We start from the raw sequence: 144,179 nt of genomic DNA, 5'->3' as shown, positions 1-144,179 counted from the left end.
CCAAGTTTCAGTCCTAGCCCTACCTTCAATGAAGAAATGAACCCATGGCCCTCACAACACTATAATAGATGAGTACAACCAGGTTTGAGATTATTTTTACAGCAATAATGGGGAGAGAACCTTGCTAGAGTTTTCCTTTCCTGCGCATAGTTCTGCTTCACATAAGTTATCTGCATCCTTTAAGCCTTGGCAACATTACCCATCTTCTCCAGATTTCCTGCTATGGCCAACACTGTGAAACAGCCACATTAGAAGCTTTGGTCTTCTGACCATGCCTTACTTTATCCTGAACAAAGGAACTCAAAGCAGTACAGGTTAGGATGCCTTGTTACACTTTTTTTCTAAGCATTACTGCTCTAAAGGAGCAGCAGCTTTTGAGAGCAACATTTTATGGATCTAGCATCACAAAGCTGAGCCATACACACCATGGATGGAGGATAAATCAACCTCTACAATTTACAGTGTTTCTTATTAAAAATGCTAGCAGAGACAGAGCTTTCACCTAAGACACAGATATTTAGTCTTCTTTCCATTATTACATTTTAGCACTTGCTGGAAGTTGGGGGTAGGGGGAACCTCTTTAACCCTTTATTGCTTCAAAGAGATTGATTTATTGCTTCAAAGAGATTGTTTATCATGGCGTATCTCAAGTTGGAAGAGATCCATAAAAATAATTGAGTCAAACTTCCCACTTTTTGCAGGACTACCAAAAACTGGACCACACGACTAAGATTCAGATGCTTCTTGAACCCTGACTGGCCTAGTGCCATGACCACTTCCCTGGGTGCCTAGTCCAATGCCTGACCACTCCCTCAACAAGGAACCCTTTTCTAATGCCTAAAGTGCCATTGTGATATCAGCATGAAAATGTTTAATTCTCACCTCTGAGGAGTTACATTCAACCCTTAATAGACACCCCTTCTCCCAGAAGTGGCAGCAGTTGAATTACAGGCAGAACAGGATGCTTTAGTGCACTAACAGCTGCAGGACGTCATCTATCAGGTACCTTTTTTCCAAGTCTGCTTTTAAAGGCACTCCTACATGTGCAAGCTTTTGTAGGGTAAGCAGAAACACCAAAAGCTGTCATTTCAAATGGAATGGTCTGTGGGAATTTTATCTCCTTATCATGAGTTATCATTTACAAGGAATGTGCTCAGGCTATTTTAGTGCTTCTTTTGCTGTTAGCTTTCAGTGTGGGTTCATTGAAGCTACGAGGACTCTTGATCTCCAAAACTGTTTAGCTCAAAGACAAGTTCTTTTCTTAGCTTGTATAGACACAGAACAATCTGGAAAGCAACCTGCTTGCTGAATACTCTGCTTTGTTTGGACATATTGGGAAGAATTTTCCAACCATCTCTTTCTATGCAGTCCGCAGTTTGTCTTGGGTAAGGAATAACATGGTCAGTGTGCAACACCTTTGTGCTTTCACTAGAATGGTCTCATTAAATAGAAGAGTTTCTTTTTTTTTTTTTAACCATTTTGATTCATTTTTATGATGATTGAACATTGCTTTGTTCAGACTTTTTGTGTCATCTGCATTCAGAATGTCTCCTTTGTATATCAGTTTTCTTCCTACTGATTCATGCTCCACCTTCATCTCACTTCATGAGTCATCTTCTCTACTATTTGCAGCACTTAACAGTTCTGGCAGTGAGGCCTGACTTCTAGAGTTATTTATGGCAATAAAAGGCTGAGGAGCAGATAACTCAGGAAACTTGTAACAGGATAGTGATTACCTCAACCCTAGGTCCTCGGTATGGGTTTAACACCGCTAAACCTCACATAGAAAATGGCAGAATTTGGCCTCCTGGCTAATCACATAATCACCACATCTTTCAGGACTAAGTGCTGTCCTCAGCAGCAGGGCTGTAGGATTGGGCTGCTCATTTGTAGGCAGCAGAGATCAGTGTTATGATTACTAAGCTTTAACAAAACCATTCTTAAATCTCTTCAGCAGTGATAAAATAACTTCTTTAAATCCTCAGGACCTCATTACCAAATCCCCACATCTACTGGGTGTACAGCAACATTGCAAGCCCCACAGACACATCACTCACCAGCAAAGGGGAATTCTCACTGCAGACAACACTCCCTCATGAGTGAGCACTGAGGTTATTAGCACATCATTACTTCCAGGCTTTCACTTCTAGGTATTGGAGTCCATCACCTCCATGCATAAAAAAAAAAGGCAGAAGGCAAGCAGCAAAGTGCCACCCCAACAACAAAATATACCCTGCTGAAAGCTTTTAATGTCTCTACAGAGAGATGCTCTGGGAAAGACACCAAAGAAACTCCCAGCTAGGCTGGAAAAAAATTTGGAAATGAGAAAGTGGGTGATTTTACAGTGAAGGACATGAAGCCTTCTGCTGAAGCAAAGAAACAGGTCATCTAATTCTGCTGTGTATTTTTCCAGTGTTTACTTTATCACTCAAAACCCTCTACATTTTTATAAGTCAAGCTAATGCAGACAGTTTATGTACAACCTACTACCAACATATGATTAACTGCAGTATAGTGGGTCTTGTATTCATCTCAGAGACGTTGCAAGTCCATTTTTTTTTTGCTGAAAGCCTGGAAGATTGCTCTAAAAAATTCACAAGAAAGGAAACTTCTGGAGCAGTCTTTTTTTGCTCCTATAGCAAAAGATTCACAGTCCATGGACACCAGAACAAATGTACTAAATTCAGTGATAAGTGGAGTAATCTTCTGATCACATTTGGGGTAGAAAGACAGAAAGAACTGCTGCATGTTTTTGACAAATACCTACTTCCATCCCTCAGTACAGAGCATTGCACATTTTGTTGTTTTGTTCTAGATTAGGGAAGAGGAACTGAATAAAACGCCACAACACATCATATAATTTTTCCCTCCAGAAACTGCTCACCAAACCACAAGGAAACAGACTGAAAAGGACTGCTGGAGTTTTGAAAGCCAGGGAGGTACAGATACCCTCAGCCCTCACCTTTAGATGCTGAGCCAGGGCTGCTGCTGAAGAAAATAACTGCAGTAGACAGGACAAACAATTATACTGAGGAGGACATTGTCACTGAGTCTTGGTAACTTACAGCTGCATCAATGAATCAATCTGGGTCTGTCTTGCAAATATGAAGAGCTCCTCTCTTCCCTGCAAATGTCTTTTTTGAGGGCATAAGTAAATGATTTATAATGGGACACAGCTGAGTCTTGCTGCTACCTATCTCACCTGGGAAAAGGCATCTCATTTGTGTGTAGCAACACACTAATTAGAAGAAACAGGTGAGAAGAACCAGGAAGAGGCAAATTAGTAATGAGCCAGTCGCTAAATTCAAGCACACACATTATCATGAGTCTATCAAATTTACCTTACTATTATTATATTATTAAATGTATCCAACTTCTTTATTGGCTCCATGAAAAGATCCCCTTTTCCTAGGGATCAGGAGCTTGGAAACACATTGTATACATACAAGAAGACACAAAAGCAGGAGCACACAGGGATAAAGCTGTGACCAGCAGGGATTTAGGGCAGTAGAAAAACATGGTGGGACTCTAAGAATTTTAACGTAGCATGCAAGAGAGACTGGCAGAGGGGTGAGACCTTCAGACAATAAGGTGACAACAGGTCCCAAGAACATCTGAACATCTATTTGACAAGCATTGAGCATATGAAGGAAAAGACAGAACAAGTTCCAAAATTATAATGCAGAAAACAACTAATGGGCTGAGATATACAGAGCACAGGCAAGTTGCAAGGAGACGACTCTTTCTATTCCAGAGCTGTATGTCTGGTCAGTCTCTTGACTTTGGAATCCTCTATGCCCTACCTTGAATGGGCAGAAAACATTTACTACAGCCAGCTCTTCCAAAAAAAAACCAGTAAAGCAATTATGCCATTTGCAGTCTCCTTGCTATCAGCCCTGCCATCACCTCCTGGTCCATGTCCACTTCCATTTGGGCCACTGGCTTCACCCACCTCCCTTCCTCACCAATCTCACACCATGCTCACCTCTGCTCCTAGCCTGGCTTTTTACTTTCTTACCTTCAGCTACAGGTGACACATTCTTCCTTTCCACTTTCCCAGCCAAGGAAATCCAGCTGCAGCACAGGACCACTCTTCTCTCAAATCACAGGCCAAGCACTGCAGAATAGACTAAAAGATAGCCCCAATTTTTACAGCTTTGTGGCAGTTCTCCTAGCACTCTCAGAAATGAAAAAGCTTTCCTGCTTTCTCCTCTCTTGACAGACTTGTACTAAATCACTAAGGGGAGGAGCAAGAGATCATCTCGTTTGCTAAGCAGCTGGGATCCCACCTGAGAGGCTGAGAAACACAGCCCATTAGATAGAGCCTACTCTTTCAGCCCATCTCCAGACCTGGTCCAGTTGGCATGTTTTGCAAAAAAATTATATTAGCAATAGAGAAGAAAACCTGAAAATCACCCTGTGTTGGTTGGAAAGAACAATGGAGAAACAGGAAAATGAGAAAAAAACCCTTAGAAAATAGAGAAACTTTATTCAGCTGGTTCAAAATTTTCCAACAACCTGACAAATAGGAGAAGTAAGAGACCCGAGGATACATTCTCTCTACACAGTTAACCTAAGGTGTTCCTTGAATTTTGTTTCTTAGGTACATTTAGCTAAGGTTATCTGGCCAGGTATGGAATAAAAACTGTTGTATGCATATGCACACATCCATACAGACTGTTCCACTGAGTTAATTTGCCTGCACTGGCAATGAAGTTACTCAAGGGCTAATAGTCTCCCGGTGCCTTGTCATGGTTTCAGAAGGGCAAACGATCATCTGTTTGCAGCCAGTGCCATTTCTTTTAATATTTCCTGGGCAAGAATTTTAAATCCCTGCAGCACAAAGCCCCATAAACCCCTGATGACACAGAGAGAAAAGTACAACATGAGTAAAAGTGCCTTTTTGTAGCAGGACCACTCATGTGGTTCTGTCTGGTTCATCTGTGCGTCACACATGATTGTTAGTCTCTCAAATCAACTATGCAGCAAAGATACCTTGGAAAAAGCAATGAGAAGTTGGTAGGACTAATGGCAGGCTACCTCAGATAAACTTCCTAGGATCAAAGACCTGAGATGAAGCTGGGGCATGCTGTAGTTCAACTGGGCTGAGAAGTGATGCTGTCTAGCTTGTCAGTTTTACTTGGGGAGTGCACAAATCTGTTTCAGAAGTGAAACACTCAATTCCTCATCCTGTGCACATCAAGAACTTAAGTCCAGAGCAGGTAACTTTTCCACCTGCATCTATTGGGGCAGGGTGCATATTAAAGATAGGTAGGCCGGTACATGCTTTGAGAAGGGGCTGTTGTGTTGTCTCCCTGACCCCATTAGACCAGGGGGAGTAACATTCTGAGTCTTTCTAGGATGCTTTTTGGAAGAGGCTGAATGCTGTGTGGAAGGCAACTTCAGAAAAAAAACCCCACATGGATTTCTCCCTTTACAGTCTTCACAGCAACTTCAATTATTGTCTTTATTAGGAGGATCTGCTGAAATCCACAATTTCATGCTTTTTAACACAATAAGCTTCTGAGTCTCTTCCTGCAATAGAAGATACAAACTCTTGGCTAGGCACACAGTTTAAATATTTTCTGGATTTAGAAATAATTTTAAAATAAAGACCAAATGTCTCTGTTGAGTAAACTAATTTCTGTGTTATTAATAAGAGAAGCAGTTAAAGCCTGCCTTATTGAATTGTGTATTTAACTGAACACTGATCTAACTCCCACTGAAAACCATCCATGTCTTTCCATTACCTTCAGTGGATGTTGGACTTGTCTCTTGATGCTTAAGAGAATAGCTAAGCAGGGAGAACTAAGTTACATTTCTGAGCAAAGAAACAGCTTGCTGTTTTCACTTAGTTCAAGTGAACAGTACATTGTGAATATACATTGTGTATAAAATTACACTGAGATGTAGCTGACAACTGCAGGGCTCCTCACCATGGCTAACTGCACAAAAAAAAAAAAAAAAAAAAAAAAACCAAAAAAAAACAGGACAGCAAATAGGTGCCAGGTGTCTGCTTTTAAAATGCCTTCAGGTATTAGATCTCCTCCTGTTTGACTGCTGGGTCTCTTACCAAAACCCTCAGTGCACAGTTCAACAGCTCCCATGACTAAGCTCCACGGACTTGTGTCACAGTCACATTTGCACTACTCCCTGTCCCTTGACAGGTTGAAAAGGCACCAGGGAAGCAACAGAAGCCCCACAACTCCATGGCAACTGTGGAAGAGAGCACTGGTCTTCCTGTCAGTGGCGATATCTCTCTGCTAGCCATGCATGGAGAGAGACGAGGAAGTCTAGGCAAAGGTGACTTGAGGAGAAGCATCTCTGGAGGTCACCCCAGCCAGGGCTTGCTCTCCTCAGACATAACCATCACGGACCCATTTCCATAGGAGTAATCTGCCTGAATTTAATCCCTTGATCTTTACCAGAGGGCAGGCAACTTTCTGAGACTGAACTCGAACTGGCTGAGCAACCAGGTGATCAGAGTCAGAGCTACAGATGTTTGAGTGCATCAGCATCACTGGTGCAGGCCAGAGGATTCCTACCCCTGCTGTATGGGCACAAGCCCGCAGTCCCTGCCCTAAACCACGGATGCCCTGTGAGGGGCAGCGAGCCCTTACCTCAGGTAATATGTGTGGGGAGGCCTTTTGGAGCCTCCTGCTTGCATGATGAAGAAATGGTCGGTGCAGTGTAACACGTAGTCAGGCTCCTCTGAGCACACAGGCTTGAGCGCAGCTTGCTGCTCGTGTCCTGGGATTTTCCCTGGAATTCCAGCACAAAGCGCCCCCGGCAGGGGTCACCCTGCCCCGCGGAACTCTGTCCCGACGCTGCTTCCCGCCCCAGCACTGCCACTGGGGAGGTCAGGTGTTTATTCCTGCGGCTTTTTTTTTTTTTTTTTCCTGAGCTTCTGAACAGGAAGGGAGAATATTCCGTGCATGCTGTATTTATGCTGCCGTCCCTTTTAAGTCAGTTTCCTAAGATACCCAGCTACAAGAAAGATGTGAATAAAGAAAGATGTTCACGCTGTCACCAGGAAGAAAAACGGGAGAAAAAATAGAGTTCCAAGAATACAGAAAGACAAGTTCAAGGGAAGTAAAATTATGTATGTACTATCAGTTTGCTTTTTCTCTTACACCAGAGGCAGCTCTACCATAGGAAGCAATGCCAGCCATCCTCCTCAGAGATTTTTCCTACAAGAGTCACCTCTGTCGAAGAGAAATGTTCTGTGTGATGCTGAAATGAAGAGTTCAAAGGAAGGGGAAGAAATACTCAAAATAATCAGTGGATGAGGGATCGTTTTTGATTTTTTGTGGGATTGCATCTGCCTGAAGGAAAGGCAGTAGCCAGGATCCTGTGCTGGTGGGAGCTCGCAGGGCCAGGCTCCTTTGCCTGAGGCTGACACTGGTGTCTGTCGGTAGAGCTCATTCCTGGGCAAGTGCAAGTGCTGCTGGAGGTCCCCGTGGGGCATGGTCAGAGTTGCTCCCTTCACGAGTCTGTGTTTCTTCTCCCCTCACACTGATTAATCTCTTTCTTTTCCCTTCCTCATTTTGTTCCTCTGTTCCTCTGATACTGTTCCTTATGACCCAGTTTGCCTTCTCTCCAGCATGCAGAGGAGTCACTAAGCTTTTTCCTGTCCTTGCTGCACTGCAGTTCTTTATACACTGAACAAGAATGTTCCATTTAAAATACCAGCCCTTGCTGCTGGACCACCAAAATCCTCCAATATCAAAACAATGTCTGAACAGCTGGGACAAATGTTTTTCTGACAGAAAGTAAGACACAAGTGACCACTATGCCCTACACCCTCGGGGAGACACAAAATACACACCTAGACCACATTCTCAAATAAGCCCCTAATATTCGACAGACAGGAGTAGCTGGCAGGAACTGAGATGTCTCCAATTTTGAGGCATTTGAACTCAACATCCAAATGGTTTTATGTTGCATAAGTCTCTGTTTTATAAACAGCCTGTAGTGCTGAGACAGTGTGCTGCTGCAGCTCTCAGGAGCTCTCTCTTGTGAAGCCACACTGTTTCCTAAATTACTCTGTTCTCACTTTTAATATTATCCAGAATGATGAAACTAAATTTGTTCCTTAGAGTTTCACATTAACTGCATGTCTCTGTCAGTGCACTTCAGACCAAGCCAAAATACAGCATGGTGGGGGCACAATTGTGCTGTACAATGCGATGCTTTGGCATGAGTTCAAGAAGCTTAATGCCAGAAAGGGTCAGTAAATAATGTCATTGCTTCCTATATATACAGAACTTTAAATTTAATTACAGACTGTAGTACCAAGGGTACAGAAGGATTGTAAATGGAAAAAAAAAAAAAAAGAACCAGGAGCCTTCAACCTCCCTTTGTTTTTCAATGTTACCTTTACATTTCAAAACAACTCATCCTCTTTTCAACTTCTGTCACAAGTGCTGGTTTCCTTTGAGGAGCCAGAAGTTCTTATTTCAGGCAGCATATCAAGAGAAACCATGTTTTCCCAGCACAGAGTCAGCAAGCACTGAAAAGACACTTCAGTGACTATAGAAGCAACTACTGAAAATATCCCAATTGGTGTAAGACTCCCACGTCTAAATGTGCAGGGAAGGTTTGGGGGCAGCGGGGATAGGGAAAGGGCAGGATTAATGAGGAGGGAGGGCTGGATACCAGGGTGCTTTAGGATAGAAAAGTCTCTCCCAGAATGGCAGTAACAAAATTATTTCCCTCCTCCTTTTGAAAAACAAAGCAAGGCAAAAGAAAACACGAAGTTTTGATAAAACAAAGAGGCAACTTTACAAAGTAAAGCCAGTATCAATCACACACAGCAGGAACTCAATTTAGCACAGTGAATTCCCTCTCTTTTCCTGTTGACTTGCAGATTAGGAAGGCACAGGATAAAGAGATCCTGTCAGGGATATTAAGGGAGCTCTCCTGCAAAGATACCATACATAAGCTCTGGTCACAGTCTCTCCTTACCATGAAGCAGCCAGCTCCTGGAGATGTGTTTCCAGCTGATTGACACTATCTCAGAGAGGGTGAGGACAGAGACAAGCTAGAATGTCCTACTCGAGTGTGTGACCCCTGTGTGCCCTCACTCACAGCTACTCCATTGCCTGGGATTTAATTCTGTGAAGTGATTTGTTCTGAGACCTGACTGATATATACACAGCAGAATAAACTTGCCCACTATCATCACTTTTCCACTCCCATTAAATTCAGTTTTCTCTTATTCCTTCTGTGTTTTGTGCTTAACAGGCCATCTTTTATTTTTAATATTGGAACATCTCTGGCAGGTGCTAGATCTGTTCTTCCTCCCTGGCAGTTTTAGCATAAGAATTGTTTTGCTTTGGAGGAAAGTGGGGAAAGAAAATGAATAAGGTAAATATAAACAAATTAAGAAAAATATTTGCAAAGACGGCACTGGGAAAAATCTCTCTCCTCTACATGAGAGCATTTAGTGTGCTGTGGCAATATGTAGTGACTGGCTACTACAGTATGCTGGTATGTCTGCTTCCATTATTTTCATTCTCTTTATATTCTGGAAGATACTAAAGCCAGCTAGTGATATGGAAGATAATGGTTATTGGTGATGGCATCTCTGAGAGCTGCTTAGACTAAAGTCATACTTCAAAATCAAAAGAATAAGATCCTGCAGCAGAAGGTCCTGCTGGCACTAAAAACTTCCTTCTGAAGTGGTACTCTCACTTAGTTGTGAGAGCCCTTACGTTTCCTGTTACTATCCCTGGATGCCTAGAGCTAAAAACATGAGCTACTAGAGTTGGAATTACTGAGCCAAAGCTCTCAGACTGGGACTACAAGGGATCACGATCCTCAGTAAAACACTGAGACTTCCTCTACAGTGGGAAATTAAACATGCCTAGGGTCAAGTGGCATGGGATGCCAACATATATCCGATTAAATGGTCCTTGATCCAGAGAATCCTCTGAATTGTGCCTGGGAGCTGTTGGGACAGTGCTAGCTGGCCAATGTAACAACTGCCAGAGGCTGTTCTGACATTTGAACTCATGACAAGTTTGTTTATTCTCAGAAATCTTCCTTGACACTTTCAATTACTAGCATAGGCACAACCTCTCTGAAACAATGTTTTCCTCACATTTCAGCCCATTTTACTATTCCTTCCTGTGTCCTCAATAAAATGCCCCTTTGACTGTACTACCAAAATACTTACAATTATCCCATGATTTAATGCTTACCTGGTAGAAACAAGCTACTTTAGTTAATAAACAGTCATGTGAAATATGAAATTCATTAACCTGTACCCAGTCTGCTTGTCACAAATAATGTGTTTTTATCACCAGCTCTAGCAATTGATAAGTCTCATGCTTTACCATATTCCTTTTCCCTTGAGTTCCTGGGAAATCACTGCTTTGCAACGGCAGTTCAAACACTCTTTGTCAGCACTTGGTGGCTGACAGGCAAAAAGAAAAAAATATATATAAAAAAAGAAAACTCTGATGGATAGCCCTCATAAGCTAGGAAGTCAGTGGGCTACAAGTGCTCTCCAGCAACTAAGCTGCTCCTAGGCATATCCATATCAGCCTTCAAAAAAAAAAAAGGATATTTCACGATCCTATAGGATACTGAAAACAAACACTAGATGGAGCAGTGGGTAAACTTCTGGACTCTCCCTGCTTTTATTCAATCCATGAAGTTACCAGACAGCCCTCTTGGAATATGAGCTGACAAGCTGATGCCAGGTCAGTAGTTTGCAAAGACACAAGTGTGCCTTGGGTAGGGCTGAAACATTAGGCCATATTACACAACTCTCTGGATTCAGGGCAATAAACACTGATGTAAAACTGGTGGCCACATTCCTAGATATACTCGTAGATGTTTGTACATTCTTTGTCTAACAGTTCTGACTAATATCCTTTTTGAAGATTTTAACTAAGGATCTATAAGTCCACAGTATCCCACTTATCATTTGACTGCTGAGGACATCAGTCAACAAAATCAAAACCAGACCTTTCTTTTAATTATGGATATTGCATTTTGCCTTGTCTGCCTTACAAAAATATCACAGCTTTTTCATAGCTGAGAGTCCACAAAGACTTGGTCTTCCTTGGTGTTTGAAGATTCCCAATACAGGGTATCCCTAACATTAGAAAACTCAAAATGTGTATGAAGGGGGAGAAATTTTCACAAGGCATCTGGTCTGGGTTTCAGGCATTTTCCCAGGTGGAGAAAAAGTTATCTTGTTGGAGGGGAAAAAGCTGTTAGGAAACAGCCTCATTATTCTTAGGGTAACTTGGAGGGAAAGGAGAATGCTGAAATGAATAGCTTTTAAGCATTTGGGAATGCCAGTGTGGACTTCAGCTTTCTTTAAAGTACAAGAAATTGAAAAGGAGAGGGAATATTTTCACCTCTTTCCTTGACAAAAGCAATCTTTGTCCTGTCAGCCAGCAGCTAGTGCTGAGCTTATCACTGCCTCCACTCTGCCCTGCTCTCCCATCTCAGTAACCTGTTCTGGCTTCTGAAACTCACACCCTTTGGAACTGATTGAATAACCGATTTTCACTTCAGGCTCTCTCAAATAAGAGGAAAAAAATCCTGTGGGTTGCATATGGAGTTATTAAATCTAGCTTCAAGATGCTACATTTGAAAATTAATTGTAAAAATGAAAGAGGGTCACTTCTAAAATGAAAAATTAAAGAGGATTGTTTTGAAAATAACAATTGTTTTAAGGCCTTACCCTTCCTTGGTTTTTTGTCCTCTGGACTGTTTATCAAAACCTGCCCTAGTTTGCCAATTTCATAGCAAATTACTTCAGTTTTCCAGAAACTGCAGATGTCCCTGACCAGATTACTAAGAAAATAACAGTAGAGTATATAATGTTTGCATGAGAGCTATTTGAAGAATTATTCATGTCAGCAGTTAGTCATAAACCTTTATACAAACATTTATATCACCAGAAAGCTGATGACAACCCTAAACTCTTCTCTTAATTTTTCCCCCCACTCTTCCCTTTTCTAACGTGCTTCCTACATTAATCCAATGGTTTGCCCAGAATTCATCCATCTGACTTTATGGCTAGGATATGCTCCAAGGAGGCAGGAACAGCTTACAGCTTGGTTAGAAGGACTGAAAAATAACTTTCTTTTACTCATGTAAACCTGGCATTTAGCTGAATTCAAGCATCAGGCTACATCTCTCAATAGCCCCAGAAGCACAGAGAGAGAGAGAGAGAGAGAGAGAGGCATCAGGGGCTTTCTCTGCAAGGGGGAGCCCTGCCCAGCCCACACAAACAGTAATTATTGCTTTGTTCACCTTGTTCCCCTTCAGTCACTGGTAACAAGAATTGATGCCCAGACAGCAAAGAGTGCTCCAACAGCTCACTGTCATCTCCTCCAGCACAGGTACCACAGGTAGTCACTGAGGAGGATGGACCGCTGGAGAGAGGAAATTGCCTTTTTTATCTGTGCCTGAAGCTGCTCCTGATTCAAGCTGTGATGGTAGAATGTGTCAACATGTGACAGCACCCTTATTTTCACAGTGTATGCAAGATGTCAGCATTAAAACCTGGGCCTGGGAAAGGTTTAAAATAAGCAAAGGAATGCTAAATTACACCTTAAAACCCTACTCCAGAGAAATGCAAAACTATAGTATTAACCTGAGCCAAAAGCACTTGATGTTGGAACGAAAACCCAAGCAAAAGTGGCTAAATTGACAGAAAAAATACCTCCATTTATGTAGATATGAATGACAATATTGATCAAGAACAAGAACTTCACTGTCACATAATGGGGAAAAGTAATTTGCACATGGCAATATCCGCTGGTAGTATCGCTGTAAATAATCACTCTGAGGTTCAGTTTAGTAATGATTATCATTGAGACCATTTTAAAGAAGAAAAGAGTATAGGATAATAGCAGAGAAAAGTTTTGTTTGTTACTTTATTAATAATGATCTGTATAATGCCTTATTAGTCATCATTTGTATTTGTGTAGAGGCCTTCATTACAAAAGTCACTCTACAGAGAGACCGAATTGATTCTATAGAGAGATCCACACTGATTTTGAAGACATGCACAATAAATATTATATGACTTTGATTTGCTCTTCTGTTGGCTGTACAGGAAAGAAATCCTCTTTCTACCACATACTCTCTCTGCAAAACTGTAGACCCAGATGTAAACAGAACTATGCTAAAACAGTGAGTACACACACCATACTCTGCATTTGCCTAAAATATACAAATTATTGTAGTATGCTCCTATTTCAAATGACAGTTGGTCTGAATTATGATAAAATACTTTAACTAAAGATTTTACCATCTATAAACATTTCTTGAACTTGAAAGCCATGCACTTACTCAGCAGCATGTTATTCCACTTAATGGGATAATGAAGAGTGGGAGCAAAACCAGGCTACCTGCACTTTTTGGCATCCTGTGTAGCATAGTCATCAAAGTGATGCTGTGGCAAGGAGAACAGCGCAAGCGTATCACTAAGCCCTGAAACAAGCTATGCCATTATGTGGAAGTTCCCATGAAGCCCCAGTGACTGTTAAATTATTGAATGTGAATTGCTTGAAAATGCAGTATTTCCAACAGCTCCTTTGTAAAAGACTGAAGTTTTGCTCACTGCTAGATGTCTCAAGCAATAATAAAATCAAAGCATGAAATCTCTATGCAACAGCAGATTAAAGAAAACTAAGAGAGTGTATAGTATTACTGAAAAATAAAATTAAGGATAATCTTGTATTAAGTGTTTGGATTCAGTCTTCTTCCAGAAAGAAAATCCTACAATAAGCACCTATGAATTCATCTTCTGGTAGCATGAAATGTCACTGGTTTCCCCACACTGTCACTATGACCCTCTGTGCAGTAGAGTCAAAATTATTTGGCTCATTGCTGTGAACTCTCTGTTCTGTTATTGTCAGGACACAGCTCTCCTTTTCTGCCAAAAAGCTGGGATGTGTGCAAAGCAGGAAGACTTGGGCCTTGCCCTTTCCCCCTTGCCTGTTGCCCCTTCCCCCTTCCCTTTCCCTCTCCTTCCCTTTCTGTGCTTTGCTTGGGACAGCAAAACAGCTGTTTTATTGGTGTGGTCCTGGAGAACTCGGATTAAAGGTCTGTCAATTTATAACCAGTGTACATATATATAGTATACATATATTTGTATATACTGCATTTCATATCAGCCAGTGTCACGTGATTATGGGACTTGGTTTGCTTGCTGGTAGAGTATATCTTTTATTTAATAAGAGAAGCATAGGTATTGCTGTTTTTCCTGGATGCCTCTTGGGAACTTTCTTTGACATCTAAAGCCTTTTTCTGGCAACCAGTTTGTTCTCTAACAACAGCAGGCTGGGAGTTGTGATAGATACCATTTAGTCTTTTGAGAAACAACTAAATTCTGTGAGCTAACTTGTCTTCTTTTACCATCTAAGGAATATTGGCAGGCTGCAACCATTTTCCTCTGTTAGCCCTTGAAATGATTCTTCATGCTTTTGTCACATAATTAAAATTAGATTATTGCAACTCCCTGCTGGCTGGCCTTAGAGCTTTGTAAACACTCCAGCTGGCCCCTAGGTTCAGAGTGAAAGGGATGCTCTAAGCATATTCTTTCTTTGTCCTCTCTTCTCTCATCTGTGTTGAAATCACTGCACTTGCTAACTGCCAGCAGAATGTATTGAGTTATTGCTTTCTAAGGGCAGTGAACATAATGTTAAAGACATTATGTGCCAAAGTCTCTCTCAAGCTTTGCTTGAAAGAGCCTGGATGCAGGAGCTTTCAGTCTATTTTCTCTTTGTTGGTGAAGTCTCTTTTTGCTGAAAAGAAGGGAAAGAAGGGGGAGGGAGTGGAGGAGCACAGGCTCTCCTAACACAGCATTCAAATAGAAAATGCATATAGCTACATGATTTCAAAAGCAGGGGCTGACTTTCATTGACCAGTGTGTAAATACCATGGACATTATGCAGTTGCTTCTTCTCCTATGACAAAATGACTCCCTTCCACCCCAAAACATGAAAGCCATTTTGAAATAACAGCACTCCCACTACATCTAGGCTTTCTGAGTTCAGTAGGCAGCATTCCTGGCTGACTTCTTTTTATGTCACATTTGCTTATAGACCGTTACTCCCACATTCACATCCAGCCAGTTCTGTCTTATAAATCTTGCATGGAACATTGCAACTGTGTGAGATTTGCCTGATGAGCTTGTAGGGATATCATATTAAAGTTCTCAAGGGTCTGCATGACTAATTGTTAATGAGAGAGAACAATGCAGGGATAATGGTGCTTTAAAAGTAAGTAATACTAATGGCATAGTTTGTGTTTGGATGTGATTGCGCATCTTGCTGTCACATGTAGAGATCATCCCTTAGTGTCCTCTGGTTTTATGAGCCCATAACCTCAGCTCTATAATCAGATAGTCAGTAAGCACTTACTCTGCTGAAGGAGAATTATCGTGGTTGAAGAGGCACACACAGGCAGTAAAGCTGGCTGTATTGAACTCTGCAACACTATCAGAGCCTCACCATTGAAGCCAAGAGTATATTTGTTTGGGTTGAGTTTTTACACAGTCTTGGCCAGCCAGTGCTATGAAACGATGACTATGGCTGCAGAACCACTGGGGTAATGCTGTAGAATACCAATATTCTCCTTATTTGTGCTTCACCTTATTGCTCGAATTAACAACTAATGTTCCAGCATGGTTACTTCTGTGCCCAGTCACTTTTTCTGTGCTACCTATTCCTTTGGACACTAATATTTAGTCATGCAGTGCTGTTAATAGCCAGGGGCTTGATTTTAAATCCCTTGGACAGATTTCCATAACGACTCCCCCATCCAGCTGAAAGCATAAGCACTGCGGGTCTTTGGCAGCTCTGCAAATCAAGACTGCAGCTCCTAGAAGAAGTCTGAAAACAGTTGATTCTTACACTCAGCTTCCTGCCACAGTGCAGTTTGTGACTGCTGGCAGCCACAACATAAGCTCCGTTTCTTTTCTCCCCTGCTTCATTGGGGATTTTGCTGACATAAATACGTTACCACGGGTGAGCAAGTGCACGAAGCCATGGCTAATGCAGAGAACATCCTCTCCTATGACAGGGACGGCATTTGCCATGCTCTGCTGCCTTCCCAGTGCAAACATCTCTGCTGGGGACCTCACCACTGCAGTGCTGGCATGCCATTGCCTTTGAACAGGGACGGTGCCAACCTCCCAGACAGCCGTAAGCATGCGAAGCCAAGACACCATGTATCAGGGCCTGTGCATGTGTCAAGGACAGGTTTCCCAGCCTGAAATGTCAAAGCAACTGTTTTTTCCCTCAGGAGGTGCATTTGTCTCTATGGTGAAGAAAATGTATTATCACAAGTGTTGCCTTTGAGCTCAGAGCTGGATAAAGACCAAACAGACACTGAATCCAGCAGAATTTCAGCATCCCCCTCTTCTCATCCTCTGACAACTTTTTTCTTCCAAGAACCAGTCTGTTTCCAAAAGGAGAGAACTGAATACTGACCAACACACTCCTTGCTTCCAGACTTTACATGACAACTGCTTGGAAAGTGACACTTGAAGTTTGCTCTATTGAGGACTAGTCTCAAGTCTAGTGCCCTTGTTAGCCAAATTGGGACGCCACATCTTGTGAGCCCGTGTCTCCTAATATTGGCGTAGATAAATGGCCTCTAACTGGGCTCTTCATTTTGCTCCTAACATTACAGACCCCACACAGAGACACAACCCCTAGTTTCAGAGCTGGGGACTTGCAGAGGGCAGCGCAGTGATCCTGTTGCTGCTGAGTCTTAAAGGAATGAAGGGGGCGACTGATTCCAGTAGGCTGGCAAGCCAGCTAGGACTCCAACTCCTGACCTCACACCAGCTTCCTTCTGGGTGTCAGCTGCTGACTGTGGCTGAGTTACTCACTGATGAGAGCCAAAGGAGCCAGGACCCACAGGGTATTTTGCTCTTAAAATATCTTGCAATGCTGCAGAAATGCAGGCTTGTGGAATAAAACAGACAGTTAAGCAGAAGATGGATACGTTATCACTTTCCCAAAATGGGCAAGGAGAAAATCTCTAGTTGCCTTTCACAAGTCCTTTCATGTTACTTCTCCTGTGTTGCTCTGATGGTTTTTTTTTCAAAGAGAGTGAAGGTGATGTGGAGTTTTGTTTCTTTCTTTATTTTTAATTAGCACCTCTGGGCAGTGACCCAATCAAAGCCTCATCTCCCTAATAGAAGCCTGTTTGACCACAACTTGCAAGTTCCAATTTTCATTCACAGGCAAAGACTATCTGTTGTCCAAGTATTTTTACTCTATCATAATCAAAATACAGCTTAACTTAAAATAGACATGTCAGAAACACTTGACATGACCTGCATACCTGTCAACAAGTGATAATCAAATTTCCTTGCCATACTAAAGTTGGGCAGAAGACATTTATTTAAAAAAAAACAACCCAACCTATCAAGTTTCCATATTATATTGAATTTCTGAGACACAATGGGAGTTTTTCTTTTATGCAAAGGAGTCTAAAAGGAGTACAAGCAGTTAAAGGGAAGTCTGCTGCAGCTGGGACAAGGGTACAACTTCTCTTTGAAACAGCTTACATGCAACATTACTGAAATTTAAAGAGCAGAGGTGGAATAATTTCTCTGCTTTTTCCATTTATTGATTATGCAAATACAGTTTCCCTTGTATAAATATTTAGCTTCTCCATTTCTCTCTGAAAATCAAACAGCAGCAGGGCTAGAAAAGCAGAAAACTCAGTTGTAAAACTGGCATTACAGTGTATTTGTGAAAGTTAAGAGCACAAGTTGTAGTGCATTTTAAATGAAAATAAAACTCAAAGTGACACTGTGCCTTTCAAAATTATTGGGAAAAAAAAAAGGACGCAGTGCCAAAAGGAAACTTCCTACAGAGAAGATTAAAAAAAAAGCCGTAATAACATGGCAATGTTTAGCAGAAAAAGATAAAGGTATTAGGAAAGAGAAATTATTCCAGTTCCTTTCTGCATAAACTTGCTCTGGAAATGTTTGCCAGAAACAAAAAGCTCACCCCAAGAATACAAACAAACTGGCCTCTATAGTACAGGGTTAAAATTATCGATATCTCACTAACTTGTGATCCAGACTAAGCAGGGCATTAGAAAATCCAAAAGAGCACAGCTTCTTCTATTCCTGAAGAGACTGAAAGGGTAGACTGACACAACAGTTTCCAACAGCTGTGATAACAGCCTGTGCAGGGTCATGCTGGAGCTGATGGACAACAGCCCCTTGCACACAGAGCACTGGAGCCATGCTTTGGGGGCTGCCTGTTGCCAGGCTCAGCTCTAGTTACCTTGTACAGTATATCACAGACTAATCCTTCTGTACTTGTCTGAGTCCTCCTCCAAGGGTTTTCCCCCATATCCTTTTCTGGTTTTGCCAAGGCAGAGGAATGCCTGCCTGCGTCCTTTACTGCATTTCGCCTGTTTCAGCTTCTGACGCAAAATGGCCCTTCCTCACCCGGAGGTGTTGTGAGATGCGTAGAAGAGGGCTTTCCCTTTCCCCACTAATTGCATGGGTTTGGGATGTAAAAGTTACAAACCTCTACTAAATACAGCATCAGAATAAAAATCAATCTCTTTGTCATGACATCGCTGCTCTAAGACAGGAACTTACTGGGTTAAAATCTGAGACACTTCTTATTTATTTGAACAATCTCCCACTAAGTTCAATGCAACTGTACTGAGGGGAAACTACAGTGGGGACTGCTGAACAGAAAAGCTCACTAATTATCAACTAATTATCCCAGGAAGGCTACTGCTGTGGGAGACACTGTTGTCCTTGATCCCATGAAACACGAGGACCAGGACACAGCAAGCTTTGGCACTCTTGGCTAGCCTTATTCCCAGCTCTGGGAAGACCACTCTTCCTCCCTGAAAAACCACTCCATGGAAGAGGACTACAGTAGCACATCCCAGAATACTTCAGCAGGATAAAATGGAGGGCAAGCTGCCCACAAACGCACATGGTAAGCAAGGAAAGTATCTACCACACCTCCTTAGCTGATGAATATTCCAAAATAAACATCACAGGAAGAGACCTTTCTCCTGTCCAGCAGCACAACTTCAAGAGGGACATTTGCAGATCAGGTGTTGCCATGGGATGCCTTCACATACAGTCTCAGGATGTCTTGACTGTTTCCTGTGGATTCACAGAGCACGTGAAAGAGGGAATTCTGAAGATCTTGTCCTCTCTTTATATGTAGTCTGAGGGACCTGGAGTCTGACTCTTCATAAGTCTAAAAAAATTGCAAATACCATATCATTTCTGGCAGGAGGAAGTGTGACTGCCACCCCAGGGAGGCTGAGGAGCATTAAAAACTAAAACCCAAACCTGACTTTTTTTGCAAAGATACCACCTGGATTCTGACAAAAACAGATTTGCAATGCAAATTTGCATATTTTAGGAAAGTCTGAGTGCAGAACGCTAGAAAGGTGTCAAATGTCTGATACAAACTATATTCTGAAAATAAGTGTAAGTTGTATGGATAAAGATGATGTCAGAGGTGTCAGAGGTGTTAACCAGTTTTCTGATTCTTTGTTTTTGCAGATGGCAATTTATGGCAGTGTAATTTTTAAGCTGCTTCTGGAATTCGCCCTTTCTGTTCCTCCAGGTTCAGCTGTCCGTTGCAACCCTATCGTTCTGGACCACATTCTAATGCCCTCTGTTGTGCCAAATGGGGAGAGAACCAGTTGCCTATGCCATGCGTTACAGGAGGGGATAAAACCTATGAAAAGCAGCAGGAATTGTCAATTTTTACCCTTTTCCTCTTTCTCACACAAACTGACTGTGATTGCGCTTACAAGGCAGAATTAACACGTGAGAATACAGAGTCAAAGGTTGTGGAAATCATATTCTAAGCAAACAATAAAGAGTAGCTGCAAGACTTTTGGCACCTGAGTATGATGAAGCTTTCAAGAGCATTTCCTCTTGAAGGAACCTGAGCTATTGGAGATTACACAAACTGCATACTCAGCTTGCACGCTTACAGAAAAATTCCCTTTTAGGCAATTGTAAAATACATGTGTTTCAATCATTTCCCTGGCACTAGTATAAACAAAAATAAGGAGAAGAGGGCTGCACAGGACGATTCACAGAGGCTGAGGATTAGTGGAAGGAACATGAAACCATGAAAGGTGTATATGGCCATATTTTCTCTAATGCTCACAGCAACTACTGAGTAAGCAAATGGCCACTCCTAGTATGACTAATGGTGTAACTACTTAAGGACTTATTTCAACTGAAGTTTATGAAAGTTAAATCAAAACAAACCACACAGTTTAAAATAGAAAAGTTCACTATCTGCTGTGAGCTGCAGCAGACTATTTCAGCCCATGTATGATTTTAAGCACACGTGCAGTTCTTTGGAAAGAGATGTGGTGCTTAAAACCACGTGCTCACATTGACTGCTTTGCTTAAGTGGGGTCTCCATCTGACCATACTGAGCTGTACATCCAATGTCTTTGCAACTTTACTTTGTAGCCATTAGTTCTGGCCGCACGGGAAGCTATTTATAAATATCTGAAATAATTAAATCAGATCTGTACAGCAGAAAAGGGAATCAACGAAATATGGTCACTATGGCAACAAATATTTTCTGGATGTAATTTTGCGTCTAATCAGCAATGGCGTCCTGATGTTCCTAACAATGGCAAAAGTTGTCAGGCTTTTCTTGTTTGCCTGTTTGTATTAAATGTGTTCTTACAGAGTAAAACAATAAATGTAACGTTCAAGTCTTTTGGACAAAGGTATTTTCAGACATATTTTACACTAGTTGAAAGTAATATTATGAACTTGAAAAAGAAATCCGTTGTTTTCCCATCTTCTTATTGCTCTCCTGCCTCCCTGGTACAGAGTGAGCCTCTGCTAGACTGAGAAATTTCATAGGCTCCAACTCTGCATTCAGATATAAAAGGGATCCCTGCACCATCAACAACAGCTGAAAGGAAGGTTAGGAAAAATGATGCCACAAACCAAATTGCTGTTTTTGACAGGCAGTGCTGGCTGACTCCTTCGTCAATATAAAACAAAAACAGAAAAGTCACACTTCACCAGACTCCACCTGCAAAATATTTTTCTGGCCATGTCAATCAAAAAAGTTAGGCCCTACATGCAGTACGTGCTGGAAATGTCCAGATCATGTCCTTGTCATGTACATAATCTCTGAACTCACCAACTTGGCCACAGCATCCCTGGAGTTTTGCAAATTTCATGCTTTGTGGATTGAGTCTTTGATAGATAGTAGATTTCTCAAAAGGGTTTCTGAATTTGTCTGCACTTGGTGGAACTCAAAAACACCAAGGAGTTGTCTGAGCTTGCCTTCTCTTAAATTTTTTTTCCTTGAGTAAATAAAACAACATTTCAAAAATAGTTTCAAACACCCATTCTTGTCCATTTCTAAATGAGAGGGCATTTCCAGGACAGGTCTGTATTTCGTCTCCACTTTTACATTCCTGGTTTTTTTAATAATCAGTGCCCTCAAAGGTATGCAGTCAGTCCACCTACTTTCTTCACTTAAAAACTAACAACTCCATTGGCAGTGTCAACCAAATGCAGCAAAGGAGGTCAGTCCTCAGAGATTGTCAGGATTGTACAAGTTTCATGAAAACAGTTCTTTGGTAGAGAGAAGTTATCTTTTCCATGCCATGACTGCCAGAAAGTTTGTTCACTTATCACCTGTGCAAGAATCTGTGTTAGCACTGGGGCAAGAGGCAGAAAAGTACCCACCCTTGTGATTGCCCCGCTCAAGGGAAAAGATTTAGTGGGAGCTGACACCTTTTTTAGACACCGATATAAATCATGGCTCTTCATGAAATCAGCCTTTGTGACGCCCAGTGCACCTGACCTTGCCAATCTTAATCAGATTATTAAATTGTTAATATTGATCTTAAAGTGTCTCTTCACAGTTACCTGTACCAACTCAGATGGGAGATTTAGATTGAGGTCACTCTCCAGAGTAGATTTATTCATTTATTTATTTATGATAATTATCGTGTGATATTTTGGAGAGGAGAAATCTATTTATGCAAGAGAGGCATTAGGTTTGGAAAGCTCAAGCCACACCCTCCACACAACCAAAACAGGAGCAAAGCCATACAGAGATGCCAGAGTAAAGGAAATGTTCAGCAAGCCTCTGATTTGCAAAATTTGGGGGTTGTTTTTCTTCTCTTTCATCAATGCAGGAAATTCACGCTAGCAAAGGAGCTATAGCTGAAATAAGGTATTTAGAAAATCAGCAACAAAATACTTGGAGCTGACATGACTACTTTCCCTCTGATCCCTAGCCTCCAAGCCCTCCTGACACAACTCACCTTCTGGATATGGCAAAGAGAGCAAAGGAAACTGATGACCTCTCACCCACATCAGCACCCACAGCAGCAGAACCAGCGCATTAGGCCAGGTTGCTCTGGGAATATGCAGATGGATTTTTTGGCATAATATTTATCTTCTTTACGCATACAGTGTCTTAAAGCAAATATTCCAAGTAAAATTAAATGCTATTAGACTTGTCTTATATTAAAGAATGTCTTCATGTCCCCCTGAGCATAGGTGAGGGATTCATAAAATCTGAGGTCCTTTATGCTTGCAGTGAGAGAGTACCCCCACCCTCAGCGTGGCTGTTTGTCAATGGGGTGACAGCTGCAATGCAGGGTTATCTGACATTTGTTTTCTAATGCACATGCTGTTTCAAAAAGAATAATGTAAATGTAAATAAATGCAAAGGAATCCTGAGGACAGAAAAATATTTACAAAAAAAACCCACTTAATGAAAATCCCACATATTGCTTTGTATTGTTTCACTGACTATATATATATGATGTTAATTCTTCTAAGCCTCATTTGCCTAAACAGCATGGAAACTGCCAGCATTTTAAGAGCTGCTATCAGATAACTTGAAATGACATTAGATAGACCATACAAACAGCACACAGACTCTTGTGACTGTTTCCCTTGATCTGATCTGAGGCGCAGCAGGGTTTTGCTACATGTAGACTTTAAGGTTGCTGGACACCACCTGAGTCCCTAAGCTGCTGTGGTAAGAGAAGTTACACAATATATTGCAAAGTCAGGGCTCTGAGAAATGTCACGTGTTGGGGACTGATCTGAAATTTTTATTTATACCCTTGCCAGTCCAGGGGTTTGTTTTTCCCTGCTTCTATCTTCTCATACTTTGCTGTCAATTCTTAGTCAGTGAGATGAGAAAACTGTTACATAATTCCTGAATTTCACTTTTATGACTGTTTTCATGATGCATCCAGGGTCACAGCAGTACAGAGAATCCCCAAGCCAGAACTCCCTGTCTACACACTAACTCAAAACAGTCACAAAGGGAGACAGGCTGTGTGGATCTCAACCACAGAGATACTCTGAGATCTTGAAAACTCTTGTGCATGTACTGAACTCATTAAAAGGAATGCTATTATTTTCTAGGGTCTTTTCACATGTTTCAGAAGATGCCTATTAGGATGACAGCACAGACAAAACTAGTAAACTTACAAAGGATGCCTTTACAGAAGAGGGAGGAGAACGGAACAAATCCTCCAGAACAAACTGTATTTCTAGTACACAACTATGCATCCTTTCACAAAGATTTCCTCCATTTAAACAAGATTACAAAAATATTTTCCCATCCCCTGCATATAATGTCAAATTTAAATTACCCTTCTTACTCACTAGTATTTCTCATGAACTTCTCATCTGGTTGCATTTAGGGTCTCTATTTTTTTCAAGCCAGCTGCCTTCCCCCCACCCATCCAATTTTAATAAAACCTGTTAACACGCTTGAGAGTCAAACATGAACAAAAATCTCCCATTCCCTCCAAAGTATGGCATTCATGAAGATGTCATGAATAAATAAACATTCTCTAGTGTTCTGTTTCTTTTGTCTAGCTTATTGGTGTTGAGAAACCCTCTTCTTCATTTATTTATGTTGGTATTTTATTTCCTTATTGAGTTTCAAAGATGAAAAGAGAAAAATAAGTACCAAGGAAATAGCTGATAGACTGAAATGACCAAGAATTTTCCCAAGGAGGTTAAAAAAAATATGCTTTAATATGAAGATGTTGGTGTCTCATTATTTAATTGAATATACCTGCTTTTCATATGGAATGTGTGACATTCTGTGTATGAGAGCAGAAAGCAAGCCAGTATAGTAAAATCAATGTGCAGAAATGCAGTTTCTTCTAATCCTGATTTAATGATATTGCGTTTTACACCCCTAAACGACTGTTGTGCTTTGAAATGAGGCAATCCTGCCTAGTCCAGCCTTATTCAAATGGTAGAATAGGTACAGATCAGACAGCAAGTCAGTTTTGCACTGATCCACTGAGGTCCCCTGCACTTGCCTGCAGCAGATGCAATATCCTTACCTTTCCACAAATTGCCTAAGGACATAGTGCACAGCACATACTTGCAGCTCCCAGTGAAAAGACAATGTGCAGGATCAAGTCAGCAAGGGGGCTGATCTCTTTGTGTCACCTCATACTTCATTACAGATCTTGGTAAATTGAGCAAATCTCAGGAAAATTATTGCTCAGACTCTAATTTTTAAACGAATTAATAAACCTCGGTGAAAATTAACAGACTTTGACAAATGCTAATTGGGTAGGCAAGATGCTTATCTTAGGTCTCAAAATACAGTCTACCTTCCATGTCTTAAAAATCCAAGCACTATATCTGATTTTTATATACAACTAATATGAAATTTTAATTGTTTCATGTTGCCTGGTCCATTTTTCAAAGCCACAATAATTCTTTGGTAGAATTAAATCCAGTTTGATTCTTGTACATGGCTTACCAAAGGACAATGTAGTGTCTTTTCTACAGCACTGTTAACACACTCACAGTTGTATTTTCTCAGCACAGGTCCTTTCTAGAGGTGAAAATGAAGGCATCAGAGCACAACATGCTTTCTGTGTCCTACTTCATAACCTCACACCTTATATGAACTGTGAAACTTAAGACTAAGGGACAAACATGACAAACCAGCCAAACAGTACTATTTTTATTCTCATGACAAAGCCTGAGTTTGGTTGGTTGGGTTTTTTTACTTCTTTTTAAAGGCAAAAGTCATGCCTTTTCCAACTGAGGACAATAAAGGCTGTAAGAATGCTTAGAAACCTCACATTACCTTACTGGGTTGCAGCAATAAGTATGTAGATGCTACACTGATGAAACTCCCGCTACTCAAGCAGTAACATGCTCAAACTTCCATTTATTCTGCAAAACAAAGCAATAAAAAAAACAACCTGCTGCATAGTTCTGAAGCTGTAACCCTTGGGGCTGGAATCTTACAGGTTAAACTTACAGGTAAATTTTTGACAGAATTTGACTTTCAAATTTGCGGGGTAAATGTAGAAAGCAGTGGTGACTCAGTGCAGGCAGAGCTCCTCCCTTCTGAGTCACTTCTGCTTGGATATCACAGGAAGACCAGAGCAGTGCTGTATACCTGCAGGTGTCACCTTACCAAGGGGATCGTACTACAGAGATCCTGACCTTTTGGCAGGGTGTGAAGAAAGCCTCCACGATCTTTTGCAGATGGAGGGTTATTCCACTTTAGTGTTTGGGCCAAATTCTAACTTACCTCATTTCTACCTACCAAAGAAAGAAAACAGACAGGAAAAAAAAAAAAATCTCTGAAGCAGCAAAGATAATGTGGTCTGACAGTCCTTGAAGAAGAGGAACGCTGTGTTACAGAGGAGCGCTGGCTGTACCACGGCAGCAGGTGGTGAGACAGCGCAGGGTAGTAAATCTCTCCAAGGTCCTTCTGGAGTGAAGACACTGAACAGCCATCACATGCTGCTATTTTTTTTAACAAATCACATCAAATCCAACAAGTGGAACCACCTAAAATCTATTGTTATATTGCAGCTATTTTTAGTTGAAGAAACCAAGACTGCAAAGTAAACTGGATAGTAAGAAGCACAGACTAAAAATACTTGACAGCAACATGATATCTTTGGATCAGAAAACATGGTTGAGCTAGTAAACAAGCTACTTTCTCCTACAGCACAACTCCTGAGCACAGGATGGGTGAGACTGGCAATACATTGTCTATCCAGAGAGACAACAGTGCATAAATGGGATGACCTCCAGCTAAAGTCCATCTTCCCTCCTAAATCCTCTCTTCAGCACTTGCAAAGCAAGTCTCAAGCTTTAGTCTGATTGTCCAAGTCACAACATAAAGAACTCCTCCACATCCCTAGCCAAAGATGCTGTGAGAAGAAGATGGAGCACAACCTAATTCATCTGCATTTCCTCTACATGTCTTTGTGCCCCAGATACCTCCAAAGGAGAGGACAGTTCTCTGGAGCAGTTCTCTCTCTTCTTTGCTCATGCTATGATTAGCAGACATCCCTGGGTGAGTGCTGAAGAACACTGAAACCTCTCTTTTCCTCTTAATGAAAAAGTAGTCAAGGGAACATTTTGGACTCTACTTTAATTGCTTCAGCAGTGAGGTGAAAGCAAATTTTCTTGCAAACTCAGTTTCCCCAGTACAAGCAATACTAAGAAAGTACAAGCAATACTAAGAAAAACTAAGTCCTTAAAAAAAAAAAAAAAAGGTTGGGTTGAACTTGACAAATGAGGATGTGGTCATTTGTGGCCATAAATTATAACCTTCCAGCTCTCTGACAGGAAAGCGCAAGTCACTCCTCTGGAGGGCTGAAAGTGCACGAGGCCACTGACACGGCTATTCCTGAATCCAGAGCTGCAGTACTACGGCATTCATTTCATCAGTTTCTCACTAAGGACTAAGGGGCTGAAGCACGTTTGAATGAGCTCTTCTCTGCATTTCTATCCATGTATCCACATTTCATTTCTACTAACCTACTTCTGCTAAGAGATGTGCAGAGTTCTATGAGGCTGATGTCTGGCATATGGCTTGTCGACTGCCAGTTTAATCCCTTGTAATAATAACTGGCGAGGGTTTAGTGGCTGTCTTTCACCAGCATCCCCATATTTGTTTCTCTTTTTTTCCCCCTTATTTGACTGCAGGTCAGATGCAACCTGATGAAATTTGCTTTAATTTCTTTGCTTTTAGTAGTGCTTCACCAGTTTAGAGTGATTGAAAATTTTTTCTCAACAGTATTCTTTGTACCAAACTTCTTGTTTTGCATACAAAATACAAGCAAGTAATGAGTTTTGTGTTTTATCAGTCCAGGCTATGTGTATATGGCTCAGCAGACAGGTCCAAGCACTGGTTTTCCCACTGGGCACCACCCACCATGGGGTGGGTGTACAACATTTTAAAGATGCACAGGAGTGTGCTTAGCAGGCAGTCATTCAGCTATCACGCCACACAGAACACCAATGAGATTTTGCAGATTTGTCAAATGTCTGTCTCTTAGTTGCCTGTGATCAGGACAGGTAAACAAGAGACTCAGGTGTTTCACACTCCAATTTCTAAGTTTTAGCTAGTCTGCAAATCCCAATTCATTGCTTCCCTGACACAACTCCCTTGCTTTTTGTCAACATTAAGAATCATTTTTCTAACCCTGACTGTGTCACATGGTGGGTGTGAGATCTCTGTGATTTTGCAGGTTCAGCCTCTGGTATAGGTGCTCCCTCTGTTACAGTGTCATAGGACAACTTCAGTTCACACCAGGAACCAGCTTCAGTTTACTTTCTGAACTGTTCTAGCACTGGCCAGCACTTGTTCAGTATAGCACCCATGACCTGGTATTCATAAACCCTTTCCCTTGGGTTTTTTTTTTCCTAACATACCTTTTCCTTATGTTCCCCAACCAACATGACATGCATTGTAACTTTTATGGATGCCATCAACCTCTGGCTTCACTCATCATTCACCCCTGCTTCCCTTGACATGCCTATTATTTTCCTACAGATAGACAATGTGTCTTAAATCTACAGTTCCACAAGCTTTGAATTTTGTTTGCTGGATCACTGAAATTCTGTGTCACCTCTTCCACTGCCCTTTAAAGGGAAAAATATTCCCATCAGAAACTACACCTGGTGGTTGACATTTGGTGATTTAATTGGAAATAAGGATATTTTCATAGTTGAAGTTCATGTAGTTTAGAGCTCAGATACTGTAACAAAAGGGACTTTGGAATATGGCAATATTAATAGGTTTCGGGGGAAAAAAGAATCCTATTATGAAATCTGTTATAATGGGGACACTATTGGGAGAAAGGTGGTGAAAGCTTCCCCAGTTAGGAAACTTTTAGCAGAAATTCACAATTCAAGAACTTATCTGAGATAAAGATTGTAGATCAGCAAGAAGAGTGAGAAGATGATGATATTTCCAAGTTTCTCTCACTGTGATGTGTTGGAACGTGAGTTTACTACTTACTTTATGCTTCCCTCAACAAAGTCAAACTATCACCCATGTAGCACACACTGAGCAGAGCAGAGGTTAGACATTCTGCTCTTCTCTGTAATGGGACGTGGTTGGTGGAAGTGCATAGATTAGCAGACAAAGCTGTGCCTAATGTTATTAGCCGAATGCTTTCACAGAGCTATGGCATTATGGAACTTCAGCAGAAATGTCTCACTGACCAAACTGATAGTCTTACTAGGTTAACAGAGAAAGGATTACTTTTATTTTCAGCCCTGCATAACAAATCATGGTGGTTTAGGCCCCAGGCATTCTAATAATAGTGTTAGCAAATAAAATGTGCATGTGAGTATATGTATATGTATATAGAAATTCCAGCCACATTTAATTGATGGTGCAGTGAATGTTCTGCAGACCACTATTACTTACTGAAATAAAGCACCAGCAAGAATGACTGGTGTGCAATATAATCACGGGTCTTTGTTGCTTCCAGAAACCTAATGAATGAACACACAACATCCATTGGTTTCCAACATGACAGGCATATGGTGTTCATAAATAAATAAAAAGCATGATATTACAGTTACGCTGATACCACTGAGTGGCAACATTTGGTAAACTGGAAAGCTGTCTATTCTATCCTACCTCGACAGCAAAAACACAAAATCTCTGAGTAAAACCAATTAATTGTGACTGAATGCTTTTGGGGTTTCCTCCCATTAAGCCGTGTTACTGGGTTCCAAATGAAACACTAGATCACTTTCTCATTTATAGCTTCAGATATATATTTTAAAACCATTAAAATTACATAGAAGGTAATTGGCAGCTACACTACCCTTCAGCAACAATACCTAGGAGAGATTCCCAGTGATATAAAAGACTGCAGCAGGAGCTGGGTGCCTATGTTCTACTTTGATTTAAAACTGAGATCCTGAAAAGGCCGAAATAGCTGCCAACAGGAACAATCCTGCTCTTTTACAGTGATCTACTGTTTGTGGTACTTACCAAAACATGGATGACCCTGGTTCAATTTCCAAATTTCCATGTGTTTAGGAACCTCAGTTTCACATCTCTCCCAGGAATGCTCTACCTAGACACTTCTCTTCCACATGTTCTCACTTCTTGCCCAAACTGCCCCACTTTCACCAGTGGCATCATTCCTGCAAAATTTGCAGCATATAGGAATACAAGTCTTTCTGCTACACTTGCATTTCGAAGCCACAACCAGATGCCTAGCAATTAGTATCAGCTGATCCATCTCAAAACACCAAAATACACCAAAATACATATTATCTTAAGCAACTGGGAAAATGACACTGGTGAAGTTTGTCCACGGACTTCCCTTCAGTACAATAAATGTTGTACAGTTCATGCCTTTAAATCTTAAAATCCATTAGTCTGACTGCAAACTTAGCCAGACACCGGCATAGCCAGGTAAACACTGTCCCATCAACTCAAGCTAACTCCAGGCTAATCCTCATCTGAATTCATCCAGATTCATCAGTTTTCTGTGAGACCTACAGGTTCTGTAGATAATCCTCAGTCTTCAGGCTTTGGAGAAACTTAGCCCTAGCACAAAGACACAAGCCCCAATCAATGCAGAACATTTTCACAATGGGTGAATCAGAAAGAACTCCCTTCCTAGGCTGTACATGGTAACCTCCTTTGGGCTAAGACTAGCCCAAAATCTGGAGTTAACATATGGTATAGAAGAGAAGCATACAATATATTCCTGATCACTGAAGTGTTCAAATGGTCTTGTATTAATTTCCATATGATAGAGGTCACCTTTGTCTTTGGGTAAACCTAAAGTGATGATTAAGACTGAGATATGGTTGGAAAATATTTTTATTCCTGAGGGCTGCTGAAGAAGTAGATAGCTTGGTGCTAGTAGAATCCTATCAGCCAAAGTTAGGTCATAAGATCATGCATCCAAGAGCTGGAGGCCTGTTTTTCACAGGTTATGCCATAAAAAAATAAAGGCTTGTGTTGACAGTGGACTGAATGGACTAGAGGAAGTTGCAAATGATGAGGTATCACTTCTCTGGGATTTAGGTAAGGATTCCTAGGAATCCTAAGGCTGGAAAATCATACCCCAGATTCTGTCAGGACCACAAAAGCAGAAAAAGGTGTGATGCTAGAAGGGATGTAAGGTAAAACTGAGTTTTGAGGACTTATACTCCAATAGTAGGGGTTGTTTTCCTGTGATGGTGTTAGTGATACAGTTCAGTTATAGGAATGAATGGGCTAGAGAGCTGTATTTATTCCTGAATTTTATTGGGACTGCCATCTTAAAATGAGAGTGCTAATATAGTAGTAGGACTGTTGTAGCATAGCTTAGAGGATAGATTTTGATCTGTTAATGGCCAGCTTCACTTCTGGTTTTACAGAAGAGGATGTGTTAGCCTGTCAGAGTAGGTCAAAAACTGAACTGCAGATATTTTGAATTAGCAGTACAAACAAGGGCTGCATGATGAACCCTACCTAAATGCAAAAAGTTTGTCTTTTATTGAGACATAGGTGCGTAAAGTTAGGGGTTTTTTTCTGAAAAAAAAGACCAGGATTTTTTCTGAATCCTGGAAGACCTGCTGTTGCTGCTAGACCAAAAAGCTAGATTTGGGTTTGTCAATGTCATCAGTCTTCCACTTGGGCTGAAAAAGGTGAACTCCTAAATACATCTGCAAGTATTTCTGGAACAGCCAAATGTTACTTTTCTGGCCTTAATACAGGAGTTTGTGCAATGACTGGAAAGCCAGGCTAATTCACCCTTTGTGCAGATACCACAAGACACTCAGGAGTGCTGAGCACAGCAAGGGAAAGGAAACATGATGGGGAGGACTGCATTTGGTTTCAGATGAACTTTTTAGAAGTTCATCTTCTAGATCCACAGGGGTCTGAGAAGTTAAATGCACTACAAAGTGGGCTGTGTGCTGCAGGGCTCCATTGAGCACTGACACCCTTAGCTGGGCTACTATTTAAGTTCAGGTCACTGGGCTAGAGTTTAAAGTTACGATTAGCCCTCGGAACAGAAGTGGCTGGAGTGTCAGGTTTAACAAAATGTTCCAGACCAACAGCAGAGTCAAGCTGGAAGACATTTGGGGACAGAGTTAGCTGACCTAACCGAATTCAGGTGAACGTTAAGGGCTTGTCATAATTTCACTTCAAAAGCAACATTTATGTCTCATCCTGCGGGTGCTGCTAGATTTCACTTGAGTTAGCCTTAACATGTTAAACCAAATTTAATCTGGATGGTCTGAAGGGTCAAGTAGGGTTTAGTGACAACATGGCTTAGGATTGCTATAGGTATAGGCCATTAGAACTAGGAAATCTACTGATGACAAAATCAAATGGAGCTGAGGTTAGATATGGGCAAACAGGGCCTGAGTTTAGGACTAAGCGCTCTCATTATCATTAATGTTTGGTACCAGAGGGGCTGAAGAACTTTGTGAAAGTCTGTCCTGCAAATGATGCACTGCTCATTTTTCTAAGCATGAGAGTCTTAATAGGGAAAAGCCTAGCAGACAGAAGAAGGTGAAAGGTGAAAAAGAGACACACAGTACTTATCAAGACGTTGGGACTGCAAGAGAATGGTTTAGAAGTCTATACGCATATGCACATCTGTTTTCCCCAATCTTTAACCTTCCTCCCATCCTTCCGGTCTCCCTGTGAGTCTCCCTTCCCCCCAGCTCCCACAGTCCTCTGTCTCTTCATGTCACACAGACATTCCTTTCTTTATGTTTCTCTTCATCCTTCCCAGTCCCAGCATTGGGCAGAGGCAGCAAGAGAAGAGAAAAACAAGAGAAACGGCTTTACCATTTTTTTTCATCTTGTGACCAAATGAACAGCAAGAACCACAACCACCAGCACCACCACAATAAAAATGGATGTTTTGCAGCACCGTAGTCCTCCTAGCCTGGAGAGAGCAGTAAGTGAAGGTTGCAGAGGTTTGACCACAAGCCTTTGGGGAGGGATCGAAGCATTTGAGGACCGCCAGCAGCCAGTGAGCCGGCTGTGCCCGCGGGCTCTCTGGCCGGCCGGGCACCACCGACCCCACCGGACCCTGTCTCCTAGCACTTGCTGTTTGCAGCAAACCTGCCTCGAAGGGCACCGGGCGTCCCCGAGGGGCACCCCTGAGGCCGCCCCTTCGCCTGGCGGCCCCGAAGCCCGGCTGCCGCCGCACGGGGGGCATCCAGCTGTTGCCAACAGCTGTGTGTCAGCCCCGGCCGCGCCGCGGCCGAGCGCGGGGTCCGCCCCGCCGCCGTCCCCGCCCCTGCGAGGAGGAGGAGGAGGAACCGAGAGTGACCGACCCGGTGGCTTTTAGGGGGGAGGCCACTCAGTTGTTAGAGCCCAGGCCGTGCACTCCTCTTCCAGCTGCTGTTTCTGCTCGTTTCCAGCACTACGGCCGCCAGGCTGGCTGCTGCCCGGCCTCCCCTCCTCCTTTTGCCGGTACCTACCTCAAAACCGCCCGAGGCTGCGAGGCTCCGCTCTTGAAGGAGGAGGAAGCTGGGGCTGCAAAGGCAGAAGGGAATTGCATTGTAGCTGGGTGGCGGGGGGAAAACGGGGGGCGGGGGAACAGAGGAGAGAGAAAAAAATTAAAAGGAAAAAAGGAGCGGGGCTGAGTCTGGAAGCGGGTCTCGCCGCCCAGGACCCGCACGCCCCGGCGGCCACGCGTGGGTGCAGATCGCGGCGCGGCGCGCAGGGCCGGGCTGAAGATGCACACGACGCAGAAGGACACCACTTACACCAAGATCTTCGTCGGGGGCTTGCCCTACCACACCACCGACTCCAGCCTGCGCAAGTACTTCGAGGTCTTCGGGGACATCGAGGAGGCGGTGGTCATCACCGACCGGCAGACGGGCAAGTCCCGGGGATACGGCTTTGTAAGTGCCGGGGCGCGGGGCAGGGCGGTGGGCGGCTGCGGGCGGGCATCGCGGGGAAACTTCCGCGGGGGCCGCTGTGAGAGCTTGGGGGCCGGGAGGGGCTACCGAGCGTCCGGCTTTTTGCTTTTCTCTCGCTTTTTTTTTTTTTTTTTTTTCCCTTTTATTTTTCTCTCTCCCTGCTGGGGAGTTTGGATAGAGGCGGGGGGGGGGGGATTACTGAATAAGGAGATTGAGGGGGGGAATTGCCCAATTCCTCGCACACCGCCGGCGCGCCTGTTGCTCGCTGATACGGCCGCTGCGGGGTTTATCTGCCGGCGGCCGAGCTCGGCCCGCGCCCTCCGCCCTGCGCCCGCCGCGGCTCCCGGCGCCCCGCTCCGCTCGGCGGGCGGGCCGGGGCCGGGGTCTGGCCGGGGGCCCCTCGGCGCCGCCCTTGGGTACGGCCGGGTCGCTGCTGTGGGCGGGAGGCTTCTCCTTCCCCGCGGAAAGGGATCTAATGCGCGGCATCGCCCGTTAAGGTCACCATGGCTGACAGAGCTGCTGCTGAAAGGGCTTGTAAGGACCCCAACCCCATCATCGATGGCAGGAAAGCCAACGTGAACCTGGCGTACCTGGGTGCCAAGCCGCGGATAATGCAGCCAGGTGAGGAAGCAGCTCTGAATGCCTTTTCTCTCCGTACCTCAGGTTTCTGAAGAGAGTAAAACTTCAAAAAAAGGTAGTGCTGCCCTCCACCTTCCTGAAGTACGCACACAGTTGGGCGTGCTTTGGTTTTGATGTTTAAATGCAGCATGTAGTAATTTTCTGGCTATTTTGCACATGTGCCTTATTTAAAAAACAAAAGCAATCAGAGATAAAATATCTGGAGTTCCCCAGGAAGACTTCCACAGCTCAAACACTTCATTGGTTATTCCTGCTGCTGGGAATGTGGTGGCGCTGACCATTTACAGTATCGTTGCAGGGTAAGATTGGCCTAGGAGTGAATCGCTTCCAATGTGTGCGGTCTTATTAACGCAAACAATATCTTAATACAAACTTCTCAAGCAAATGGGACCTATTATGCAGATTTTAAAATGAAATGGCTTTTCCTATGACCACATCTAAGACAGTCTGATGTCCTAGCCACTTCCCAGACTGCTGCTTTGCAGCAAGAGTGAGAGGAGCGTAGAGTGTGTGCGCATTTGTGCTCTAAAGGAGGTCATTCTGAATTCCCCCGTGTTTAGCCTGATCCACACTTGTGTGAGTAATGAAGTACCCACCAAGGAAAGACAGGGTTTATGCTAGGGTGTCTGGATAAAGAAATGAAGTTGGGATTTGACCCCCTGTGCTAAGCCCTGATGAGTAGGGGTGACATAAATTTTAAGTTTGTAGAAATGACACAAATAAACTGATGAATGGAAAGTACCATACAGTCATTCAGATGCTAAAGTTAGGGATCCAAATGGAGCACCAGGTAAAATGTGAATGAAAACCCTGTACTTGTTTAGAAAAAGTTTTTTTCCTAAACATCTCTAGGAAAGCGTGTGCTTTACTGGTTTAGGTTCTCTGTGTGTGTGTGTATGGAGTGATATATTTTGCTTTCTAATTTTTGGTAGTACAGCCTTTCAGCTGTTGTTACTGCAGGGTGTTAGTAAAGGCTCTTACTCTGCTTTTTTTTTTTTTTTTGTGTGTGTGTGTATATATAGAATAAATAAGTGGCCAAAAAAACACCCATACAGAGAATGTGATGTGTTTTTGTTGGTAGGTTTTGCCTTTGGTGTCCAGCAGCTTCATCCAGCTCTCATACAGAGGCCTTTCGGGTAAGTCTCAATGGGACCTCAAACAGGGGAGGAAAAAAAATCTTTTAAAAAAAAGAAAGAAAAAGTATGATCATTGAAGGCCTCTTGCAGTAGCATCCTTAAAGCTGGCCAGCAATGCTGAAGCTCTCAGATTTATAAATGTATACTCATAAATGCGCTCACCTTGTCGGTCATGTTCTAAATGCCGCAGCTGAGTCAAGTTGTGTGGGACGTGGCCCTTCCGACTAAGCAGTCCAGTCCCACATGACCCTATGATAAAACAAGGAGGTATGACTTGATGCAAGATTGCTGTGCCCCATTTCTCTTTTTTCAGCTTGACTCAATGTTATTTATCTCTTTCTAATCTGACAGGGATCGTTTACAGTTAAGATAACTGATCAGAAGGATATGATGATAAGAGGTGGAATAGTTCTGTTTGGAATTAAACTCTGTAACCAGTAGACTCAAACACAAACAAGCTAAAATGGTGATTAACGATGCATGTATGTTTTTTCATCTAGTCAATAGACCTCCGTGTGCTTTTTTTTTTATTTATTACAGTAATGAAGTGGTGTTGATAGCTAAACTGTGTGCTTTTATTTAATTGAAAGAGCTGTAGTGAAAGTTTTTTGGGGGGATCTTTTTTAATTTTGGTTTTGTTGTTGAGGAGTGACTTTGCCATGGGGAGCAAAGGGCCTTTTTTTTGTTCCTTGCTTTCAAGCTGTAGCCTGTGACTTTTTTAACCATATTTTGTAGTGAGTGCTAAATTGTGTGACTTCTTGATTTTTAAGTAAATCAACATATTGCTTGCATGTTCATAATTTTTGGGAGGTTTGTTCTTGGGAAGGGTGTGGAGCTCCTTATTAACGATGTGCGTCCATTTGGGCTTTCTAATTTGAGGGGTTTTTTTTCTTCAATCTGTCTTTAATATGTAGTGCATTTCTCCTGAATTTGAGTATAAACTATTCCTAAGTGGATCTAACTCCTGCTTTTTATAGGCATATCATGAGAAGGTGAAGTCTGCTTTAAGCTTTCCTCACTGTCACTTCACTAATGCACAGTGACTGAGAAACTCATTGCGAAATAATGCATTTTGCTAATTAATGCATAAGCTAACAATAAAGTAGGGAAAATGTGTCACAAATGTATTTTGTTTATTTGGTTAGAATGGCTTTAGAATATCATACTTATTAAGCAACAACAGCGTCTCCGCAATATGATTTGTCAGAATGGAAGGAAAAAATAGTTTCTATCCTGAAAACCACAGGAAAAAGTTTTTCCTGGAAACTTCGTGTAATTTTAAAAGAGCATGTTGATTCTTCTGAGAGTGGGGAGGCTGTAAAAATTTTTTGGTTTTTTTTTTTACCTTGTTATGATTATCCTCTACTGTATTTTGCTTGCTTTTTTGAAGTGTGAGATGACAGTGTGTATGCAGTGATCAGTTTATGATTCCTGTTCTAAGGTAGACAGGAGGTAGAACACCTCTTCTCCAGAGCTGTTAAAACACTTGTTGAAAAGGGAACTACTGAATTGTACGGGGATCAGCTGTGAAGAGACTGAGTATTTGCTGAGCACAACAGAAAAGGAGGATCTGTGGAAGTCCCTTGCTTAAAGGACTCAAATGTAGGAGTCTTTCTTGCTTTCCTTATCCAAAGCCAAGAATAGATGACATAAACCATGTTTAAGTCAGGGAAATCCTTCCAGCAAGCTGAATAAGGTTGGATTTCTAATGCATTGCACATAAATCTGAAAGAATGTTGGTCACAGAGTCACGTATATATGAAATTGGTAATTTTTCATTCATCCTTGGCTGTTGCATTTCTTTTACTATGTGTAAACAACAGAGATTACCAATCCTTCTTCCTCCTCAAAATTTCCAGTGACCCGTACCTTTATGTAAAGTGTGTAGTTCAGATTAAGGAGAACAGCATTCATTAGGATGAATGAACATGTTCATTCACTTCATTGACAGTAAGAGGGGATGTTTCATAGCTTATTTGAATCATCTTCTGGTGAACAGTTCACTTTTGCTGTGTGGTTTGCATTGAAATACATGGTCACCCTAAAGCCTTTTTTCTTCCTGTGCAGTAGCACTTTGGAAGTACACTTCCCTAATATGCTGTGTGAAACAGCCTGTAGTGGTGATTCAGTGCCAATACTCAGCTAATCCATACACAAAAGCTTCAGATGCTTTGTGGTTGAGTTTTGGGTTTTTTCCCTAAGAGTGCAAATTAGTGAGGTGCTGCCATATTTTGGTACGGTTAGCTGTGTTTTAGAATCACAGAATCATAGAATAGCTTCGGTTGGAAGGGACCTTACAGATCATGTTGTTCCAACCCCTGCCATGGACAAGGACAACTTTCCCTAGAATGTGTTGCTCAGAGCTCCATGCAGCCTGGCCTTGAACACTTTCAGAGACAGGGCATCCACAACATAAGGTTTCACATCTATCAAATAATAAACTTAAAATAATTTGATTATGTTACATTACTTTTACTGAGAAGATGCAGAAGTTCAATATTCTGACTTAAGTACAACACTTTTGTGGTGGAGGGAGACAGAAACTAGATTAGCTTCAACGCATGATGCATTTAAAATGCAAGGTATTTTTTTTATTCAGTGCTGCAGAACAACATTTCTTCTCTTACTGTTGGTGTGTTTCATAAAAAGGTGTTTGATCACAGGATTGGTTATTTATACAGCTTTGTTTTCAGGATTGTTTATTAAAAAATTATCTCTGAATTCAACAGGAATTTATGGAGGGGGAAGATGACTTTCCTTCCCAAGATAACTTTTCTTATTTTGCTGATGTAATTTTTACTTTATTATTGGTGGGAAAATTCAGGGTTATTCAGAGGTATTGCTGAAGGACATAACTGGTGTGGAGATTTTTTATTTTCTGTCTAAAACCTGTACTTATATCAAAATGAAAACATACCCACTGTTTTCAGTAAGACCAGAGTTAAATCCAAAGTTATTAAGCCCATTATCGAATGGTTAGCTGATACGACATGTTTGATATCTTCCAAGATTTAGGTAAATCTGCCTTTCTTAAGAGAGAAGGAAAAGCCCCCTCTTGAGTTTTTGATCAAAAGACCTTTATAATATTAGACTACAGATAGTCTGAAAAGAGGGAATGAAGCTGGAACAGTCAGAAGTTAGCCCGCTGTTACGTCCTCTTAGTGGTTATCAGATAAAAGAAAACATACTAAGGGTCTTGTATGTTTAATGTTTATGCAACCTATTTCTCTTAAAAGGAGAGCTGCTCATTGGTGAAAATCTACTCTTTAACTATGCTTACAAAAGCAAACAATGCCATGCAAGGGTCAAAGCAAAACATTTTGTTTAAAGTTAAATATCTAGTTTTTTGAGAATGTAATGCTGAGAGTTAAAGATGCACTACTCCTGCTGAATTTCTATATGCCGCAGCTCTCTGCATTAGTCTCAAAAGTCTTCTTTCTTTTGAAATTATCATTCACTTTATTGTTGCCTATAGGATTATTTTTGAGGTCTTTAAATCTTTTGTTATAACAACAAAGAAAGTCTTAAGGCACGTGGCAGGGATGTAGGTCATTGAATTTTGAGTATCTCAGAGCTACAGTTATTGCTAAAGTTAAATACGGCTTCTATTTTCCTTTATTGCAAAAGCATAAAACAGTAAATACACGTTCCAAAATAAAAACTACTGCCAGGAAAGAGTGCTTAAATCCTGTCAATTTCTCACACTATCACTCTGAAAAGTAAAGCAGCAGCTTTTATTTAAAATTAGGGATACTAAGGATTTCTAGTGTAACTGGGAATTGCTTTTTCAGCTTTTGACCTGGCAGAGCATGAAAAACAATTGGGTTCTGAATGGCTGAGATCTTCGTGTCCTGGCCTCTGCAGTAGGTAGAAATTTACTTTGGCCATATAAAGCCATTTTACTTGACTGAAAACAGTTGTAGCATGACAGATGATCAAAAATAGCCCCACTGCAGCTTATGCTGTCAATCATCATGTGTTAAATGGCATGGTGGAGAGGAGCCTGCACAGGGTTTATGTTTATTGTAGGGTAAGATGTGGCAAACAGATAATGTTTCATAACTTCACCACCTGTTAGTTTCTTGGCTTAAACAAACCAAGTCACAAGAGTTTAAGTAGAAGCACATGTATCTTTCTATCTTGTTCAAGGATATGGCCGAGTGTCCAAGTGTCTTCAGAAAATCTTAGTAACATCAGTTCAGGGCAACACAAGCAGCCTGATAAGCTTTCTTACTGTCTCTTCTGTTAGAATTAGTTTCTTCCATAAGTGCTGAATGTAAAGATTGCTTTGATGTGGTGTTAAATGGACTCTTCGTGATGCAAAAGAGGCTGTGACTTCAGATTTGTTTTTATACTTCTTTCCCTAAATGCTTAAGAAATATGGTGTAATGTTTATTAGAATTGTACTTCGTTGGTGACCAGTACAAAATGCTTGCTTACGCTCATCCATATGGAGAGCTCAGGTAATGATGTGTATTTAAATGCACAGAGCCAGCTTAAGTATGCTTCAAATGCACTTCTGGCTAATCACTTCATAAATTAGGTGAGTGTTAAAAACCCAACTTACAGTTTGGTTTTATGTTTTCTTTCCCTTCCCAATCCCTCCCTATTTGTCACTCTTTTTTTTTTCCCTTCCCACAATAGGAAATTAATTTCATTTACATGTTGGGTTTTTATGGTTGTGGTGTTCATGTCTTAAACATGGCAACTGAACATTTCTCTCTGCTAATACTCCTATTCAAGCAACTGAGCTCTTTTTTTTCTGAAAAGAAAACTAAGCTGTTTTAAAGTCTATCACTTATTTTAAACTACGTTTTGCTATAATTCCAGTTGACAGTGTCCCCTCTGATTGCAAATGTTTCCTTGTTGACCACTTAAGTACATCTTAAAGCTATTTTAAAAATGAAACAAAAAATCCCTCAACAAACCCTTTCCATGAAATCTTGAATTTGGAGAATAGAGGACACTTTATACTACAACAGTTATCATCTGTGCCTAAAGTGTGATCAAAGGTTGGTGCAGTCTTTAGAGGTGTCTATAAAGGTGAAGAAAGTTCAGTATGAAATAGCAGTGAATCTGTACAAGAAGTTTTTCATGCATGTATAGAGATTCACTGGCTGGGAATGAGTTGCATATATGAAGGACTTCTCTTTGGAAATCCAGATGCAAGACAGGGTAATGAATGTAAAATGAGAATTATACAGAGTATTTTTTTAAAATCATATTATATGATAACATCCAACCATGAGATTAACATGTATGTACACTTGTGTGCTAAGACAAGGATATGACCAGTTTTTACTAAAGGGCTAAGTAAACAAGCCAAGAAAGCAAATTATGTGACTAGGACAAGATGGGAAAGTGTTTATTCGTCTATTCAGAATGGTTCTTTCTTAAACTGTAAATTTGTGGTTTTTTTGCTTTTGTTAAGCACCAGATCTATTTAGACTTGATCTTATGCCCACCTCCCAAAAAACTCTATGCTGTATGTCTTGCATAGAAATAAACAAGCTGGCACAAAACAGGACATCAGTGACCTGATAATCAAACAGGTTTGACTCTTGTGTCCTTACGAACTTTTTATAAAAGTGTGATGCACATGTACTTAGGAGTCACTGTTATGGATTTTAATAGCATCTATGTAGCTTCCCCTCAATGGCCTCTTGTGACGGAGTGAGCTGCACTATCGTTCGTTTGGAAAGTGTGATTCTTGCTGTGTTTACCACACTTGTGAACTCTATTTAAACTCCTTTGTCGCCTGTGTTGGTTTTTTCTTATTTTTAATAAGGGTGACTGAGGTTGCAGAGAAATTAATGTGTGCTGAGTCTGCATAGCAACTTAAGTAGGGTTGCCACAATACGCTCTTAACACGCCTCCCTGGGAAGACTTGACATACAGTCAGAGTTCAATCATTTTGTTGCCTTATTGGCTGTTGTCGAGCTCATTATAGTGATGCTGTCAAACTGCTCAGTTACTAATAATAAAAGTATGGCAGGAAGTAATTTTACTAAGAGTCAAATAATTTAACAGAGAAGAGGGGTAATAAAAATGACTTACAGGCGATTTGAAAAACAAGTACTGCGATTTTCCAGATGGAATAATCAAGCTTAGTCCTTCAGAGCTGTCTTAAAACAGACATCAGTAATGCTGGTCCTTCTAAAGATTTGAATGGCCTTATAGATATTGTCTTCAAGGAACAGTGAACACCCAAACTTAACTCAGCTACAACGCTGTGCTTTGGAGCGATGCATCTCTTCGGGCCAGTGAAGTGATAATTGGTCCATTGAGTCAAGTTATTGTGGCAACCCTATGCACATAACAACAACTAAATTGAGTTTGTTTTAGTTCGGAGTATGGATATGACACTTAGGCTCTGCCTCATGTACCAACTCTAACTCCCTCTCCCATCTTTCAACAGGATACCTGCTCACTATGTCTATCCACAGGCTTTTGTGCAGCCCGGAGTGGTAATTCCCCACGTGCAGCCCGCAGCGGCCGCTGCTTCCACCACGCCCTACATCGACTACACCGGAGCGGCGTACGCGCAGTACTCGGCGGCGGCGGCCGCCTATGAGCAGTACCCGTACGCCGCCTCGCCGGCTGCCGCCGCCGGCTACGTGGCAGCCGGGGGCTACGGCTACGCCGTGCAGCAGCCCCTGACCGCAGCAGCGCCCGGCACAGCCGCGGCAGCCGCGGCGGCTTTCGGCCAGTACCAGCCCCAACAGCTGCAGACAGACCGCATGCAATAGCAGATGGACTCCCGAAGGAAGCTCGCGAGCTCTCTCTTCCTCTTCTTGGCCTTCCAGTATAAGTAGTTAACAGAGACAATTCGTAGTAACTAAGGAGCTTTAAGGAAAGCGATGCTATTGCGAAACTAAAGATTTTTATTCCACTGTCTTCATACAGTATGCATCCAAATCTTGTTGTTAGAGGGGGAGGGTAGTGCGGCATGTCTAGTTTCAAGTATCAAGCCAGAAGAAAATGGGGGGAAAATACTGTACTGTCATGAAAGAGTGGCAGGAGTAGCAATGGGACTTCATATTTTCAAACAAACAAAAAAGAACCAAAAAAAGCAAAGATGTACTTTCTACAGTATCAGGGAAGCAAAACTGCCTTTTATAAGTAAGAAAATGGTATCTGAAAAGTTTGAACCAGGGAAAAAACTTGAGTCAGCAATATGTAACCTTTATCCATTTAAGAGGAAACGAGCTTAAAGCACTGATTGTCCTTTCTAGCTTTCAGAAGTTGTCTTTGTGAGACAGGACCTTGTCACTGTCTCACTGACGGGCGCCGAACAACCCAAGGAAGATGGCCGGCTAGTAAGATGGCGGACAGGCACCAAAGTTATTTTCTTCTCTGTCCTCTGGATGAGTGGAACTATGGAGCAAGTGATGTGGAAGTAAGGGGTGCAACAGCTGTAGAGACAATCAATAACACAGACAGTTCTGGACAGAACACATCACTCGTGCTCATGTGATGAGCTTGTCACATCCTAATCCCTCGCCCCATCCCGTTTCACTTTTGGGAAACTTTAACTGCTGGTGTCAGCTATTCTGATTCTAAAATAGGATCAGCCCTTTACTACAACAGCCTTCTCTTTCTATTTATTGCATCTATTCGTAACTTGTGAATAAAGGCAGGAAGAAGCCTAATGAATTAAAACCTTTTAAGAACTGTTTTAAGGGAATTTTCTTTTCTGAAACCATTTGTACAATTTTAATATCTCTTTCAGGATTATATTTAAAGTATTTATTAGCAAACATACAATACACAAGGCAACTTTTTGTTACCAAGACTGCAGTTCCTGAAGGGTTAATGGTATGTGATTTATACTGTGCCTTAATTGTTATGCTATTTAAAAAAAATATTTATTTTGAAAGTTTTACTATGCTGCGCTCTAAAGAAAGCGACTTTAGATGTGACACTGTAAAATTATGTATTCATCTCATGGTATAAATTATTTAGTAGGCTTAGATGTAGCATATTAAATATTAACCTAATTAACTAAGGATGTTGACTTGGATTTATTTAAATTCAGTATGTGCACTGTATGAGGGTACTCTTAAAATTAACACTTTTTTAGGTTTTTACATAAAATATTGCTAGTTCATACTTTTTCCCTCTACTAGTTATTCATGTAGACCTCTCAAATACATTAGTGCCGTTTTCTCACTCATCTGTATGTAGACTGACTATTTTTCCCTTTGCTAGAAAATGCTGCTTTACATTGTCCTGTGAAACTACAATACTTGCAATTTTTATTCTTGACCGAAATGGAATTTAATATTTTACACTGTATTGGATTTTTTTATACTTGAACAATTTCATACAAGGGAAGACAGGATAGCATTTTTATGGACTTTATCCAATGTCACTGGATTTATTTGAAGTATTCTGAATACTAGCCAGTGTTACAATGTAGACATGACTCTCCTGTGCATATTATTTATTCAGTATGTATATTGCTTTACAACATTTCAGATCTCTTAAATCTATTCACTCATATTAAAACAATAAAAAAATGTTGTCTTATCCTGTCTAGTGTTGTTCTTGCCCAAATTGTCCTAGACCTTGTTTAGTTAAAACTAGAGGGGAAATCTTTTATATAGTTTTCCTGGTCTGTGGGGTGAATAGCAGCATGTACACTGACTTCAAATATGCAGATTGATGGGAACTGTATTACATGAGGAGATGGTGTTGAGGAGATGGAGAAGATCCATTCTGAGGTTTGTCATAAAGTAATTCAGAATGGAAGGGACTTTGGAAGGTCTGAGGTCCTTTATGTCTTTGTCCACTCAGGTCTTTAAAAATCCCCATGTGGGGATCTATTCCACTACCTAATAATTCCTGTTGTGTCTTTTTTTTTCCCTCCCTTCTATCTAACCAGCACCTCCCCTGCTTGTTACAGCCCTAGTCTCTCATTGTTTGGCAGAAAGCCCAGCCCTATCTTCTTGGTAATCTTCTCTTAGGAACTGAAAATTGCTGTTCTCTTCCATAGGCTGAACAAACCCCAATGCCTCACCCTCTCCTCACAATTCTCATACTTCAACCTCCAGCCATCCTGCTGACCCTTCAGTGGAGTTGTTCAATTCTGCCAGCAGCTGTCATGTACTGGGAGCCTCTAGACTGGACCCACTATGCCAGCTGTGGTCTAACAAGTGCTGAGTAAAACAGAATAATCAATCTGCCATCTGTGCTCCCGTTGATAGAGTTTGATGCACTTTCACTGCTGCCAGAGTTTACCACTGACTCCTGTGCAGCCTGCCCCAAGCCTCCCACGTCCTTTATAGCAAAGCACCTAACCAAGCTGTGGGGGTTAGTCCACCTGAGGTAAGGACTGCTCTATTTGTCCTGACCAAACTTCATGATGTTCCTGCTGGCCTAGTCCTCTGGCAAGTATAGATCCCCCTGAATGGCAGGCCTGATCTCTAGCATGTCAAGTACACTCTACGTTAAGTATCGTCAGTCCAAAGACCTGACTGTACTGCATCCCATCTCTTCCTCCAAGTCATTCACAAAAGTATCAGACCAGCCAGATGCTGAAAAAACTCCACTGTAACCAGTGGAGACAGAGCATAAACCCTTTTGACCAATGATTCAGTTAGGTTTTTGCCTAACCATTTGAAATTGGATACAAGGATTCTGTGGGAGACTACATGGAAAGCCATGCTAAACTCAAGGTAGACAACACTGTCTGCTTTCCCCTCTTTGACAGATGAAGTCACCTCATCACAAGAAACAATTAAGTTGGTCTGGCATGATTTACCCGTAAATTCATGCTGGCTGTTCCAAATCACCACATTCTCCTTCCTGTGCCTGGAAACTTCTGCCAAGATGTCTCCATGGATCCATGGATGGTTCCATGATTGTTCAGTATTTCCCTAGATTGTCCTACATGCCCTTTTTCTGAAGATGGATGCATCATCTGCTTTTCTGCAGTTACAGAAGACGTCCCCAGTCTCCATGACCTTTTAGTGATGATAGTAAGCAGCCTCAGAATGACAACACCCTTGGCAGCCCATCAGGTCTAATGGGTTTATGTGGACTGAGCTTCCTCAAGAGATCCCTGAATCAATCTTCCACACCTGGCAGTTTTTTGGTCCTTGAACCCTTCCTACGAGCAAAGTGATGTTAATAAAAACCTAAAGGTCAGGACAGCTTTTTGCATATAGTAATTGAACTGGGAAGCAGTCAAGTAGCTGCTCAGATCCAGCTGATGATGGATTTGTAATCTTCAGGACTACTTAACATTTCAGTGTCAGTCCAAGCCACTAATGACCAAAAGGAGTTGCCACCTGATATCTGAAATAAGGCTGTGTGCAATGCATGAGAGCATTAGCCAGTTCTTTGAGGAATGGGGGGGGGATGTTCATACAATCTTCATACTGAAATTCATCACTGCAGCTGTCACTCTTACTGTGACTTCAGCAGAAGCACAAGCTTGACTGCAGAATTTGAGCTGCTCTTTCATCCACAAAAAGGGTCTTTTTCATCTGCAAAAGAAGGGAGTAGTGAAATTGACGTGCTAGAAAAGATCTTTCCTGGTCTTGGGGTCAGACTTCATTTCACCATGGACAATTATGAAACTCCAGAACTGGAACATTCACTAACATCCTGACCTGATGCTGTCATGGTTCTTTAACAAGGGTTTCAAGCCTGGCTGCTGAGAATTGTTGCCTTTTGCAATCTGACCTTAAGATCTTCGACCTTGCAGAGCACACTGTAGTGCTCTTTCTGCTAAGAAGCGTGTAAACACCCAGCAGGGAAGTGAGCAGGAAACAATCAATGCCATTTTCTACTCTGTTCTTCTATTTCCTTACCCTGGTCTTGCTCCAAGGGGCTTGCCTAGAAGACATGGTATCAAGTAGGAATCAAAATCAGAAGTGCCTCTGAGAGAAAGATTGAGCACACTGATGACACACTAACCTTCTCTTTGATACAGGATAAAGACAGCATCCTTTCCCTACTGATGCACGCCCCTGACAATGTCCTTGGGTCTTCCCCTGCCTCTGCCTGAAGGTGACAGACACCCCCAGGGAGGGGTGTGAAGGGGAATGCTTGCTGCCCTGGAGGGGTCTGTCTTCTGGTAAGCCACAATGGGAACAGAATAGAAGTTTATGATGCAGCTTATAAAGGTCAATTGCATGCTGGCTCTAACTTGACAGAATAAATAACATCAGCAAAAATGTAAATGTGTGAGCTCCACTAGCAAACTTAGCTTTGAGCAGCACACAACATGAACACTAATGCTTTCTTTTGATAAATGAGTAGCTGAACAGACCTTTGTACATAAAATACTCCTCAGTAACACTTCACATACATGAAATGCCAACAGTTCACATTACCAGGACCAAAATAAAATAACTGAGAAATAGCCGCACATAATTATGAAACAAGTGAAACTCATGAAATTATGAAACTCAGAATAAATGTTAGCATTTTACTTGAGAGATGGCATATATGCAAAAAACTGCTCACAATAAAATTTCCAGTTGAGATTCCAAAACCTTCAAGAGAGTTTCTATATTGAAAAGTGACCAGTGCTAAGTTTCTTGCAGAGAGAGGAAGAAGCTGAAACTAAGAAACATTGCTAAGGAATGTGTAGATCAAAAAAGGTGTAATACCTTGAAAGGTTGCATTGATGACCTGGCTGCTAAAATTGCAGTTTGTCCTAATACAGTTATTTTCCTATTAACTAGTGAACATAACTTGGCATTGCTAAACTTCATTGATTCTACTTGTTCTTGGGTTTTTCAAACATGTAGAAGGACTATATTAGGATGAAAATAATGATGCAACCACTCAAAGCACCTCTTAGTCTTGTTCATCAGATGTTTACCCATTTTAAACTGAGCAATTCCCTAGCTATGCCCAAACCCTTGTGAGAAAAATCATTCTATTTTGAACCTATGCATCAATTCTAAAGAGCCTGCATATGTTTAAAAATAACATGGTTTTGTGTGAATTTACAAAATACTTACTATGACTGATGATTGGGCTTTGGGGGCTTGCTTGCAGATACTTTTATCCCTCCAAAATACAGTGCAAAATTATGAGAAAAAAATAAGATTGACACAGTGTCAAAGAATAAGAAGAAAACTACAACCGTGACTGCATTCAGATGAGCATACAGAACAATTATCAGCTTTTCTCATCCTAAAGAAAATTAGCTCTGGAATGTTTCCCAGTTCCATGTGCCAATTTTGCTGAGATAATCCATGAATTTGGGTTATTTTACACTATCATAATTTTTGACCTAAACAGTCTGGGAAAAGGGAGGAATCCACCAAAGTCCGTTCACCAAGCATCTGAAAGTCAAAATATACTATCCAAATTAATTGGTGAGAGATCTCTGACATACATATAATCCTCAGCTCAGTATCCTCATGTTAATCTTTGGACCAGACTTCACTGTGCCTTCTGCTTCTTCTCCATTCTTTACATGTGACTGTTGTGGGTGATTTGTTCCCCACTCCTTTACAGGGCAAGGACTCTTGCAGCTGCCCAGTCACTTCCTTCTTAATACTTAAACTAGGTAAAATAAGAAAACCCCATTGTCTTTCACCTCAAAATTTACAAAATCTGAAAAAGTCTTTACAAAATAGCTCTTTCTATCTGCAGCTCATCTTCTGAATTTGACGACTCCATTTGAACCTGAGGAAAAGATGTTCAAATACCAAAACCAACAGAGCTAGCTCATAAGCAAAGCTCAGTGAATCCATCACCTGTCATTAGGCTGTTAAAAGAGTTTTTTCATTGCACTTGCAAGGACATGAATCAATCTTTACAACACACTTGAAGAACAGAACCCATTTTTATCCAGCAATGCAGGTAAGGGATTTTGCCACCCTGTGAAAAACTTGGATTTTGTTGTTGTTCTTGTTGTTGATGATGGTTTTTGGATTTGTAGTGATGACAAAAACAAGCTAAAGTATAAAACCCTGCAGTAAACAAAATTGTTTCCCATAACAGTAAAACTGGATAATTTTAAAAAATATTTTATATTAACCCCCCCTATTTTTTAAAATAATAAATTTCTTAAAAGCAAAATATCCCTGCACTTAGAAGTAGAAATAAGAATAGTAGATTGGTTTTGTTTTTTCCTGACAAAAACCAGTAGAATTGAAAGGCTTTCAACAAACACACCACTGCATATTCCAGCCGCTCCAAAGGGAAGGCTGACTTCTTGCTCAAGGCTGTGGATACTATGATGTAGCCAAAAATTGGGATTCCCTGGCTACTTGTTCAAACTGCTGGAATTCATCTCCTAATTTGATCACTAATAATATTTCTGAATGAGGATAGAAATAATGGAAGTCTAGAGGAAAACCTTGTTTTCATTGAGGGTAGGTGGACAATTTGGGAATCACAGAATCATTTAGGTTAGGTAAAGAATTTTAAGATCATCAAATTTAACCATACTGTTTTATGCAGACAAGTAAACATGGGGAAGAACAACCCAAGCATAACAAAGCTGAAACACAAGCTTTTTTTCATATACTGGCCAAAGCTTTTTTAAGTGATGGACACTCTCAATTAAAATGTAATTTCTTCATCGCAATAGCAATGAAGGACATTAAAAGTCGCTGCTCTTTTTGTCCAGTATGCTCTTGCCCTAGACTTGGAAGATGGTAAGTAGCACATTAGTGGAATAAGGAATGTTCACAATTTCTTTTTCGATATATGGTTATGGAGTAGTGTGCATTCCTTTATATGAATTTATGTTATGAGCACTATTTAAGGAAAATCTGTTTTTCATTAACCAAGGCTTAGGCATCACAGTATGTAAGTTCATGCATCAATCTTTCTTGATTTTCATCAGTATTAGCTTTTTCTCCATTAGAGAACTGCTTTATCAACTAAAATCTTTTCTCCTTTTCTGTAAAGTGAATCATTTCACTAAGTACCATCATCATTTATACTGGTTTTCATGTTAAGTGAGAGTGAAGAGATCTCCAGGCTTTATTCTTCTGTAAATGTCATCAGTTCCATGTACACTACTGTGTCTTGAAACTGGTTTTCCTCTGACCTTATCAAGAAGGGCTGTCTGCGCTAACGACCCCTGGGATCTTGCCAAAAGAAATCAGAATCTGAGATAGATTTCTGAGAACAGCAGCTGAGTGTGAAAACAGAAGTGTGCCCACCAGCCTTCAGAGGGCTGGTGTCAGCGGGGAGCTGCCCCTGACGTGGTCAGCTGAGCGAGTGCCTGAGAAGGGCACACCACAGCTGAGAGGCTTTCTTTGCCTGGATGCACCAGTTTAGCTTAGTAAAGGCCAGTCAAAGGGCAAAGAAAGCAGCTCTGTAGTGTCTTTCTGGGGAAGAAGGTCTTGGTGCCCACTAGAACTTCAAGAATGAAGCTGGCTTCAAAGATCCTGTGTCCTGTCTTCAATATAATGAAAAAAACCTGTATGGAGTGCCTCAGCCAGATCCTGACAACAAACAGTGGTGCTTGCCAGCAGTTCTCTAAGAATACAGGTTGGCAGAGATACAAACAGTGTGTGGAGGAGCCTCAAGGAATCTGGCTTTCCTAAATGCAGGGAATGGCAGTATTAGGCAGAAGCAGGCACTGTCTCTATTGCATTCAAGATACGGTTTATTTGAAATGTGGCTGAGCTGTATTAATGACCCCTTGTTTCAGCAGGACAGCTGGGATGCTGACTGCCACAGCCATCGCTGCAGAAAGAACAGAATAGCAAGCTTTAGGCACAATCAAATGAGCTTAATATCCAGCCAGGACCCAGACTGAAAAGAGAATGCATGAATATGCCCTGAGAGAGCTGCAGGAGACCAGAAAGTTTTGCTCCAAAGGGGTAAAAACTAGTCTGCTTGGTAGTGGTGAAAGTACAAGTAATTGCAAACATTAAAAGAGTTTAATGGATTCTCAACATTTATTGTGGTGTTTAATGTGATTATGAAGATAGTATGATTGTCTGGAGATCAAAAACTGGATGAGAACAAGGGCAGTTACTGACCATTTGTTGACATCTGAGGACAAAATCATAAATATGCCAAAATGAAAAGAAATTGTTTCTTGGTGGGATGTTCTTCAATCTAAGCGGGTTTACCTACAAAGTCTCAGCTTCTGTCACTCATACAGCTAAAAGATCTAATGATACTGACTTTTAATTCTTAATTCAGCAGTGATCTCAAGAAAAGAACATTTAACTGCACTGCTCACTTATACAGGTAGTCAGAAGATTATTGGTGTTTGCAAGTCTGTCTCAATACCCCAGAGAACAACTCATGAGGGCCTTGTTGTGGAACAGCGCAAGCGGCATGCAAGCCCTTCATGCAGCTTTGTGTTCTACCAGGCACTGATCAGCTCTCAAATTTATAGAATGGGAAAAACTCTTAACACCTGTGTGGGTTTAGGGGAAGAACAATTCTGCTGTGCTGGAAAGAAGAAAAGGGCAGGCACATGTTCATGTTTGTGATGAAGGGTCCTCTTCAGATAATGACTTGGTGTAGAGGAGAGGAGGGGGAAAAGAAATACTTAAGTGATGCTCAGTTTCTTTCCCAGAGTTTGAAGCAAATAATCAGTGGTAAAATTTCACATATTGTTCTCATTTTTGAGGAACGGTAGAAAGCACCTCATGTTGGGATTATTTGAGAAATGATGTTTTGAGTAAGATCACTCACTCAAAGAGCAGAATGTGTGTAAGCCATACCAACTACAAAATGGACGTATCATATCGTGATCCATTTAAATGGAGCTGCTTAAGCACATCCCTAGTTTGTAGATCTCACAGCAGCTTCTCTGGATATCCAGGTTCATGCTCCTGCTGCAGGAGGTCCTGCAAATTCAGTCTCTCCACCACTGCCTAATGTTAGTTAAAAATATAACTGACCAAACCATTTTTCCTTCTGCAACTGGAATCCTCCTTTCTCAAATTCTACAGCTACATGACCCTGGGCAGCTTTCCTGGGGGGAAATTCTCCTAAGTCACAAGGTGGTCCAAGCTATTGACAAAGACCTTCTTAAGGTACAGGCTGGAAAGCAGCATGTGCAGAAGGCTGAGTGCTTTGAACTACCAAAAGCAATGCAGTGAAAAAACCTAGCTGGACAGTGCCTCCCCCATTATTTCTCAAATCCACTATCTCACTTCTTTTCAGATATGTGCACCTGCACTCATTTCTCAATTTACTTTTTTTTTAAAGCAGAAGCCATCTATATTTACACCAGAATGTAGAATAATGAATTGCCTAGTCTGCTGCTAATCATGGAGAAAATAAAAAAGTGAAGATAAAATTTCTTTTTCCAAGAGAATAATTTACATAAGTATAAAACATCCAACACTACATCTTAAATGTAGAATTTCTTGAAAGTCTATGCTTTTGTTTAATTGCTCCTGTTAGAGATCTAAAATGTCAAAGGCTTCCAAAAAAAAAATAGATATTATTTAAAAGACACAGTCAAAGGTTTTCAGGTGACTGAAAACTTAATTTAAATGCTTTCATTGAAAACAACTTCTTTGCACTATGAACATGTTTTTTTACTCACTCAAGTATTTTTCTCTTTGCCAGACAAGCATAACTTTCCATTACTGGAAAAGGGAAAGTGCTTCCTGTGTTTTCTGTCTCATTTAGTATTTTATCATATTGAATTGTAATCCTTTGACAGGACACTATTATTTTCTTTAATTAAACTTTTTAGTATAAGCTGCATAATGAATTATATTTCAGCAATACGTGGCAATAATTCAGATCTCTTTAAAAAAGGTTCATTCTAGTATATTTTAATATGCAGTTTTATACTCTCTCCCCCTTTCAATTTGCTCTATTATATTATTACTCCACAAGTCTATTTTCATGCCCTTCAAAACTGCTGTTGCTCTTCCTGGACACAACAGTGTGCTTCAGGCAGCATGAAAGATATCAAGAATTTGATGCCTGATTATGGCTTTGTTGTTGTAAAATAATTATTAACTATCTCCATTCTCTTTAACTTGCTTTGCATCCTTCTGTCAGTCTGCTATTTTTTCTTCTCTCAGGCTTCAAGCTGCAACTATGCTCTCTAACATTTTCTAGTTCATTGGAGGTCATTAGCAAACAGCTTCAGAGAAGCTAGACAAGCATGTTTGCTCTTTTCATGTTGCTGTATTTCAGTTTCTGATGGGACGGAATCTATTAAGATCTTCTCCTGTATTCTTTTTCTTACATAAGCTCTTTGTTCCTTATGATCTATGGGGAAAAAGTACATACATACTGTCTCTTGCTTTCACAGCTGAAAAACAGCAGACAAAGGTAAAGAACATACTATTGTATCAGATATTGGCATATGTCTTTACATCACTGATGCACACACCTCAACTAGATTCAAATATGTGATCACATAAAAGTAAACTAAAAATTCTACATATGGTAAAATACATACAAAAATACACTTGCAAGTGTAAAGCATAAAACCTTGAAAATCTGTGCATTTTTAAAGCTTACTTTCCAAAGTCACCACGTTCTTACTACAAACTTGGTTTAGACCCTGCCACATTCTAGAGGCAGCTCACCAGGCCTGCCAAGCCTGTCAGCTTCTCCAGCTAGACCTCTGTAATACAAAGCCATCTAAATCTTACAGGTCCTACCCAGAAGGATACTTGGAACTACTAAATCGCTACCTGTGCATTTCCTTCACAGAAAATGATGTTCCACCAAAAAGTTTTTATGTTCAGAATAACTGGCAGGTGAGGAAACAGACAAATAAGCAGTTAAAATATTGGCCTAAGAGACTATAAACAAATGAACAGTATTATTCAGAAATACTGATTTTCTGTGGAGGAAACAAAAGGTCAAGAGGAAGAAGAGGCAGCAGAAAAGGTCACTTGCAGATTCTGAAAAAAGATCTGTGAAAACAAGAGGAACTTAGGAGAGCAGAGAGGGGAAAAAAACCCAAGTAATTCATTTACTCATTCAACAGTCAGCAGAATTTGCATATCCATCCCTTTGAAATTTTGTTTTTCTCCAGCTGTTTTTCTTATCATTTTGGCATGTTTTCTCATCACATGCAGCCGTTTAGCTCTCAGATGCTCTCGCTAACAGACTGCTGGCACCTTTCAGCTGCTCCCAGGCCTTCTCTTTTGAATCTCCCAGCTGCCTCTCTTAGCCCTCATAACATGACTGGCCTACCCGATTTTTTAAAAATTGTTTCCAGCTGCCACATTTGTTGCTCTAGATATTTTCCATTCTCTCCCCCAGAATACGGTATTTTGGAGTATTTCTGTGGGCTGATGAGATGACAGCAGATTTCCAACGCCTATTTCTACCCTAATAGGAATCTCATTTGAGTCCTTTTGATATTTTCATGCACCAAACTGAAATTTTTATTTTGCTGTTAGTGAATGCTGGGAAGATGAGAGGAGGAGGAGAGCATGGTGCTAAATCACCAAAGTGGTAAAAATACAATGATCTATGAGCAGATAATCAAATCTCACCTCTTGATATTCCACAGATCTCGTGTATCTTGTTTGTGCCTTCTCTTAGAACCTGTTAAATCTCCCATACTGTATGCAACACCTCTGAAATTTAGAAGAAATTTCAGGTCATTTCAGCTTACAATTTAGAATCACTAGCCCAAGAGCATCCCAAATCCTTACACTACTCTTGCAGACTGCAGCCTCTGGAAATGACATGGAAACGGCTCTATGTATTTTTAAGAAACATAGATTGGTACATGTTAGTCCTTTAACTGTCACGGTCAAGAAAAAATCTTTATACACAGGTTCCTCTTAACTGCATAAGAGACAGTTTAGACACACCTGGTGGTGATTCTCATGCATTCTTCTGCACTTAAGAAAGCAGGTAATGCTTTCATGTAGAATGGCTTGTAAAATTTTGTCCCAAACTGATATGGTTATAGGAAATTCTAATTGCCATCTAATTAAATGTACTCAAATTTCAAAGCTATTTGTCTTCCTTTTTTTCCACATTTGGGCAAAAGTTAAATTGAATCTGGTCATATGAAGCACTTAGAAATTATGAAATCCTAACTGGATTTTAAAAATGCCATTTGAATAAACATACTTGAATGCTCAGAAAAGAATGATAATTTTTAAAACCCCAAAGATCTGCATATCATTAAAGTTTCTATGTGATTCCCTCAGAGCTGTTCCTTTTTATTCAAGACCTTTTCTTATCCAGACAGAAGCTCAGATTTAGCCATGGGAGAGGCCTGGGTGAAGAATCTTTGTGCAACAGGTGCCCACTGTGCCCAGATGAGCCAGGACAAAATGTGTTGGCTTCTGGCACTTGTTTTGAAATAGGTCATGAACTCAGAAAATCCATTTATAAACATTGCACCAGGCTGTAGAACAAGGCACATGTTTGGTGGTGTCTGAGAAAGGAACCTTTCTCTACTACTGTGGAGGAGGGATTCTCTGCTCATCTTCTTCCATTCTCCTCTCCGCAACTCATAGCACAGTGCTGCAGTTTCATTCTAACTGGAGAACAACTGGCCAAAATCAGGACACACAGGAAGAGGAAAAGGACTTCTGGACCTGTGTGCTCATTCTAAAACTGTTAGAGAGAGAAAGGAACCCCATTATGAGGCCTTGAAAAATACTAAGAGGAGCTTGCAGCTTAATTTTAAGAACCAGTTAGGTCACTACAATGGTCAGTACAGAAGCAACCATAGAATTGGCAGGTTCAAGCTGAGGAAAGGTCAGAAGAAAGGTTTTTAACAGAATCACAGACATTTTCATACTGTCTGAAAACAGTTTCTGTCTCAAAGGGTCTAGTGGTGTTCTCCACAGCACAGCGAAATTATGGAGAGCTCTCCAGATACCTTCAGGGAACTTTGTGTTGTTTCTTGTGTTCTTGTCTTCAGAATAGATAGATTTAATAAAGTGCATTAGCAGATGTTCTTAAAAAGACCTCAAAAGTCACAAGAGCTGTGAGATCTTTGCAAGAAATAAGATTGTTACCAGACCTGAGAAAAAAAAATCCCAGGCTGCTTCCCAGTTTGGTTTTCATTGCTTGCAAAATGCTTCTCTGGTACAAAGAGAAGGAATTTGCAAGTCAGCTCATGAAATAAAGGAGAACAAAATTCCACAATTAACTAAGTGTCCTGGTTTAGGACCATCACCTAGCACACAAAGTTCTCCATTCCTGCCAAGTACTATCAATACTCTTAAAAGAACCCTATTACTAAGAAATGTTGTTATTTGGAATAGACAAAGTTGGGGTTGCCTAGTTCCAAAGAAACCAAATATGCTGACCATGACACAGCACTCTGAACTTTCCATGTGAGATCACTAGATATTTTTGACAGTGAGAAATGAGAATGGGATTACATGGATTACATATTCAGTATACAAAACACAGAATCACTTTCTATATCTAGGCTGCATCAAGTTAAATGGCAAGAATGGGTTTAAGTACTTTCCTTCTTAAAAAAAAAAATCAAATAGTATATACAGGTTAGTATATACCCTGTTCCTGTAATTAATTAGACAAGCATTAGCAGATAACGCCAAATCCTATGATTCTCGATCTTACATTTTAGCACTGAATACTGTAGTCTGATGCAAAGCAGAAAAATAGAAGCAAATTGAGAGTCATCCCCACAGGCTTAACTTTACTTGAAAAAAATCTCCCTAGTTCCTGTTCTGTGGTCAAGAGACAGACACATAAATCCTCTGAATTACTGCCAGAAGGATCCTCTTTCTCCTGCTTGTAAAAGGATGCAAAGGGGACTAGCTCACCTAAGGTAAAGTTTGCTTGTGTAGTGTTATTTTGTCAATGTAAAAGACTTTCTGCTGATTTTTTTGTTTGTTTTTCAAATAGAAATAGAAAACAGTGATTGCCTAGCTTTGCCTCTCTGATTAATACTGAATTAAATCCTAAAGACAGTTCCTAGAGACAATCACAAAAGCGATATAAAACCACAATAAATTATGAATGTACTGTATCAACAGCAACTCTACTGCTAACTCACTACCATGTTGATAGATATGATATCAAAAAGTGGTGTCTCCAGTACAGAGTTCTTTAAAGAAAAAAAAAGTCGAAGAGAAATAAAAAATGGAAGAAACATATAGCTCCACACTTTTCATCATTTGAAATTTTCTAAGTACATAATCCAATTAAATGTTCTTTTATGAGGGCAAATGGAAGTGCACAGTGATCTCCAAGCGCTTGGTGAGAACTATATTTTTTATTTGGTTATTTTCAAATTTACTAGTAAATCTAGTGTCACCATCTAGTTAACAGAGCTGACACAGTGGGGATGCTGCACAACATTCACATTACATGTGATATGTATTCCCATGTAGCTTCTGCAAATGAACATTTGTAATTCTCTAGACTACAGACTGTAAGTTAAGAACAGATGCCACAGACTTGAATCCCTATAATGAAATACTAAGGTATGAAAGAATTAACCAAATACAGTAAAAAATTACCACATAATTGCATATTGAATTGATCTTATGTATGCTGTGGAATACCAAACATGTATGTAACACATTCACTTTATGCATACAACATCTATTTTTTAGATATTGGTAATTTTCTTCTAATCAACATATCATTTTACTGCTGACACAAAGTTGCCTGTTTTCCCTTACACACATACAGCCAAACACAGTTGGGTAAAAGTCAAAAGTCTTTTCTACATAGCCTTTACCTGAACATTTCTACTTTGTTTTGTTGCTCAGTGTGTCAGCTGTGTTTAATCACCTCTGCTCACTGTGAACACACACACATGCATGCATCTGTGTGTGGACAGAGAGCCAGACAACATGTGGAACACCTAAGATGTGCTTGCCAGGTAACTAGCACAGGCGGAATGGCACAAAGCTGCAAACACAAAAGCCTCACATGGCTGTGTGTGTGAATTTCAAATAAACTCAGTGTCTGTGGGCTAGGCTTTATTCTTGTGTAGCTTCACTGAGTTTATCTTGTGACATATTGTTGTGGCTGTTTTTGAAAAAAAAAAACAAAAAACTAACAAAACCCTGCTAGAAAAAAACAGCCTTCTTTTACATTAAAAAGAGAAGGGCAGATTATACAAATTATTTTGAGATATTTGAGCTGGAATTATTGTGGTCTTAATGACCATTTCTACTTAGCCAAGACAGTGAATCAATACAGTGTATCAATTAGTTAAACAACTTCTCTTCAAACAAAAGAAAGTAGCGGGCATTTAATGAATAACTAGTCATAGCAAACCCATAACTCTTAAAAGATGGGCTAAGAAGTTGCGAAAAAGTGTAAAAAGTTGTGGCATATAAGCAAAATTATGACAGAAAGTTTAATTTCTTTACAAAGCTGCATCAGAATTTCAAAACTGATCAGGGACATGCAATGAAGTCCAACATTCCCTCAATTACTGAAACAGTGATTGTATTAATTTACTATCCTTTCTCTTTTTTTTTGGACAGCACCACAAGTGTTGTGTCAGTAGTTACAACTTGTAGAGCCAACCAAAGGTTTGCTGTTACAACACATTCATGGAGCTGGTAATGGCCAATCTCACCTCATCCTGTACAACACTGGCCAAAATAGCCAATTATGCTGTCAGACTCAAATTCTGTCACTATGTCCTCCTGATAATACAAAAGGACAGAGTTGCACAAATTCAGATCTGTCATCCTTCTGAAACAGATGGAACCTGATCGGAAAATTATCATAAAAGTTGATTTGAGTTAATTGAGCCAACTGAATCATAAAAAAGCTAAACAGCCAAGTGATGTATATTCCCCTGCCTTTTGCCATAGACAGGCACAATCAATCTTTATTCACTGTATATACAATTACTGGTATGCAGGTTTGATGACAAGCTATTCCTTAGAGCACATAACTAATTCCAGGTGAGTGTATTTGTGTTGAGCTGCAACACTGCAGAGCTATCTGAACCCAGACGCTGCAGCAGCAAGAGATACCACTGGAACTCTCAAGGGCAAGTTATTCTTATAAAGCCCAGTGCAAAGTTCAGCCACTGAGCTTTTGATCCACAGGATCTGGTCCGTGATTCACACAGGAATTTGACATATTCAAAGTTTGCTGTAAGTACCTTGATTGAGGCTTCTGAAGTTAATAAAAAATTATGAGGTAACATATTTGACTGGTATCAGTTCACAATTCACTGATCCCTGTCAACACCTCAGAGTTCCCACTTCCCAGGGTCATATCTGTGTCCAGTGTCTGAATTCTAGGTCTAGTAGGAAGTCTGTGTGGGCATGACTGGACAAAGACCTAAAAATATTTAATACAGAAGCTATTTTTGATTGGCATGTATTTTTGCTACAGCAGTCACATAAATGAAGTTTTAAATCCTTAGCAGCATACAGATTCCTAGTTTCAGATCATATTTTAGTGAAATAACTGCATGGACACTGTGTCAGATGTGCAGTGGCTATAACCCAGTAGACCTCGGAGCTTCCTGTAAGGTCTGGAGACCTAGATGAACTGAGCATCTAACCCAAAGTGTACTAGGTAAAAACAGAGTCCCCTTCTAAAATATCAATAGAAAAATTTACTGAATTTGTCTCCAAAGATATACTGGCTGATTAATACTACCTGAACACACAGTTCTTGCCTTAACAGCTACCCTAATCTAAGATGCAAATAAACACAGATAAAGGAAAATAGGAAAAATATTATACTGGAGAGAATCAATACAGTAAAATCTTCAGCTTTCACAGCCTTTTCAGTATTAAGGTCCATTTCTCACAAAAATAGAAGTTTGAAGGAAGAGGGGAAAGATCACATATTTGTCATGGTCCAAATTTAATCTTCATTTAAAACTAAAAAGCCCCACAACACTGTCAAAGCAAAACTGCCACCCCAAGCCACCTCCAAATGTCAAAACATTTCTATGACTGTTTAAAATAACTGGCAATGGCCTCTCCAGACTTTGTACTCCTAAAACGATCCCCTAAAATAAAGGAATTAAACCCCTGTGTTTAAAAGATCACTGGCATAGGAAACAATGAGTTCACAATAATGTGGTGTCAACAGCAGTAACAAGGTAATTTTTTAATCCCAAGCTAATCCAAACAGTTGGAAGATAATTCCCTAATGTGCCAAATAAATTCCATCCCTCACAACTTTGAGAGAACAAAAACACAAGCATGAAAATAGGAGTGAGATTTGTACAAAAACATATCCTAAGAATGAATCTAGGAAGTTATTAAATCTGTAAAAAATTGTAAATTACATATATGGAGCCACAGGATGGATTTCATGCTCTTTCAACACAAAGTTTTCTTCCATTTACTGAAATCACTCTCACTTAGTATGAAACTTCATTTGACACACGTATTGTGCCTCAGACAACAAAAAGCAGTAGCTTGGCCAAATTTCCTAACAGATCTGTGGATAAGACCACAAAGCTTTAGTCTGCAGGGAAAAGCAGTTGACTTGGCAAGTCTGCCTATGGCTCGCTGACCTTTGTTTCAGAAAAGGTCACTGCAGAGTCAGGTTCCTGAACTTCCCAGGGATTCTGTAACTCTAAAGCTAGGGATCTTTTAGACTATAGCATCATGATATCCTAAAGAAACATGAATTAATAAACCCTTTTTTTAGATTCCCGCAAAACCTTTTTAGAAGTCCAGGAGCAATCAGGTGATAACAGTCCAGTTCCTGGTTATCAGCAACCAAGACATTGTTGAAAAGCGCTGTAAGAACACACAAAACCAGCTGCACGTAGGTGAAAGGCTGAAGGTTTCTGTGTCTGTGTGACGAGCTCTGATTGTCTGTTGTTTGCCCTGAGCACAATTATGAGAGTTTAGCTTACAGTGCTATCAAGCTGGCTCTTCTTGTTACATTCAATACAACAAAAAAATAAAAAAGGCAGCGAATTTTTTTCCCCCAATTATTTTCAGTGGAAGAATAGAACACTGTGCACCTTCAGCTGCAGGAATTAAGTTGTGAGCCAAGGCAGATTATGATTGATTTGCTAAAGGGGCAAATGGAAACCCTTGAATTACACACAGCATTTTCAGCAAGAGAATGACAGACTGAAACAGGTTTAACACTGATGCTAGGTTAAATCTTAAATTAGGCATGTGCAAAGCCTTTCGGTTTTTCAAGGTGTGGCTCACACACGGAATGAACAAACCAGTTTTTAAAGAGGTGACATCTCCACAATTAGAATGATTATTTTAAAGAATCATAGAATAACTCAGATATGGAATTGTAAATGCTATTAAAAAATCATCCTATTATTATTAGTTCCAAAGGACCAGTAGCTGCTGACACTGCTGAACTTTGTGATCATTCTTCCAGATTAAATTACCAGTAATTTTCTAAAAAGTTAGTTTCTTTTCTATACTTTATGTAATTTAAATCCTTATCTTTGGTTCTTTTTTTAAGATGCATCACATAAATGGTTTAAATAAGACAGAAGAAGCTGTATGAAACTACTCTTGCTGAAATTAAAAGCTGCTTTCTTTGGAAAAAAAAGATAATTTAGGGGCCCGTGGATTAGATGACCTCAAGAGGTCCCTTCCAACATAAAAAATTCTGGGATTCTCTGATAGATTTTTTAATATATTATATGTTCTATGCCTCATAAATTGAATAAACTTTCTATTTTATTTTACTTTTAAATATTAGTTAATATTATATTTTCATTACACATGATGCAATTTTATGCATTGTATTTTACATATTTTATCATGCAAATAAAACAAAATAAAATCAAACAAGAGATAATGTGGCCATTTTTCTTTAAATAAAGTTACAAACTAAAGAAGTACTAACAAAAAAAATTGTAAGAGAGAAAAACAGATGTTCTGTGTTCTTGATGGAGTATTTTAACAGCAGTCTCCAGTTCAATGTGTATAATGACAACAAAGGAGCAGCCACTATGACTATTAGCATTGCAATTCCTTATACAAATGGATCCCTCTATGTGTCTATACATATATACACACACACACGACAAACCAGTCACAATAGAACACTGGTTCATTTTCATTTATAATTCTGCGTGCAGTCACACCTTTCCACCTATCCTGAAGGTCATGAATTTACATTTGGTGGGGGGATGGATGTGGATTTCCAGCATCCAAAATTTTTGAAAAAGGCAGACTGCAACTGCTTTCCAGCCAAGTATTAACGCCAGGCTGCATCCACTGCTGGTGGATAGAAACTGAGTAGTCCCGGCCTTCGCAGGTGGAGCGTGGGAGGCGAAATCCACTGACAGTGAATGAGGTTGCTGGGCAAGACACACACACACACACTCTCCCACACAGCAGCTGCTACTGCTGTTCCTGTCAATAGCCTCACATCTGAAGGAGAGAGACGTTTTCAAAGGTGAGCTGACTGAACTGCACAAGGGTTTAAGGACATTTTTACTAATTATTTCCTGAATTAGAGCTATCTTCTATTAAATAATGGTAACTACTCAAGCGGACTTTGGCTGGAACAGGAGTGGACCCCTAAGAACTGCCACCCACTCTCTCAAATCAGTGATTAAACTTGTGCTGACTTCAATCACCCAGGAACAAACAGTCCTTTAAACCTAAGGCTCTCCCTCAAACAAAAATGGACTAAAGTCAGCAGGTGTTTTGCTCAGAAAGGCTCCAGTATGAACTTCCAATTACTAAACACAGCCCCTGGGCACATATAAATGCAGTGCCCATCATCCATCAAGTCTCTCTACTGAAATGTATTTTTGTAGGAAACCTAAACACCTCTGAGGAGCTGAGCTTTTGCTCATCATTCTCCTCCTGGAGAGTATCAGGAAGCATGAATTAATAAGTGTATTTTCACCTATACTAAGGGGGTCTAACACTTGGAATTTGTTGTCACTCAGCCAACAGTCAGAAATGTGACATTAACTTTTGAGTTTTGGTTGTACTCTTGAAAATTAATATTTACATTTCAGAAAATGAAAACATGAAAAAGGTCGAGATTGATGTTATAGAACTGACACCCAAAACGACAATAGGAAAGTGGAAAATGTAGCAACAAATATCAAAATAACTACTAATACCAAAACAGCAATTGTCCCTTCTATTCTGCTTTTATTCATTGAACAGTAAATTACCACAGAAGATATACATACAACCTTTAGACCGGAGATCTGTATCACACAATAATCAGAATAATCAATCTCCACCAACTCCCATATGTGCAGCACATCAGGTTCTCTACCAAATTTGTTCAATAACACTAAAATTAACATTTTAAGGAAGATATGTTATGAATACCAAAGGGATTCTTGGAAAAGCTGCACTTCAGGAAATATTTAAGCTTCTTAAATTTTATAACATTAATGCTGATGAACCATTACAAATACTGATGAATGACTCTGGAAAGGGATCATCTGTGTTGTTCAACACAGCTGATGACATAGATGAGCCTGCGGTTCCAAGACTGTTAAGGGGATCATCTTTTGTTTCCCCAGAAGATTTCACGCCAGTGTTCCTATGACACATTTTATTTTCTTTTTATTAAGTGCTTTGCACAAGAACTCTCTGCAATTCAATCCCTGCTGCTGCTGACCCCAAGGCCCCCAGTGTAGCCCCTAACTTTGCTGATCTCTAAGGTACATACACAAGAGGTGACAGAAGCACAGAGAAACCACTGAAGCACGCTGAGGCAGCCAAGCACAGATAAGCAGAACAGGTTTAGCTGATTATTACAGGTTGAATGAAGCTGGTGGCTGGAAGAGGCTGGATTGGTCTGCTCAGATACCTGAACAACCTTTTGTAAGCCATGGCACGGATGAGTGCCTACTGGTTTGACTTTGAAAATACATTCCTCGTGGCAAAACCCAACTATTTGCATTAAAACCATTTAACCTTTTATAAATACCACAACATACATTTTTGATGCTTTAAACACGCTTTACTCAATCTGCAGTGTCTGAGTCTATCTTATAGTGGGGAAATGAGTTGGAAATGCCCCAGCTCAGCAGCTGGGCAGTAGAGGTAGATGATTTCCTACAGATCAGAGGGACAAGATTGACCTGAACTTCACTGGGATGCAGAAAGGTCTCTTGCTAATCTGATGTGCACATCAAATGAACAACAGTAATCTAATAACAAGTATCTGTAGGCCACAGATTGTCTATGAAGGTGCTTCTAGGTTTTTTACTTTGCATCTAAACTATTTATATTTCAACTTAATGGGATATATAGGAACTTAGATTAAAAGTTCTTTTATCAACTATTTGTTTCACAAATATTATAAATTACATACTATTCACAATTTCATTTATATTGTACTCCAAGTATTTCTTTTTTCCCTTCAACACCTACATATATGGTTAACCTTATCAGCTCAAGGTAAAATATCAAATCTTCATCATATTTATTGTTCATGTTTTTTTTCATGCTCTGTGATAAGCCAGTTAGAACAGTGGAAATCTGCATATAATCAATAGTAGTGTTCTAGAAGTACTGAAACAACTGACTTAAAATTATAACGGAAGTCCTTATTTATACCAAGGTTTTATATATTTTTACTGTTTGTGGTCTACTTCATATATCAGCCTTAGAGTGTTGTTTTCCTTTCTTTTCCTTTATGAAGATACAAGAATGGCACATCTGATGAGGGATTAAAAGAGAACTCCAAGATAAATTATTCATGAGAGCAAACAATATTCTTTTCTAAAGAAAATGATAGCTTTTAGAAACCAATGCAATATATGCAGAGCCTTTGTAAATACAGAGAAGCAAGAAAATAAGAATTAAATAAATGACTGGTTTTGAAACAAAAATACTATTTCTGATACCTACATGATTGGCCTACATTTATTGAAGGAAAACATTCATTCAGACATGTAGGGTGAAATGCTGACCCTGTCAGCCAGCAACAAAACTCTTACTAACTTGAGGAGAAACAGGATTTCATCCCATCAGTGTGAAATATTTATAGTTCTTCCCATCCACTTTAGATATTAAAATTAAGTATATTTTGTTACTTTTCTTTCTGTTTGGTTACTTTACTTTGTTCCTCCTCCCTTTTTGAGAAAAAAAACCCCAAAACTAAGGTAATGTGGCTATTTGGACTAGATGATCATTTGTAGGTCCTTTCCAACTGAAATATTCTATTCTATTCTATTCTATTCTATTCTATTCTATTCTATTCTATTCTATTCTATTCTATTCTATTCTATTCCTTGGCTTGATTCATCCCAAAACCTTTTTTGGGTTTATATTTCCAAAGTAACACCTTCTTTATTCAACAGAGGAAATCCTTCCGCCACACATGTATGGGGAAATCATGTATTGAGAAAGACTTCAGAAAAGGGGCCCAGTCTTAAAAAGCTCTCCAAATATTTTAAAATAAAAAGATGCCACTCCAATTGCTATGAAGAATATAAAAGCTGGAGTAAATGACTGTGCTAGGCTCTGTGCTGCTGTGCCTGATAAGCTCTGCATCCCTAATCTAGGTAGTCATAAATTGCAAAATAATAATTTAGGCTGACAAAACTGCATAATAACATAAGTAACGTACTGTACCTAGGGATCCTTGCCAGCAGTGTCATTTTGCAGGAGGATATAAAACTGACATATCCTGACTCTTCAAGTTCTTGGTTGAGGGAGAGGTTGAAAGATCAGAAGAAAACTCGCATTGCTGTCGCTCCTGGCATTCTGCATGGGGAAAAGCATGAATCACCTCAGATTCTTTCAAGAACTAGGTAAAATATTTCAAAGACTCACATTCAAAACTCATGGGTTTGCCCCCTCTGTATTAGGGTAGTAAGTGTATTTACAGAAGACACCTGTCAATAGCTGAACAGCTTCTTACAGGAGAAGCCCAAGCACGGTGACTATGCCGAGGTAAAGGTCTTTATTTACTGCCTGAGTGAAATAATCTAACAGGGACTAAGTACTTTTCTTGCTTTCCCCTCACCCACATAGTGCAAAGGAGCTTGGAGATGGACAAATCCAACTAGGTACAACCTTGGGAGAAGGGGGTAGTAATTGTCACCTAGCAGCTTATTAACTTTTGAGGAAGAACAGAGGAATTGTGTCTCTAAGGGGTTTTTTGTTTGATTTACTTGGCCTGTAATGACCACAACTGGGGTTACACTATTTAGGAACCACTGTTTAAATAAGGGCACAGTCTATTTAAATGCTTGGAACAATACTAAATTTATATCTTTCAGAGTACACATCGGTTATTGATTATATGAATCTGCCCACATTGCTATTTGATTATATCCTACAAAGTGTTCTCTCTGTAAAAAAAATCTTATTATCAATTCATGTGATTTTACCACAAATATTGCACAATTAGGTGTTTTCTTTGAAGGACCATTCCCTAGAATCAGACAATTCTGTATTTTAAACAAACAAAAAAAAAAGTTTCAAGTCCAGTGGTTTGCACAGTAAACCTTGAATTCAGTAACTAAAAGAATCTCAAATATCCCCAGTTTTTCAAGAAAAAAAATCTTCTTTTCTGTGCATCTGGATTTTTCAGTACCTCTATTGCACCAGCTGTCAGGCCTTTCCAATGCAACAAGAATATTGATCTCTGGTAATCATTTTTAAGTCTTCCCAGGAAAAAGTTTAGCGCTGACTCCCTGCTTTCTACCTCTAGCAGTGGAAATATAAAACAAACTACAACCAGGATTTACTGGAGGAAAAAAAGGAAGTCAATTCCTCTGCAATAAGCAAAAATCACTTTGACTGATCACTAAATGAGGGATTTTAACTGCCAGTAGTACATGAAGAAGACTGATGCATTTTACTGATAATGTAGACACAGCAAGTCTTGACAAGCTCTAATCACAACATTGATGCCATCACACACATGGTGATGAAAGAAACACAGCAGCAGACAACAACGAAAAACATGTCACCTACAAAGAAAAAAATGCAGCCTCAAGAATACATAGATTAAAACACCAGACTTCCACGCCTGACCCATTTGCACATTCTGAAAGTGACTGGAGCTTCAGGGATGGTGGGACACGAGTCAAAGAAGCTGTGGCATGAAGATGACCATGAAACACTTTATTTAACTTCCAGCAGTGTTTGGTACACTTGCATTCTCCTCTGTTGCAGATGGATTATAAAGCCCTGGCAAATACTAGGCTGAGAGCATGGACATTTAACTAGCTGCAATTATCCTACTAAGATGGTTCACAGCTCACATATGGGTCTGGAACAGTGAGCCAGCATCATGGTAAAGTTGTCCTGAAACTACCAAAGCAGAACTATGCATTCAACTACTAAGCTGGAAGCAGTAGCTTGCTTTGTTTAGTTGTGTTGGGACCTCAGTAGAGAATACGGCTAGTCTCTCTTCAAGAATCTTCTGCATCCTAAATTGAAAAGAAGGTGAAAACAGAACCAGGAAGCTTAAACAGAAATGCCAAGATTCTAAAATGGGAAAACTAAAACTAACCAATGAGTAAGACTTTGTTATTCCTTTTGACTACTGCTTCCATAGCTTTGATCCACAGCAAGACCGTTCAAGGTAACACAATAACACTACACTCACATACTTGGAAGATTTGTTCAGTCAAATCATCCTCACTAGAAGTTCCTTGCAAATTTCTGCCTGTAATTAAATTAAAATCACAAAATTTCACTTGAAATCTGTATCAGAATGCAGTAGTGTATAGAACAGGTTGTTTAGTAAAAACACAACCACGATCCTCAATATACAGGGCAATGTAAATACTTAGCAGAGCTGAGCTACCATATCCACTGAGGAGCTTTCCCAAAACTTCTACAGAACTGAATTAAACCACACAACTACCATTAGTAAAAGTAGTCACAAAGACTAGTATTTGTGAGATCAGAACAGTTTCCCCTTGGAATCAGCAAGGCCCTTAGATGTATACTGAATTACAAAGAAGGGAGTAATTCCATCCCTATGTGACAAGCTGCTTAAATACAACAGGAATGCTTAAGTGCTCTGCTACACGGGGCTGCCATTACTCACACACTTAATGATAAGCGCGTGCTTATTACTTCACTTTTTATGTTGCAATGTCTAAAAAGAATCATGCGACTAATTAATGTACAATTATGAGAGCCCACATCCCCAGAGCTTACTGCATAAAAAAGAATACAGAGAAGAGATAAAAAAGCAGTAGAGTGACAGCTATGAAATGAAATGTAATTTGAATCTGCCTGCATATTTTACAGGTGAACAGTTTGAATGATGGCAGATTTCACCCCAGTTTGAAAGAGGAAAAGCTGTCCACTTCTTCGGCAGAATCTTCCCTTTATTTTTTCCTGTGTGTTTTGACACTTGATCTGTACAAGATAACCACAAAGGGCTCTTAAAAGATCCATTTTGTTAATTACCTATATGTTGTTTTTCAAATTCTGTAGACTAAACAGCAGATTTGGTAAGCAAAAGCAATCTTGACAGGTCCTGAATGCAGTCTAATACTATTTAAGCACATCTAGCAAATCACACTACCAAGATTTTCACATGATAGTCCAATTTCTTTTCACATCAGTAAGTGCTTCTTAATCTTCAATTTTAATCCATATTTTCTGCATTACCCCAGCAAAGACAGACTGCATGAAATTAAGGCAATAAGCAACAATATTTGTGGTTTTCTCCAGACTCATCTAGGAATCATTTAGGTGCAACTTTCATCAATAGAGAACTTTTGCAATCATATACATTGAAAGTCCATTTTCAACATAGACTAGGAAAGTAACAATTAACATTTTTAAGTCTTCTTCTGTGGGAAAAAAAAAGTATGCAAATAAAAGATGCACCAGAATATTTTCTTCTAAGTAGGTTACAATGCTGTCATTCTACAGAGATTTTGATAGCCTGCATCTACAGCTTCTGATGTGTACTTTGGGATCCCTGCACAACTTTAGAAATACACTCTTCTGTAAAAGGGAATAAAACATGTCAGCCTTGGCACAGATTGCCTGCAGCAGCAAAATTAGTAAGTAAAATGAAAAAAGAATAATAAAGTTATATTAAATCAAATCTACTAGACTCCATGAGCTGCTACATTTTAACTGGGTACCTTCCTGCAAGAGGGCTATTACTGCACCTCTTTGCTTAAGAAGAGCTCCTCAAAATTTCAAGAGGACTATGGCCCAAGTTAGAATTTTAAGGCTTCTTTGGAATGTTTTGATCTGGAAGTTGGTGACCCTGTCTTCACTAAAAAAGTACATAGATAAAAATCTTTAACTGGTAATGTTTCAATTACAATCATCAAAGTATTTTCTGTATATCTGAATGTATTGTTAGATTGAGGGCAAAGCAGCCAGCCCCAAGGCCTGCTGTTCCAGTCATTCCTTGCTCAGTGTTTCACGTGATGCCAATTCCAATACCCACTGTCTAAACTTATTCTTTAATGCTGTCCAAGCCCTTTTCCTGATGGAAGAGAACAAATGCATGTTATCTACTCAATTTTTTTGCACATACAATATTTTGCAAAGTCCAAAATTTGCACATTTTTCATATTCTTCTCTTTAGGGGGATGTTGCTCAGCCTGAATTGAAAGTTCTGAAATTCTTTAGTAGAACTGCCCTTTCAGTTTACCTTTATTTATTACAGAAACTGCAAGGTTTTCTTCTCTAGCATTTTCAGGCACTACATCTTATATCTTTGCCTGCCATTGGGTTTCCTGCCTTTTATGAGGTCACTTTACAATTACTGAATCTCCCTTTTTCCTCTTCTTACTAAATTTATTACTTCTTGTTGTTCCTTTTACTTTAGACTAAGCCTTTTATGTTTGCCAAAATTCTCTTTGGGGTAAGAAGAAATAAGTTGACTGTTTTGTGAAGAAAGGAGTAGAAGACAGGAGCGAAGATGGATTACAGACATGTTTTAGACATGTAGGGCATATGGTCATTTGGTAGCCTCATAAAACTTTCCATAGAAAAGAAATGCCTCATAGTTTCTCCTTCTTTTCTGTATGCCCATTATATAAAAGGATGATGTGAACTGCTCAACTGAGCTCTTACAATAAGAGCTTATAAAACTTTACATCACTTAACTACAATACATTTTCTCAAATTAAATTGGCATTCTACAGAAATTCTACAGCATTTACCATCCTAAAGCTTATCATGCTGACACTACACACGTCTTAAGATTTTTTTTTCATCTGAGTTGTAAGAAATACAGACCTGGAGCTTGACTCTAAGTGTAGTAGTTTCACTGTTTCTTAATCCTTTTGGGTTTTCCTTTCAGAAGGAGATCTGGCTTGTTTCTCATCTCTCTTGAGTAGTTTCTGTGTTCTGTGCATTTTTTCAATCAGGTTTTCAATTCCATACTACCTTTACCCTTTTGGAAGGTTTGGCAAGACCCTCTGGTTAAAACATTTGCTGTTCTGTTGATTTCATCTGTCTGCTTGTACACGCCAAGGAGAACTAGTTCATTTCACTTCCTACGAGAAACTACGCCAGTGATTTTCTTGCAATTTCCAAAGCCAATTACATTGTCTGCATTACTGAGTTTGGATCCCAGACAGACCCTTGCAGTCTGCTTGCTTTTGCTTAACACCGACTTTAGGCATGTGAGGTCTGTGAGCTGCTATTAACCATGGCATTCTTGTTAAAATATTACTTTCCTCAGCCCACATTTAACTGCTGCACAATTAAAACAAATCCTTGTGTTCCATGTTTTATAGTGGTGCTGTCACACCATCAGAAATGAAACATAAATTCTCCTAAAATAAGCTATATATATGATAGAAAAATGCGCTACCGTTTTTTGCATAACCACATGGTTGACTTGAAAAATATATTGACTTGAAAAATATATGTGGTCTTTTTTATAATCACCATCTAATGATTTTTTTTTTTCATTCAAGAGGAGACTGTTTCTCTAGAGGCTGTGAACTCATGGTCTTCTCCCAAGACTTCCATGCAGAAAGCCAACTCATTTGCTACGAGCATGTGAAGCAGATTTCAGGTGAACGTGCCTTGGGACCACGTGGTGACAAGCACCACACAACTGCAGAACACTCACACTTCCATTTGGCACGGGGTGGTGCGAAGCCCGGCGAGCCTGAGAATGAGGCCTAAGCACGAGGTTTTGCCCACTGTAAGTCCTGATTTCATGGCCACACTGAATGAAGGCAGCAGCCTCACCGTGGGCCCAGCTACAGCTGTGGTTAGGCTGACACTGTTTAGTCCAGCCCAGAGCAGGCAATGAAGTATCCAGGTGTACATGAGGATGCCCTCAACCTTCCTGTCGTGTGAGGTGAGGAGTCTGATGGTTTCCACATGGGCCTCACTCTTTCTTCCCACTGTGGACCAGATCAGTGTCTTGTGGTTGCTCACTTCCAAACCTCTCAAGCTGTGCCCGACGGGCAAAAGCAGGGCCACCATATCAGCGGCCATGGATGCCCTCCACCCCGGGCTGCCTGCAGTCTCCCCTGCTCCTCCGGGATGCTCCACCACTGCCATTTCCCCGCAGATTCCCAGCCGCCGCCGTGAGATACCTCTCCCTCTCCCTCTCTCTCCATTTTCACACTCCACCCACTTTTTGCTTTCTTTCTCCATCTCTGCCACCGTCTCTCTCCCTCTCTGGACTTGTCTTTATTTGGCACTCCCGGAAGCTGCTGGGCATTGCTCTCCCTGCCTGCCCGGGCAGCTGATGTGACTGACTGACACCGGCTCCCGCTGAGGAGGAGGAGGAGAAGGAGGAGGAAGAGGAGGAGGAAGGAGAGCAGCGGCGAGGCGAGGGAGGGGGGGAGCGAGTGACCGGCCGCGGATTTTCATTGCATAGAGGAGGGGGAAAAAAAAAGGCTACGCGGGTCATCAAAACAGGTAACTCAAGAGCAGGCAGCGGCGGGAGGGGCGGGATGCCGGGAGCGGCCCGACCCCCCTGGCCCCGGGCAGGCGCGGCCGGGGCCGCGGGTGCGCTCCAGCCGGTGGCGGCGGCAGGAGCAGCCGCAGCGGACATCTTGGGGATGGGGAAAGTGATGTGGGGACGACTCCGGGGGCGGCAGGGCGTCAGAGTTATTCCTTGGGCGGGCAGTGCTCTGGAAGTATCTGGGTCAGGGACCCGTGCTGCCCCGCGACTTCCCTACTGTCACCTGCGCCGGCCTGCGCACGGAAAACCTTCCCTTCCCTGCCTCCCTCCCTTCCCCCGGGTGCTAAGTGGGAAGGGAGACCCGAGCGAAATACCACGGCACGTCAGGGATCCTCTTTGGGGCCGAAGCCGGATCTCCTCCGCCGATCCCCCCGTCAGCGCCGGGAGCGACTCCGGGGGTGCTCTCGGCTGCGGCCCAGCCCCCGCCCCGGGTCCCGGCAGCCGAAAACGGGTTATTAAAAATGCCCTCGGCTTGTTTGTGCAGACCTGGCTGTCAAGCGGTGCCGGTCTTGAACTCTCTTAATCAGCGTAAGATGATCTAATTCTGAGGCAGGTGGCTGTAGTGCCGGTGGGTGTTGGGGCGCCGAGCCCTTGGATCCCCCCGCCCTTGGAGCCGGAGGTGTGCGTGTGCTGAAGGTGGCGGGAGAGCCTGCAGGTTTAGCCCAGAGGAAAGGGTTAAATAGCATCTTAGGGTGAGCGTCCTAAAGGCGTAATATATACCTTTACATAAAAATATATAAAGGATACTTCAAATACAGGTAGCTTTCAGAGGGGACAAGAGGAAGGCAAAAATGAAGACCAGTGAAGCCAAGGTCCCGCATTTTGCAGTAACTTGACATCAGGAGCGCACCCCCAGAGACGCAGCCAACACAAAGCCGAGAACAACTTCTTGTGACCTCACCCAAAAATGTGCGATCTGTCCTTTGCTTTGGGAATTGCTGTAGATTTGTATCTTGGCATTACAGCATCAACAGTGAGGATTTTTATCTAGTAGAATTCAGATTTTGTAATGTGTAGGGGCAGTCTTAAAAAACAGACCATCTGGGGAAGAAAGCTTTTTTTATATACCTTACCTAATTGTTTCTGAGTGATGGAAAATGTCAGAAAAAAAAAACCCTTCACAGAGGCCAGTCCATTTGGAAGTAGTTGGAAGGGATCTGTTTAGCAGGGGGGCTGAGTGGGATGAACCTGCAGATTTTATAAATTTGTTTCTAAGCCAGGCAAAAGTGGCAGTGGTTTATGGACTACCATGTTTCATTGTTTTGTGAAATTGTAATGAGAAGACTCATCCTACTTCAGAAATGTAACTGGAAAAACTATTTAGAATAGTAACATGGTAGATGGAATGAGTTGGAACTCAATACAGTACTCTCAAATAATGGTCTTTTAATACATTACTGCAATACCCTGATTTTTGTGCAAATTTTATCCTAGCATTTCCTTTTAATTGCTTATTATGCAAATGACTTTTTTCTGGTTTTATGCATTTTCAGTACCAGGATTTCATAACACTGACTCTATTTTGAGCAACTTTGCACAAACAGAAAGGCAATCTACCCTTTGTAACAAAGCCAGGCACATACAAACTGTGGTCTTTTGGTCCACAACAAAAATGCAAGTCTTCTGAATACTCCTATGATTTCTTTGTGTCTTTCCCCTTGAATGCTGCTCAGATGTGGAAGGTGGACAGACACAACTCCAAACTTAATGAATAAAATATGTTTTCTCAATTAAATAAAAATGAAGAGGATGTGCATTATTTACTATAATGGTAGGACCAACCTCTGTCATGTTTTGATTATTTTTTGTCAGCTGTGGCTCTCACTTCAGTGGAGAAAAGTGCTTCTTAGTATACCATAAGGAGCAAGGGTACTAAGATTACATGTATTAAATTCCCTTCCATCACTAGATATTCTGATCCCACTGTATAATTTTTATTAACCATGCAAAATACATCGGGGACCCTAAGTTTAAAAAAAAAAAAAAGGGCATTCAAATTCACCCAGGTCCAAAATTCTTGGTGATCTGAATTAGTGAGTATTGGAAAACTAGAGTGAGTAAGGAGGGCTGGAAAACAAGGCAACTTGTATTCAACTCTCAGCCTCGATGTTGACTTGCAGCATCACCTGAACAAAGTCAGATAATCCATGCTTTAATCTGTGGCCTGTCAGTGACAATAAAGTTGCAGTTGGTTTGAACTCTAGGGAGAGAAATGATGAACTGCCAGATATGTTAAAGAATACTCTTAGTGGTTCTGCACGAGTTCTGACATCACGTGCAACAGCAGCAAACTCAGTAGCTGCAGTTGCTGCCTACTGGAACATCTGACTACATGAAAGAGCACATTCTGTGCTTATTGGGGCAAAACCAAAGAAACACCTATGATAGATAAGGCATACATTTTTTGCAGTTATTCATCTGCTTTATTATGAACTGGTTAAAGGATTTGACTTGATAAAGTACCCCTGATATATAGAAATAATTTTAATTACTTTTTCTAAAACTTCAAGTGCATCTTTTGCAGTAGAGGGGAGAAATGGGAACTTGTCATTTTCATGTGGTACAGAGTCCACTCCAGTTGCTTACATAATACTTCAGACTCTAAAGATTCAGCTCTTTTTCTGAATGTCACTGCTAACAACTGTACCAGAATAGCAACACCTTTACTAAGCACTGTATGCTGAAGTGACAAAAGCATGCATGAGCACAGCTGCATCTATGGCAGTGATTATGCTGATTCAGATGCTTCATCAAGAGTAGGGAGTTTGGGGCTTCTTAAATCTCTGTGACCTTTGTCACCATTTAGCAAGACTTTATGGCATAGACACCACTACAGCGTATACACATACTGCCTACTGCTGTCTTAATTTCACCTGTGTACTTGAGGTATTCTGACTGTAAGTTTCAGGGACTTTTTGTTATTTAAAAGGTCCCATTGAGACTACTTTTCTGAGTATATGCTAATGGGAATTGTTTTGTCTGACCCACAATTTTTCAGAGAGCAGCAAGCCAAAGAGGTTGCTTGTAGAATTCCAAATACCAGTAATAGCATGCTGGGAATTAAAGCCTTAATGCTTTTGTGGGCTATATAAAAGAAAACAGAGAAATGCTCAATTACATAATTAAATAGTGGCACATTTTTCCAAGAAGATCTGCTCAGATCCTAATCTTTAGGCTATGTTTTGTATTAGTTTAAATATTTAATTAATTGCTCTTTGGAAGGAATGCAAAGAACCATTTACATTTCTGTGTGTAATCTGTCATTGTCTAGAAACAGCAGACTAATTCACCTAGCAGCTCTGGGTCCTCTAAAGCAACAGCCATCCTCAAAAAGGCTGACTTTTACAGGTCTCTAGGGTAGGTCCAGTTTTTGATTTCTCAGTGTTTCGCAGGACCTCACACTGAAATACAGGAGGGATAAATAGTTAAATGTCTGAGATCTTGTATGTGAGCAGGTTGCATGGATTATCATTAAAGCTTAGGACTTCTTAAGTAGTAACCAGGTTACATCAGGAAATAGAAAGGGCCGTTTTAGTAGCAGCTAGCTGGCCCATTTCACCCTGAATCAGAAGCAAAGGCAAAAATTGCAATGCCAGCAATATTGCAAAATCAGTGGGATGAGTTTTAGAATGGGAGATGCATGAAGACAAGTTTTTGTGACCAATAAAGATCCAAATTGCGCTGCAGAGCAGAGGGAGGACTCATATGGCAAAAAGTTTGCTTAAGTCCTGCTGGCTGCTGCTGTGCTGGAGGAAGAGACACTGGCTGCGGGCTGAGTGGAACTGCCATTATGAGCCTGAGACCATCAGACACAGATTGCAGCAGGATGTTCTGGTAAGAACAGGAACACTTGCAAACTTGGCTGAAATCAAGCCCATCTATTCAGCCTTCAACATAATATGGATATGCATGAGAAATAGGGTGTGGAAGCTTTGGGAAAGGCCACCAGCACAGCAAACAAAACTGTTACAAGCCTGTATAACTCTAGTCTTGTCTTTTCTTCAGAAGTAATTTCACAGTTTCTGTTTTTATAACTTGCAATACTTTTCACTTAGTTTTAACTTCTTCTTTTATTTTTTTCCTTTCACATCCTGGAAGTACTGAAACATTTGTACTTTGTAGAATTTACCCTTTCAGAGAGTTCAAATTCAATTTGGTTGGAACCATAGCATAAAGGATCTTACTGTTCAGTTATTATGAACTGAACTGAAGCACTTTTATAAAATCAATGCCTGCATACAGTATTTTCTCGGTTCAGCAAGGCAGTCTGCTTACATACAGTAATTGGACTTGTGACAGGTAATTAAATGGCTTGTAAGGCCTTTAGGATGCTTGATTACATGAAGAGCCCAACACTAATATATAGTAAATGAGGTGGCTAAGAACACTGCATTTCTGTTGATTGCACAGATATTAAAACTTGTACACTTCATTTGAGGGAGAGAAAAAAATGAAACCAAGACAAAAGACCATGAGCAGTGGTGACATGAAAAGTGAGCATAAAAGGAATAGGAGAATGTACTTAGAAACTGGGTTGCCTTGGTTATTTTAAGTCAATCATGCTTACACAAACTGTCAAGCAGTCTTGACTGCTTCAGTATATCATTAAATAATGAACTCGCTCTTTGTGATCACAAAATTCATGACAGTCAAAATTATTCAGCAAGGGATAGAAGCTCTTCACAGAACTTCCCAATAATTAGGAAATGAACTGATACTCCAGGAGATACTAAGCACATACATTAACACATGCCTTATTTTAAAGAATTCATATTAAATTATCAGAGGCCTAATAGCAGTCCTTGTTGTTATTACTACATTGACTTGTAGACATACAGCTTGATGTGTGCAGTTACTCGCCCATATTATGGGACTAAACTGGAATGTGAGAAGAAATCTAAAATGCATCAACAGTCTTAGAGGTATTTGTCAAAACAGAGATTGTTTCATGATGCAGGTTTTACAATTTTTCTGAACAGTGGCATGAATAAAGGGCTTTATTCTTTTTCAACATGTTTTTGTAGACAGCAGCCTGATCACTAGGAGAGGGAGAGAAGCAGAGGAGCCAGAATGCAAACAGAAAATTCTGCTTTGTGGTACCAACAGCATAAGGCCAGACAAAGGAAAACACTTGGGTTAAATGGGAGAGATTCAACATGAACCTGCTTTTACTTCTTCTATGCAAATGTTTTTTTGCTTATAAAAAGTAGCCCTTTAAAAACACAGAAGTTATGCCAAAGAAAGAAGTCCATACACAAGATAATTGATGTAGTACACTCTTATGCACAGCCATAAGGGACTCATTCATAGCATAGCAGTGGGTTTAACATGCACAGTGAGCTACAGACGGAAATATTTTCTGATGAGTATACTAGAGTCAGCTAAGACTTCAGATCAACTTAATAGTGAAAATGGCACATTCATCCACAAAAAGCAGAAGTCATACAGACATTTTTGTCCTTTTGCTATTTCAGGTATAACTGTTCATCTTAAAAAAAAAAAAAAGTGAAAATTCTAATACTGTTTGATATACAAAACTAACTATTTTAACTAGGTTTAAAAATTAAATAATTATCTATACTTAAGAATGAATTGCTCCCAAATGAGCTTGTAGTAGATCTAGGGGCAAAACAATAAAAAAGGCTCTGATTTGAAACTCAAATAATTCTTCTCATACAGGGCCTTACTGAGAGGTCTTCTGGTTTAATCCAAATTGACATCAGTTTGAGAAGACTCTGTTTACATTCCTCCCCTACAGCTAATGGAAAACAAAACACAAACCATACAAGGTAATGTTCCTAATGGTCTACCAACACATACTGTCTTCTCACCACTGTTCTCTTTGCATTCTCTGCTCAGAATCTTTTATGACAGGAACCCAAAGAATTTCAAATGCTCCTCTTTAGCAAGCCAGTACTGAGCTGCTTCCAAGCTCTATCTGGAAATGAAGAACTCCAGAGACCTCAAGCCAGTGGGGTTCTGAATAAGAATGGGGTGCAGCAGGAATTTGGGTCTCATGTCAAAGGTGGTAAAGAGACTGCCTACTCAAAACAGCTTGGATTTGTAGGTGTTTGAATGATGATATAGAAAAAAGAGCCATTTCAGACCCAGGCTGACTGTGTTTTTGTCAGAAATGAAGTGCTGTAAGATGCTTTTGTAATTTGAGGGGATGTTCAGGAATGCATTTCTCCTCCCTTGATGTATGTTGACATAAATTGTACAGAGGAACTCTCAGAGGACACAGTGCTTTGGATCTATAAAATGTTTCTGCCTGGCTCTCTGATAGTACCAGCTGGCAATCTGGGGGGTTCTGTATTTTATTTAATATCTTGGTAGCAATTTATTAAAAGATTAAGAGAGAAAGCACATGTGCAAGGTCCTGTACTTCCAAGGACAGTGTGATTTTCCACTTCTAAGGCAGTTAAACAATAGAAAATACAATTAAAATGCCACATTACTGCCTATATTCTGGTTTAGGCATCTGCCCTTTTTTGGCATAGAGAGGAAATCCAAATCTGATATGTAGGATATCAGATTATGTGCATGAGTGAGACCTGGCATCAATTTTCAGATGCTAGATGAATTTGGAAGAACTGGTACTTAGTGGGGACAGGGGAGGAAAGCAAGTAAATTAGCAGGTAATTTATTTTTCTTTCAATGTAATAGAATGCTAGGAAGTAAAACAAACTGTGGAACTTTGTACTCTATCTCTTGCTGATGTTTGTGAGAATCATTTCATACTTTACAAGGTAGCACCATTCCTTTGTTCAAAACCCCATTTTTACATGCCTGGTATTTCATCATATGTTTTTTTCCCCTTTATGCTACTGTACTGCTTTTCCCTGTGCATTCATTACAACTTTTTTCTTCTTGAGGATGGAGCAATATTGTCCTCTGTTGTAAGTCACATACAGTAGTAACAGGAATAGTATGTGTGTGTTTTGACTTACAGTTTGCTGTTTGGGGATCAGTATATCAGGAAATTCTAGTCTATAGCCAAGTTTTTTTCCCTCTGATAATAGATAAATGGTGCTTTGAAACAGCTGGGGGGGAAAGCAGTGATCTCCCAAGGCCTGTCTAGAAGAAGAAATCCACTCTTTGAATTTCAGCATGCTTTGTTGTACCTGGTTTTGGCTTTAGTTCTTTTGTGGAAGAAATGACAGATGGTAGTACTACCACATGCCTTTAGCACTCCCAAAAAAGATACCACTTACAGTAAACAGGGCAGAGCTGTGGATCTTCTGTCTTGATTTTGTGCCCAAGAGCCGATTACCCACGTTAGTGTTTAAATGATTTGTCAGTAGATGTGTGTTAACACCTTTCCTGACTCTTAGGTGATCTTACTTTCAGTGAAGGACTGTGTTCTTCACCTGGAGAGCAACTGAACAAGGATTACATGGGAGTTGAAGCATTGTTATTTTTAACTCTTTATAGGTGGTCAGCATCAGTTCTGGAAAAAGATACATGGTTAACCTTGATAGTCACTTCAAGATCAAATCTTTAATTAAAATCCTGACAGGTGAGATAGAGAGTCTGTCTTGAAGTAAAAACATGTTTTATGAGAGTGGAAGCATGCCATAGACTTATTTATTTACATCCTCTTTTCTTTAATGTGCAGAGATTTAATTTGACACTGTAAGTAGACCAATCTTATTATTTATTTATAATATAAGCTCTGATGCTGTATCATGGCAGATAGTATCTTCACAGAGTCAAGCTTTGCCATTTGTATTCTGATTCCTTTTGAGCTGTGGCTTTGTGGTGTCTCTTTGACCAGGCAAAGTGCAGTGTGGAATAAGTAATCCGATAAACAGCTGAATATAGGCCAAGAAAATGCTGAAGCGTGTCATAACATGAGCCAGATATGTAAATCCCAATGTATAGGCAAAGATGTCAGTGTTTAAATTGAGAATGGATGAAGAGAGTTTTCATGCTATTGTTCAGTGGATGTTTAGAACAGTAACTTTAATTCCTGTGTTATTTGTAAGGTAGATAACACTGTGTCATTTACAACTGATTGTAAATGTTATGTTTTAGTGTTATGGACAGTTGTCACAAAAGTGTTTTTGCACTTTGTTCACACATGACAGGCATAACTGTGTGTATTCTTATGTGCGTGACGTGTATAGACATATATGTATAGAAATAGATGCAAATACCATGTACTCATGGTTATATAAATGTACAGATAAAAAGGTAGACAGTGTAAAGATGACGATTATTAAGTGTAACATTCCATAAAAAAAGAATAGAAACCTTACATCCCTAATATTAGGGTAAAAATGGTTTCTACTTCTGTTTAAAGACTCTGACAATATATTATTCTATGATTGCTGGTGATGCCTGCTTTTGGAAGAACATTGTAGTTCTCCAGTTAATGGGACTAGAATAAAAAAATGAAGAATATAGTGAGTAAAAGACTATGTTGTAGCAGGAAGGTATTGCATAAAAAGATCCTTCAGGTATTTGAGCTGGGTTATTCCACTGAACTTCTGACACTGTAGTGTGTATTCTTAGTGTCTTCCAGAAGGTCATTTATTTGGTAATACATTAGAAGTCTGCTCATTTGTGAGACTCCTTAGACCTCCTGGTGTGTGTACTCAAATTATTGAGTTTGTAATCAAGCAGTTGGATACTTTCACAGTCAAAATCAGGCTGAAGAGGACAAAAAGTAACAGGTCCTCCATAGAAGTTTGTGTATAATTTTTGTGACATTTGATGACATTATCAAGGAAAATTTTAAGGCAAATGAAAAAACCCCAACCTACCAGACTGTATCTTTACAGTAAAGAAAAATAGGTATTATACTAAAAATATATTTTAAAATACTGATGAAATTAGTTGACTGTATGCTGTGTTATGTATTAGTATGCTATGTTACACCACCCAGACTTCAGAGTGGTTGAAAACAGAACTTTTAAAATAGACACCACTTTAGGCTTTTATGTAGTAGGGTAAAATGTGAAAAGAATGTATTCATAATATTTTTTTAGGATTAACAGTACTTTGTTTTAATAAAAGTTTTAATATTCTCATAAAAGTTTGAATATTTCAGAAGCTCCTGCGATTCATTAATCTCATTCCTGGCAAGATATTTGTAACCTTACAAAAATTTAAGGTGTGGTTTTGTTTTTTTTTTAATGAATTGATTTTTCAAACAGAATAGTGTGCATTTTACAGTATAAAGAAAGTACATTGCCAGTGGGTACATTGCCAGGGCTGAATAGAGGGGTGGGTCCCACCCCTCTGCTCAGCCCTGGTGAGATCACACCTGGAGTGCTGTGTCCAGTTCTGGGCTCCTCAGCACAAGGGAGACATAGAGCTCCTGGAGCAGATTCCATGGAGGGACACAAAGCTGACCAAGCAACTGGAGCATCTCTTTCATGAGGAAAGGCTGAGGGAGCTGGGCCTGTTCAGCCTCAAGAGGCAACTGAGAGGGGACCTCATCAATGCCTATCAATATCTGAAGGGAGGGTGAACGAGAGGACAGATCCAGGCTCTTCTCAGTGGTGCCCAGCAATAGCACAAGAGGCAGTGGGCAGCATCTGATGCCCAGAAGTTCCACCTGAATATGAGGAAGAACTTTTTTACTGTGCAGGTGACTGAGCACTGGAACTGGTTGCCCAAAGGGGTTGTGCGGAATCTACTTCACTGGTGATATTCAGGAACTGTCTGGATGCAGTCCTGTGCCATGTGCTCTAGGATGACTACTTGAGTGGGAAGGTTGGACCAGATGACCGTTCTGAGGTCCCTTCCAACCTGACCCATTCTGTGATAAGACAAGAGAACCCCTCTGAATTTTTACGCTGTTCATATGCATACTGTCTAATGTCATCCTCTTTTGGGGGGTTGACTTTTTAGTTAATATAAATAAGAAAACCCCATAAATTCCAGACAAAACTTGATCACAAGAATGGTTCTTTCAAGGGTTTCATGCTGTAAAATCTTCTGCTTCACTTTTAGGTCAAATACAAACCTCATTGCATTTATAAAGTCTGAAAGTACCACACTGTTTGAAAGGCAGCATGACTCAGAGCACAAGAGCTTTGCACATGTTTCCACAGTCCTAGTAGCTAATTTCTTCTCATGCTGAAATTTTTAGAAGAAAAATATTATTATATTTTACTAATAAGAATTAGTAGTACTTGTTTGTAAATGAAAACATTTATTTCCATGGTGCTTTACTTATTAATTATAACATTTAGGCACTATGCACTGGCTGTGGAGACACTGAAGCAGCAATATTTGGTTTGGTTGCTGAGTGTTGCACAGTGGTGCAGTTTATCGGAATCTGCTATTAGGCTTTAATATCTCTGCGATACTAGCAGGCTGTTCTTTAGGAACTAATACATGTACACTTTTGTTCCATGTCTGCCTAAGCATTCTAGTCTCTGAGCCGTACAGGAATCAATATCTTGTGGAAGAACACCACAGGAGGGTGGCCCCAGAGAGCTTCTGACTCCCCCCAGCTGGGGATGTGAATTCCCCTGTTGCTCCTGCTTTTGCACATCCCGGTGCTGGGCAGGGGATGCAGCCTAGTGTGGGGGCTGGGCTGGAAGTGGCCACAGGGGTCATGCTAATCAAGAGCCATCATCATCACATGCACCCCTTGCCAAATGTTGCTTATCAGGATCAAACATTCACAGCCTTAAGTGGAAAACATGTACATTAAACTCACTCTACTAAATGATAGGGGATTTAAACATAGCTTGGCCTTTGATTACATAACTCTTTCTCACTCTGTATGGTATATAGCACTTTTTTCCTGAGAGATTGGCCAATATTCAAAAATGTCAATGCCTACATTGCCTCACATGTAAGAGAGCAGATAATCACATTGTGAGGAAAGAAGGCAATGTGTGAATTGTTAAAAATGTAACCTAATTTCTATTTAATCTTAAACCAAAAGCACTGTAGCAGTACTGCACAAGCAGGCCTCTGGATTTTTTTTTTCCTATCCAAATGTTAATTATCATTTGATTTTAAAAGCTTGGGAAACACTGGCTCATATCAGGTACTTCTGTAAGAAAAAAAGTGATGGTAAATCATATAAGAAAAATAAATGGAAGACCTTCTTGGATTTTTGTGTAGTCTTAAGTCAAGTGGCTGGTCCTGCTACAAAGTATAAAAGACCAAGGCAAATTTCAGAACAAACCTTTTCAAAAATCAGAGAGTATTAATTTGGTCTGTATTTTAGTCTCTGTAGATGCTGACTCAATTCTAGGCATAAGATTTTACCAATTACTTCTCTGACTATTCCAGTCGTCTCAGTATCTGGTTGGGAGCATATATACACATTTTGTCATAGGCTGTTCACGTGCAGACTGTTAAAAGCTACACTAGCAGTGGTTGGAATCTGCCACTTAGAAGGAAGAACCAGAGCTGAGTGCTGATCTGATGCCCTGCTGACAAAGAAGCAAGTTACCCTTTGTCAGCTGCTTCACTGCAACTAATTATGTGCCAGAAAGACAGTGCTTAAAAAATGAGAGTTTTACCATAAAAGAAAACGCCACAAGATGAACGGAACTGCAGCATGAAGCAAGGACTTACTGAGAGGAGTCTAACACTGTTTCTGTCCATAATGATTTTTTTTCAGAATGGCAGAGACTCATGGCCTGATGGAGAGATTGGAGAAAGCAGTGACTCGACTTGAATCATTATTTTCAGATTCACACAGATCTGGTGGAATGGAGTGTGATGGCATCAATGGAGTCAATGGAAGTAAGTATGTTATTTTGATATACGATCTCTCTGTTATTGAAAAATTACAAATAATGTATATGTTTGTCTTCTAAGAGGGAATGCAATCCCACCTCCTACAAATTCCGTATCAAAATAAAGTAATATTTAAAAAAAATTATTTAGAAGTGCCATGTAACAAGCTTAGTAGCATGCACAATTCTAAATTAATATGGTCTAGAAAATGAATGATTTTACTGTTTCTTAAATATACTGTCCATGTCTCAACTTTATTACTCTTTCAATTTTAGCAATTACATTTACAACTTATATTGTTGTAAAGGGGAAAAACCCAGCTCAAATACCTGAAGGATCTTTTATTGTAAATAACTCCCCAGGTGGAGATCTCTGCTTGAACTCAATTAGCAGAAGAAATGAGACATCCCCTAAATGTGCAGCATAAATATTCCTATAGAAGTCACTGATCTAAAGACTGTTGATTTGCCAGCTCTCTCTGAATTTCATGGTGCAGACCCACTTAATTTGTTTAACATCCTTAATCAAACATGAGTTTGTTTGGAAGCATTTGCTTACTAAAGACTGCTATACATCCATGGCCTTACATTCTTATCTCTTGAGCTCTCTCTTCTCAAGTGGCTCTCCAAAGCACTGCAGTGGAGAATATACTAAAAAAGCTTGCTCTTTGTCTGTTCATATCATATCATCGAATCATATTTTTTCATGCCTTAATTTTTGTGGTACCTGAAAGTTATAGGCTAAATAACTTTACATATGTGGTACTTCTAAATATAATGGAATAGGAATGCTCTTTCCTTTCTCCAAAACTTTTTTCTTCATCCAGAATCCCAACATACATCTCATTATTAGCTTCATGTTCTTTGCTTTCTATATTCCTTGCCCTTTCTTGAATTCTCCAGGGAAGAGCACATCCCAGCATGGACTCAGCTGCTGTACAGAAGCTGCAGGACACATGGAAAGTTGCAGGCAGCTTCTTTTACTGACACAGCAACAAGTGAAGTGTGTGAGCTGCTGTGTTGTCCTCTATGCCAGCTGACACATGCAAGGGTCGTTCCCTACACCCTTGTGTGCCATGGGCCTTCACACTGGCAGCTGCTGTGGAGCAACTGACTGAGAGCAATGTGTTTCTGTGGCAGGAAAGGAGCATCTTCCAGCAGGCTTCCATGGCAGATGAGTTAGCCAGTCACAGAAAGCTTCAGTAAAAAACTGCCTGCAGTCCAGAGAAAACCTAGGCAGCTAGCAAACTGTAGCAAAGTCAGGGAGAAATATGATCTATATAAAAACTGACAAATAAATCAATCACCACTAGGAATTGTGCAGTTCTCAAAGAATTTAGTCATGTAATGAGTCCATTTAGTTGAATCTGTATTTATTTAGAGCACAGTATTGCAGAACCAGGGCTGCTTTCAGAACAGGAGATAACACACCATGCCAAATACTTCCATGAAAACTGCTTGTATTCTTGACCTGACCTAAGAGCTCAGTCAGATGAAGAGATTCACCCCCAGGGAACCAGAGCCTGAACGCCCCAACAGATCCCTAGAAGAAACCAACTGAGAAGCCTTGTTGAAGTGTGATTATAAAACACACCCACTGGGAGACTGCAGTAAGAAGCTGAGATGAGCAGCACCATGGGGTGCTTGCCAGGCTGCATGACGTCTCCAGGCAGAGCTGTCTCACACAGGGACTCAGGAATTAGCTTTTGCTGGTGCAGTTGGGAAAGTCTTCAGTTTGTGTGACTGGTACGCCTACAGTGCCCCAAACACCACTCTGTGTGCCTGTGTCACTGTGCCTCTGCAGAGGTTCATGTTGCCACAGACATTGCAAAGGAAACAGTCTTACAGGTCTCTTCTTTGTTATTCTCTTTCAAAACTGTCACTCAAGCCAGAGTGGGGCCTTTTTAAGATCTCCAGTTGAAATGGGGGTATATTTCTTTCTTCAACCATGACCTCTATCCCCTAAAAGACCATTCCATAATCAGAATTATTAAAAGAAAATAACCTTGGCTTTTCAATTAGTACATTTTCAGAAACAGGGTGGGAGATCTGTACCTTTACTGTTTTCCTAAATGGCATTACAACAGCAGAACTGCAAATAAATCATCCCATTGCTCTGCACAGCCCACAGCAAATTCTAGTGAATGCTCCTGGGAGTGAGCTGCATTGAATAGTAAAAAATAGCATAGTTGCTTTCTAGTTCTGCATAGGAGAATTTGGTGTACTGTTATGTAAAACTCTGCTCTAAAAGGAAAATGTTACAATGAATCTTTTGGAAACATGCACAGATTTTGGAAAAGAACATAAATGGGCTTTGGAAAGCATCTCCACAGCTAAAACCTTTTGTGCATTAGGTCATTTGAGGGGTATACACACAAACACTTAATATGGAAGAAAGCCCAGAAATTCCTCAGAATTATAGGTGAATGGCATCAAGAGAACAAAAGGAGCCTTGAAATCCCACCTAGCTGACTAACTAAATTTTCTTTTTCACACAAGCCACTGCAACTCCAGTTGCCAGAGCCTGTCTTTTATTCTGTCATGAAGCCAGATGACTCTTGTGGAATAAAGAGGGCTTTCATAACTATGAATTTGGACACAATTGTTATATAGTGCCAAAAGGTTAAAGCAAATTCTCTGGGGAAAGCCTGGTAGCTCTTCAGAGCAATCCTCAGTCTTTATTAATGAGGGAGAGAGGCAGGGAAGAATTTTAACCTTGTTGTCTCAGATTCTACATATGTCGTAGATTCACATGTGTCATTCATGCTGGGTCTGGCAAAGGTTCTGAAGCACAGACAAGACATCAGGGAGTAGAGGGAGCATCCAAAGAAAGATTATTTTTGCTACCTTAACAGGTACTACATAGTGCTATGTGGAAGCCAGGTGCTTAAGAAACTGAGACCGATCTGCATTTTCTGATTGTTCAGTTAATCAAGAAACTGCTATGGAAAATAGCAGTTTTATTCCTCTTTTGTAATGTATAGCATATATAACGTCAATAGGATATGTTGTCTGGAAGACTTGTTTGAGCTTTCTTTATCCAGTGACAGTTTTGCAAGGTGAGACAACAAAATGAGGCGATTACAAAGCCTTATCTCACTGCTAAAATCTACTGTCAACCCATTCCAAGGACTCTCTTACTGGAAATGGAGTTGGTTGCTATTAAAAGCCACCAAACATCACAGAGATCTTCAGGAATGGAGTAGTATAAAAATAGTTGTTAAGTACAGTACAAGTTCTTTTTAGGGGATAATATTTGGTTAAAGTACAATAGGGGAATTTTGTTAAGAGAATTAGACTTCTCAGGTCCTTTGAAGGGCTGAGAGATGTTTGTTTTAGCACATGTTATTTTAAGACAAAAGAAGCTTCCCACTACATTATACACAGTAAATTCTCTTACAGGTTCCTATTCAAGTTCTACCAAGAGCAGGATTTTTTTCTCTTCCTTCTATCTAGAACAAAAATAATTTTACATCCCTTTTCACTGATTTCATAAATCAGAAATTAAGTTACAGCAATGTCCTCAGTTTCTATGATACATCTTCTCCATCTGCTACATGTCCTATGCATTATATACTTTATGAACCCATTATAATGGAATGTTCCTCTTCTACAGGCATAGCACCATATGTGGAAGCCTTTGATAGGCTGCTGAATGGCAGTGTTGCTGAGTTTCTCAGGTACAGCAAGATTCTTGAAGGTGACGTGAAGACACACGTAAGTATTTACTCAGATTTTCCCATGATGATGGAAGTGTGCAAGTCTTGGAATCTGTATAATCAACCTTGATTTCTGAGTAGAGGAGTATCTTAAGAGCAGAACAAACTCTTAATTAAGTTATTAATTCTTGTAAGTGATAGCCTGGCATAACACGAGTACAGTTGGTTTGGGAACAACACAAAGTTGTGCGGATTTAAAAGAAGAGATTGCTGCCTTCTACAGCACCAAAGTTGAACACCACAGAATGCAAAATATATAAGTATTCTCAGTCACAAGCAAATTGAATAGTTTTGTTGGCTGCTGAGCTCTTTGCAGGACAGGAACACAATAAAGAAAATGTGCCAACAAATTAGTAGCAAACAGCAGGTGGGCCCAAGTAATGATAACTTCCTGTGGTTGTTTCCTAGGCATGTGTATCATCATTCCAATTAATATAGAGATTTTTTTCTGGTTGTTCATTTTTATTACTCACATCTCTTTCATTTGTAACAATGTAGCAAACTAAAACTTATTCAGCCATTTAAATGACCTTTTGTTAAAAATATAAGTTGCAGCAAGGAAGTCCTATGTTATCATTTTCATGACGATAGTACTTTCTAACCTTATGATCTTAACCTTGTGATCAGAACTTGTGCCATTTTATTTTTTTAAGCTGGTCCTTCCCTAAAATGGGTGGTGATGGAATTGACAAGGGATGGAGTCATCTTACCAACAGCTTACCAATATAGATTTGGGGAAAAAAACAAACCAAAAAACGATCCCACACACAAGAGAGCAGGGGTCAGTGCAAACTGGATCTGAAGGAGTGTGATGCTTTTGACTTTTCTAGTAGATCCATGCCATCAGGCCTTCCTCTGTGTGTACAGTTCCCAGTTGATTGCTGGAGCTGGTCTACATAACAAAACACTGTAGCCAGAAAAATGTGCCGTCCTACAAGCCACTGAGATTCATGTTGCAAGGCCAGCATAAATATTCTTCGGGACAACCAAAGCAACCAGTCTACTTACAGAGAAAGATGACTGGATTATTCTGTGATCTGTGTTTTTTTCCTCTGGTGTTACATGTTCTGGTTTGTAGGACAGAGTTTCTGACCTAGTTAGGCCTAGAAATAGGAGGGAATAAGAAGACCAGGCAGTCCTAGACAACCTTTGTTTTTCTGAGGAAATGCTGCACTCCCTTTTTATTTGAAAAAGCCCAACAATTATACTATAAGCTACAATATACGTACTTTGTTCTTCACAGAAACTAGGGGAAAAAAAATAAATGGGGGTTGGAGGGTTGGAGGAAGAGTTACGAACCTAACTGAACAGAGGATTGCTCTCTGGGAAGGATTGATTCTAGCTTGGTTTTTACATTCATTAGACATCATTATTTTGCAGTTTATTTCTCAACAGTTTAGATCTGAGTGATACAAAAATAGTCTTCTTACCAATACTAAGCAGGGAAAGGGATTGCATTAAACATTCTAAATTGCTAAACCCTTTTTAATATACACTATCTGTAAATGTTTAAATCATTAAATCAGTAAGTGTATTAATTTATGCATTTGTCACTATTTCTTACTCATAATTGAGTCCATATAAAAGATTATTAATAATTTGTCAGCCAAGTCTGTGGACAGTCCCTAGCATATTGTTGATGATAGTGTAATGCAAGCTGTGATACGGAGTATTTGTTAGTGCTGCGAGCTTAGACATTGCATTAGCTTTCTTTACATAAAGAAACTGGTGATTCTGATTGCAGCCTACTAAATATTCTGAAATCTTAGATTCTGCATTTACAACTGTGGTTGCCTTATGCTCATGCTTATCACTGAAGCAACATCTGTGCTTTACCTTAACAAGTGGAACAAGGAGTATTTTTCTTCTGGGTGTCTTATAGACCATGTGTCCTCAGCATTATACTTGCAGCTGCTGTCTCTTTCACATAATGAGCTGAAGGGAAGGTTGTATTTTATTTCAAAAAACACCTGTTGCCTTGAAAAACCTCACATACCTGACGGACCAGAATGGTAATATGAGAGAGAGACTTCATATTATGCTAAAGAAATGAGGGATTTAACATGATGTGTTTTGTGCTGATGGCTGTAACGATTGTGTGGTTTGTGTGCCTGGCAAAAGGCAGAATTCAGACACAACTGGTATCTGTTGGGGAGCCTTGTTCCTATTTTTTCAGCATGCTGTACTCTAAAAAGTCTGTTGAAAGAGAACAAAACAAACAAACCACAAAAAAGAACTGATAGCTAGCTTCTGGCTCTCTTAAACACTGCAGCACAGTGGTCTTTACAAAGATTAGTTTATCAGAGTCCTGCTTAGGCTCAATCTTGAGAGCAAGTTATTTCTCATTCAAATTACATTACATATAGTGATGAATCTCTGAGATCAACTGCACTGAAGAAATGAACCACTTTTTAAAAGACAGGGAGAGTGGTTAGGCTTTTACATACTCTCTTTAAAACTAATTACCCTAAACAGCTGAGATAAGATAATTTCCCTATTCTGTCACTGTGGAATAAAGATCTGGTGATTATATGGATATTTATATGAAATGCAAAGTCCCCTACAGGCACAGATTTTATGAAACCACTTTCTGCTGTCCATGTCATAACTAGAGCATGTGAAGTCAGTGAAAGAGCGAATGTGGCCAGGACTGCTATCAACCAGCTGTCTTTGCCCTGACATACCAGTGTCTGGGAGGCTGTCACCAACCATTACAGGTTGTAACAGCCCTGAAGTTGACTCACCATATATTCCAACACCAAAAACTGTCCTTCTGTCAGAATAAGGGAAATTCAAAATCAGTATAAAACAGATTGTGCCTCTACAGCATAGGCCATGAAACCAGCACTACATAAAATGTGTTAAGGATGACAAAGAGCTGCTTGTGGAAGACATAGTGTACCTTTAGATTGTGTCCCAGTGAGGAAGCTGGGTTCAAGCAGGTTTGATGAGCTCTTCGCCTTGGCAAAGCTAAGAAACCAAGACTTTAGAAGGCCAAGAAGCAGGTTTTTGTAATGTGTTTGTTATGAATTTCTTCACATTATTTTTGTTTATGTGCTATCTCAAGTGGTGGAATACTTTGGCTTGAATTTGAGTAATATACCAGATGAGACATCACGATAGGAAGAGAATGTACTGTTTCTACAAGAGAAGGATAGATAACCCCACATTTCCATATTTTAGTATTTTATGTGGTACAGAGCAGAGCATAATTGCAGCCTTCTGTCAAACACATAAGCTAATACTTGCCTTTTAAAAAATGTTTATTTGTAAAAATCTTTTAACCTCCCAACCCCACCAGTTGAAAGAACAGATTGTCTGTGTGATTCATTTATGTTCCCTCTTCTCTCATCCAAGCTATTTATCTTGGAATGGAAAACTATAAAAATATGGATGCCTTTTTCCTCCTTTCTTCCATCAGCTTCCAGCTGCTGAAATGCAGAGCTCAAAACAAAAGCTCAAAGAGCTTGGAGCATTCAGAAATGAAGTGGTAGGTGGTTCAGTTGCTCCTTATTGGAAGAGGGTTTGGATGCAATCCACTACATGTATGACTGCCTGAACAAGGTTAGCACCAAGAAGTAATTCACAGCACATTATCCAATCTTCAGGAGTTCTCTGTGTGCATGCACTTGTTTCTTATCATGGTGAGCAGAGAAAGCAATGTGTATCCCACAAATTCTTATGCACATACCCAGAGAATTTCTTTATCTATTACATGAAAGCAGTGACATTCTTCTCTTCTTCCCCGTAAAGTCCACATAAATATAAACAGAGAGCTGAAAGCAGGAGGTATGTTTTATGAGATATATATGCACTTTGCAAAGTGCCACTCTGGTTTGGACTATCAGTGAAGTTAAAAAATCCTACCTTCCTCTTTTTTTACAAAAGAGTAGTTATGACACATGAAATAGACAGTTATGATGCATGTTGTCTTTCCATGTGAGAGATGCTGTAGAAGGAGTCCATGATGTTCATAGCCCTGAACTTTGAGCAGGATGTGCTGCTGTCTGTGCTACACCAAAAAAACACCCACTTTTGCACTTTATCTTAGCTTATCTAAATGCAGACTATCAAACCCATTATTTGACTGATTCCTCATTCACAAGGCAATTTGCTTACAGGGCAACAGAATGCACAAGTGTACTCTCGTGTTCATCTTTTGTGCTCAGAGGCTGTGCGGTTTTAAGCATTGTATTGAAAGTTGAATTAGAGCTCAGAGAAGAGGATGATGTCAACATGCCCAAAGAGAAGCTTGCTGTCAGGCTGCTTTTCCATTTCTGTGAGAGGTATTTTCTGCTACATGGAATAAACACCAAACCAAGGTGCCTAGTGCAGGACTGGGGAAAATGGAATACATAAAAAAAGAATAAAAAGGTAGATATTTTTGACATCATACAAAGTGCACTCAACTGAGAGAAAGAGTCTTAGAGTGTAGAAAATGGTACTGCTGTCCACCAAAATGGAAAATAAAATAAAATCATCAGCCTTGGAAATCTGTCAGCATTAAAGTTGATTTTGTAATGCTAATTCAGCTATGTTTCTCACCCTATATATGTACTACAAGATACTTCATAATATGAGCAATAAATGTTCACTTTATTAGGAGAAGAAAGATGGAAATGGAACATATACAGTCTAGCTGAGGGACTAATTAGAGGTTAGTTTAGAAAAAACCTGACATTTCTAGCAGTTTTACAACTTTTGATTGCTCTGTTCTAAAGGACAACTTCCCATATGGCCTAGGAATTGAATCTGGCTTTCAAAACAAGCAGGATTTTTTGAGGCAGGTGGAGTGGTGTGCAGACATGCTTGTACCTGTTGGACTGTAAGACACCTCGTTGGGAATAAAGATGGCTCCTGAGCAAGAAGGACCTGTCCATTCCAAGTCTAGAACACCACATCCTGAAAGAGTGCGTGTTTTTCCAACAATTTTGATGGGAACTGGATCAAGCTGTTAGTTTCTTGACACTGACATTTGCAGTAAATACCACTTGTTTTTCTTATTATTTAAAAAGGCAAGGAAGAGATTAAAGTCAAACAAGTATTGAAAAATCAATGCCATGGTGGCCAGCTGTGGGCCACTGGGCTTTTAGTTGTGTATTGCTGGCACGAGAAACCTGCACCTGTAAATTCGGGGGGGATAGTGGTGGGAATATATGATGAGAACATTCCATGTGGCTTTTAGTCAGAAACATAAGAAATCAGAAACACAAACACTCAAGGCTGTCAAGATTTATTCATAACCTGTTTTCATGGGGGTTCTTCACATATGGAGTAGTTCCTGACTTAATCCATAAGCAATTGATTTCAAAGTAGTGCAGTTGATCAGGGACCATTACAGACCATTTTTGACCAAGGTCTAAAACTATTGCCCCCTAAAAAGGATATGTGTATATGGTTACTCAGTGCAGTGGGATCTCCAAAGGCTGCTAGAAAAAGATACCAGAATTATTTGAGTAGGAAACTTTATATGCAGTGTGAAAACAAAGAAAAATCCGTCATGTTTGCCCAAGGAAATGTTAGGTATGTTGCTCTTATGAAAAAAATGTGATCATGAAGGGTTCTTTAATTGACCACATGAATTCAGAATAATATTCCATGTTCAGACTAGATATAAGGTCCATGTTTTACCAATCAATTTATTTAATGAATGGAGCAATTAATCAAGGCATGCATTGCATTTTTGGCCATTTGAAGTCAAAATCAGAACTGATCATATGCTTTAGCTCATGCTAATTTTGCTATCCCTATACAATTTTTCATTGAAGCCCTTTAAGAGAATATTTGAGTCAACTGGCAGGAAACCAGTTTTTCTTGGTGGTTTTCCAGGAGAAGCAGTGTACAGACTAGAGGCATAAGAGTTCCACAAGTTGAAAACCACTGTGTCAGCTTAACCAAAAATCATAAGGTGATAAAATTACATAGCTAAAAGAGTGAGCTAAATCACAGATGGCTTTAGAGTGTGAACCACCTACACTCAGAGCCACAAATACAGTGTGAGAGTGTCTCCACGAGCCCCTTGCAAAGCCATTGCCTAGGATGCTTGCTGGTGTAAAGTCAGGAGAAAACTTATTAGGGAGGATTGAATATATGGAGCTAGCACAGAGCCAGGGTCCATGAAGAAGCCTTGGTAATTACTTTTCTCTCTGTTTCAAAGCAGTCTACATCTAGAGAGCATATAGGTGACAGTCATCTCAGGCACTCAGCATCACAACTGCTGTGAGGTGTGTGGTTCTCACAGCAATAACTTCTAGTGAACTACTGCCAGGTTACACTTTCTTGATCCATCAGAGAAACAAAGACCGCATACTTGCTATTGTCATCAGCATGACCTCTTGCGACTGAAAATTCTTTTTACTGGTGCTTATAATTCTTATATCTCTGGTGAAGATTATGAATTGGAATGGTAATGTAATTTAAACCCATTTGTTTCAATCTGAGAAATACATCCATAAATGCTTTTTTTCTCCCTTTTTTATTTTTCTGTTTTGGGACACATGCTTGAATGATGTCATTTGTTGCTACAGGCTAGGAATAAGTCTTTTATTAATTTTCAGTCTCATTCTTTCTGAAGAGCACACGTACACTCTTTTCACTCATCTGCCTCCCCATCTCTGACCTGCTTTTATTTTGCTAGTTGGTTGCAACTGTTTTGAGTGTATAGAAATGCTGGGCTTGGAAACTGAGAAGGCTGTTCATTGTCATCAGCAAAAAACCAAACAATGAGCTCAGAATCTGGCTCTTCAGTCAGTTTCTAGTAAAAAGGAGTTCAGTGAATAATGAGAATTAAGCCACAAGGGAAACCAGTGTGCGGTTTGAATGTTGTTTTAAATAAGCTGGGAGTGCTGTCAGGAGTGATGAGGGTATAATGTGGCCACAAACGTGCATTGCCTCTATTTATCCAGTATGAATTGCATGATCAATATGGCCACATTTCTGAATGTTGAAGAGTCCATTAGGATAGATTAAACCATGTCACTGTCACTACTAACTTCTTTTAGTCTCCTGACACCCATGAATGGAACTATGTATTTCCACAATTAATCTGCACTGCAAAGCAGTTTAAGTATTGGTACAGAGTTTCATAAGTTTAATTATGTGTTTTATCCCAGAGACACAGTAAAAAGATTCATTAAGCATCTTTATGTAGAACTTTGAGGCTGAAACATTTTTTTGTTGTTGCTTTAATACGTGTTCTGTTTTTAAAAACACCTTAGTTCAGATCTGCTTTTAAATCACATCCTTGCCTTTCAGAGAGGCTGTCTCCCTCCCCAAGTACATATAGGCTTTTGTTATTTAGCACCTCTGAAAAGGAAAACATTATTCAGATGGGAAGAAATGATAAAATATTATTATAGATGTCTGAGCTTTAAGTTTTGAACTGGTTTCCATGTTAGCAAATTTTGATTGGGTGCCTGGGATTCTTTCAAGGTGATGAAAGTGGAAGTGAATTTACAAGGAGACAAGTTCTAGCACTTTCAGCCTTTGAGTTGCTTTGAGAGAGCTCAGTGGGACTACTTGCAGAGTGAGGTGGCAGTGTCACCAGTTGTCCTGAAGTGCATGAGAGGCAGAACATACAAAAAAGTCTTTTCTATATAAGAACCTATTTGTCCAAGCTTTTTCTCTAAAGGTAGTACAATTTCTTAGAAATCAGTGGGTCTTCAGTCTTTTTCAGGCAACTTGTCAGACAAAGTCAAAAAATCAGTTCTTCGCAAGGGTGCTCAGTGATAACTACTAGAAGAATATTTCTGCAGTAAAACCTCAAGAAGTGCCATAACCTTTTTAAGTTACAGAGAGAAGCATCTGAACTTCCTAGAACTTGTATTTGTTAAATCAGGGACACATCTAAGGCCTGTGAAATTTTAAAGTCTTTTCTGAAATTTCCTTTGCATGGATTTGGTCCTTCACTGAGAAGGGCTTCTGACAGAATAGCTAGTGATAGAGAGGGGGGTCGCTTAGCAGCAGCCTCAGGGGCAAAGCAGCCCAGCTGAGAAATAACCAGAGTGCCTGCAACCAGCACAGCAAAAGCGTGTTTGTGCAGATCACAATGAGACCTGCAGGCCCCGAGATCTCTGTGGTTCTCTGATGTGCTGGCTTACATGTGCTCCATGGAGGAAATGTAGGTTTGCTTTTCCTCAGGGAAATGAGTTCTTTCCACAAATAGTTCCTCAATGCTAGCAACCAGGTCCTCCAAAGAACTCTCAACTCAGATATTCATGGGAAAGAAAAAAGGCACCTGAATTAAAAAAAAACCTGTTGATCTTGGTAATAACAAAGTTTAGACTTCATTACTTCAGTGCATTGTATGCAGTTTCTGCTTATTTAAAGTAATGCACTTTTTCAGAGATGCATAATGCAGCTCCAGGTAACAGGAGAAACTAGAGGCTTCAAAGGGCTGTGAAACTTTAATGTACCCCATTTTCTGTTTTTCAGTGAAATCCTGAACTGAGCTGGTTTCCCTTTGCCATCACTCTCGGAGAAACCTGCTTGTTTTTTTGTAGGCTAGTCAGGATGAAGAGCTGTAAGAGCTCTCAGGAAGACTGTGGCCAACTTCCTCCCTGTGCAGGTTGGGGTGCTTTCTGTCTACTCTTCCTAATACAGTTTACCAAAAAAAAAAAAAAAACCAAAAACCATTTTGTCATGGCATAATATTTGACATGTGATACAATGAATATTCATGTAATGTACTTCCCCCTGGAAAAGCCTTTTACCTCAGGAGTCCCAAGTTATTTAACAGAATGGAGGCAGGTCAAATCCTGCTTATCACTGATTGCTGTTACTCATACCTTAATGCTCATAAAATACAGTATTGACAGTCTTTGGTTATTAGAAGCTCCAGCCAACAATGGTGGCCTGGTATTTCAGTGATGAAGAGAAGCCATTTGTTCTTATGGTGGTTTTATGCTTGTTTTTAAAATGTTTGGCTCTTTTTATCTGTTGTTTGTTTCTATGGTGATCACTAATGACATATTACAAAGGCAGAAAATGACAGCACAAATCCCCCACAGCTGACAAACAATTTGTGGCTGTGTCTGGTCTATAGAGAAGCACCAGGGACCAGGTGCTTACATCTAGATCAGGTGCTGCAATGTGACAATAGCACCCTTTACTTCTGCTGATGTGGAGGCCTTTAAACGTAGATCCATGGTTGTGTGCTGTGCAGTGAGGTGGCAGGAGATCTCCATCAGGTGACTTGGCCCTTTGCAGAAATCTGCGATGGAAATGGCAAACTTGAATTCTTGAATATTTTCAAAACTGCTCAGAAAAGAAAGGTGTTGTAAAACCACCAACACTTTAGTCAGTAAATAGACCGCATCTTGAGTAATGAGTGGACTTTTTATTTTTGTACCAAATTCTCAGTATTTTTCTGTAGAGGGATAGAATATAAGAAAATAAAGACAGTGTAGAAAGTAATCTTACCCCTAAAGAGTTGCAGCTGGGCCAATTATCAAAGATTAGGAACAGGCCTGACTTTAACAGGCCACAGCTGTAACCAGTGGGAAGAAGAGTGTTATAAAAGAGCGGGTTGGCTAGTTGAGAGAGGAACTGGAGTCAGTTGGCTGCTTTGTGAAGAAGAAGGAGTCAGTGTTCTGAGGAGCAGCCCATGAGAAGCACCAAGAAGGTATGAAACTTTTTGCAATAGGAGGCAACAGTATGGAACCCCTGCAATAAGATGGCAACGTTTTTCTTTGCTGAATCTTCTGGAATCCCTAACTATCAGGACATTGCATCTGGTTTTGGAACTTCTGTGTAAAAGATGAAATGAATGGAGGTCAAGAGAAATGAATGGAGGTCAAGAGATTTGTAGATTTTTGGCTGATGTCAAAGAGATTAATGAAGAATTTTTGAATCTGGAAGAAAAAAAAGCAGCCTCAGCTTTAGGAGAGCATCAACTAGTCAGTAGCTTTGGTCTGGCCTTGCTCTTCCTCTCTTATGGGTGGCAAAGGTTATTTGACATATTTTTAGAGAATATGATCTCCTGTTGCTTCACTTGGCAGTAATAAGTAGCTGCAATGGCCCTAAAACAAAATATTTATATCTGTTTGAAGCAGTGACAGATGAACAAAATAATTGACTGTTTCTGCTACTAATATTAATAATTAAATAATTAACAAAGCTGACATTTAAATAGTATTCATGATGTTTTAAACTTAACAGTCCTTTAAAATCAATCAGAAAACCACATGTCATTCAAAACTGAGAGAGTTTAGAGGAAATTCTGGAACACTGCAGCAAACTTTATTGGTGCAAATGATGGAGAACATGTGTATTATTTACCCAAGACAATTAATGTAAAAACAACTGTTGTATTTTTGGATATCCCTTTTCTCCAGTTCATCTTTACAGTTCATGTCTCAGATGGAGAAATAAAATGGCAGCAACAATCTATCCCAAATTATTCTATCCATTTTATATTGCTAATTAGCACTGAGAGATCTTAAAGAATGGTATGGTTTGAACTCCACCAGAAGTGAGAGCTCTGAGTGGTTTAAGTCACAGTGAAGCTTACTAAAATTAAAGTTAATGAACAGAGATACAGATGCTACTCTGAAACAAGCAATACGGTGCACAGTTACATGACACAGTGTTTAATACACTTGCAGGTATAATCATCCAGAGAGCCCAGCACTGATGCAATTGATAGCACTGATTGATACTGTCTGTACAGGCAGTGGCAATGCTGAGAAATTTCAACTAAAATTCCCTAATATAGACATAGCCATAAAGGCTAAAAAACACCAAAAAAACCTCAGTATTGGGGACAGCTAATTGGTGGTAGTTAATGTGTATGTCTGAAAGTAGAAAAGAAAATATCTCAGGTGGTGTCTGGTTCTTTGAAAACCAACGGTAAGTCCCCCACTGACTTCGATTTTGACTTGAATTTCAATCCTGTTTTCTGCATGGACCAGTGAGAGAAAGGTGACGGGTTTTTTCTTTTTTACTTTTCATTTTCCAGAGTAGGAAGTGCTTTGTTTGTAGAACTGCCAGTGACTCTTTAAGGCTTGGTCCAGTTTTTAAAAATCTCTATCAGCCAATTAGCTGTTCAAAATAAATACTGTCTATTTCGCTAGCCTGGATGGTTTCTATAGCAGCCTCATCTTAACTTAAACTCCATTCTTTTTCCATTTCTTTGCTCTCCCTTCAAGCCAGCAGCCACTTTACCACTTCCCTTTAAAGAGGCTTTTGAAAGCAAAATGTAAAAGACAAACTGTGTCTCTTCCTCTGGTAGTGTTGTCCCTCTTAGAGAAAGGCTGGGGTCAATGAAGTGCCATCTGTAGTTTTCATTTGCTGAAATGAAAACTGCAGTCAGTCACTGTGTCTTTTGCTAGATACAAAGGACCCATAATTATTTCTGCAGAAATATTTTGAACTCAGGACCACTAAATCCCATTTTCCCTTGTGTCCTCTTTATAAACTAGAACTGTATTTTGATTTGCTAATTATCTCTGTTAATGTTAGCATGTATATATAAGCAGATATGTGATATTCTCCAACAATAAATGTCCAGTGGATTCTGATATTTTCACTGTGCTTTTAAATGCTATGATTTTGAGGAAATACAGTATTAAATACAATAGCATTTGACAAATTCTTTATTATAAGGTCAGTAGGGTAATTTTCTTGACTAAAATTTCATTAGGAAATCTTATGTTTGTTTCTGTTATTTCTATTCAGGCTTTTTTTTTTTTCCAACTACTGAATTTACATGTAACTTGAGATCTGAGTTCATGTGCCTGTTTGTTCTTGTAGCTTGCTTGGCACATAAATAATATTCATCTTTATTGGTACTTGGATACCAGAGTGAAGGTCAGCTTAGATTAAACAGAACATTTAAAATGAGAAAGAGGCAGATCCTAAACCCACATGTGTTCTGGAGAGCTGAACCTCAGGCAAAGCAAACTGGAAATTTAAGCTTCAAGTCCAGTGCATCTGCATCTACTCAGTTTGAAACAGTGCAAGTTTGAGTGGAATTTGTACTCATGCTCCTTCAAACAGGTCAGCAATGTTGTCTTCATTAGACATCTTTCACAGAGCCTCTGGCAATTTTTCAAGCAGTGGCTTCTGACAAATATCAGAGTTTGGCATTATGTTATGACAGAGAAGGTTAAACCAGTTGCTATTTAAAAGATTATTTCTAAATACATATGATTCCTCCATTAACCTCTGCAGGCTTAACTAAGAAGAGACCAGCCCATGCTGTTACTGCAGTGGCGACCAAGGGATCACTCACTGTAGTCAGCCACAGCATGGAACTGGGCTGTCATGGCACTCATGTCCAACTTCAGCTCTTCTAGCCATATCAGTCACTCGAGTCAGCTGTCAAACAGACCTGAGGTGAAGGATTAAGATGCATTATTCCACACTTTACCAGTGGGGAAATTGGGGTGGTACATGGAATGTTATATGGTCCTGGAATTCAGATCCAAAGTCACAGCCATCTCTTCCAGCCTCTAGAACAAATTGCTAAAAGCAGAGTAGGAAATGCTTTGAGGAATTTGCTTCCATCAAAATATTCACCTTATCTGAGGAATCTGTCTGATGATTGATGTGTCTGTATGTAATCCCAGGAATGCCAAAAGGATTACCCAAAGTTTTCAGGTGTCAATTTTCTGTTGCTCCAGAACACGTCCATTTTTGTCTGCAGATAGATGTGTGCAAGTTGGTGGTGGACTCTGCTCTGATAAATTTACTCACGATTCCTATGCTATTTTTGACACTCAAAGTTCATTAATATAATTGAATATAACTGAAAGAGTTTCAACTGATTTGTTCTGTGGCTGTCTTTTGTTGGAGCCACACAAGATGTTGAGAAAGATCCCCTCTGGTGTGTTTTCACTCATTAGTCTTTGCTGATTTTGGGGGGGGGGGGGTGTCTCATGAAAGAGTCACCTCCCTCCAAGATTGTAGTGCTGCTTCTTAGTTACACAGCCTGGCTGCTAAGCACAAGGAAGTAGCAATGAAGTGTCATGTTAGAAAGACTACAACAAAGAAGTGGAATGGTGATAGACTGAACTAATGCATTCTTAATAAGAAGCTCTTCTGTTGCTTTGAAGGGATGCAGGGAAAGAAGTATGGCATGCTCAGAAGCAGTAAAACTCTGAAAGTTGTTTTTAATGCTGTTGCAGGAAGAAGGAAGTCACTGTGGCAGAATTCTTATAAAATTCTACTTGTAAAATGCAATACTGTGTTAGCATGATCATTTTATTAAGATTTACATACGGAGGTGAGAGATCTGGCTGCTCTGATCCCTACACAGTTAAAAGCTTTTGGGAGTGGATAAATTTTGGGCACATAGCACAAGCCTTGCAATCAATATATATTCTACTGACAACTGAATGTTTCAAACATCTTATAATAAATTTTGGATAATAAAAAAATGCGAGAAGCCACCATTTAAATGTAGCACAGGTAACTCAAAAGAGTGTTACCTATGGCTTGTGTACACTCAATAGTACAAGATTTCTTAAAGACAGTTCCCAGACATTTTGAGAAAGTGGCCTTAGCCACACTCTGCATTAGAGAAGAAGTAATAGAGTTCTGGAGGAGAAGTGAATCCTGATTCCGCATCTGACAGTAGTTTTCACATGCATATGAGGCATAGTCAAGAAATGCCAGTCTTTTAGGAACATCAGTGTGTATCATCCAATTGCCAGTCTCCAGCTCTGACCAAATTCCAGTGCTTCATCAAAAAGCAATGAACAATGAGACAAGAAATCAGTTGTTACTTTGTATTCAGAGTAGAGAAAAAAATCCTCTTCAGCCTCCATAGTGACCACTGGGATCCCAAAAGTGAGTGTTTAATGCGATGTAGACAAAGTGCCAGACAGACACATTTTTCAAATCTCATTGATGTTACGGCTCAGTACGTGTTCAAGAACTCAATAAACAATCTTCACTTTCTATATCTGACTCTTTGCTCATGTTTATGATCTGTTTGATCAGCATTTAAAGCTCTGTTTTAAAAGAATGCTGCCTCTTCGGCGGAATTGGAAAGATTCCTTCTGCACTTAACTTTTTGCATTGTTGGAAATCTTATAAATTTGGGACCACATTTACTCATGGCCCAGTTTTCAGACCTGTGATTATGTGCTGACACTACTATTTTCTTCATTCTCTACTATTTGCATTGTCTATGAGAAAGAATTGTCATATTCCTTTACCACTTTCTTGCCAAGAAAAATAAGCAAAACTTAAATTTTATCTTTGTGTTACAGATACTCATTGCTTTAAAAATCCAAGTAGCTTGTTTCAGCATCAACTCTGATTTAAGCTCTAACAGGTGACTGTTAATTTTATGCACAGAATTCCAGAGGAGATTCTCTTTAATGATACTAACACTTCTGTAGATCTACTAAAAATACTTTGCCGCATCCTTTGTAGAACTGCATACATTCTTTTCTCAATGCCACCTTCCTGACTTTTATACTTGTATTTTCCAGTTTTCAGTATTTCCATTTAATCAGTTCATATTTGCACTGAGAACTATGAATTGTTTTAAAAAGGCACCAGGGAGGATTGCTAAATTTTTTCCAATTCATATTATCTGTACCAACAAAATTGTCTTACTCTTCTTAAGCGATGAGTGAGTCCTTCTTGACTGTGTTAAAACCTCCTAACCTTGGGTTGCCCAAGAATGTTATGAGTGCACGCCTAATTCTTGCTCTTATGACACTAAGAAACATATTGATTGCTCCTAAAACTAATCCCTGAGAAACACAACTAGCAACTTTCCTCTTCTCAACACCATCTGTAATATGCCTTACTATTGCCTCTGCTTATCAAGCTTCTTATCCAACTGAAAAATTTTAATACTAAATTGTGTCATTTCCACTCAAAGAATGAGTTTCCCATGAGGACCCACAATAAGCATTTTATATGATACCTAGACATACTAGTACTGACATATTATCTTTGTGTAAAAAGTAATGATTTCAACCATAAGTAATCCCATTGTAATTTCTCCTGCTTTTCATTTCCATGTGTTTTAATCACTTGTTTCAAAGCTGGTTTAAATGTTCATGGTGCTGAAGTCAAGCTAACAGTCATGATATCACTTGACATAACTTCCCTCCATTTTCTTGGGGTTATTTGCTCAATCCATTATTGCATATTTCTGACATGTAGTACTATCTCCAAATAATATATATTTAAAATCTTTTCTACTTGTTCTTCCATCTGCCAGTGTCTTCAGTAGTATGGAGAAAAGATAATATGGACCAAATAATTCAGTCACTGAGCTGTGGATATTTGACTTCCCTTTCAAATAATGTAATTCCCATTCTCCTTAGCTACCCTTTCAATATCTTTATGTACATTGATTTCTTTGAAATTGGGGAAGAGCATGTTATTCAGCAACAGATAATTCAGACATCAAAAATAATGTAGACATACCAAACTTGCCCTTTAGAGCAGTGTCAGGGCTTCATTGCTTTGTTTTTTTTATTGTTCCAGTAGCTAAAAAAAATGTCTTTGTTTTACTTTCCCATGCAAGGTACAGTTCAAAAAAGCCTTTATCCATCATTCCTTTTCTGTCCGTGTTACAGTGCCTGAAAAGAAGTTCTGCTTGATAGTCCAGGCCTCCTCTCACTCTGAGGGTTTTGTACCTATTCTTATTGTCTTGCTTTCATTATTTGTTCATTTAGAGACTCTAACCCTTTCCTACAATTTTTTTCTCCTGCCCAGTGCAAGAGACTATTTCCATTCTCAGTGTAAATCCATCCTTTCCTGCATTCAACTCATTAAGTTCCTCAGACCAACCATCTTCTTTCATTGATTTTTCTATTTTCCAAAAGTTTGCCTTATACCAAGCCTTAGTTACAGATTTATTTTTATCCATCTTGCAATCTAAGAAGCGCTGAATTCATTCATAATCGCTTCCTCCTCAGGAATATCAATTTTTTTCTCAGCTGTTTTACAAGGTTCTCCTCACACACACAAAAACCCTCCTAAGCTTAAAATAACCCACACGTTGATGTTTTATGAATTTCTGTACCAAAAAAAAGTCATTTGAAATGTCTAAGAATATCTAAACCTTGCTATTATTGATGTTATTTATGTCTCTGGCTGAAAAATTTAGGTTTCCCTTATTATTTATTTCTTTATCTATTTATAGAGATGATTATACCCTTCCAAATCTCAGCGTGTCAGACCATATTATCCCTTTCTTCCCAAATACTGTCCAAGCTGGGTCTCTTTTACCATCTTCCTTGCAGTGACTTTCATCCTAACAGATTATGTTTTATTCATGCCATCACATTTTAAGATTAATAAGCACAATTTAGCTGTTTTACTTTGCTACAACATCAAATTTCCTGACTTTTATGTATTTTAAGTTGCATCCACATTGGTCTGTGTATATAATTACTTTGTTTTCTTTTTAGATTGGAAAAACCCCAAGGAAAAACAGCATGCACTTCCCCACCCTCTCACAAAGTGATTATAAATGTACCTATTCATATTAGGTTAACTTAACAGAATTTGGTTTGGCTTGGTTTTTATTTAGCAATATATACTAGTTATGAATAATTCTTTTCTATACCAGTAATGCTTTTTCCTAGTCACTACTCCTCCACCTGGATGAGGTAGAGGTGATACTCGAATACTTATTCAAATCAGTGTATATCAATATGAATGTACAGAAAATGTATAGGGTTCAAATAAACAAAAAAGACCAGAAATGTGAACATTAGTAAACACCCATGAGTGTAGAGATTTATCACCCATCCAAAGTGGTGACACAAAAGCATACTATCAGGTGCAGCTTTAACCCAAATGTTAGAGTTCTGTGAGTGGAAAACTGCCCAAAAACCTTCAGCCACCATCTCTCACGGCCATCAAGTGTGCCCACAGATCACGGGCAAGGAATGAATTACAGCATAGTCCCTCAGCAAATGTGCCAAGTTCAACTCATCCTGAACATCACCACAGCCTAAGCTGCAGTTCAACACAAAGCTTGCAGATTGCTGTTCCCAGTGGTAATAAGTTCTTGCTATGCACTTGGGTATAAGCATCACCATAAAAATGCCTAGACGTACTCTGAAGTGTTAAAATTAAGTCCTCCTGTGACTAAAAGTAGGAATTATAACTAAAAGCCTGCTTATCGACTCATTTTATTTCCTGTCTGAAGAAGATAGAGAATTTAATCTTAGGTGTAAAAAAAAAAAATTATAGCTAAGCTAGTACTTTAATACATTTCTTCCAGTCTTTGTTGCTGTGATTTTGATGAGAAGCAGCAAGGAAGATTTGAGCTGTCACACTTGACTTTCAGCTGCCACAAAGAGGCATTGGAGGTTACAGGCTAAGGTTTAATTTATATTCCTCCTTTTGTTACAGGCGGAGATGGTACGTGCTGCTTTCCAAGCGCAGAGATCTTTCTTGCTGTTAGCATCTCAATGTCAAGAGCCTCAAGAGGTAAGGAAAGTGACCTGGAGCTTCAAGAGGCAGTGTATAAAAAAGTCTGTGCTGCCATATGTTATCGATCCTGCATCTGCTTTGTTTGTTCCTTTATTTATACCGTGCACTTGGGGGCTTGCTTTCACTTTTATTAGCATGGTGCTGTAATAATCAGAAAGCCATGGTCTGGGGTTAAGAACCTTTTCTGTGATGAACCGATGAATATAAGATCATTGAAGAAAGCAAAGGAGTGTCCACTTTACATTTGTAAGTGGGATCAGTCTTTCTCTGGAACCTGGAAATGCCATGGAATAGAATGGCTATTTGTCAGCCCCCCAGGGATGCTACGTAGTAGACATTGAAGTCAGGGTATAAGCCAGTGAGAGAAAAACCTATATTAGCCCATACACTCAGTATTCCCCAAACTGAGGTCCAGGTTAGGACAGTTTGGGAGGAAGGGAAAGCATTTTATCAAGAAAATGAAAAATAAACTTTTATCGAGCTGATGTATATACTTGTTTCAGTGGCAACTGTTAAAATTCTCCCCTCACTAGAAAACTCAGGGAAGCTGTGGAGTAGTTATGAATCTCATTTGTAGTTTCTCGAAGGCTCAGGGCCAATAGCACTTTATCATTCCTGGCAATAACAATCAGTTAGCTCTTCTGTGGGACCACCCTTGAACCTTCCTCCCTGGAGTATGCCGAGAATTAAGTCTTCCCTTCCACAGTCTCATCATGGCCTTCAGTTCTGTCTTTTTCCACTAGTTCCCTGCTCCAAAGTGCACTAAAATTCATTTTTGTGAATCAGAGCTCTCTGCACATGGTATAATTTATTGAAGTTTTGCTGTCACTATTGTTCTTAGAGACACAAATTAGAAGTTTTTCTAATCAGTATGTTTTAATGGCAAGGGTGCCTAAGCAAAATAAAAAAACGCCCATAGATATTCAAGGGTAGACTTCAGAGTTACAGACAAGAAGGGATCAGTTGTTTTTCCAGCTGTCCCTAATCTCAGGGAGTAAAACTGGGTCATGGCTCACACAGAACAGGTAAAATTCCCATTGGTACAGGCCTCGAGCAGTCATTTATATTGGCTGTGAATACAATTGCACCTAGTGGCCCACAAAATTCTACATGTTCATAGGTAAAATATTCCCCAGTGACCAGTTTCTGATGGCCCATAATGTAATGCAGTGTTCTGGAGTGTTGGGATTGTCCCAGCTCTGGTACAACAATAAGCTGTGGGTCCTGGTTTGGCCTCCTGTGCTGATGTGCTATCAGTAGGATTTTCTCTGCTTTTCCAGTGAGAATGGCAATGGCTTCTCCCTGCTCCTACCCTTACAACTTTCTGACCTCAAGTCAGAGGTCGAGTTTCAGATTTTTCAACTGTAAAGTTTAGAAATTTTCATTTTAAAATGTCAACAAAACATGCTAATAAACCAAACAGCAAAGAAAGAATAGAGGTAAAAAGAGATTCTCCAGCAACCTAGAATGATGGTTACAGAACCATTAAGAAAAGTGACAAATAATAAAAATTTTGTCATAAACAACACCAGACCTGGCCATCCATATGTCTTAGTTGTACATTTTCAGGCTTGCATAGATTTCTGCATCTTGTTAAAGGCAAGAAAATACACTTTTATCATTTAACTGTCCTTTAGCATAGAGGAAGTGCCACATGATATGTGTGTACACATCATTCCAAAGTTAAAATACCAGGAATATTACTGACTAAAGTTTCTTTCTATCAGTGAGAGCAAACCTAGTCCAGTTACTTATGTTTTTTTTAAACATAGTAAAAACTGTTAGCTACACATTTTTATAGACATCAGAACACACACTGTTGTCCATTCTTTTTCTCTTTTTGCATATATTTTTTTTGCACAGATACCCTCAATTATACTATGGACAGATGTGAAAATAATTGAAGTCTGCCTATTCTGTATAAATTGAGTATTTTTTTCCCACTGCAGAGTGATGGTTCCAGGCATTAGGTTTTTTATATCTCCATCACAATGAGGAAAAAACTTTCTAATCTAAAGTCACATTGGTTAAGCATTTTGAAAAAGCTGGTAATCACCAGCTAACTCTGGAGAAGGAAAGAAATAGGCATCCTGCCTCTGCTCCCCCGGGACCTTATTGCTGTGATGTCATCTTGGCTCTGGTTGTATTTATAGCCTAGAGCCATGGAGTCAGTGTGGAATCCAAACAGGAAAGCTGATCATTAGTGTATCAGAATGCACAGAGTAGAGAAAAGCAAATGAAGATGACAGCATATCTATAAATGCAAGAGAAAAGAGAGTAATTCTGTCATTCAGCTGTCTAGACTGTTTGCTTTATAATGTAAAGCTGTGAATGAGCCAGCGAGTTGCGATTATGGCATAGGAGCTTTGTAGACATTCAGAGACAGCGGTGTGGAGACTGAGGGGATTTACTGAGTTCCTGTCAGGTTGGGATGTCATACATGGTGCCTTTAAAAAAAAAAGAGGGAGGGGAAAATGTGCTGGAAAAATAAATTAGCTCAGCTCTTGCAGCTTACAAACTAATGAATAAAGAATTCAAACAAAAAGAAAGCTCCTATATCTATAATAATCTTTGGATATTTTTGTGCTCAGCAAAGAGAGAAACATATATCATCAAAAAGTGGTATTTTTTTCTCTCTATGAAAATGGTGAAGTCGTAGAATTAATTTTGCTCTTGAATTCGTGCTATGAGTCACTAGCAAACATTTTCAAACAGTCAAGATTGCTAAAAGTTGCTTTTGTGGAGTTTTGCTTCTTGTTAATAATGCTATTTTTTTTTCATTTGGAATCTGTTGCAGTGCGCAGCCTTTATTATCTGTATATGTGAAAATAGTAGGAGCCAGGAAGGTAATTCCAGCTGGCATACCAATCTAGCATCAACTGCAATAAATTACTTTGCAGAGAGCATGTTCTGTTACTTTTTATGGTCATGTTCTATATTTGTATGTGCAGTGGAAGAGATCACATGACAAAACCACCAGTTGATATTCCTGTTTGTGTATGTCCCAGCTAATGGCTGCTAGATACAGGCTCATTCAGCAAGATAGGATTTTTCAATCCATCTACTCATGAGAAATTATTATCTGATGCAAAACTTCAAACATTAAAAAAAGCGCGTCTGTTATAAATTGTTTACTACTATAAATAGTATAAGAGAATATATGAGTTTATAAAAGACTGCACAGAAGATGGGAAAATAAATTAGAATATTGCTGTAATCTGTGAGAAGTTGTTTAAAAAGATATTTTCAGACCATATGTTTGCATGTTGCTTGGGCTATTCAGAAGACAGGTTTTAGCATAAACCTTCACAAAACATTCTGAAACAGTTTGGATCTGATTTTCTATTTCCCACAGTCTAAGCCAAATTCAATTCTGACTGAAATGTGTTTTTTATTTCATTGCATAATAATTTTAAAAGTTATTAGTCTCCCTGAGCAAATTTATCTGTTTAACAACTTTTTTTAATTTGCGATCATGAATGCTGATCACTGCTCAAAGTCACTGCATTAAATTCTTTGTGAATGGTGACTCATATACTGCCTTCTCTTTATGAGTTGTTATATTTCACTTTAAACGTTCAAACAGTTTTAAGAGTTGCTTTGAGGGCTTGAGGAATCCATTGTTCCTATACTGAGAACAAATTAATGAGATTATTATTTTTGTGAATCAATATAAGCATATGCAGGATGAGCATGTTCGTGGTGAGAAGTACTACAAACAGATTTAAATGACAGATGCAGTTCAGACTATAAATGATTACGTAATTTCTCATTAGAGAAGAATGCTGAGTTCATATGACTGCCAAAGCTCATGGATTTATTCCTAACATTGTGCAGACAAACATTCCAATTAAATACCTAGCTTAAATATCCAGATCCTGCACACAGGTGGGAGGAGAGGGGTGGAAAAAAGTGAGAGGTAAAGGAGAGCTTTCCCTTTTTTTCTTACCCCACCTCACAGAAACCCAAAAAACTGTATTTGAATTTGGACTTAGAGCCATGAGAACAAGTCCTTCTGTTTTTATTTTTTATAGCCAAGCAAAAGGAAAAAGAAGTCTATTGTAGGATTAGAATAGTTGTGGCAAAATCTTTGAATAAAGAACTCATTCTCAGGATTTTTATGTAGAAATCAAAAGATGAAGATTCACAGTTCCCTATTCTCTGTCAGTGTGGGATTGCTCATTTTCTTCTCCTTCTATTTTAAAGTACTTCAATAACAGGACTCCTGGGATTTATTATTCTGCATTCTAGCAGGATTTGTTTTCTAATTACTTTGACTTGCTTATGTCATTCCATTTCCCCCTACTTTTCCTAATGCTTACTAGGATGACCCTTACTGTTTTCCAAAAATACAAACAGTAGGATACTTCTCACTTTGTTAATTTACTACATTTTTATGCAAAAGAGTTTGGGCTGAATTTCAATGCCATTCCCTCAGCTGGTTCACTGCTGCTAACCTGCTCCTCTATGTCTAGAAATAGCTTAAGGAAGAATTTAGTTCATTCCTTTTAAGGTCCTCAGGCCTCAAACTCAGAGAAGGTGCCAAGAGTGACATGGACAGGAGCCTGAGAGTCCTGAGCTCGAAAGGGAACCCCTTCCCTCGGTCCTGTCCTCTGAAATCTTGCCAAACTGTTGGCATACTTCTGTTATCTGCAAGCCTACAACTGCATGTGACGCATGGTCACAGCCGCAGGGATGGACCAACAGTTTCCAGTCACTAACCCACTGCAGTGCAGAGTTCACAGGCTCATTTTTGGATATTGTTGCAAAGTCTTACTCTGTTTCACATCCAGATAGGCCCCTGACACCTGTTACCTCATAATTCTGTCTCCGAATCACTCATCTACATTTTATCAGCCTCAAACTCCTTGTATTTTCAGTTCATAGAATCGTTTAGGTTGGAAAAGGTCTTTAATGTCACCAGTCATAAACCCAGCGCTGCCAACTCCACCACTAAACCCTGTCTCTAAGCACCACATTTGCACATCTTTTAAATACCTTCAAGGATGGTGGCTCAACCTCTTTCCTGGGAAGGTTGTTCCAGTACTTGACAACCCTTTCAGTGAAGAAATTTTTCCTAAACTCCAATCTAAAACTCCCCTGTTGCATCTTGAGGCCATTTTCTTTTGTCTTGTCACCTGTTACCTGGATGTAAAAACTAACCTCTACCTCACTGCAACTTCCTTCCAGGTAGTGGTAGAGAGCAATAAGGTCTGTCTGAGCCTCTTTTTCTCCAGGTGAAACACTCACAGGTCCCTAACTGGCCCCTCATAGGATTCACTCTCTAGATCCTTCACCAGCTTCATTGCCCTTCTCTGGTCACACTCCAGCCCCTCAATGTCTTTCTTTTAGTTAACTTCTCTAGGAATCCTGGTTCCATTTCACTTTCTTCACTTGTGTTTGCCAAACCTCCCAGGTCAATAAAAGGTGGATGCATTTGAGATTCATTTCTGCCCCAGGGGCAGTGCACTCAGCAGTAAGAAGGCACAGAGACACTCAGGGATCATGGGAATGCAGAAGGGCCATGATCAGTGCAGCATCACCCAGCTTGTACAGAATAGAGGCAGAGATTCACATCAGTGGCAGCTCTAGACTGGCTCACACCAACATCCCCAGGCGCAGACTTGCCAGCAATTCACATTCTGTGCAAGAATTAGGCTCCAGTAACAAAAGGCTCCTTGCACTTGTGACCTCCAGTGTACCTGTGTACTCTGGTTCCTCATTTAACATGCTAAGCAATTCTAGGGATCTGCAAGCCTTTACTGGAATTCTGCTGTTTGTAACATAATGTCCAAAAATCACCAGGATAGTTTTCAGTCCCTGCAGCAATGTTCATATTCATACTGTGCCATGTGAGACCTTATTGAGCTAAGCTAATAGGACACTCCCTCTCCCATTAAGTACCGTATTCTTTATTTCTGCTAAATACAAATCCAAACTAGTACTCTCCTTTCTCTGTGTTACACAATTCTTTCCTGTGTTCCACAATTCTTTCCTGTGTTCCACAATTCTAACCTTCTAAAAAGGAAAGCACTGGGAGTACAGATGACTGAAAAGCAGGGCTTTTTGATTCACAAGTTTTTAAATTATTTTCTTTTTTTCAAGTTTTACTTTGGTCTAAATCAGACCACATGTGTGAATGCCAAAAGTTATGTCAGTTCCAGGACTGCTCAACAAACTGGACAGTCTTACAGTTTGGCCAAAGATGGAAACCTGCAATATCTAACATCTCTTTCCTGGGACTTGCCCCATGAAAGGTGATTGCTCTTAGCAAAGATTCATAGGATCTCCGATGTTGTGAACAAAGAAACTGTGGCTTAACAGAATCTCCTTGCTACCTAGAATGCCCCAGATCCCACTGACATGGACTATAATCACAGCAGCAGGATTTAGGAGTAGTAAATCAAAAAGTTGAAAGCAGTTTATTAGTGTAATTGTTCTTGTTGATTAATTGTGGGGTGTTGCCTGTGTGCCTAAAACAGGAGGACCCTTTCTTGTTGAAAATACTGGCCACAGAAAGCTGCAGTGGACAAGAATACAACACACAGAACATTCAAGTCAATTTAAGAACCAGCCAGTCCCAGCCAAAGGCAGTGGGTGTGATTCTGCACTGCTGTAAACTGATGCATGCAGGTTGTATCAGGCCCTGGATTTCTCCACTGGTTAGAAGTGATTTATCTTTCACATTCCTCTCCATTTGCCCTGCCTCAGAGTTTATATTTAAAAATAAACCCACAAATTACTAAAGTAGTAATTTGTCATGTGGGGTTGTGGGTTGGTATTCCCTGGTTTTTTCCCACAAAGGACAAAACTGCTACAGCTGATATTGGCTATGAGATTGAGAATTTTTGTGCTATCTAAGAGGAATAAAAGCCAAATACCAATTAAGTCACTTTGGAAGCACACAAATGTGTCTAAGCTTCTGTGCTGATGTAGCTGACCAGACAGTTATGCAGATTTGTCTCTCTGTGTCATAGTTCTGCTGCTGCACAGCAGTGAGTTGAAGTGGCAAAACCTGTACTGTTGACCAACACATGAAATACTTGTTACACCACTATGTTGAAGATTTACGTTCTAAGAAAACTAGGCCATAATAAATTAATGTCTTTCTTTAGTTAGGTAGGAGGTGAGGTTTGAACCCTGAAAATATCAGACTACTAGAGGGACATGAATGTAGTGATCTCAGAGAAGAATCTCACTTGTGGTCTCTACAGCCAGTCAGAAAATAGTTGCAGAGAAAACACTGGATTAAGGTGGAGTAGGGTAAAAAAAATTATATTTTATATATACTTAAATAAATAGATTATTTCTCAGCCTAATCTGAACACTGATTCCATCCAGGCTATAAATAAAGAGTTAAAGAAAACCACAGTCCTTTCTTAAACTGCATACCTACCAAAAAAGGTACAAACTTAGTCTTCTTTACAGATTTTGAAAATACAAAAAATGGGAAATTACAGTTAATCGAAAACTATTTCAGTTCTAAAATCACAGCCACTCATAGGAGAAATGCATCTCACTGGTGATCTTATTCCTGTAGACACAGGATGAGCTTCTGCTCATCATCTTTAAACCATCAAGGTATGAATGTTGTGTAAGGTATTTTTCTAGGCTCTCTCAACAGTAATGGCCAGCACCTCTAGAGTCCATTTCTTCACATCTATTAATATCTTCTAACATATAGTCATCTAATATCTATTAATGTGTGCAAATAATTCCTCAGGGATATTTCTTTCCTCATTTACAGTAGAAGGAATCAATTCTCAGCTGGGAGCAGATGCTTGCCTGCTAAATTGTTAGAACTGAGTGTGGTGGTTGCTATCCATGACATCTTTCATCCCTTGAAAGGATGAAATGTGGGATGGGACTGTACTAGGCTGTTTGCAGAGATTAATGGCTGTGTCTATGTTAGTGTTTTAGCTCACTGTGGGACTGTATTTCTCCTTTAAATCAGCCCCGTTTACTATGTCATGTTTCACATTATCGAGCAGTCTAAGGTGTACAAAGTGGGTATCTTTCTGATGAAGTTAAGTGGAAGATCCACTCCCAGGCAACATCTAAACCACAATTTATAGCTAGTCCCAAATAGCACCTCCCTTACATGCATACTGTGAATATTGGAGCCTCAGCACCAACTGTTTTGCTCTGCAGAACCATTCCTATTAGGCGGCACTGCTTGCCAACACATACAAAGACACCTGATTGAGATCAATTCCATGTTTCAAATGTGCCCCTTAAAAATACAAAGCAAGTATGATGGAGATTTTATGTACGTGTGAAGGAGAAACTAACAGAACTGTACACCATGGAATAAAGGTTGTACTCACGCTGTTCGGGTTGCAGCTGAGTAAAAGGAAGGGGCTGTTGATTCCAGATTCTCTGAGTTTTCTTTTGCTGCTCCTACGCCAAAGGTTGCCATGCCCTCATTTTGCATAACTTAAAAGGATATTTGTTCTCTTGACATGTTTTTTTCATAATAGGTCAGGTTGATTTGAACACTGTAGTAGTGAGGTCTGAATTGTGTTGCCACTCATCAACATAAAAATCCTTCGGTAAACAATCTCCCCCCTCAAAACCATGTAAGATTAGCTTAAAAATACATAAGATCTTTAAAACTATAGTTTTTATTTACCTGCTGTGTTTTGTGCCTTTGTGATTCATGCTGGCAGGTTTCTGGACAGCAGTGGTCATGAGAAAATAGCCATTTTCCCAAATTAAACCTGAGATTTTCAAGTAATCACTGACTCAAGCAGCCAAACTTTAAGCAAGCCATTCAGTTTAATGTGACTTTACAGGCAGATATCAAACATCACAAACCCCAAAACTTTGGCCTTTCTCCTGAACTGAGTGTCCCTGTCCACCAGTCCTATTAAGCCAGTCACCTGGGGAATTTTTTGTGTGGGTAATGAAAATATGTGAAGGAGAAGAAAGTCTGTGTAGTGTGGTCTATTGGAGTACTGGTATTCCAGGCCATTTTATGAGACTGGGCTGAGACTGTTGAGTGTCTGAAGCCAGAGCCTAAGGCAGTTCTTTTGCATGCTGGAACTTTTTTGGAATGTTTTAGCTAATCATGGCAATAGTCTTCTACTTTTGATTTTCTAATAAGAATTATAAAATATTATAAGCTAGCTGGTTGTCTAGTTATTTGTGTTTAAAGTGACAATCTGGTTTTAATCATTATTTTAAAAAGAAAAAAGGATACTGGGAATTACTTCTGATATTTGTCAGTTGTGCCCATGTTGCATTTTTAAGCATTTCAGCCAAACTGATAATAGGAATGGTGTTTATAAAGAGACTCTTAAATTTCTGTTAAACAACTGTGCTGTGTCTTAAATGACAAGAAATTGTATCTATCACATGCCAAAGGCATGCTGAAGATTTTTCCAACAGTTCTGATTCATCTCCTGGAATTCCCTTTTCTTAGAGATACAATATAGACGTTAATTTTATTAAGTCAGCTGTTTTAATATTCATTGCAATAAAGAGATTATTCTTCTAGAACCCTCAGCACAACTGTTTCTGCATTGTAAAGCCAAACCAGACTGATTACTGCCGGAATTAATGAGCCTTTCTATACCCATATGCCATATACACTGTAATTCATCTGCAGTTTAATCACTAACTAAAAATTTAGAACTGAGACAGAACTCAATTCTGTGATTCCTTGCAGGCAGTGTTCCTGGTCAAACTCTTACACAGAAACTTGGAAGACAAGGAGGTTCCACAAACACACATATTTTGTGCAGCCATTGCAGAAGAGGATGAGTGAACGGGTGGCAGACTGTGCTGCTCTGCCAAGACTCTCACGTGCAACAGAGCTGAGCAAAGCCTCAAGCCCACTCTGGTGCCACTGCAGTGCCAAGGGAATGATTACTTTGAGAAACTTCCCTTAGCAATACATATTTCATCTTTAAAACTTATGCAGGTTCTGTGAAATTAAATAAATCCACTACATTTTTATAAACATTTCCTATAAATACGTAATCACGGGGTAGATTAAGTCTTGTGTTTTGAGGGACAGAAATAATTTCTGTGCCACTGACAGAAGATCCTCAGAGACGTGGCTGAGAGCTTTTCTAGAAGGAATAGGAGGAGGTGTGGGTCATTGTGGGTCATTCAGAGAAATGTTTGACCATAACTTTACCTTCTTATCTATAGAAATCAAAGTATTCTACAAAATAAAACAGCTATGTTAACACCGTTTCATATCTAGGAAACAGAAGTACAGAAAGCTAACCCAGCTTTCCTGATACCTGATGAAATTTGGTGGGAGAGCTGCAAAGAGAACCCTCATTTAAGGACTTCCACTTCTGTGCACTATCCACAGAAATGTGCTGCCTCCCAGTGCTGTCTAGATATACCAGGCATCTGTGAAGCTGTATTTTTAGGCCTGATATTCGCTTTGTCTGGAACTGGGCCATGAAGATTCACAGTAAGCTCAGGACTGTAAATATCCCTCAGACTTTATGGGAGGAAAACTGGCATAATATCAAAGCAGAACAAGCACTTTCTTAAATTTCAGTTTTGTTAACTACTGTCTTGAAAGATTTCCCCAAAAAATAAGAAAATACCCAAGAAAATACCAGCTGCAGTGTGTTGTAAACAAGCAAAAATTAGAAAGGAGAATTTCTGCAGACTTTATCATGTTATGGCAACAAGATCGTGTTTTCAGCACTACAAATCATGGGGGTTTCAGGGCTTTTTCAGACTTAATGACTTGTGCTGGTCATTAAATCATCAACAAAAAATCTTTTCATTTCACAGTAATACTGTAAATATTTGTTTTCTCCCAACCCATTTTGTTGTAGGGAAGATCACATATCCCCATGTATTTCTGATGCATAGGCCTTTCTCAAAATTACCACTAAAATGTTCAGGCTTTGTAGGTAGATCAAAATAATTTTCAAAATTCACAACCTCTTTTTGGCATGTTTTTGAAGTGTCTTTGACCCGTGCTGATCCATAGCAAACATTCTAAGATGACATAAAATTCTCTAATGCTGAAGTCTTCTGGAAAGGTGAAAAGAAAAACCTTAAAATGGCAGAGATCAAGCAGGACATATGTGCCCATCATATTGCATGTGTCATGGTAACATTAGTCCTCAAGATCATGAGGATTAGTTGTCTGCAGCAAGCACATCACAAATAGTCCTGGAAAAGGTGAGAAAAAATGCAGAGTTCTGCTGCAATCCTGAGTGATTTCCAAGTCAAGTGCCAGGGAGGAACAGAATGGTGCACTGTCTTTGGTGGGACATTATATGGGTTTGGTGAGCATACTTTCGTACTATTAAAGGGTTGCAAGGTACAGCAGTTGTTTTGCCTGTAAACTGATGACTCCATGTCCCTCAGTCTGCTGTTTTCTGAGTGGAAGATTTTTTTCCCCGTGAATTAGTGCTCTAAATTCGTTTTTCTGAGACACTGGACCAGTGTGATTAGCATTCACTTTGCACAGGAAAGAGCTTGGATAGCTTCTGCATTCATTTTGCTTTTCTCTTCGCTCCAGACACTATTCCTTCCACTCAGCAGTCATTCCCATGGATACCATTTGTTTCTGATTAACTCAGGAGAACTTCCCCAAACCATCGCTTCCAGGCAGCATATTTCCCATGAAATCTTCTGACATTGCTTGCAGCCAAAACATTAAAATGTATCAAGAAGGACAGGTAAAATTGATCTTGCCTACAGTGTATTACTTTCTCAGTCTTGTTGCCAGATGGTAACAGGCAACTAACAAGTAGTTTGTGTTTCTTGGGAGAAACAACTTGGTTAATAACATGAAAAGCTCAAGAATCTGAAGAAGTTCAGGGATATCAAATGAAAATGACAACCATTATGCTAACTCTGAGCTATGGGGTCGATATGGGTCTTAATCTGGGCAGCATGTGAAAATGCTGCCAGTGCTGACAACAATTTTTGCTGCAACAAATTATTAATACTTAATGTCTGTGCATTTTATCACTGCAACTATAGGAGGGTAATTAAACTGTTGCTGTAATGTAGAAATTTATTATGACCTTTATGGATGTTAAATCAGACGGCAAGGACAATATTAAACCACATGGTGCTTTTGGACCACACACTGTTAACAGCAGTTTTCTCCCCTTCCCCTTCCCCTTCCCCTTCCCCTTCCCCTTCCCCTTCCCCTTCCCCTTCCCCTTCCCCTTCCCCTTCCCCTTCCCCTTCCCCTTCCCCTTCCCCTTCCCCTTCCCCTTCCCCTTCCCCTTCCCCTTCCCCTCTCTTCTCCCATTTTTTTACAGAATGAGGTGGCAATGCTTCTCAAGCCAATATCAGAGAAGATTCAGGAAATCCAGAACTTCAGAGAAAGGAACAGAGGAAGTAAGATGTTCAACCACCTGTCAGCTGTCAGTGAGAGCATCCCTGCCCTTGGGTGGATAGCAGTGGTGAGTGGCACATATATGGTTGGGAGGGCTGTTCAGAAGCTTCTGGATGGTGCAGCCCAGGATAGTTCCAAATCTTGCAGAGCTCTGCAGTCTCATCTATGTAGTTCTTCAGCCTACTACACCCAAGAAGGTAATAAACCTAGTATGTCAGGGGAGGTGTGTGACTAATGTTTTACTTCCTTTCTCCTTCTGTTGTTTCCTGCTACCATGGGGTGATGGTCCTAGTCTCCTAAACCAGGCCCTTATGTCAAGGAGATGAATGATGCTGCTACCTTTTATACTAACAGGGTATTAAAGGACTACAAGAACAGGTATGTTGCCAAGCTCCAGTATCAACTAGCCAGAGAACCAAGAATTAACCGTACCTGTAGGGTTCACAGTGCTATCACGGGAAGTGTTTTGTAAACTAAAAAGCATTTGATGAAACCTTCTTGCAGTAGTATAGTTTCCCCTCCTCACCTCTGACCTGCAGCATGCTGCAGTGAGAATGGCAGCAGTGTTAGCAGTACTGGTTTTCACCCTCTGCACATTTTAAGATTATTTTTAATTTATCTGGCATTCCAGCATCATGAGCTTATATGTAAATGCCTGTTTACATAGCGACGTGTGGCTAGCTGGCTGCTGTGCATCCTCCTCTCATTTGTGCTCTCATACTGTTGCTGTTCTTGCTCTTGGCTTGAAAAATATGTATTTAGGTGGTAGATATATACAGATTCAAATTCCATAGCTCCTAATTTGATTTTTCTCTGTACCACTTCACTATTCTTAAAGAGCACAAGGAATTTACAAAAAAAAGTTCCATTAATGATATATGTGAACTGATGGAAAAAGAGAAAAAAATTCAGGTCCTTCTTATGCCCTCTTTGAAAAGTCATGTATAAAATCCTACTGACTTGATGCTTTTGAAGGCCAGATTTTGGCTCTTGATTTTTATATGCCAGTGAAGAACGGTATTTGCTATTGAATTTTTCCTCTTTAGTGAAGAGAAGGTTTTAAACATTAAAACCTTTCACATGTATTTATGTTTCTTGAATATGTATAAATATAAATGATATGCTATCTATAGTATGTTATTTTATATATATTATATGTTATATCTTATTCCTAAAGCCTGAGTTTACCTACTGAAGGTAGTAACTGGTGCTGGGGTAACTGATGATTTTTACAATATAGCATCAGTATTTACACTGGAGAAAAAAAAAGTCTCATGTAATGGTATAAATGGAGTACATTATTTAGGTATTTAATTCTTCCTTTAATGAGAAATTCTTTTCCTGTTTTTCACTGAATCAGACCACAATGTCTTCCAAAGTATGGAAGGCCCTCCCTTGACTTCAGCAGGCTTTGGATTAAACCTGTTGACCCAGGTCCTCTGCATTATTAAGGATAAAATTCCAAAGGAAATAAATAGAAGGTAGACATACAAATCCTTGTAAGCAATCACTATTCACTAATAATTTGTTATAACTATGGACTTCATCTTATAAGCAGCTTCTCTCTACATATTTCCTCGTTTCATTTATGAGTCCCATTGAAGGACTAACGATAAAGATTCTAAAGCCAACTTGTGACTTGTACTTTAAAAATTCTTCATGTATAAATATTGTAGTCTGATGACTATAACATGACCCACTATTGCCCTGGCCACATTTGAACGTGGCAGCCAGAATATCTTACAGAATCCATGGATATTTAATTTTCCAAAGTTCAGCATCCTGAAATTGTGTCTGGGTACCTGCTGTAAGGATTTTTCAGTTAACTTTGAGCCTGAGAAGAATGGTAACACACACTTCTAGCAGGAAGCATTCCCTGCTAGAGGCATCCTTTGCTCTTGTTTGTCTTCTAGAAGGATCTAGAAGCTCTCCAATGTAGTAGCTTCAATTTTTGCAGCACTGGGCTGGTTTGCTGTCTGCTAACTGATTTGTCCATGGCTTTAAGGCAGTCATTGGGTTTCACCTGCTTTAAGCAAGAGCAGCACTGCTCTCTGGTTTTGAGTACTTTCACACATAAATATTGCCTCTTTTTTTACAGCGACACACGCCATGTTGATTGGGTGAAGTCATATCTGAACATCTGGTCTGAGCTTCAAGCTTATATCAAAGAGCATCACACCACAGGTCTCACCTGGAGTAAAACTGTAAGTACTCTTTCTTTCTTCAAGAAGAACCATAAAAAGCCAGTAACCTGTTTGTCCTTTAATGTGGGTCATTAGCTCAGGAAAAATAAATTTCTATGCCAGGAGCAGAAGTCATGGTCCATGGATATCCCAGCCAAGCCAATGAATGTTTGAAATATAGGTGGAGATGTTCAGGCCATTATGGTACAGGTTTGGAGGAAGAGAAAATAATTATTTGGGATTATTATAGCCATAACCCTCAGCTGCAGATGGTAAAGAGAGGCAGACACAGTTCTCCATGCCTGTAGAAGGTAGGAACAAGACAAAATGCAAAAAATTGAAGGACATGTCAGACCAAAGGAAAACTGAGGGAGCATGTCATGGAAAGAAGAAGGATGGTGGGAAGAATCTGAACAAAGAGAGAGATTTAATAACAGGGAAGACAAAGAAAAGGGATACATAATTTTTTTAGATGCATGGCTTTATAAAACTATTATTTTAGACATACAGAAATATCTTCTGGAAACAGAGAGAGTAAATATAACTGCATACCTAATTATTTATGCTCCTTAAAATAACATGCTTCTATGTGTTACATTTGAGATGATAGCAATGAATATTTTTCTCTAATATAAACATGAAAAATTAATTTTATGTTGGGTATAAATGTAAGAGTTTATGTCCACCATCTACATTGATACAGTGTTCTGTTTTCATTTAATAAAGTGCTCGTGTTTATCATCAGATTAGAAGAACTGCTGAAACATATTAAAAAAGTAATCAGCCTGTTCTTTACTGATATCATCTCCTAAACCTACCGTATACTTGCATATGCAGTCTTTCACACCAAATTTATAATTTCTTAGGTGTACACAAATATCATTATTTTTAATTGAATGACTATTCAGAGGACTAATACAGGTCACCGTTTAGTTCTCAAAACAAACAATTTTTAGAACTTGGGAACATAGAGAAGTGAAGTAGAACTTTCAGAATAATGGCCTTCCAATCAACACCATTCTATGATTCTATGAAGTGTAGCTTAACATGGAATAAGAGCTGCAACACCTTTCCTGTGAAGACAGGCCAAGAGAGTTGGGATTTTTTCAGCCTGGAGAAGAGAGGCTTCATAGAGAACTTTTTGTGACTTTGCAATATATAAAGTGGGCTTGTGAGAAAGACTGAGAAACAGGACAGGGGGGCAATATTTTTAAATTGAAAGACTGAATATAAGGAAGAAATTCTTTATTTTTAGGGTGATGAGACACTGGAACAGGTTGCCCAGAGAAGCTGTAGATGCCTCATCCCTGGAAGTGTTCAAGGCCAGGTTGGGTGGGACTCTGATCAACGTGGTCTATGAAAGGTGTCCCTGCCCATGGCAGGGCATTGGAACTGGGTGATCTTCAAGGTCCCTTCCAATCCAAACCTTCCCCTGATTCTATGGTACCTGGAAAAGTTTCTCTCTCCCTCAATGGAGGTTATAACCATGTAAGAGAATATAGGTTACTTGTGCTCAGCAACAGACTGCAGCTTTCTCTTCATACCCTTCATGACACATTGTACAAGGCCTTTCAGTTCTAAAGTATCTGAGTGCAGGTTCAAACACAGGAGAGAACCACGATCTGCATTTACATCTTAGTCTGAAGCAATGCAAAAATGTTTGAACAGGATAAATTAGAAGACTGTAATTATTAGCTACATTTTAGGTTTCTATAGTAAAAAATTTAAATATTAAACATGATTCCTTTATTTAGTTCAAAATTTCACACTTTTTACATCCTATTCTGTTATGATCAGTGAATGTGAGAAGACCTAATGATTTCTAAATTATTATTACCGAAGGAAAAGGAATTGTAGTACCCCATTCACTGAATTAGCCTGAGAATCTGGGACATAATTTGTTCTGTTAATACAAAAAAAGAATAATCTTCACCTTTAATAAAACTTCACAAATATGGAAATAGTGTTATAAGGTAAAGGTTTGTTACAGCCCTTTGATCAAACAGGAGGAGCTCTCAGTGCTGATGAGTACTGGTAGTCTTATTTAGAAGGGTAGCCATTGCAGATTATGTTTGACTGGTCCTAAAACCAGTGCCTCAGCCATTGTGTCTTTATATTTCTCTGTCTTCTGCTGTCCAGGAAATTGCTGAAATCTAGGTGGGACTTGTTTATTTATATTAAGCATAGTTTCCTGCCAACAGTGCTCATTCTATCATGAGTGATGAGCCCGTCACTGCATGTGAAGTACTGATTTCACTTCACTTTGGATATCACCCATATCTGCAAGTTGTCTTGCAAGTATGCTTCATGTAAATTATCCTTTATGTGATACAAGTCTGAAAGATTAAATTGCAGACTCATTTTTATGGATGTATATATTTTTTTAAGTTTTACTAAATGTGCGTGTAAGAAAATTAGAATCCAGTAAGTTAGCAGGTTGTTTAAATTGCTTAAATGTTATTTAAATATTTCTATGAAGCTTGGTAACAAATCCATTCCAGAAAGTAATGAGTTGCTCAAGTGATAATTTCATTTTTTTTACACATTTTAAAGTGAGAATGGAAGTCACAGATTCACATTGTGTGAAGTTAAGCATAAAGGTCTGCAGAATCAGGGTCTAGACAAAAAATGTGATATATATAAAGGCTGTAGATATATTCCAGACACAGTTGTTAATCATTGCACACAGCAGCTTCCACTTACATGCATAAAAGGAAAAAAGGAAAAAGCAGTAGTTTGTCAAGGCGTTAACAAAGTGGAATGTTTACGAGAGGTAGACATTGGTGTAAAAAAAGGTATTTTATTATAGAGGGGGAGAGAAAGAGAGAAATGTCTTGGGGCATGTAAGTATAGATTTCAAAGTGTATTATACCAATAATTTACCCTTCATATCTGCAGAAGTCAACAAAGCAATGCATGAAGTTTCTATAAAAAGCTCTTAAGTAGCACATTTGGATATTTCTAACGAGAGTGAAGAGTCAGGAAGAATATTAACTACTTCTTCTCTCCCAGCTGTATTGTCAATGCTTGAACTCTAACAAAACCCCGGGAGCATAAGCCTAGATCAGAGGATTTCCTATGCTTGGGTTTCCAAAAAGGGGACAGGATTTTTGAGTTGGTGCTTGGCCCACTAAGCTATAGGTGCTGTATTCTGTGGTGTGCACATTTGTGTGCATGCAGTATCCCAAAGCTGTGCCATTTCCAGCCCCCCATACCCTTCCATCAAGCTGCACAGGGCAGCTGCAGCCAGCCTGCCTTGGAACAGATCACTAGTACATACAGGAAAGTGTTCCTGGCTCTGGCAGCAGGCATACACTTCAGAGGAAAGAGAAAGAAATGCCTTAATAAATTAGAAGACAGACACAAAAACAGGTGCAAAGGGTTGAAATAATGTTCAAGCAGTCACTTCTGACAATAACACTTATCTTTATCTGCTTTGTAAAAAGTTTGTGATAAAAACAGATGTTCATGGATTTTTGGATCTAACACAGTTCTGTCTTACTGTGGTTCTGCTAAGATGTGTGACAATATTTTACTTATTAAGGGCACCCTATTGAAATGTGTGTGACTGTGTGAGGAGAAAGCCAAGGAAATAGTGAAGAATATAGTGTGTTTAAGAATAGAAGGAAATAGTGTAATTAAGGACCTTTAGACTTTTGTGCATCTGAACCTGTTTTGCTCTTCATGTGGAGTGGTGGTACTGGACTGGACTGTGTAAATTAGCATTTCAAGGCAAGATGGATATGGTTAGGATATTTGACGGTACTGTGCTCACAGAACAAAAGTACGTATCTAATGTATGTTTGGGAGCAGGATTGTCCCAGAGAGTAAAAATTCCATGTATTTTCAACATAATATGAAATAGTCATTTTCATTCATTGATTGTGCCTATGGCAGAGAAAATATGCTTGTCAGTGCAAGTCAGATGAATCTACAGTATTTCCTTAAAAATGTAATTTTGTAGTTCATTATCTTGCATGTAAAGTGTCCTTCTGCCTGCTACACCCTGTGCTGAGTGGCCATTCAATATACTCACTACATCTCAATTTAGCTATCTTGACAATGGGGACAATAAGCAATTACCAGCCTAATGGAGATTTGTTTTAATTTGCTGCCAGATATGACATTCTTAGATGTCAGTGAGTCTTTGGAAAAAGCTGTTGTTACAGCTTTCAAATATTTTAAGTGCCCAGGGTAGCATTTTACCTATGTAGTAATTTTCATTTTTGCTTGCTACAGCTTTCTGTCTTTAATAAGCAATCCACAGCTGTAATAGTGACCTGTCCTTTTTCAGTTCTTTCTGATAAAGAGCAAGTGCCCTTTTTTCTTTTTTTTTTTCCCTTAAGAAGGGATTCTATTGAAGCATGCCTCTTTCTACCCTCCACTTCTTTTTGGTGATGCAAATAAATGAACAGCTGTAATATAAGCTCACAAGAATGCCTGATGAAAAGTTTGTTTGCTGCAAGGCCTGCGTGAGTAATCTGGGGGAAGTGAATCTTCTGAATCTTCTGCTCCTATTTCTGTAGGTTAACCTTGCAGCAAGAAAAGAACCAGTAATAATAAGAGACTGTTGTAGTTTTCCAGATATCAAATAAGTGTAACACACAAATCTTGCTCAAAGATAATTGTCTTGAATGTTTCAGTTGCAGGTGGATCTTACTTAACATTTTGTTCTTTGTATACAATAGTAATTTAGGATAGATTTTACCAGCAGAATACAGAATTTCACTCAAGTGATAAGTGAAATCCTCTCCCCCTTTACAAATCAAAACAACTTAGGATGAAGTCTGTACATCTTTAAAAGCAGTTGAGATTTATTTAAATCCTGTTTCCATTGAAGCTGGTATCTTCAAGTCTTTTTTTTTTCCTGAAATAGCATTTTAAAAAACATTTATTACTCCTTAGATAGTACTCTAAAAACATTCTTTAAAAGCTGAAAATCTCCACAAGCTCCACACCGAGAAGTACCATCATAATTCCTACATTAGCCTTATTGAGTGCAATTATCCTAGTCTCAGTGTAGACTTGGGCATTTTATTCTAGTCTAAAATAATTACCTCCAGACATTTTCTTATAAATTGGCCCTGCCTTTCTCCTGTTTTATCAAAACATTTTCCTGTAATACATCGTCCCTGTACATATTGATGTGAACAAGCTGCAAAAGACCAGCTTCTGCAGGCAAAAGCCTCCTATTATCTGTCCAGTATCTCTTCTGTGCTGTGTTTAGTTTGACCTACTTATCAAGCAGCCATCGTCTGAGCCACTTCACTAAAGCTAAAGGTCAAAACTGTAGTGCCAAATTCCAGCCACAGCCAGGACTGCAATCCCAGAGGCCTTATTCAGATAGAAGGAAGGGCAGCATAGATATACCAATTTAGATGCCTGTATCTTGGAGAAGGCGTGGACATTTCCACAGTGCCCAGTTTTTCTCAGTGATAGCCTTTTCTCTCCTTTTCTGTATACCTTCCATTCCTTTCTCTGCCCTTTCCCTATTCCCTATTCACTTATATTTTTTTTTTTTTTTTTTGTTGAAAAAATTGCATCCTTTAGTTGCAAGCATTTCTTTCTCAGAGAATAGGCAGTGTTCTGGTTTTTGGTTCAGGATCACTTAAAAAACTGGCTATCCTGGCACCTCTACAATAGTTGCCTCTTTGGTAGAGACTGCCTCAATCACATCCCTGTCCCTTTGAAAGAAAGTATTTTTACTCTCTTATTCCAACAGTGGGTGAAAATATTTGTCTTTATTGTATATCAATTGTATTCTCTTAACTTTGACCAAGCACCATTCAGACATGTTAAGGGAAGACCTGGGTGAGGCCTGCAGCCTAGTTCCAGTGGAAAAGGGAAAGGAAATACAAAATTGATAGTATGAAAAATAGAGAGAAAAGGAAAGGTACATCTATTAAAACTTTACTATCTTGCTAAAGGGATTGGTCTTCTTTTTAGCCAGATTTTTCCATAAGTAAAAGATGGTTGAATCTGCCTGCTGGAGCACATTGCTTGTTGGCAATTACATTATCATACAGTTCTCAAATTATTTAGAAGACCATGGCTGTATAAAACATTTCTGGTTGGGTAACTCTGAAGATGTAAGCATCATTTTAAATCCTGAACAGGTGATGAACGGCAAAAGTATATTAGAGGGGGCTGCAAAGCTTGAAAACTCTGCAGATAAATAATTCTGCTGAGACTCAGTAACAAGAAAAGAACGGAGCCGGGTTTTTGTTGCTTTGTGTTTTAACTGACAAAGATTACAGGCCCTGTAAGTCAGCTGTTTCATCCAGTAAATTGCAGCTCTCTGGGCAGCATAACTCCTTGCAGACAGGTGGCTTAAATAGAGTAGGTAATAGAACTGTTGTGCTAAGCTACTTTTACACAAAAAACACCTTAACAAGAGCTCTGTGCCTCTGAGTCACGGTCCACCTGTTCCCAGAGGTTGATATGTGATATTTTGAGCTTCACAATTCTTGTCTTTGGCTGTGCATATGTATGAAAAGAACAATACAGAATGCTGTAATCATTTTAGGTGTGAAACTAGGATTACTATAAAGGGGGAGAAAACAGAGATATTCTTCCCCTTTTTTGGGGGGGAGGGGGGAGGAAGAATGTATTATTCCCCATTAGGATTTCTGTTTGTCTGCTGCCTTGAAAAGAAGGCTTTTCAATAAAGGAAGGGAGAGATTTCATGACCTCTCTCTAAGCCACCTGTTGCTTCAGCTGCAAATAGATACCTCTAAATAGGAATGACCAATAAAATAGGTACTGTATATTATACACATGCATATATCGTTTATTTAAATGCATTATTTAGAAGCTTATAAACTTCTGGCTCAGAGTAAAATCAACCATTGCAGCTACTAGAAATGCGTTGTTCAGATGCTCCACAGCAGGTTCCCAGCACAAGAACTTTGTTGCCCTCAGTGTCCATGCTGCACTGTGTCAGCCAAAAGCTGGATAAACACAGAGGAACACTGTGGGTGTTTGTACAGGGTCTGGCACGTAAGCCCCTCATATCCCTAGAGATAGGAGCCTCTGACTGGGGCTCCTTGCTGCTGCTCTTCTACAAATATAGTAACAGTGACATGGAAGGCTAACCCAGGGAGCTGTTCAGCAAGAATAGCTCAGGAAATAGTAACATCTGCGATAAGACATAAAAAGAAATTCTTAGTGTCTCTCGGTAGCTGGGCTCAGACCTGAAGACATGTCAAGCTGCATATGGCCACTGAAAATTAGTGACAGTATGGCATCCAGAGCACTTGTGCTATGTCTGAACAGCATTTTATTTCTCTAACAAGATTGGCTTTGCCCTGTGCTCTGGGGGAAGGAAACCTTTAGGAGAAATGTGCTTAACAAGGCCAGCTTCTCAGAAGCAAAGGGCTTCACTCAGCTCTGCTGTAATTTCATGGGAATTAAATGAGAATTTCAACCAGGCAGCTATCTCAACATAAGCAATCATTTCTTTCTTCCAGCGAGGCAGTTAGGTGAAAAAAAGAAGTGTATCTCACCTTTCTGCCAGTTGTACAAGATGAAGGTAGAAATATAACATACTTTGAGGTGTACCACAATCCTGCAAACTGTGCACAGTGACATTTATCAGACCCAGTGCTGTGAGCAGCATCAGACACCGTTGCTAAAGGAAGCTTCTCTGCCACAGTCAATGGGAGGCCCTTGGGCCTCTCTGTAGATCGCTTGGGGCTATCCAGCAAGGAGCAAACCCTGACCCATTCCTGTCACCCCATTTAGAGCATAGGTGGAAGCTGAAGACAGCTCTGAAGGGAAATTTCTGGAATGTTTTATCCCCTAGAGAACTCTTAGTACATGGTCACAGAGCCTGCATCTCCTGTTCCTGATAGGATCTTACTTGGAGAATTACATTTTCCTCCCTTTCAAAAAGTTCCATGAGCCCATCAAGTTCACTATGATGCAAAGCTACCAGGTTAAAAGTTAGAGCTTACTTTTGTGTTACATTTTCACAAAGTAAGGATGACTCTATCTGTCATCCCCAGCTAATTCTCACTAGAGGCATATTTGTAAATGATGGAAAAATGACCACACAAACGTGTTAATGGAGCAGTCAGCTATCAGTATAACTTGACATTGTGTCTGCAGACACCACAGCACTGAGAACAGCAGCTGTTGCCGAGGCAAACAGCTGAAATAAAAGAGGAAGAAAGGCAGCTTGCAAACAACCGCCTTCACTGGTCCAAATGGCTCCTAATACTTTTTATGTAAAGACACAGTGTTGTTAACATCTGCGTGAAGTTAATCTGAAGAGTTGTTTGCAAATAGCAAAGCTGCTAAGCACCTGCTGCTTTAGGATAGATGAACTTTTGTGGGCATGTAACATGCTATTTTATTCCCAGCAGCTCTCACAAACACCACCCTATACAGAACAGAAATGAATGGACTTTGTGAAGGGAACTTCTGTTGAAATTAGATAGGACTATACACAAGTATTACCAGATACCAGCACAGTTTAAGAGCCTGGTTCAGAAGTATTCTGGTGTAAGTTGTCTTAGAAGAGGAACTAAGGAAAACAAAGTAATTGCTGGTAACTGAGGTTGGTAACTTGGAGGTTCATCATTATTGTTCAAAATGAATTTTTTAAAAAAAATCCTGGAACTACTTCACTTGGCTGATTTTTTAGTTGCCCTTTACATCAGTGTCTCTGAGTGCAGCACAGGTCCCATCTTCCTGGCATGCAGGGAATGCAAGAAGTGAAATGTGAATTCTGCATTTCCAGTTCACTTTTGCACTTTCTGCCCCCTTTTGAGAGTTTCCCTGAGCCACACTCTCACAAAGAATTTCACCTCATTTGAATTTTTGTTTGATTGCAGTTAGGTACATTAAAATGGCAAAGAAAAGAGGACTGTAGCCAGAGTTAGACTGTACCATTCTTCCCAGCAGGTCTGTGCACCTTATCATTAGTGAGAGTTGTCTGTCTTTTCCATGCCATTTTATTTCAATGGGAGATGGTCCTACTGGAGGAGTCTACAGAGCAGTAGATGCAGATGGGCGCAGTTAAACCATGTACTTTTTGAGATCTTTTTTCCTGTGATTTGTCTTTCAATTTTGCCTGGCATAATTTATGATTGAAATTGTTTGCAGTTTCCAGAATGGCCCTAGATGTTGAAAATAGCATGCTACAATATCAGTTAGCTTGTGTAGCTGTAACTCAGGTCTTAAACTAGACAAGATTTGCCATGCAGGAGAAAAGATAACAACCAGGGTTCAGTCTGTTTTTTATTTCTGTGACTGCACAAAATTAGGAAGAAAAGTGGGAAAGGTGACAGAACCTCAGGTGTCTTTACCTTGTGATAGCTTCTATGTTCTTAATTAGATCTAACGCAAAATCGTTTGTGCTCAGTGGAGATAACCACTGACTTTGGTGGAGGGACCAGGCTTGTAAAGAAAAGAAGAGGCACATGGGGCAGCATGAGAGCAATGAATACTTTTTTTTTTCCTTACTTTTGAAACCCACTTAAAGGACTAGCATGTCTTAGCTGCTCAGATCAATAGAGATTTTTGAGTAGACTTGTTTTTTCATCAGTACTGCAGGAAAAGGAAAAAAGCTCCTAGTTTCCCAGATCCTTTCCTGCCTCTTCTGTTTCTTGAAAATTAATATGACAACAATCTCCAGTCATACAAAACCATGTCCAAACTTAACTAATGTGTTTAAAACTCTTCCTTTTATCTGTACTTTGACAAGGAAGTTCTTTCAGAGTTCTGGGACAGAGATGACACTCTTCCATAGATAAACCCTTCTGAGTTTTACTTCCATCTTGCTACATGGATATTCCCATACTTCAGTTGCCATTTGGGAAACTGCCTTTGATACACTACTCAGCAGAATTATTTTAGCCCAGAGTGTCCTGTATTGGTTTGTGATGGCCTTGAGTTTGGCACTTGAAGCAGAGACTGCCAGAGTGACTTACCACTCTATGTTATATGCAGAAAACCCAGTTAGCTTCCAGAAATTTTTTCTCTAATGCATCTTTGCAGCCTTTGCACAATTTAGATGGTGTTAATTCTAAGCGTATGTGTGAGTCTTACACAAGTTTTCTGGAAAATTACAGCACTGTACTGATAGGCAGGTGGAAGCAGTAGGTATTTTTGAGAAATCAGATGTCAGTCTGGAATTTGGCAACCAGATTTTCATCTCAGACTAAAAGTTATTAGCCACTACCACACTGCTATTAATTGTCTTTCATAAAGCATACATAATTCATAACTGCATGTTCACACAGTGAATGGTGAGTGCCATTTCTGAGTGTCTGAGTGTTTTAAAAAGCCCTGCAAATGCAATGTTCATAATTCTGGATAACCAGGGCATAGTGGATTTAGTTGCTATGGTTGCAGGCAACAGAAGGGGAAGATCTGTATTGCACCTCAGGCAGCTATAACTCATTGTACCACTAAATCCACTTACATTCTTATTTTTTTTTTTAATTACAATAATTCATAGTTCTGCTGACTCTGCTGCAGGTAACTTTACTGGCATTAGCAGGGGCAGGGAACAGGCACTATAAACTGCGGGCCCAGTGAAGAAGTTGTCCCCAGCCTAAAACACTGACCTGTAATAAGGAAGTATGTAAGCAGAAGCTCTGAGTTAAATGTATCCATGCAATACTGGAATGTCTCTAAAAGCAGTCGACTTTAGTCAGGTATATCTTGACAATAAATTATAATTGGTTCCAAAAGGAGACTGTTCTCATTTGTTTACATTTGATGAAAAAGATTTAATAACAAGAAGAGAGCTTAACCCGTTAGGAGATCTTAGACTTTTATTTTGTTTTTAAAGTATTTCTGAGTAAGTTAAAAAGGAGCATGTGGACCCCAGCCCTTTTCCTATTATCAGTTTGGAATTACAGGCCAGAACAAGTCTTACTTTTTAAATAATAGCTTAGTTTCCCCTCCCGTGAGATGCATGAATCAGATCAATGCTTTGCTGTTTCAGTTTAGTGGAAAGCAGAAAGAGTAGTACCATAAATGGTTAAAAATATCCTCAGAGGCCAGCTAAGCAATATCTGTTTCCAGGATGGATTACCAGGGGTGCACTAACAACCTGTATCTCTTAACAAAGGTAGCCACTTAGAGGAGCTGTGACTCCGTAAGTCACTGTAATTTTCCCGTTGTATCTGCCCCACCCGTTAATATTTGCTGCAATGCACAGTATCTCTGTAGCTACCTGAGCTCATCAGAACCAATCTCATTTTCTCAATAGTTCTTTTAAAAGTTCCCTCCGTGCTGCAGAGAGGTAGGATCAGAGTGACACTCAGTGGCAAGATAGTAAAAGTGATTCTCAGATTGTCTCTAACATCTATTGTTAGGGTGTTAAAGCATTCTTATAAATTTTTAGTCAGATAATTATTAGTATTTTCTGTCTTTTTGATAATATTCTATGTAAGAATTGTAATTCACACCAAAATATGTAGTTATACAAAGTACATATGTAAAAAATATGTTCTGATTATGCAAACTAAAAGAAAGATTGTGTTACTTACTTTGCCAAGGCCCCCTTCAGTCCTAACTTGTGTGCTGTCATCTCCTACAACTGAAAAAAAAAGGAAAAAGAATTTAAGAAATTGAACTAAAAACTCAAAAATTTAGTTTCAGAATCAAGAGACTTGAATCACCATAGTTGTACATTCTGTGGTATTTGAATCTTTACAGATAACTTGAACAGTTCCAATAAGAGCATTTTACATCTTGCATACAATTTATCATGCTCCCTATGTATAACTGACAGTTCATGAACCTCTCAGTTATTTGTGTTGTACCAAAACATCTTCTTTATCTGGAAAAAAAAAATTCCTTTTTATATAAGTAAACACTGGAATAAATTATGGAATAGTTACTGTTAAAGATTTTTAACATCAGCCCTTAGAAGTGTTTAAGACAAATATTTTAGGTGGAGTCGTTCTGCAGTAAGGGTAGAGTGTGGGCTGTCACTCTTTCTACCCGTGGTTGCTCAGGTGCAGGGAAAGATTGGTAGGATTATATTCGATTATGCAGCCAGAAATTCTCCTGAGCCTGTGGCTTTCTAGAGTCACCCGAACCCGCAGCATTCAAGGATGTTAATAAATAAGAGCTGTTGTGATACAGTGTTCCTTGAAACACTGTATGTCAAATATTTCCCTCTGTCTCAAACAGGGTCCTGTTGCATCACCGATGTCCATGCGATCTGTTCTAACCAGCGGCTCCTGCCTTTCGCCGCCACCTCCGCCACCGCCGCCGCCGGGACCGCCCCCCATCTTCGATACGGAAACCGCAAAGGACGAAGGAACTGCATCTCGCTCAGCCCTCTTTGCACAGCTTAACCAGGGCGAGGCAATTACCAAAGGTCAGGAGAAAAGAAATCGAATTGTGATCCAGGAGTCAAACGACATCAAGAGCTGTTACATTTTTCACAGCATTTCACAGTTTTCACAGCGTTTTTAAGTTGTATTCTAGCAGCTCAGACCCTTCTGAGGCTTGCAATGACCCCATGGAGAAGGCTGTGTACCAAAACCTGCTTTAGAAGCCACAGCACCCAAATAAGTTCAGTATACCTGACATTCACACCACTTAGAGGTATCCTTTTAATTTTAAGGCAGCCAAGCTGGATATTTTCAGCCCCCAGTAGCCTCTAAAGTTGCAATTGCAATAAAGTTTTATCCCTCTTTCTGACTCACATTGAGTGTACAAACCTGTGTCAAAATGTTTTACATGTCAGGTGAAATAAAGCTTTTTATATTAATATTGTTGGACAGTTGTAATTTAAGTATATATCTGTGAATTTAAATACATATGATTGATATATTTGCATTTAATGCTGCAGGGATAGATCAAATATTGTCATAAATTAGAAAAAGACTGATGGAAAAACATGATACAACAAGCTCTCAGAGCTTGCTACAGACAGAGAGGGACCTAGAAGACATTGTGGGATTTTCTGTTGAAGATTGCTAAGAGCCCATCCACAGTAGAAGAGTTTTTATATGATTTGCTGAAAGTATGTCAGCAGTTACACTTCAGGTGAAGCATTTTTTGGATTGGAAAATAGACTCTCTTTCACAAGCACCCTTTCTCTTTGTTTTTTTAGGGCTTCGACATGTCTCTGATGACCAGAAGACTCACAAGAACCCTAGCCTACGTGCCCAAGGTCCACCTGTTCGTTCTCCAACAAAAAGCCATACTCCAAGTCCTACCTCTCCCAAGAATTCCCCACAGCAGAACCATGCCCCTGTCTTGGAGCTAGAGGGAAAGAAGTGGAGAGTGGTGAGTTCCAGTCACGGCTCTGAATTGCACCTTGCACATTGCAAACCAAGAGGAGCACTGAAACATCTTGTCTGTCATTCACATGCAACAAAACAAAGTTGCAGCTAAAAAGGGCTGAGTCTTCCATTTCTCTGCATTGCTACAGTTCAACTTTTACTATTCTGTAGAATCTTAAGTTAATTCATTTGTCTCTGAGAATCATTTATTAATTCATCTTACTGGAGAACATCAAAACAGGCATATAAAGTCCTTGCAAAATCAGACAATGCCCCAGAAACTAGTTCATTAGAGAGCACCAATTAAAATCCCTTCTTGCAGGCCATTCCTGTGAATGAGAGAGAACAGTCATCACAGACCACATTCTCCAGTTTCCCTAGCCAATGGAATAATACATTTATATTTCATTGCCCATTCCATGCAAGCATGTCTTCCATGCTTAAAAGTAGAGAAGTGTTTTCCTTTTGCCCAGTCTACAGATGGAAAAAGGAGATTTGTTTAAAGTTAAGTTGTTAATTTATGTAGGCATATACCAAAGAATCTATGAATGAAAATTGATGTGCCTGTGTTGGTTAAGAGAGAGCAGAAAGAACACACAGTTTAGTCACGCAGAAGGTTATATATACAGTCAGTGTATATTACAGTAGAGTCCAGTTTGCATAAGGTGCAGTCACCATTTGCCTGTGTTATGTTGTTACGGTTCTCTACTGCTTGGAACTTTCCTTGTGGATCCCTAGCTTTTCCTGGACATCCATGGAGTGTAATTGTTGTTTATTTGCCTATTATTCCATTATTGTATATGGTAATGCCCGTATGTGTTCACAATATTATATAACACTTGGGGAAGGGAAACTTGCTCTGTTCTTCAATCTGAATCAGATGGAAACCAAACAGCAGTTTTGTGAGTTTTTAATTGTTGTGAGCATAACATCTTTGCTGCAAAATTAATGGATTTTATCACTGTCTGTGCTAACTTCTTCAGCTCTGCAGCTCTAAGAGATACAGTGTCATCTAAGGGTCAGTTAGGTGAGATATCTGGTCACCAAGCAGTTTAGGATTTTAAGCCACAGGAAGGATATTGCTCTATTGTAACTGAAGATGCAATGACTCGAGGATAAATTGTACTAAACTTTGTCTGACTGTTAGCTAAAGACTGTTAGTTAAAGACAACCAATTAAATAAACTTTCTTTTGAAATAGGAATATCAAGAGGATAAGAATGACCTGGTCATTAACAACACTGAACTCAAGCAAGTGGCCTATATTTTTAAGTGTAACAAATCTACACTTCAGATAAAAGGAAAAATCAACTCAATTACTATTGGTGAGTGGGTGCCTCAGCTGGGCTTCAAGTGACAATCTTGAAAAAACAGACTTATGTGATTAATAATGCATCTGAATCATTCCATTCACTTGAATGATTGATTACGAGGGTAAACTCACTCAGCTATGCAGTGCAGGACTGGGAATTTTCATAGTTAATGTAGAAAGTGTGCATGTGTTTGCTTTTGTCTTGCCTTTCTTATTTATGGTTGCTTTTATTTTAGACAACTGTAAAAAGTTTGGCCTTGTGTTTGACAATGTTGTGGGAATCGTGGAAGTGATCAACTCCAGGGATATTCAGATTCAGGTAAATATCCAATTGAGAGATGAAGAGAGACCTAGAAAAAGTGTGGGGGGGGGGAAGAGCTCAACATATAGTTACAAGAGATTTTAAAAACTCACAGAGCACAACAAAAGTAAGAAGTATCCAAATGGATCTTTATATGCTCTAAATTCTGCTGATGTTTTTCAGAAATGTTTGTGAAAACTATTTACTATCACTGAACAAACTTCCCATAGCCCAGTGCCTTCTGGTGATGCTGAGAGATCTGTACACTGGCAGAACTGTTATTTCTGTCCCTGATCTGCTTGCTTTCATGCTAAGCTACTCCCAGCACTTGAAAGTTCAGTGGTGCTTACAGAAGAAATTCTAGCAGTTAGCTAATGGATTTCTTAGTGCACAAGATTTTTTTCTTTTCTTATCCTCTCGATGGAAATGTTCAAATAGACCGTCAAAGGACAACTAAATGCTATAATGTAAAAGTAGGTGCTGGGATTTCAAAAAATCTCCCTGGCCAGTGATGTGACACTTTATATAATTAAGTAGTGTACTTATTTGTCCAAAAAGCTTAATCAAAGATCATCTGCCTTGTGATTCTCATGAAAAGATTTTAAATCTATACATTGCCCTCTCTACTGGGGACACTTGTCCTGCTCAAAATGTACAGGCTGCCTGACATTTACAGCACTTCAGTCATCCTGTTCCACAGAGGTCTAACTACCTGCTCTGAGTTGTGTCTGACACACACAGCCTAATCTCAATAAGGGAGTCTAGGACATATTATTTTAAGTGAAAAAGAAATGTTAATTATTATATTAAACTGCCACTCTTCAAAGTGAGGTCTTTTGCTTAAGAGGCTGTGCCTGCTGTATGATATTAAATATAGGCAGTCCTGCTCCATGCTTCAGATGTAATGGTCACAGTCACCACAGGGAATAGGAGCAAGATGGGGTTTTTATATGTTGAACCTTATGCAAGTGACTGAAGTGTATCAATCAGTTTTATTCATGATCACTACATGTCTTTTTACAGCAGAGAAGGCAGTTAGTTATAGATCCCAGGCATTCATTGGAGCAGTTTAAAAATAATTATATTATTTTAATCTCTTAAATAATTATATTATTTTAATCTCTTAAACTATTCATGAAAGCTGAAAAATTCATATGTAATAAATAGCAAAACCACAGCTTACTAATACTTAAATAAAGTGGAAATACCTTTTATAAGAATCAAAATTCTTGGAATCAAAATTAAGCATGTTCTATGAATATTGCATAAGGTTTCTATGTATATCATGGAGCAGACTGGGCATCCACTTAGGAAGGCAGGATCTGGTTATATGCTGTATGCTGCTTGAATCAGGCAGCTCCCACAGGGCTGGAGTATGCCGAGTGCTAAGCACCTCAGTTTTCTCAGTAATTTGAAGACCTGAGTTCATAATGTTCAAACATGATATCTTTGAACATACATGATATGTTGCCTTAACGTACACGGTATGTTAAGGCAACAGATTTCAGTAAGTTAATCCTATAGATTTTCCTATAGTGACTTTAATGCCAAATTGCTTGTATCTTCTTTATCTCAGTGGTATCTTTTTTCTTGCCAGATGATTGCAAAATTTTTTAAACACCCCTTCCTTCTGTTCTTGATTGCATAAGAACCCATTTAAGAAGAGGAACTTTAAGATGCATTGATCCACTGCATCTAGCTCAGACTTCAGGATAAGGGTGGGATGCAAGAGGACAGATCACTTGGTTTACTGCCACATTTAAGGAACTGAAGTTGAAAGATATTCTTTAATTAAGTGATGGGAGACACTCTCATTAACAAGTACATCTCTGTCACATGCTGTCACTGTTCTATGGCTTAGGATAATCTCTGGTGTTTTGATGTCCAGAGTATATTACCATCCTTGCTAGAGAGGGCAGGAGCAGGAATTTTTACTGACAAAAAGTGAGTCAGACTGTTGGCCATGAAGAAGTCTTTCAATCTGTAAAATTGTAAACAAGAGATTTCCCTTCCTCGCCTCAAGTAAATCTTGTGCTTGCTCTTAAATAGACATATGAAATAGTTTTAGAAATTTAATTAAGTTGATCTTAGTACCTATTTAGAAATGTAGCTTGCCTGAAGAGGACAAAAACCCTTTCCTGTTGCATACTGCAAGAGCTTTGAAGTCTTCAGAGTGTATTACAAATACCTTGCTGACTACTACATTATGCTGGGGTCTTTCCTTTGCCCTTACTGGGTTGAAGTTGACATGTTTGACTTCTTAGCCAATTCTCACTGCTGAACAAGGTGAACACTGCCTAAATGTCAGCACAGAAGCATCATTGAAATTAGAGAGAATCAGAGAAGTACTGTCATGTTTAATATACAGTTGTGTATTAAAAGCTTGCTGCACATTACAGGTTTGCTGTTGTGTAAAGGTCTTTGTTACCACCACCAAGAATTTTCAGTCTCCAACAAATCAAATCAAAGTGTCACGCAGGCAGGTGACACGTAGATCAGATGCTGGTGGCCAAAATTAGACCTAGAAGGCAATGAGGAATTTATTAACAGTATCTCTGTTTGCATTTTAAGATTTGATGTTAAGTAGATTTTATTTTGCAGGTGATGGGGAAAGTGCCAACCATTTCTATTAACAAAACAGAAGGCTGCCACATCTACCTCAGTGAGGAGTCATTGGATTGTGAGATTGTGAGTGCCAAGTCATCCGAGATGAACATTCTCATCCCCCAGGATGGTGATTATGTGAGTGAGATATTTTTTTAAATTTTCTTTCTGTTTCATACTAGCCTTGGCAGTTAAGAGCACTTAAGCTGCTAGGAAATAAACTGATGTAAAACACATAATTATGCCACCGAAAATGATCCAAAACAATTTAATTTCTATGTGCCTGTATCTCAGGAGGAAGAATTCCTTATTTTCTGGGGCACAAAATAATTTCAGAGATCAAAAATTATGTCCTCTCTTTCCATTCTGATGGATAATGGCTTTGTGTCCTATCCATTTGATCTTCTTTTTTTAATATCTAAACATAATCTCCCAAAGAAATTACCTTCACAGAAGAGCACTTAAGTCAGAAGATGATGAGGCTAAAACTAAGATAAATGTAATGCTACTACAGGTGAAATAATACAGTATAATATACTTGTTTTTTCTAAAGCTATTGATACACAGATAGCAACTGTAGTACTTTGTACTATTTTCAACATATGTCCTTAAAAGGCACTTAAACTGGCATTTTTCCAGTTCCTTTCCCTTTCTAGTAAAATTTTCATACTGTGCACAGTGGCATTTCTAGTTAAGTCATGCTCTGTCACTTCACACACAAGCAGACAAAGTGTGCTCGTAATAGTTCCCTGGTGTCATCAGTGGAGCAGAGTTGAAATTGCATGGCCATAGACAGAACTTAAATTTCTTGTTAGTCTATTGGGCTGGAATTTAGTACAGGGGTTTAGGCTTTATAAAATAAAATGTGTAATGAGAACTTTTGTGCTTCCCATTTCCAAAAGTGACTGCTGGATGCCCAGCTTTACACAACTAAAAGGGAACAATTTTTAGTGGGCTCATATTCACTTATTTCTTTTTAAAAGAGAGTCCTTTTGTTCAGTCTTGCCTCAAAACCACCATAACATGAGAAATTACTGGCTACCAAAACATCTTTTTGAGGTCTAAACAAAAAACCCTTCTCTTCACATATTTTTTTTTCTTTACTGGGTACAGACAACTACTCAATAACATCCCCCGTCATTTCACTGAATTTGTAGAATAAAGGGGCAGTTTATTTGATGTTCTGCTTCATTTTGTGTACCCCACAAAGGATGCTGATTATTTTGAAGTGTATCACACTTAAAATGACTGAGGTTTTTAATTTTATTTTATTCTTCCATAGTACAGTATTGCTTTTGTCCTTAAAATTAGACTCCTGGCTTAATCTCCACATCTAAATCCTCTCTACCATCTTCCAACCCAGACATTGATGGAATCTGAAGTCATTTCTGACATGAGGCTTATTTACTTAGTTGATGCAGATAAGGGTGTGAGAGAGATTATTGCAAAGTCGTACCATACCTAGGCTGTATGAAACTGGGTAGCAATCAGGCTTTTTCCTGTGTGGCATTGTAAAATAACTTCCTAGGGTAATGAAGAAGGCTTCTCTCTAATCCCGGCCTGTCTGAGCCATCAATGCTTTTGCAGTCATGTAGAACTAATAGTATTCCACCAGTTTTCATGAGATATCCCCTGTTTGTTTAACCATCATTGTTGCTTTTGTTTCCTACCAGAAAGAATTTCCGGTTCCTGAACAGTTCAAGACAGCATGGGATGGATCTAAGTTGGTCACTGAACCTGCAGAGATTGTGGGTTGACTTCCTCACACCATAGAGCACTTGCTGACCGCGGCCAGACTGTGGCCAGCACACACAAAGCAGTAATGTAAAGAACTAGAGGTAGCAGGAATTCATGCTGCTGTCATAGGCCTTCAAGCATTAGCTCTGCATGCTAGGAACAATAACACATTTGGCATCCTTTTGTTAGGCATCCTGGTCCTGGTCACGTCCCCACACAGTTTGCCTTCACATACAATTTTAATTCTGAATGAGAATGCAATAGGTTAAACCCCCCCACCCTCTAGTCACATCATTGGTTTGAAATTTTGTATACATTAAGCCAACCTACTGCATGATACACTTTTTTTATCATCTTGCTTCACTGCATTCCTTTTTGTATTTCTGCTAATCAAAAACAGCGTTAAGACATTAAGGTGTTTATTTTTGCCTATTAAGCAATTCCTGTATGATGCAGTAAAAATGTACTTGTAGAAAGTATGCGGTTTCTTGCAGTTCTGTGGCAATCATAATGTGTTTTGTTTCAAACAAGCAAAAAAGGACAACTTTCACCACAGCAATACATGAAAAAATGAAAATGAAAAAAAAATCTGGTAGTTTAATCAAAAATGTTTTTAATCTGCATATTTAGGAGATCCCACAGTTTTCTGTGAAGATTTTACTATCGTTCGCAGACTTGCTGCTGCCCTCTCATTTCTTGCAAATTAGTAATTCATTCTAAGCTAGGGCCTCATCAATGCTAAAACCTTGCAGGAAATTACTTTAAGGTTTTTTGCCCCTTGGATTTCTTTTTTTTTTTCTCTTTTTTTTTTTTTTTTTGGGTGACACAATCTCTCACTTTTTAAAATTTCACATTTTATCTTGCATCTTATACAGAAAACCAAGGAAGACAGACACATCTGATACCAGCTAGTTTCCCTTACTTATAAAGTTCCTTTAAAGTATTTGTATTGTGACTCGTCATGTTCATTAAAAGTATCATCCTGGGGTTTTTTTCCCCGCATTTGTAGGAGTTACTCAGTTTCAAATACGTTCACAAAGCAAAGCCATAGATTTATGCCACACTAATTCTGAGCCCAAATAAAGGGCTGGTTTAGCCCTTTGACTCTACTTTACAGTCCCTACATTTTTTTTTTTTTTAACAAAGGTGGAGTATTGTATACATTTGTACTATTTCAGCACATAGTACAAATAAAACTTAAAAAAATTTAAAAGTCAATTTATGTTTTTGATCACTTGTATATCAGTTTATATCAGTTAAATCACAGTAAGATGCTTGCAGAGCTAGTTACAAGCTAAATTTTGTGCCTAACTTACCTTGAAAGTACATTAACTCTTAAGGGTTTTTAAGTATACCTTTGATTGTAAACCCTATACAATACATCCAGTAGTGCTCATTCCTTACGGTTTTGCTATCTGATGTTTAACCTATGTGTATAATTGTGTTTGCTTTAATATATATCATTTTTTCAACAGTAAACTTCTTATGAAATAAAAAGGAAAATGTACTTGTTTAAAAACAAAGTTGTCCAGTGCTTAACCTATTGCACTCTTTCTCCTATAGGCTTTCTCTTCCTTAAACCCTGTTTCAAAAGTTGGAGTGAGAAATAGTAGCTCCTCCTTCCATTTCACTAAAGTATCACCACTTCTGCTGCCATAATCTACCTCACAGTGAGTAGAGGATATTCCATATGCTGGCAGATAAACCTGAAGTGTCATGCACATAACTTTGGTGACAGCCAGCAAATTGAGCTTTTCATGATTCTCACTTCTAGGTACACCTGTATCTTCCAGGGATCGTGTCTAGGAAAATGATCATTATGTAGTGCAAGTTGGTACAGTTTGCCTTCTATTTTTAGCTTTTCCTGATGTTTATCTATATGGCTTCAATCACAGGTGGTCCACTCCATATATCACTTGGATGTGCCTCATCTCTGAAAAATGGGCATCACATACTTGTCATGATAAAAGGATTGTTGAAGGGCTGTTTAATCCTTAAATCATAATTGTAATGTGTTCCACAAAATAATCTGCTTCTGGAGCATTCTGGCCTGAGATACTGACTTTTTCTTTCATACAGCATTAAAGAGGGAGCAAGGCATTATGCAGCAGCAGGATGCCACTTACTGCTTTGGAGGTAAGACACAAGCCAGTTATCAAATCCTGATGATAAACAGAAAGCAGCAAGACAGCCCTGAATTACTACAGAGGCAAATTCCTATAGTTCCTCTGCAGGATTTAACTCCCCCATCAAATACAAACTCCATGAAAGCTGCTCTGATTCTTCTTTAAACATTTGAAGGCAAACTCCTTCATGGCTAGACCTTCACCTTAACATTTACGTCAAGTACATTACTTTGACTGGTTACTTAGCAGAAATAGGTTCTGTAAAGTAACAACACATGCCTGACAGTCTGAGCACACCTCAGACCTTGGTCAGAGGGCAGAAGTTTAAAAGAAAACAAAAGAAGTTTAAAAGAAAATTTCCTCAGACCCAAGGCAATTGCTTCAACTGAAGAAAAGGATACCAAGTCAATGCATTACTGAACACCAGAAAAGTAGAAGAGAGACTTCTAAACTAGATTATATCCAGCACTCTTAGTCAGCCACATAACAACAACAACAACCAACCTATAACTACCTTTTGTCAGTTCAGTTTGGTCATCATAAAAAATACTTGTCATACATTTCCAGTAGGTTGGACTGTTCTTTCCCTGCAACCTGTCATTAAATCCAAAATTACAAAGGAGTGCTAAATCAACAAAGTTCTGCTATTACTTTACACAAATTTGTGTACAGTTAAAAGTTAAAAACTCATTTTGTGAAAAATCAAGTTTATCTTAAGAATAGAAATAGCCAACAAACTGCAAAGAGTCATTTGATGAGTCATCTTAACCATGAGCAGTTGCAGCCACCAAGTTTTCAGCAGCAAGACTGATCTGTGTTTGATGGTTGATTCCAGCAAGGAATGAACTGCTAAATGCTGAGCATCCCTAAGGTCCCATTGATCTTTTTTTTTACTGCATGCTGTCACACAAGATATACTCCTTGATTTCTATGTTACACTGCAGTAATATTGTGGTCATGCCCTAAAGTCAGTACCACTGCCAAAACAGAAAACAGTGAATTTGGTTCGTGTATTGATATGGAAAAAATATGTATGGGGGAATTAGTCAGTTCATTTCTATAAACCTGCATGGGTCAAATATTCACTAGTACAGATGCTCTCAATCAGACAGTAGAACACACATAAAAAGAAAGGTGAGTTTTTAATTTAAGTATCTAAACGTAAAGAGCTTTATTTCCTATGAAAAGCTTCAATGGATGTCAAACTTTCTTAAATAGAACAGGGTGCAAAGAGGAGGGAACCAGACTCTCTTCAGGGGTGTCCAGTGACAGGACCAGAGACAATGGGCACACACTGAAACACGGGAGATGCCCTCTGTCCATCAGGAAACTGTTTTCAGGTGCAAGTGACCAACATTAACACAGGTCGCTCAGAGAGGCAATGGAGTCTCCCTCCTTGGAGAATTCAGGAGTCCCGTGGACTGCAGACCCAGCTCTAGAGGCCCTGCTTGGGCAGGGGCCAGGTGGACTCCAAAGGTCCCTGCCAACCTCAGCCCTTCCTCATTCTGTGATTCTCGCTTAAGTTGTTCAGAATATTGGTTGCTAAGAACCCACGGAAATTAGAAGCATCGAGGTAGTAACTTCAAGTACCCACCAGATGGCAGGAAACAGCCGAGGCCAGACCTTTGCAAGCATTTAATGACAACCTGCGGGGCTGCAGCGTTTACGAAGGGCGTGAATGCTGTTTGCCATGGAGCTGGGGAATTCTGCCCTCTAAAAGTCACTGTAAAAACACTTAATATTACTTTGATATTGAAAGTATCATCTTGATAAAAGGTAAAGGTTTGAGTGGAATGAACGAGGAAGAATAAAAAATAACTACTTGTTACCAATTATTAAAAGGATCTTTTGGATTCTTTTTCCTTCTTTTTTTTTTTTTTAACACTGCTAAGTATATCTCCATTTAAAAAATACTTGATTGAAATTAAAAGTAATATTTAACAGAGCCATTGAAGATAAAGGAGTAAGTAATTTCAAATCTGTGTTTGAAAACCAGAAATCTTTTCCACGTGCTAGAGAATTAGGCACTTGCTAAGGTTTCCCTGTGCCATAGTTATTTGGCAGACAAATAATTTTTGTTCTTACTCTTTCCTAAATCCTCAATGTATCTGGATCTGCAGGAGTTCATTCACTGTTACTGCACTGTGTGTTCACCACGCTGTGCCTCACGTCTTTCCTAGAGATCAAACATTTGGCCATTTGGAATGCTTCAGGGGCTCAGTTCAGTGTGCACCCTTAGTGCACTCTCCTGATGAGCTGTTCAACTGGGCTCCTTCTAAAACATGGAAGCTTCCAGACAAATGGAGGTAAGGTTCAGTCAATTACACAGTATGCTAGCAAGCACAGCAGTTATCAAGAACATACAAAGCAGATTCAGCTTCCCTTCTGGAGGTGATCTGGGCCAAGCTGCTGTGAAAATACTGCCCAGAAGTAGCTACTGATCTCTGAAGATGCCTATAAACAGGCCCCTGACTTGTGATAAAATCCCCCTCTTATTAGATGAAAATCATAAATAATGCTCCCCAAGGAATGTTCTGACTACCAGAAGACAAGAACCTGCTCTGTCTTTATGGCTGAAATAATCCTGAAAAATCTTTTTGTATGCCAAAAGTTTTGTAGAAGAACAGAGAACATTCCCTACTCTACCACCCAAAACTCAGTGGTGACTTCCTAGGTTTAACCCTTCTTCCCTAGGTCTTGTGGCGTGCTAGGGACCCTACCTGATTACCACGGACCACCAAAGATTCTTACTCTCTGAAGCCATAGTCCCATTGCTGCTCCAACAGCAGCATCACCATATTTCCTCCTTGGGAAGAGAAGGGAATGTGACAGAGAAGGGAGTTAGGTAACTGGTGAGGCTTTCCAGGGCCATGTTCCTGAGTAAAGCTGTTCTGTTGTTACTCTTCCTTCAAACAAGGCCAAGGTAAAAGGCAAATGAAGGTGTTCAAGCACAACTCCTGAACCAGACAGTACTAATAAACAGCCAACCACACAAAAAACTTGTGTACCATAAGATTAAAGTGGAAAACTTGTCTTTTTTATCACCTGTGACCACCAGGATTCTGTTTTCTTTGTATTCCACTTGAAGTTGCATCTATTAAAAAGAAGTTGCCACAGTCAACTGTGTAAGGCTTTAGAGCCAATCTCTCCTTCAAGTTCCTTAAATTGATGAGACAGATCAGTTTCAGAGTGAAAGGCTCAATTAATTTAATTTGGGAGAAAGTTGTTCCATTTTCCACCATTTTTACATTATGTAAATGCATCCATATGTTTTTTGGCTCAAGTTTCATGTTCTGTATCTGGCTGCTTGCCCCAACAAGGGGGAAGGTTCTCATTCTTTGGTGAGTCTGTATAGTTTCAATGATGAAAAATCTCTTTAACCATCATTTGCATTTAATTTCATTCTGTACATGATCATAAATACCAGATACAAATGTCTAAATAACATTAATTGTAGCTGCTGGGCCCAACAATAATTAACCACTTTGGAATGACAAGAGCTTGTTGTTGATTAATGCCCAACAATTCTCATCCAAGGACTCTTTAGAAGAGGTCCTATTATTAGAATATTTCAGCATGATGAAGGAGATGTGATCTGTTATCCCCCAAGCAAAGAAAAGAATTGAACTTCAATGCTTTGGCGATTCCTCAGTTTTAAAAGTGGTTTAAAACCCTTGAAAACAAGATGCTGGAAGGCATATCAAAAAAGAGCAAAGGTACAATGTAGCTCTGTACAACAGCCAGATTGACAGCACACCAGTGTTCATTACCTCCTATTGACCATGAAAGTTTCCCCACGCAAGAGTGACTGATCAGGTTTTTCAGCATTACCTACACCTAAAGAGCTTAGGGTGAGATTCCAGATTCCCCTTAAACCTTAACTATTATGACACCAGCTTTCAGGTGCTTACCTCCTTCTTTTGATCTAGTTCAAAACATTTCCTCTTGCCTGAATCTCATTTCTAGGGAAGAGGATATTTAACTGCCAAGGCATTCAACTACTTACTTTCATCAGCTGGTACAACGATCTGCCCACCCATAAGCTAAAGCACTGTAGCAAGGAACTGGTGCTGCAGAAGACTATAAATACTGCCCTGTGTGGCAATCTGACACAGCAATGAAACAAGACCCTCTGTCATCAAAAGCCTAAGCTATGAGTTTCTCACTGATGGCAAGCCATGTTGTCACAGCATCTCTGTCATCTGTGTCCCAGAATAGAAAAATCCGAATGCTCGCAGAATTTGTGGGTCAGTTGTGAGGGTTTGTTTTTTTTTTAAGCAGAAGAATGAAGAACTAATAACTGAAAAATCTGGGCATGAGGAAGCATTACATTGTTACCTGTTAGTCCCCTGCTCTCTGCTGTCAGTGATTCTGTTTCACCTTGAATATCCAGAAAAATCTCATAGTGAATTCTAACTATGGTTATGCCTGTGTAATGCTGCTGGTGGTGAGCCTAAAATTTACATGTGACTGGAAGCATTATATGAAGTCTCTGAGATCTTGTAATTTTATTTTAAGATCTGATCTGGCTTTCAAAACCTGTGGCAACAGAAACAAACAAACAAAAAAAACCCACAAAAAACAAACAACAAAAAAAAACCCACCAAAAAATAAAACAAACAAAAAAACCCAAACAAAAACCCAACAAACAAACAAAAAAAACCCCAACACCAATTAAAAAAAAAAAAAAGAAGAAAAAAAACCACAACCAAAAAAAACCCAAAAAAACCAAAAACTAGATACTACTTGGTCCTGAATAGTTTTTGGTAAAAAAAATTAAATAGACTGTAACTCATGAAGGAAGAAAT

At 39.5% G+C, this 144,179-nt stretch overlaps 2 protein-coding genes across 3 annotated transcripts; both read left to right on the top strand.

The window, feature by feature from the left end:
- Positions 1-32,747: 32,747 nt before the first annotated feature.
- On the top strand, positions 32,748-43,490 carry RBM24 (RNA binding motif protein 24). Of its 2 annotated transcripts, XM_084224140.1 has the most exons (5): positions 32,748-33,172; positions 33,688-33,811; positions 34,911-34,965; positions 40,466-40,517; positions 41,384-41,675. In XM_084224140.1, exons 1-5 carry the CDS (start codon positions 33,005-33,007, stop codon positions 41,537-41,539), a joined length of 555 nt encoding a protein of 184 aa, XP_084080266.1. In that variant the 5' UTR covers positions 32,748-33,004; the 3' UTR covers positions 41,540-41,675. The 2 variants fall into 2 exon arrangements, with proteins under 2 accessions (XP_084080266.1, XP_084080265.1); XM_084224139.1 differs by lacking the exon at positions 40,466-40,517 and having other exon boundaries at positions 41,384-43,490.
- A 27,013-nt stretch (positions 43,491-70,503) lies between these two features.
- CAP2 (cyclase associated actin cytoskeleton regulatory protein 2) lies at positions 70,504-138,746 on the top strand. Its single transcript, XM_084215358.1, has 13 exons — positions 70,504-70,625; positions 82,268-82,392; positions 86,002-86,102; positions 103,439-103,516; positions 115,777-115,920; positions 116,146-116,231; positions 117,952-118,057; positions 130,190-130,379; positions 131,121-131,296; positions 132,493-132,616; positions 132,840-132,922; positions 135,506-135,646; positions 137,182-138,746. The coding sequence occupies exons 2-13, from the start codon at positions 82,269-82,271 to the stop codon at positions 137,263-137,265; spliced, it is 1,437 nt and encodes a 478-aa protein (XP_084071484.1). The 5' UTR covers positions 70,504-70,625; position 82,268; the 3' UTR covers positions 137,266-138,746.
- The last annotated feature ends 5,433 nt before the right edge of the window (positions 138,747-144,179 follow it).

The sequence above is a fragment of the Fringilla coelebs genome, assembly GCF_963513975.1.
Source record: "Fringilla coelebs genome assembly, chromosome: 1".
NCBI classification, from domain to species: domain Eukaryota; kingdom Metazoa; phylum Chordata; class Aves; order Passeriformes; family Fringillidae; genus Fringilla; species Fringilla coelebs.
The sequence above is the reverse complement of the archived record's forward strand: the minus strand, read 5'-3'. Positions and strand labels throughout refer to the sequence as shown.

Excerpts from the sequence above, each read along its gene's own strand:
- CAP2 (XM_084215358.1), top strand. The coding sequence starts at position 82,269 with ATGGCAGAGACTCATGGCCTGATGGAGAGATTGGAGAAAGCAGTGACT. Across the intron at positions 86,103-103,438 it reads AAGGTGACGTGAAGACACAC|GCGGAGATGGTACGTGCTGC; the intron begins GTAAGTATTTAC and ends CTTTTGTTACAG. Across the intron at positions 115,921-116,145 it reads CCCTTGGGTGGATAGCAGTG|TCTCCTAAACCAGGCCCTTA; the intron begins GTGAGTGGCACA and ends TGATGGTCCTAG.
- RBM24 (XM_084224139.1), top strand. The coding sequence starts at position 33,005 with ATGCACACGACGCAGAAGGACACCACTTACACCAAGATCTTCGTCGGG. Across the intron at positions 33,812-34,910 it reads GCCGCGGATAATGCAGCCAG|GTTTTGCCTTTGGTGTCCAG; the intron begins GTGAGGAAGCAG and ends TTTTGTTGGTAG. Across the intron at positions 34,966-41,383 it reads CTCATACAGAGGCCTTTCGG|GATACCTGCTCACTATGTCT; the intron begins GTAAGTCTCAAT and ends ATCTTTCAACAG.